Source organism: Saccopteryx bilineata, chromosome 8 (assembly GCF_036850765.1).
Source record: "Saccopteryx bilineata isolate mSacBil1 chromosome 8, mSacBil1_pri_phased_curated, whole genome shotgun sequence".
NCBI lineage: Eukaryota > Metazoa > Chordata > Mammalia > Chiroptera > Emballonuridae > Saccopteryx > Saccopteryx bilineata.
The window spans coordinates 41,075,450-41,204,758 of NC_089497.1; the positions used below are offsets into that span (position 1 = coordinate 41,075,450).

General features: G+C 37.0%; 1 protein-coding gene across 1 annotated transcript; it reads right to left on the reverse strand.

Annotated features, from left to right (window-relative positions):
- Positions 1–630: 630 nt before the first annotated feature.
- Positions 631–120,478, reverse strand: SLC9C1 (solute carrier family 9 member C1). The gene is made up of 26 exons (XM_066240806.1): positions 120,328–120,478; positions 119,079–119,179; positions 106,547–106,675; positions 103,598–103,763; positions 99,498–99,623; positions 91,287–91,448; positions 87,431–87,530; positions 83,301–83,444; positions 78,150–78,324; positions 67,486–67,567; positions 64,878–65,044; positions 63,603–63,728; positions 59,862–59,956; positions 56,106–56,225; positions 49,055–49,250; positions 44,190–44,369; positions 25,002–25,151; positions 23,453–23,504; positions 22,116–22,261; positions 20,390–20,515; positions 18,561–18,659; positions 17,777–17,950; positions 14,985–15,116; positions 14,662–14,847; positions 8,240–8,366; positions 631–731 (listed from the first exon to the last, which is right to left on the reverse strand). Exons 1-26 carry the CDS (start codon positions 120,476–120,478, stop codon positions 631–633), a joined length of 3,513 nt encoding a protein of 1,170 aa, XP_066096903.1.
- Between the last annotated feature and the right edge of the window lie 8,831 nt (positions 120,479–129,309).

Consider the following 129,309-nt stretch of genomic DNA (forward strand, 5'->3'; position numbering starts at 1 on the left):
ACTATTCATTCAACATACACTTGAGGACAGCTTAGGGGAGGAAAAACATGTGTTTTTGAAGTTTTAAGCTTAGTTAATAGCACTAATTTCAGTGCTATTAGAGCAAAAGGACATAATTGATGTAAAACATGTATTTCTTTTTAACAACCAAATATACAAAGTTCTGGCTTATATATTTGTACAGACCTTTCTCAGATTCTAGGTATTATAACCAGCATCTCCTGGGGTAACACAACCAGCTTGTCAAAGACTGGAATTAAAAATATATTTTCTATCCCATCGGGAACTCCCTAAGATCCAGTCTATTGGTAGGCTGGTGTACATAGTGTGAGGAAGTTTCACTCTATTTCTTTTTGCCCCAGTTTCATTTCCAGGGCCCTATGGTGCTTCAGAACTTGGGATCTTCTTGCAGAGTTGGTTCAGGTTTTTTAAAATCCCAAGGTCGCCAAAGACTTATTCAATTTCATAGTGGACCCTGAAATTAATATTTGTGAGACTTTCTGAATAACTTATGTAACCTGGGATAGATTTGATTACAGTATTTATTATTAAGCTCCTGCTTTGTGATAGGTGTTGTAAAAACAGGGGCAAAATGCCTTCAGATTGGAAGATCCCAAGTGAGTAGCTGAGTCACTGAGTAATCAAGTCTTTGGACACAGTTTCAGCCCAAGGTGGAGAAGTGGAAGGGTCATGTACACTACAACCGTAGCCACTTCGGTAATGCTTAGATGCTAATGTGATTCAAGAACATTCTGGCAGCTCTTGGAATTTGCTTTTCTTTGTCATGTCTTTCATATTTACTTTAAAATATAAATATAATTTCCATTTTACCTTGTGCTGAGAGAAAGCATTTATGTCAAAGTCTACAAAACAATTAGTAGATTAACTCATTTAGAATAAAAGAAACACATTGGTAGTTTCAACAAATTCTTTTTAAAAAGAATACTTTAAATTTACCTCAGTAAGTATTTGACATTGAAGGCCTTCTTCGTTTACTGTGTTAGTTAAAGCACTGAAACAAAGAACCATTTTAATTAGTACAACTATCAAATTAAACTAGGTTCAAATCTCTCATAGTCATGGGCTATGATCTGAAATTGGTGGTAATCTCACTTGGTGGGAAGAAGACTCACTTTAAAAAAAAGAATTAGAAGTTTTTTATTATAAATATTATGTAACAAGTGTGTAGAAAATAGAGAAACAAAATCATCTATTGTCTTACAATCCCCAAACCCTTTTATATTAATGTGTATCAAAAGCACCAGTCCCACTGGTAAACAATGGGAATATATTAGAAAGCAAAAGAGTTATAATCCATGCTTTTTGGTAGTTCATATCTTTTCTTCTTTTTTTAAGTGAGAAGAGGGGAGATAACGTGCCCTGAATGGGACCACCCAGCAATCCCCATCTACAGCTGATGCTCTGCCCATCTGGGGTCATGCTTGCAACCTAGCTATTTTTAGCACCTAAGGTGCAGGCTCCACAGAGTCATCCTCAGCAGTAGGGCCAACATTCTCTAATCAATGATGCCATGGCTGCTCGAGGGGAAGAGAGAGAGAGAGAGAAAAGGGGGAAGAGGAAGAGGGAAAGCAGATGGTTATTTTTTGTGTGTGTTCTGATGAGATTGAACCCTGGGACTTCCATACACCAAGTAGATGATGCTCTACTGCTGAGCCAACTGGACAGGGCTTGTAGTTTATATTCTAATGGAGCAGATGGGTCATCAAATATACAAACAAAAAAATAAAACATAAAAAAATAGGACTGAGGAGTGACATCAGAGAAATGGTGCCATGAGGAGCACGACCGACAAATCTCCCCAAAATTTCAACAAATTCATCAACCAGAGATAGAAAAATCTATCCTTGGAGCGTCTGGAGTCCCATATACTGAAAACAACAAGTTTTCAACAAGTGGTATCAACAAGACCATCCTCAGATGCCATTAAGAAAAAGGAAATCAAATATCATGGATACAAAAGATAGAGAAGTATCACAGATAGGTGTGGAAAAATCTATGGAGAAAAAATTTAATATGTTGGAAAATTTGGAGCTAAATGACAGAGAATTTAAAATAGAAATATTAAAAATACTCAGAGATATACAAGAAAACACAGAAAGGCAATTTAGGGAGCTCAGAAAACAACTCAACAAACACAAAGAATATATTACCAAGGAGACTGAAACTATAAAAACAAATCAAACAGAGATGAAAAACTCAATTCATGAACTGAAAAACGAGGTAACAAGCTTAGCTAATAGAACAGGCCAGACAGAAGGTAGGATTAGTGACATAGAAAATAAGCAACTTCAGGCACAATAGAGAGAAGAAGAGAGAGACTCAAAAATTAAAAAAAATGAGAAAGCCCTACAGGAATTGTCTGACTCCATCAAAAAGAATAACATAAGAATAATAAGTATATCAGAAGGAGAAGAGAGAGAAAATGGAATGGAGAATATATTCAAACAAATAATAGACAAGAACTTCCCAAGCCTGTGGAAAGAACTAAAGCCTCAAATTCAAGAAGCAAACAGAACACCGAGTTTTCTTAACCACAACAAACCTACTCCAAGTACCATCATAATGAAATTGGCACAAACCAACGAAAAAGAAAAAATTCTCAAGGCAGTCAGGGAAAAGAAGAATACAACAAACAAAGGAAGACCTATTAGATTATAGTCATATTTCTCAGCAGAAACTCTACAAGCTGGAAGAGAGTGGACCCCAATATTTAAAGTCCTGAAAGAGAGGAACTTTCAGCCACGAATACTATACCCATCAAAGCTATCCTTCAAATATGAAGGAGAAATAAAAACATTCACAGATACAGAAAAGATGAGGGAATTTATCATCAGAAAACCCCCACTCCAGGAAATACTAAGGGGGGTTTTCCAACCAGATACAAAGAACAAAACAAAACAAAACCACAAGTAAAAGCTCCACCAAGAACACAATAAAACCAAATTTAAACTGTGACAACAAAAAAAGGGGGGGGGAGAGGACGGAGATTAACAGTAGCAAAGGACAATGGAGTGCAGAAACACTCATAAGCTAGGGTACTACAATGAATATGGTAGGTACCCTTTTCATTACTTAATGGTAACCACCCTTGAAAAAACCACCACAGAAGAACATGACTTAAAAAAGGTAGCAACAGAGGAAAGAAGTATGGAATACAAACAAATAAAAACAAATGATAGAAAAACAAAAGAGAAAAATCAAACAAGATGCAAAACTAACGGAAAGCAATTTATAAAATGGCAATAGGGAACCCACAAAGTGTCAATAATTACACTAAATGTAAATGGATTAAACTCACCAATAAAAAGACAGAGAGTAGCAGAATGGATTAAAAAAGAAAATCCAACTGCATGCTGCCTACAAAAAACACATCTAAGCAACAAGAATAAAAACAAATTCAAAGTGAAAGGCTGGAAAACAATACTCCAAGCAAATAACATCCAAAAAAAAGCAGGTGTAGCAATACTCATATCTAATAATGCTGATTACAAGAGAGCAAAAGTACTTAGAGACAAAAATGGTCATTTCATAATGATTAAGAGGACACTGAATCAAGAAGACATAACAATCCTTAATATATATGCACCAAACCAAGGAGCACCAAAATATATAAGACAGCTACTTATTGACCTAAAAACAAAAACTGACAAAAATACAATCATACTTGGAGACCTCAATACACCGCTGATGGCTCTAGATTGTTCATCCAAACAGAAAATCAATAAAGATATATTGGCCTTAAACAAAACACTAGAGCACCTGGATATGATAGACATCTACAGGACACTTCATCCCAAAGTGACGGAGTATACATTTTTCTCTAGTGTACATGGAACATTCTCAAGAATTGACCATATGTTGGGCCACAAAAATAACATCAGCAAATTCAGAAAAATCAAAATTGTACCAAGCATATTTTCTGATCATAAAGCCTTGAAACTAGAATTCAAAACAAAATACTGGCAAATCGAATACAACAAATTAAAAAAAATAATACATCATGACCAAGTGGGATTCATCTCAGAATCTCAAGGATGTTTCAACATACATAAAACAGTTAACGTAATACACCATATCAACAAAACAAAGAATAAAAACCACATGATCTTATCAATAGATGCAGAAAAGGCATTCGATAAAATACAACACAACTTTATGTTTAAGACACTCAACAAAATGGGTATAGAAGGAAAATATCTCAACATGATAAAGGCCATTTATGATAAACCATCAGCTAACATCATATTAAATGGCATAAAACTGAGGACTTTCCCCCTTAAATCAGGAACAAGACAGGGTTGTCCACTCTCTCCACTCTTATTTAATGTGATGCTCGAAGTTCTGGCCAGAGCAATCAGACAAGAGAAAGAAATAAAAGGCATCCATATTGGGAAAGAAGTAAAGGTATCACTTTTTGCAGATGATATGATCCTATACATCGAAAATCCCAAAGAATCCACAAAAAGATTACTAGAAACAATAAACCAATACAGTAAGGTCGCAGGATATAAAATTAATATACAAAAGTCCATAGCCTTTCTATATGCCAACAATGAAATATTAGAAAATGAACTAAAAAAATAATCCCCTTCACGATTGCAACAACAACAACAAAAATACCTAGGAATAAACATAACAAAGAATGTAAAGGACCTATATAATGAAAACTACAAAGCATTGTTAAGGGAAATCGAAAAAGATATAAATACAATGAGATGGAAAAATATTCCTTGTTCTTGGATAGGAAGAAGAAATATAATCAAAATGGCCATATTACCCAAAGCAATTTATAAATTCCCATAAAAATTCCAATGACATTTTTTAAAGAAATGAAACAAAAAATCATCAGATTTTTATGGAACTATAAAAAACCTCGAATAGCCAAAGCAAACCTAAGGAAAAAAAATGAATCTGGGGGCATTACAATACCTGACTTCAAACTATATTATAGGGCCACGACAATCAAATCAGCATGGTATTGGCAGAAAAATAGACACTCCGACCAATGGAACAGAATAGAAAGTCCAGAAATAAAACCACATATATATGGTCAAATAATTTTTGATAAAGGGGCCAACAACACACAATGGAGAAAAGAAAGCTTCTTCAACAAATGGTTCTGGGAAAACTGGAAAGCCACATGCAAAAGAATGAAACTCGACTACAGCTTGTCCCCATGTACTAAAATTAATTCAAAATGGATCAAAGACCTAAATATAAGACCTGAAACAATAAAGTACATAGAAGAAGACATAGGTACTCAACTCATGGACCTGGGTTTTAAAGAGCATTTTATGAATTTGACTCCAAAGGCAAGAGAAGTGAAGGCAAAGATAAATGAATGGGACTACATCAGACTAAGAAGTTTTTGCTCAGCAAGAGAAACTGACAACAAAATAAACAGACATCCAACTAAATGGGAAATGTTATTTTCAAACAACAGCTCAGATAAGGGCCTAATATCCAAAATTTACAAAGAACTCATAAAACTCAACAACAAACAAACAAACAATCCAATAAAAAGATGGGAAGAGGACATGAACAGACACTTCTCCCAGGAAGAAATACAAATGGCCAACAGATACATGAAAAGATGCTCATCTTCATTAGTTATTAGAGAAATGCAAATCAAAACTACAATAAGATACCACCTCACACCTGTTAGATTAGCTATTATCAACAAGACAGGTAATAATAAGTTTTGGAGAGGCTGTGGAGAAAAAGGAACCCTCATTCACTGTTGGTGGGAATGTAAAGTAGTACAACCATTATGGAAGAAAGTATGGTGGTTCCTTAAAAATCTGAAAACAGAACTACCTTATGACCCAGCAATCCCTCTACTGGGTATATACCCCCAAAACTCAGAAACATTGATACGTAAAGACACATGTAGCCCCATGTTCATTGCAGTATTGTCCACAGTGGCCAAGACATGGAAACAACCAAAAAGCCCTTCAATAGAAGACTGGATAAAGAAGATGTGGCACATATACACTATGGAATACTACTCAGCCATAAGAAATGATGACATCAGATCATTTACAACAAAATGGTGGGATCTTGATAATATTATATGGAGTGAAATAAGTAAATCAGAAAAAAACCAAGAACTACATGATTCTATACATTGATGGGACATAAAAACGAGACTAAGAGACATGGACAAGAGTGTGGTGGTTACGGGGGGGTGGTGGTGGAAGGAGGCAGAGGGGAAGGGGAGGGGGAGGGACACAAAGAAAACTAGATAGAAGGTGACGGAGGACAATCTGACTTTGGGTGATGGGTATGCAACATATTCAATATTTGAATGACAAGATAACCTGGACATGTTTTCTTTGAATATATGTACCCTGATTTATTGATGTCACCCCATTAACATTAATAAAAACTTATTTATAAAAAAATAGGACTGTATGCATAACAGGATATTGGAGCACACAGGAAAATGCAGTTTTGTGAATTTGGGATGTACCAGTAAAAGCTCCTTGAAAAAGGTGAAATCTAAAGGATAAGAAGAAGCCCTGGCCAGATAGCTCAGTTGATGAGAGCATCGTCCTGAAGCACAGAGGTTGCTGGTTCAATCCCTGGTCCAGGCACATACAGGAACAGATTGATGCTCCTCTCTTTCTTTCTCTCTCTCTCTCTCTCTCTCTCTCTCTCTCTCTCTTCCTACCTCTCTTTCTAAAATCAATAAAATAAACATTAAAAATGAATAAATAAATAAATAAAGGATAAGAAGAAGTTAGCCCCAGAAAATGGGGAGATGTGAAAAGGGGGGTATTTAGGGACTTCCTGGCAGAAGGAACAGAAGGAATGTGCAAAGGTTCAGGTATGAGAGACCACCAGCTCTTTCTTATTAGGTGAACCGTTATCACTTTGGTGTGGCTCAGCTTTAGAGTGAGGAGGGGAGATGGCTGACAAATGAGCAGGTGGTAAAAGTTCCAACACCAGGTACTGTTTATGCTTAATCCAAAGGTCAACAGGGAACTCATCCCACATGGATTCAGTTATAAAATTGTAACATAATAAATATAAATTTATTTAAAAATAGCAACACAATATTACATATATCATTGCTTTTTTTTTTTTTTTTTGTATTTTTCCGAAGCTGGAAACGGGGAGAGACAGTCAGACAGACTCCCGCATGCGCCCGACCGGGATCCACCCTGCAAGCCCACCAGGGGGCGACGCTCTGCCCACCAGGGGGCGATGCTCTGCCCCTCCAGGGTGTTGCTCTGTTGCGACCAGAGCCACTCTAGCGCCTGGGGCAGAGGCCAAGGAGCCATCCCCAAGTGCCTGGGCCATCTTTGCTCCAATGGAGCCTCGGCTGTGGGAGGGGAAGAGAGAGACAGAGAGGAAGGAGAAGGGGAGGGGTGGAGAAGCAGATGGGCGCTTTCCCTGTGTGCCCTGGCCGGGAATCGAACCCAGGACTTCTGCACGCCAGGCCGATGCTCTACCACTGAGCAAACCGGCCAGGGTATCATTGCTATTTTTACTTGATATATGTCTTTGGTCTTTTCCAAGTTACTATGTAAAAAACTATTGTTGATTGATGTGCTAATTTACCATTAGATATTTTAGTTACTTCTAATTTTTGTTTTGTAAATAATGTTCAATTATCATTTTTACTTGTTTTGCTTCATTTCTTTCAAAATAAATGTATGTTCCCTGACCAGGGATCAAACCAGTAACCTTTGTGTATCAGGATGACACTCTAACAAACAGAACTATCTGGCCAAGGATTATTTTCTAAGTTTTAATCAATGACTTAATTTCATTATTAAATAATCATTTGTTATGATTTTATTTTTATCATGAAAAATTTATTTGATGGTCATACAAATTATTATATAATTACACAAATTATAAATAGGTATCTATTCAACTCTCATGACTTATATCCCTGTTGTTCAGACAACACGACACTATTTTCATAATTACTGCTATATAAAATATTTTGGGGGAAGAGCTACAAACACCCTCATTAATCATTTTTTCAAATTACTTTGATAATTATACATGTTTATTGTTATAGATTAAGTATAAAATCATTTCTAACTTTGATAGTCTCAGTCTGAATGCATACATTAAACATAAAATATAGCAGTTCAAAGGTTTCCTCAATACTCTAGGCAGGGTGCATACAATTTTAAAATGTATATATGGCTATTTTATAAATAGAAAGTAATTCTCAATTGTTCAAAGAAATCCAACTCACAGACGGATGCTTCTGAACCGGATGGTTTACGTGAAGGGTCATCCTTTCTAGTCTCCCATCTGAATTTTTCCTCATCAAGTGAAGTCTGAACAATCATTAATTTGGTAAAATCTTCTGTGCCTTGCATCTGAAAGGTGAGAAAATATGTTAAATTCTGAGTAAATATCATACAATTAAATGTTCTCTGCTAAGCTACTACCCCAGGCCCTCTCTAAATATCTGTACCTGAAAAAATAAAAACCTTCTTAGATATTAGAAAATATTTTAAAATATCTGGACATGTTGGTTTTATGAAAGTTGATATTCCATACATTTTCATTTATTTTTAAATATTTTACTCATGTCTTTTACAAGTGAGAAAAACAACCAACAGTTAATTATCAATGATCATTTAAATTATCATCGAGAGGGTTTTTTTTTTTGTGTGTGTGTGTGTGTGTGTGTGTGTGTGTGTGGCAGAAAGTTAATTTAAGAAACAATGGCATTTTGGGGATGTAAAGTTCAGCATAGAAAATATAGTCAACAATAATTGTAATAACTATGTATGGTACCAGGTGGGTACTTGAATTATTGAGGGAATCACTTTGTAAAGTATACAATTATTTAAATACCATGCTATACACCTGAAACGGACATAAAGGAATACTGAATGTCAATTGTAATTGAAAAATTATAGGAATTCAAGATAGTCTTTAACTTTGTGTTGTGGTTGTTTTCAATCAGTATCCTTTGAATCACTCTGGGCCCAAAATCCACATGTGAAGGGTTTTATGCCTAGGGGAATGGACAGAGTTGGGTGGGTTTTATACTGCCTTGAGATTCTCTTGGTAGGTCATCTAAATTCCCAGCGAGTACCCACACCAAAGTTCTGTTATTATATATTCCAAGAATAGAAGTTGGGCCTGACCAGTGATGGTGCCATGGACAGAACATAGACCTGGAACTCTGAAGTCACCTGTTCAAAACTTGAGGTTCCTGGCTTGAGTGTGGGGTTGCCAGCTTGAACATGGGATCATTGGCTTGAGTGCAGTATTATCAATACAATCCCAAGGTTATCAATTTGAGCCCAAGGTTGCCAATTTGAGACCAAGGTCACTGACTTGAGCAAGGAGTTGTCGGCTCAAATTGAGACTTAGGTCACTGACACCATCCCTGGTTAAGGTACATATGAGAAGCAATCAATGCTCAAGTAAGTGGAGAAACAAGTTGATGCTTCTCCCTCTCCCTTTGTCTCTCTCTCCCTTCCTGTCTCTCTTTCTCACTTCTCACTTTCTCTCTCTTAAAAACAAACACACAGAGGTCAAGGAGCACCATAATTTTTTTTTTTTTTTTACTATAGAGACAGAGTGAGAGTCAGAGAGAGGGATAGATAGGGACAGATAGACAGGAACGGAGAGAGGTGAGAAGCATCAATCATTAGTTTTTTTGTTGTGACACCTTGTTCATTGATTGCTTTCTCATATGTGCCTTGACCGTGGGGCTACAGCAGACCGAGTAACCCCTAGCTCAAGCCAGCGACCTTGGGTCCAAGCTGGTGAGCTTTGCTCAAACCAGATGAGCCTGCGCTCAAGCTGGCAACCTCGGGGTCTCGAACCTGGGTCCTCCGCATCCCAGCCCGACACTCTATCCACTGCGCCACAGGCAGGAGCACCGTAATTAAAAATAATGTTTGCTTCCTTTCACTGGGCATCACACTGTGATGTTACACTTAGAAAATTTTCTTGTGACCAATTTTCACTTCAAAATTTCTCTTATCCCCACTAATGTTTTTCTTGTGTCTCAAATAATGCCCTGTAAATATTTCTATTATAACTGTGTTTTATTTAATATATTTATATATGTTTCTTTCCACTTGGTTGAGAGCTCTTTTGAGGGCAAATTTCAAGTCTCATTTGTCTTGATTGCTTTAGCATCGGGCAGCATTGAGTATTAGTTGCTTTAGAAACATATGCCTGGGGGACTTCTAGCAGGATGGCCGTGTAAGTAAGTGCAGTACTTGTCTCCTCCCACAATCACATCAAATTTAGAGCTGAACAACTGTCATTCAGAACCGCATGAAATCTGGGTGAATAGAAGCTCTGCAACTAGGGAATGAAAGAAGTCACGCTGAGACTGGTAGGAGGGGCAGAGACACGGAACAGGTTGGTCTCACAACCATGTATGGTGGATAAAAATTGGAAAGGATATCACAGCTGCAGAGGTACTCCCCCACTGAGGATCGAGGGGTCCCAGTCCCACAGTAGGCCCTCTGTTCCAGGGTTCCAGTGCCAGGAAGAGAAGTTCCCACAGCATCTGGCAGTAAAAACCAGCAGAGATTGTTGCTGAGAGAGACAGAGGGCTTTTGGAGTCCCAGGCAGTTCTTCTTAAAGGGCCTGTGTATGGACTTACTTGGTTTCACTTCTTCTGAGTTCCAGCACTGGGGTAGCATCTCAGAAAGCACCAGAGAAATATGAGGAGGAACTGACTTGTCTGACTTCAGAGCAAGAACTGGGGCTATCGCTTTCTCCCAGACAGAAGTGTTGGCAGAGGTCATTGTTCCTTTGCTGAGTCTGCCACCCACAGAGCTGGCAGATGGGAGCCATATCTGAGACTCCATCAATTTAAATCCTACTGTATGCTCCCCCAACCCATGGTATTTCCCTGAGGCCTTGCCCCATCTAATTTTCTGGCCCACCCAAACTGTTTATAGTGGTTTTTCCATGTGAATGGCCTATCTTGACTTATGCCTCAGATTTTCCTAAAATCTTGCATACAAGCAGCATCTGGCCTCAGCATGCCTGTACCTCTTGCTAAGTGACCCCAACTCCAGCAGTAGTGGAAGTCTGCTTTAGTTCACAGCTTGGCCTCACCTGGGCACCTTTAAGCCCAGCACAAGTAGCAGCTATCTGCAAATTCCTTTCTATCTCATGTCAGGTAGCCCTGGGCAGAACACAGGCAGCAGCTGACCTTGGCCTGTACTTCCTGGGAGGCCCCAGTGCCAGTGCACCCAGTGTACAGCTCCTGCCATGTTGAAGCATCATCACCCAACCACTTCCAAAAGCAAAACACTCAAGGGGCCGACTGAGTGAGCACCAGAGCCCCCCTAAAGTAAGTCATGCTCTGTGGGATGAAGAATCACAGCTGATTCTTCACATAGTTGGATGTCAGTAGTCAGTAGCCATAGTCAGTCCTTGCTGCTGATCAACCTGGTAATATATCCATCCCATTGATATGTCAACAGTCATCAAGGCTCAGCTACAACAGGAGGGTGTATACAGCCCACACAGTAGGGCACATCTTTATTGCCCAGCTAGACCAATCAGGGTGGCTGTGTCACTGGATCTCACAGGACATCTAATATATTAGGCCACTCTACTGAGCCTGGGAGACATAGCAGCTCTACCTAATACATAGAAACAAGCACAAGAAGACTGCCAAAATGAGAAGACAAAGAACCATGTCCCAAATGAAAGAATAGAACAAAACTCCAGAAAAAGAACTAAACAAAATAAAGACAAGTAAACTACTAGATGCAGAGTTCAAAACACTATTTATAGGATGTTCAGTGAACTTACTGAGAACCTCTGCAACATAAAAAAGAACCAGTCAGAAATGAAGGCTACACTAACGAGAATAAAGAATAATTTATAGGGAATTAACAATAGAGGAGATGAAGCTGAGAATCAAATCAGCGATTTGGAACACAAGGATGCAAAAAGCACCCAATCAGAACAGCAAAAAGAAAAAAAAAATCTAAAGAAATGAGGATCGTGTAATTAGCCTCTGGGACAACTTCTAGTGTACCAACACTTGCATGATGAGGGTGCTAGAAGGAGAGAGAGAGCAAGAAATTGAAAAGCTACTTGAAAAAATGACAGACAATTTCCTTAACTTGGTGAAGGAGATAGACATACAAATTTAGGAAGCACAGAGTCCCAAACAAAATAATCCCAAAGAGGTCCACACCAAGACACAACATAATTAAAACATCCAAAGGTTAAAGACAAAAGAGAATCTTAAAAGCAGCAAAAGAAAAGCAGTTACTTATCTACAAGGGGGCTACCATAAGACCATCAGCTGTTTTCTCAACAGGAACTTTACAGGCCAGAAGGATTGACAAGAAATATTCAAAGGGATAAAAAGAAAGTAAGGATCGACAAACAAAATTACTCTACCTAGCAAAACTATCATTTAGAATCAAAGGATAGATAAAAGAACTTCACAGAAAAGTTAAAGTAGTTCATTACACCAAACTAGTATTACATGAAATGTTCAAGGGTCTTCTTTACGAAGAAGAAATATATGAACAATAAAATGGCAATAAATATATGTCTATCAACAATTGAATCTAAAAAACAGCCTGACTGGTAGTGGTGTAGTGGATAAAGCATTAATTAACCTGGGTCCCAGGTTTGCAGCCCTGAAGTCTCTGGCTTAAGTGTGGGCTCATCTGGCTTTAGCATGGGCTCACCAGCTTGAGTGCAGGGTTGCCAGCTTGAGTATGAGATCATTGACATGATCCCATGGTCGCTGGCTTTAGCCCAATGTCACTGGCTTGAGCAAAGGGTCACTGTCTCAGCTTAAGCCCTGGTCAAGGCACATATGAGAAGTAATCAATGAACTAAAGTGATGTAACTATAAGTTGATATTTCTCATCTCTCTCCTCTCTCCCTTCCTTTCTGTCTGTCTCTCACTAATATAAAACGAAACAAAACAAACAAACAAGTAGAACAGAAACAGAATCATAGATACAGAGAACATTTTGACAGTTGCCAGGTGGGAGGGGGCTTGAGGGGAAGAGTGAAAAAGGTGAAGGGCTTAAGAAGTACAAATTGGTTGTTACAAAACCATCATGGGGATGTCAAGTACAGCATAGGGAATATAGTCACTATTATTCTAATAACTATGTATGGTGTCAGGTTGGTGTGAGATTTATCAGGATGATCCCTTAGTAAATTATGTAATGTCTAATTACTAGGGTGTGCCCCTGAAACTAATATAATAATGTATGTCAACTGGAATTAAAAAGTAAAAATGATTTTAAAATAGGAAAAAACCATGACTAATTTAAATGGCTCTAGGTTGCTCTTCCCATTTACTTTCTGTAGCTGTATTTTTTTTTTTTTTTGTATTTTTCTGAAGCTGGAAACGGGGAGAGACAGTCAGACAGACTCCCGCATGCGCCCGACCGGGATCCACCTGGCACGCCCACCAGGGGCGACGCTCTGCCCCTCCAGGGGGTCGCTCTGCTGCGACCAGAGCCACTCTAACGCCTGGGGCAGAGGCCAAGGAGCCATCCCCAGCGCCCGGGCCATCTTTGCTCCAATGGAGCCTTGGCTACGGGAGGGGAAGAGAGAGACAGAGAGGAAGGAGGGGGGGTGGAGAAGCAAATGGGCGCCTCTCCCATGTGCCCTAGCCGGGAATCGAACCCGGGTCCCCCGCACGCCATGCCGACGCTCTACCACTGAGCCAACCGGCCAGGGCCTGTAGCTGTATTTTATATATCTACTGACTCCTCCTGACATATGCCTCTCTTACTCTACCTCAGTGTACACACACAGTCTTCTCTCTTTCCTATTCACATGGCATAGCTTCTCATTTTGATTAGAAGAAAAGCTGACAGCTTAAATATGAGACATTCTTAACTTTTACTTTCATTTTCAAAGTAGCTAGGGAAATACCACGGGTACTCAGTTTAACATGGGCCTGGCAGAAACTTTCTTGAGTACAGTTGACACAGGCTAGAGAGTGTAGCCTTTTGCAATGTGTAAGTGAACTTAATAGGTCCTCATCTGCTATTCACAATCGCAAAAAATTTAATTGTAGCCAAGATGTACAGCTAGGCTTGCCTTATTGGCATGGAACAGGAATAGCTTGGTGTTTAAGCTACCCAGTGCCAAAGCAATCGAAGAACTTGGGATGATGCATGCGTGTGTGCGCGTGTGCGTGTTCATGGAGTGGAGTGGGAAAAAGAGAGGACAGCAAGGTGGAAAGCCAACAAATTTTCTAACGTTCATATGCTGTTGGACATATGGCATACTGATATGAACACATCAATATTTCTTTACCTGATGGCATATTTTTGTTGTTTTTTTTTCCATTTTGTTTTGTTGGGTTTTTTTTGACGGAGACAGAGAGAGAGTCAGAGAGAGGGATAGATAGGGTCAGACAGACAGGAACGGAGAGAGATGAGAAGCATCAATTCTTCGTTGCAGCACCCTACTTGTTCATTGATTGCTTTCTCATATGTGCCTTGACCGTGGGGCTACAGCAGACTGACTGATCCCTTGCTCCAGCCAGCAACCTTGGGCTCAAGCTGGTGAGCTTTGCTCAAACCAGATGAAACCCGCGCTCAAGCTGGCAACCTCAGGGTTTCGGATCTGGGTCCTCCGCGTCCCAGTTCAACGCTTTATCCACTGCGCCGCTGCCTGGTGAGGCTTTACCTGATGGCATGTTAAAGGAATTACGAAAGGTGCCTGATAAGTTTTTCGTAACTGACAATCTTCTACAGCTCCATGTATGAGGACGATATAAATTACAGTTTCATCATAGATATCAGTTTTGATGTTCTTTGGTATATCTTTTACATAAACATTATAGAGGTTTATTTGCAACTTGTAGGTCCAATCCTGTAAGAAGAACAAAATTTTATATTTTACTGCTTGTTTATGAAGTTTAATATAAATTCCCATATAGTTAATTTCTAATAGTGCTTTAATGCAATTTTACTCAGAAAGAAGGACACATTTCCATAAACATCTCTTACCTCATAAGATAAATGTTCCTTGAGTTTTTGGGCCGTAATAGATAGTCCAAGTCTTAGCCACATTTTATATTCAATTTGAGGACAGCAGTTTTCAAAAGCATCATACAAGTGATTTTTGGGAATAAAACATGCCTGGAGAAAGTATGATATATTTAATATTTTATCTGTAGACATGTGGTTTAAGGAAATAAGCTTTACTCATCTATATATAACATCATTTATATATAACATATAAGCTAAGAATATAACTTATGTAAGCTTCATGTTATTGCCGGGATGCCTAATAAAATGGTTATGTTTAGTAAATATTTGTGTGTTCTTGTTATACACTAAATATGAAAAGACTACATGATTCAATGAGGGGGTCCCTATTAATCTTACAGATTCTGAAAAAATGAAAAACGAATCAAACATCGTTTAGCCTTTTCAACTAAAGATGTAAATATTTCTATAAATACATTATTTGACGCTAAAAACAAAAACAGACTATCGGTTATTTAGGAGTAAGATTCTATGAAGATTTTACTTCAAGATCTTTAGATGAGACATTGTGTATATTGTTTTTTATTTCTCTTGTGTAAATAACTATGAGTGGGAATGCTGGGTAATATAGTGAGTGTTTAACTTTATAAGAAACTGGCAAACTGTTTTTATAAGGGGTTGTAACATTTGACACTCTTACCAGTCATGCATGAGAATTTCAGTAGCTTCACATCCTCACCAATACTTGGTATTTAGTCTTATTTTTAGCCAGTGTAGTAGGCATGTAGTAAGAACCACATCATACTTTTAATTTCCATTTCTCTGAGGGTTAATGGTATTGAACATTTTCTTCATATGTTTATTGGCTATTTGTACACTCCTTTGTGAAGCATCTGTTTAAATCATTTGTCCAATTTTTAATTTGGTAACTTGTTTTATTTCTGAGTTGTAAGAATTCTTTAAAGGTCCACCCTTCCCCCCTTAGCCGAATCAATGGCTTGCTTTTTTCATATTCTTCATGCTGTCTTTTTAAAGAGCAGAAAAATTTAATTTTAGTGACATCTAGTTTATCAGTGTTTCCTTTTGTGGTTAATGCTTTTGTGTCCTGCTAAGAAAACTGCCTATTTCAAGAACTGCATGATTCCATACATAGGTGGGACATAAAAATGAGACTAAGAGACATGGACAAGAGTGTGGTGGTTGGGGAGGGAGAAAGAAAGGAGGAGGGGGAGGGGCACAAAGAAAACTAGATAGAAGGTGACAGAGGACAATCTGACTTTGGGTGATGGGTATGCAACATAATTGAATGACAAGATAACCTGGACATGTTTTCTTTGAATATATGTACCCTGATTTATTGATGTCACCCATTAAAATTAATAAAAAAATTTTTTAAAAAAAAGGAAAAAAAAAGATCTCCTGTTTTCTTATGGATTTTTAAAAAATAGTTCTAGTTTTTATATTTAGGTCCATGGCTATTCCCAATTAATTTCTGTGCATAGTATATCATGTTTCCACAGAGTTCTCAGAATCACTTTTTTAAAATGCTGTTATTGTAAAAAAAAAAATCAATTGAATATGTGTATGTGGACTTATTTCCAAATTCTCTCCTGTTTTATTGATCTATATTGTCTTCACCTTAAGCCAATACCAGAGTCTTGATTATTATAGACTTATAATAAGCCTTTGAATCAGGTAGTATAGGTTACCTATTCTTTATCAAATTAACAAATTTTATCTATTTTAGGTCCTTTGCATTTCCAAGTTTTATAAGTAGTTTGTACATTTCTATAAGATTTCATTGAGATTGTTTTAAATCTATAGATCAATTTGGGAAGAATGGATATGTTAATAAAATTATGGCTTCCAATCCATAAAGATGTTCTACTGCTCCATTTACTTAGAACTTCTGTAAGTTCTTTAGAAAATATTTTGTAGTTTTCATTGTAGAGGGTTTGCATATCTTTTACCTTGATTCCTATCACTTACCTAAGATATCAGGACTAGGAAAGAAACAAACTAACATAAAAGTTATAAAGAAAACACTAAAATTGTCTCTGTAGATGACATAATATCGACATTTCAACAATCTTAAAGAATCTACCAGAACTAACTAGAATTTATAGCAAAGTTAGCAACGTAGCAAGAAATAACTTCAAATTCCAAAAATTAATTACTAGCAACAATTGGAAACAAATTTCTTAAAATTTTTTACAAAAAGAAAAATGGAAAGAAATAAAATGGCTCAGCAAACATTTGTTTCCAAAACATTTGCTTTGTTATCTCCACTCAAATTACTTTCCTCCTCTTTGAAGGCTCAAATCATTATTCCACCTTCTCCTTAGATCAAGATGGCACATCAACCTCAACTGCCTGATTTGCCTTAGGGCCCCATATTCTTATGGAACCTTGTATGCACATATATAATTAAACCTGCTTATTTTCCCCTGTGAGTCTGTCTGAAGACATTTTAACTATTCAACCAACCAGAAGACCTTAGGGGACAATCTTTTCAATCTTGTCTGAGAAAACTTCCATCCACTTTCCCCATGAAAGACATTGTATGACCAGTTTTTCTGATTAAATCTTTCTTTTAACATATAGGTTAACCATTGCAAGGCATTTCGTCAGGACACTATACTGTGTAAATATACTTCTGTTAACCAGTTCTGTTTCTTCACCATTTCTATTTTTAAAAGGAAATTCCACTAGGTTGTAAACACGTACTAAGTACAAAAAAAACCCCTTAAATTTGAAACTAGATATTTAACAAGATACAACAGGAAGAGGTGAAGGTGATGTTTTCTGACCTCCACTACAGTTTTGCAGGTAGCGGAATATTTCATGGGTTCATTAATCAAACAGTTTAGCTCTCCTATTATTTCTCCACTGATCACATAGTCTGTGAAGGGCATCTGATGATCTTTTTCCTCTGATTTACAGAGCATTTGGTCAATTACCAAATCTGGTTTTGATTTTTGAAGCTGTTTAGGAACAAAAAAGAGAAAAATATGTATGTCAGTTATTTACCCAAACTTCCTAATTTACAACTTCCTTTTCTTTCTGTTTTAACAATTTTAATATGTATGTATTATTTTGAGAATACTTATTGCCTATTATCTTTTTAAGCATATTTATTAAATTAATAATGACTTCTGATTCCTCCTATTCCATCAACCTATATGTGCCTTAAATGACTAAATGTCCAACTCAGACAAACACAAGATGAATAACAATTTATATTATAACTTTCCATCTTAAAGATGATTCTTTTAACATTTTTTGTTATCTATGGGAAAGTATGGATTAAGAGGTGATGGATACGCCCCCTGGTGGGCGTGCCAGGTGGATCCCGGTCGGGTGCATGCGGGAGTCTGTCTGACTGTCTCTCCCCGTTTCCAGCTTTAGAAAAAAAAAAAGAGGTGATGGATAGTACTCTTTATTATGTTTGCACAGGAAAATTGCTGTTTGGATGGTAGCTGCTGACCTAAAAAAGGAACAATGCAGTTCTTAACATAGGAAACTATTAATTCTCAATTTCATAAAGTTTTTAATTAATGCTCACACGTGCATTTATAAATAACTCTGCCTTACCTTTATCATGCCTGAAATAATTACATAAATTCCTTGGGGCTCATCATCTTCTTTAAATATAATGTTTCCACAGTCAAATGTTACAAATTTGGTTCCTTCCTAAAAAAATAATAACCAAATACATGATATAAAAATATTTTAGCAGTGGTTGGGTATGTTGATGTTGACATTTTAATAAAAAGATTTTACATTTTTAATGTAAACAACACTCAATAAAACCTGAGGTATTGCACTAGTCAGACATTGTAGGAGAAAATAGAAATTCTATATAGCAAAGAGAGGAAAGTGAACATTCATAAACTTATGTGATTTCACAAGGTGTATTTATACATGGGTTAAGAAAGAAATAATCTAAACTAGGAATAAAAAGGTAATGGAAGGATGAAAATATTTTGTCTGAATTAAAAAAATAAGAACAGATGCAGGCTAATGGCATATATATGTCTCATCCATACTCATGCTCTTAAACATCTGATGAAAAAAATACAAATTTATTCATTCAAAATATTTAAATCAGGTATACAAATATAATTAGTCTTTTGGCACCAAAAAGAATGTTATTAGAACAAGATAGACCCATTTATTTGTTTATTGGCACAAATACTTATTGAGCACCCACTATTCAATATGCAAAGATCCAGGGGCTTAGTATCCAAAAGATGGATAAGCTAAAAAATATAGTTCAGGAAGGAGATGTAAAGATGATTATAATGTAATGTTATAATAAAGGTATATAATGGATACAATGATGACAACTTTGGTCCTCCAAACTCAGGATAAACCACAGGATTATTTACTGGTGGGCTGTTTGACCCCAAAACCTACTTTTTCTGAATACTTTCAATGGGGATGTTTCCAGAGAAGTAATAATCAGGGAATGTTTGGGGGAAAAAGTGAGAAAAACAGCATTTCAAGAATAGTAAATAACACAGAGAACTGGAAGTAGAAAACAGTGTAAAGTGCTTGCGGCACCAGGAGTGATTCAGTATAGAGTACAAGGTATATGATTAGTGGGCAACAGAAGATGAAGATGGAGAGGTAGGCAGGAGGTGGTCTGTAGAAGACTACATGTCATTCAAAGAGACTTTGATTTTTATCTAACAGGCAATAAAAGACATTTAAAGAACTTTAATTTGAAAAGTATCATGGTTAAATCATTATTTAAAAAAAACATTTGAAAACTACCATATAACTCAGCAATCCCTCTAATGACACACCCAAACTAAAAAACACTGATAAATAAAGAAACATGCACCCCCATGTTCATCGCAGCATTTTTCACAGTGGCCAAGACAAGGAAACAACCAAAGTGTCCTTCGATAGAGGATTGGATAAAGAAGATGTGGTAAATATATACAATAGATTATTACTCAGCCATAAGAAACAATGACATAGTATCATTCATGACAACATGACTGGACCTTGATAACATTATACTGAGTGAAATAAGTAAATCAGAAAAAACTAAAAACTGTATAATTCCACACATAAGTGGGATATAAAACTGGAACTCATGGACATAGATAAGAGTGCAGTAGTTACTAGGGAGAGGGATATGGAGGAGGGGATGGGAGAAGGGGAGGGGGAAGGGTAAGGGATTGGAGAAAATGTATAAAGAGGGACAAATATAAGGTGACAGAGAATGATTTTGACTTTGGGTGATGGATATACAATATAATTGAGTGTCCAAATGATGTGGAGATGTTTACCCAAAATCTATATACTCTTGTTGACCAATGTCACCTGTTAAATTTAATTTTCTAAATAAAAAAAATCATTAAAGATGATATTTCACTAAAGATAATATTTGTAGAAAATAAAAATTTTACCTGAATAAAGCTTATATGGTCTTTGTTTTTGTCTAGCCACGGAATATGGTATAGTGCTTCAGCAATAGTAAGTGGCTTAATAATTGGTTGAAAATCAAGTAAGTCTCTTTTTTTGGCCATTATTAACTAAAATCACAAAATTTAAGAAAGATGATGAACAAAACTAGTTTTCACAGAATATTTAAAATATTGATGGCTTTGTACTATTTCTTTTTCTTGCTTGTCTGGGGTTTGGTTTTTCCCTGGAAACTTATAACCTTTCTCCTCTTATAACATTTTTCTGCTATCACCAACTCATGGATTAAACTTTTAAATTTAAACCTTTTTACTAAAGTACAGCAGATAGGCAAAAAGTGCACAAATCGTGAAGGTTCACTCAAAGAACCTTTACAATATGAAAAAACATCTGTGTATTCACCCAGATTAAGAAATAAAACATTTACTGTAGCCTAGAATCCTTCCTTATGTTCTCTACCAGTCATTGCTCCGATCCAAAGCTTCCATCACTAGAGTCTAGCTTTGTCTGGGTTTGAGCTCTATCTGCTTAAAATCAAAGAATATGTACTTGTTTGTGTCAGGTTTCATTTGCTCAACATTATGATTCTGAGATTCACCTATAATGTTGCAGGGAACAAAAATTCATTCATGTCATTATTGTTGTATAAGATTATACTTTATCTACTGTTTGGGGCTTTATAATACTGTTATGAGTATTTGTTTGCTGTACACGTATATATATTTCTGTTGGATATACAGTTATATAATCTAATTGCTGTGTCATTAGATATATGGTCAAATTTAGTAGATTTCACTAAACAATTTTCTAAATTGATTGTGTTAGGTTATACTCCCATTCTAATGTTCCAGTTCTATCATCACTTGTTTACACTTGGCACGGTCAGTTTAAAAAAAAATTAAGAATTCTGAGTAATTATGTATTGGTATTTCATTTTAGTTTTAATTTGCATTAAGCTTATGAAATGATATTTGGTACCTTTTGTTATGTTTATCAGCTGTTTGAACATGCCTCTGTTGTGAAGTGCCTACTCAAATCTTTTGTCCATTAAAAAAAATGTTTTTTTATTCTTACTGATTTGTTAGAGATTTTTATTTAGGTAGTTAAGGAAGGATCCAAGCATAGAAAGAAGTGATCCCTCACTGTGGCAAGATGAAAAAGAGAAATTGACCAATGGAGGTGCAGGAAAAAAACTCTCTATGGTGTATGCTTTGCTGTAAACCAGTGGTAGTCAACCTGGTCCCTACTGCCCACTAGTGGGCGTTTCAACTTTCATGGTGGGCTGTAGCAGAGCAACCAAAGTATAAATAAAAAGATAGATTTCACTATAGTAAGTTGTTTTATAAAGATTTATTCTGCCAAACTTGGCAAAAATTCGACATAAAGGACTTGGTAAGTAATTAGTATCATATGCTTTAACTTGCTGTAACTCTGCTTTATAAATTTTATAAAGTAAAGTTACTTCCCTACTTTATACATCACCATTACTGTGGAACCGGTGGGCAGTTAGAAAATTTTACTACTAACAGAGATACAAAAGTGGGTGGTAGGTATAAAAAGGTTGACTAACCCTGTTCTAGCCAATCATTTTAAGTTAGATATTTATATTTTAGAGATGGGCTATATTGGAAAGAGAGCAAAAAGGAAGTTTGAAGATCAGAGTGAGAAATATCAAGTAAGTATAATTGCTTTGAAGATACTCTATCTCACCCTGTTAATTTCAGAAGCTTCAATTTCAAAAATTCCTGTTAGCTTGCAAACCTTAACAATTTCCTTTGCCAAAATGAGCATGACATTAATCTCCTCCTTTGTTTTCATCGTGACAGCAATTTCTGGGCGATCATACTCTAAGTAGCCTGAAAAATAACAACAACAAAATATTTTCAGATGACATAAAGACATTGCTCAAATATTTCATCCAGACAATAAGCTAATATTTCTGCTCTAAATCCATGGAATACAACCTTTAATATAGAAAGTCTCTCTCTCTCTAATGAGGTCACTGCTATCAACTACAATTCACCAGTAGTTGCAGAGTTTTGCCTGCACGTTCTTGTCTTCATTTCATACTGGTGCCGTGAAGAATGGCAGACACCCTCAGTCTTAGGAGTAACAATTACACTGATCCCACCTGCACTGGACCCTTGGGCAGCTCTGCTGGATTTCAGGTCTGAAATTCATGATATGCTTTTCTATTCTGTTTGAATCAGTATTTTTGACTACAGACTGTAGGTTTTAGATGTGGCTTTTGATTAAGTCTTTTCACTCAGCCTGGCTCATTTTCTACTCACCCTGTCTATGGATCTACATGCCTCATCCATCTATGCTCTCTGCCTGTCTGGTCTGGATTCTGAGATGCCCATGAGAATCTCACCCTCTTACATTGTACACTTGGGTTTTCCTTTGGTCATGACTTCTTGTCTGGCTTGACAGCTCTCTGCCATGCAAGCTCTCTCAAGCACGACCTCGTTCCTAGGCTTGCTATGTCCTTTTGTTGCCCACCCTTCTCCTCAGATTTGTCCTGCACTAGGAGAACAACCAGGCATGATTCAGAGAATCAGCGATTGCTCTGTTAGGGCATTGAGCCTACCAGAAGCAACAACAGAAGTCTGCCAGACTCTGCTCTAATTTCAAGTCTTTCTAAAACCTAAACTCTCAGATGGCAGCTCTGTGACAAGTGGGAGAAAAAAAAATAACTTTTTGCCTTTTGGTGCTCAGGAAGATATGCACACTTCTGGTTTGGAAGAAAACAGAGTTTATAAGGTGATAATAACATGTTTGATCATGCCAAGCAAATGTGGTTTCTTTAAACAGATATTGAAAGGCCTGCAATGTGGCATAAGGCAGAGAAAACAAGTTCCTAGAGGTAACGTTATATTATTTGGTCCAGCCAAAAATATGAATTATATTGATTGTTGAGGCTATCTATTTTATTATTAGTAGCAAGTAGGTTCCTTCAAAGATAAGTTTAGTTATCAAAACCATTGTCTCTCTGAAGTAGTGATGATAAGAGATGATCATGAACCTTTAGGATGAGAGGTACCTACCCAGCTCTTTCATAGCATTTACCATATTCCTTGTTATCCTCCTTAGTAACATCTATAAAACAAAAGAAACATTATCCCCATTGGAAAACAAACCGTTATAAAATGTCTTAACACTTTTAACTGATGGGTTTTTAAGTTAAACTAATAATTAAAGAAAAAAGATCTTTTCAGAGATTAGAACTGAGTTTTATGCAATGAATTTTATTTTGCTCCAGCAAGAGTGGCGGAGAGGACAAATGGCATCACCGTGGTTGATTTGGAAAGGCCTGAAGGTGAGTCATACATTGTCTTTTAAAGTAACTTGCTTTAGGATACTATTGATTCTGAAAAATATGGGCATAGTAGGTACCTTGCCATTCAACTTTATGACAACCTCCAAATTTGGGACATAGTGGTCTATTTCAACTTTAAGTGAGTTAGATTTGGCCAAGCTATGTGTGAGCAAAAATGAGGACAAAAAGCGGACAATGTCTTAGAGGTTCAAGTCCTTTTGTATTTTTATTGTGTATCCTCAAACTGCAGTGCTAAACATGAGTGGTTAGTAAAAGTAATAAAATTTAGGAAAGTGGTTCTAAAGTTACAGGTGGTGAAGGAAAAACAGATACTACTGCTTTTTGTGTTCCACTACACACAGGGTAAGGCATAGGTTTCCTGTTGTTCTGAAAACTAACACAGTATTTAATAAATAATAATAATACGAGAATAAATTTTGTTTCACATACCCAAAACTGTGAGCCTACGTTTGCCCCCCCCCCACACACACACACACCCTGTATTGAATCAATATTCTCAAATACAAAGCTTTGGGCATGTAACAAAGCATCCAAATGTTCTAAATTGCCCTGAATGGTAAATATTTCATTTCTGACATAGCTGACAAACTTGTGTGCCCACATCAGTGTAAATATGCCTCAACAGAGAAAAGGAAATATAAAAGCTAAAAGTTAGGTCCTAGAATTCTCTTTGTTGTTTACTAGTTATGTGTTTTGGGGGCATAATTATTTCAACTCTCTTGGCTTCATTGTTTCTCCTCTGAGTAAAGAGGAATTAGACAAAGTTTTCCCTCTGGATGAGTTATTGTTACTTCTTTCCATTTGCCAGATCCCCATCTTTTACTTCTTTTACAATTTACTGTGGGAAAATCAGGGATAGAGAGAAATAGAAGGAAACTGTGTGCATTATGAGGAAGCTGTATTTGCTCAATATGCCATTACTTCCCATCTCCAGTATTGCTGTATGCGAAGCCTGATGTGTCCTCGAACTTGCACAGAGAGGGAATAGACCACTGCACATGGGTTTCACTATTGCCTCTACAAAGACTGAAAGGTATGTCCCAAGAGCCCTGTGACTTGCCAATCTGGCACAGATATTTTAGTAAAGACACATTTCAGTAATCTAAATGTAGACTAGATTAAGTTTTTTACAAAAACTACCTCACAAACCAGGGATCAAAGAGCATATCTACATATGTAGATAGAGGATATGATGGGTGAGGGCAACTGAGGGATGGGAAAAATAAACCACTTTCTTAGTATTTACTTTTTCTTACCTGTTTAACCCGTTCAGAACTTGAAATCTGATCAATTATACTCAATATGTCTGTTTCACCTTGAATATATCCTTTTAGTATAGCATACCTAAAGGACAGCTGAAGACTCATCCTTTCATCTATAAATTGCAGCAACTTTGGTGCTACAAGCTGAAAAAAACAGGACTACTATTTAATATAAGTTGTACAAATTTTAGTTTATTATATGTTGATTAGGTTAACTAAAATAGATAATATTAAGAAATAACATGCTCTCAATAGTAACTATAGAAATCTGCCAAGGTTCTTCCTACTGTATTCATGGTATCTTTATAACTTCATGGATAGAGCTATTTCCTTATATCTAATATTGTTGGGCACCTATGTGAAGTTATTGCTTTATTCTTTACTTATTTTCCGTATAGAGAATTGGATGCTATTTTTAACTTGTTTGTATTCTTGGAAAACAATGAAATCAATCTTTTCTGAGCTTACATATAAAGTAACTGTCTAGAAAGTATTGCTACTTTTACCTGCTTAATCTACTAAACTTCTTACTAGATGGATCATTTGGGTTCAAGCCTACCACAATTATACTCCCTCTTTGACCCCACAATTAATTTCTTATTATTTCTTTGCTGAGAATTAAGTCTCAAGGTTATCTGTTACCATTATGTAGTCCTTTAACTTTGACAACATTGGCTGTTTCCTGTTTTCCTGTTTATGCTTTATAATCTTCATTTTCTACCTTCCAACTACCTGTCATTAATCCTGAAAAAGCTTATCTTTCAATCTTGAATCTTCAGTTCAAATATTAACGAGTAAGGGAAGTATTTTATATTTCACTAGCATTCTGTACATACTACAATTTTGTACTTACCCTACCATAATATTGAAATATCTAGATAGATTACTTGTCTCCTTCCTTCAGTAAGCTGGCTGGGGCAGAGACTATATCTAATTTGTCTTTGTATTTCAAGGGTTTACATTTGACATAAGATAAGGGTTGAGCCTGACCTGTGGTAGTACAGTGGATAAAGCATCGACCTGGAAATGCTGAGGTCACCGGTTCAAAACCCTGGGCTTGCCTGGTCAAGGCACATATGGGAGTTGGTTCTTCCAGCTCTTCCACCCTTCTCTCTCTCTGTCTCTCTGTCCTCTCTCTCTCTCTCCCTCTCTCTCTCCTCTCTAAAAATGAATAAATTAAAAAAAAGATAAGGGTTGAATTTCTTGAATAAATAAACAAACTTTTCTTAGGTGTCTTACTAATTCCTTTATTTAAAATATTTGGGGCCCTAGCTGGTTTGTTCAGTGGATAAAGTGTTGCTCTAGCATGTGAATGTTCTGGGTTTGATTCTGGGTCAGGGCACACAAGAGAAGTGACCATCTGTTTTTTCTCCCACCCTCCCCTCCTTCTCTCTCTCTCTTCCTCTCTCACAGCCAATGGCTCGATTAGTTTTAGTGTGAGCCCTGGGTGTTGAGAATAGCGTGGTTAATTTGAGTGTAAGTCCCAGATGGGGGTTTCTGGGTGGATCCCAATCAGGGCTCATAAAAGAGTCTGTTCCTCTATCTCCCCTCCTCTTACTTAAAAAAAAAAGAAGAAAATAATTAGCTGACTCTGTACATCTTTCAATCATAAAGAATTAACTAGTCACTGGAATACACTAGACTTGTCTTCCTCACTTCAAAATGCACACTAGCATTATTTAATCTCATATAATACTAAAGAGAGAAAGGCTACTAGTTGTACACTTTAAAATTTTTATTTATTTATTAATTTTAGAGAGAAGAAGGGAGAGAGAGAGAGAGAGCAACACTGATTCATTGTTCCACTTATTTATGCATTCGTTGGTTGATTCTTATGTGTGCCCTGACCAGGGATCAAAACCACAACCTTGGTGTATCAGGACAATGTTCAAACCAAGTGAGCTACTTGGCCAGGGTACCTAATTGCATACTTTTAGACCTGGCTGGTTTATGCCTCTCAGTAGTAAATTTGTTTTTAAATATCTGTAAGAAAGTTTTAAATCTCAAGATTCTATTAGCTTTATCTCTAGATGAACTATACTTTATTTAGTTTTGTATCACCCACAGTGCTTATATATGAACACATGTGTCTTGTTTGTGCATAAATAGAGAAAGGGGCAGAGAAAGAATATCTATATTCATATATACACAAATATATATATATATTTCATATCCTTTGTAATAGATGGAGTTTTATGTCATTGAAATAATTAGATAGAAAATAACTACCCATTATATTTGTTATAGAAAGATGTAATAATAGTCAAAGGTAATTTTTGATGCTGTGATTCTGTAATACTATACATTTATGTAACACAAATGTATATTTTGGTTTCTTGATTTTAATGAATGTGTATTATTTGTTTTGTCACCATGTGTGACATGCATGGTTATTTTTTGTTGTTATAAATTTCCATCTTTTATTCCAGGCATCTATAATAATAAATATTACTTTGGGGTTAATTTGTATTTATATTAATATGGAATTTTTCTTGTGCTTTCTGTTCTAAAAAACATTACGATGGGAGAGCAGCAAGATGGTGATGGAGTAGGTGGAGGTACCAACTTCCACTTCCCAGAACCAAAGTGGATTACAACTTAATTTTAAGAACCATCATCTGAAAAAACCAACTTTGGACTAAACTAAGAGGACTCTTCAACCAAGGAACACCAAAGAAGCCACACCGAGACTGGTGGAAAAGCAGAAATGCAGAGAGGGTTGCCCAGTTCCCCAGAGCAAACGGCAGCCCAGCGAGACTCGAATGGTGGGAAGTGAGTTTAGCAGAGAGGGGAGGGTCCTAAGCCCCAGGAACAAATCTCCAGCCTGCAGCCCCAGAGCCTAGAAGAGGCATATGGACAGTATTTAGCTGCGAAACAAGTCAGGATACTATTTGTGAGAAAGAGACAGATTTCTCAGATCCAGGATTCTTCTTAAAGGGACTGCACAGAAAAACCTCTTTCACAACCACTCACCTGGGGCTCCAGGGGATGGGGAGAGAGGAAAGGACTGGAGCAGGAGAAAGAGAGTGTAATCTAGGAAGCACAGGGAGAAACACTTTGAGGGACAACCACCATAACCCCTGGGCTGAGTCACTCCCCAAATCTGAAGTGAATATTACCTTGGAAACAGCAATACCAGCAAAGGGAAGCAGGACACCAGCCAAACAAGATCTCCCATGGCACTCAGAGTAGAGTCGCTTAGAAGGAGGGAGCTTTCAAGACTACAGTATGAAGTGTTGGGGTCTGAGTTGCAGCACCTCCACCCACAGGGCTGAGGGCTTGCCGGAGGGAAGGCAGAAACAGAATGCAGAAGCACAGTTCTGTTGGTAAGGGCAGAAGCTGACTGGCCATGACTGAGGCCCAGGCATGTGCTCAGTCTTGCCCAGTAGAGGAGGAGGGGATGCACAAAAGTAGTCAGGCCCAGCTGTGGGCCTGTCTGCAATCCTGCCTGTGGGGGAAGGGCGGGATCCCTGGAACAGATGGAGACCCACTGCTGGGCAAGGGTGCAGGCACGCAGCCTCACCCAATCCACGGAACTGAGGCTTGCAGCCCAATGAGCAAGCTGGCTCCTCCCACAGGGGTGGAGTGAAAGCCCAGAACAGGCAGAGTCCCATTACTGAGCAAAGGTACTCACCCCTGCATTTGGGGCTGAGGCTTGTGGCTCCAGCACGGGCATAACACCACCTGTGGGGGCAGGGCAAAGGCCGAGGCCTCTGAGGCTTGTAGACCCGGGCACGTGATCACAACCCCTCCCATGGAGGAGAGGTGGAAATTGCAGTGACAACTGCAGCAGGCCGGCATGGCAATGCCCATACCCAAATGCCCTAGGTAGCAGCAGCAGAGGGGGTGGCGGGCCTGCAGACAGACCATGCCTAGGTAACACAGAGGCCCCACTCATTGGACTCCAGTGGCCAAAACCTTCTTATACATAGACAAAATGGGAAGAAGAGAAATGCAACACAAATGAATCAAGAGAAATTTCCAGAAAAGGACCTGAATGATCAGATATAACCAAATTACCAGATGCAGAGTTTAAAATAATTATTGTTAGGGTGCTCAAAGATCTTAGAACAACAATAGATTGTCATTATAACACCTAAATAAAGAGATAGCAAATATTAAAAAGGACATTGAAATAATAAAAAAGAATCAGTCAGAAATGACAAATAGAATATCAGATATAAAGATTACAATGCAAAGAATTAAAAGCAAGAAGGATAAAGTTGAGGATCAAATCAGTGAGTTAGAGGACAAGATAAATGAAGGCACAGAAGCAAAGCAGAAAAAAAAAGACTCAAAAAGTATCATAGCTGAAAACTTCCTAAATTAATGCAGGAAAAAGTCATACAAGTTCAAGAAGCATAGAGAATTCCATTAAGGAGGAACCCAAAGAAATCTACACCAAGACACATCATAATTAAAATACCAAAGCTAAGTGATAAAGAGAAAATATCAAAAGCTGCTAGAGGAAAAAAGGTTATCAACTACAAAGGAGCCCCCATAAGAATGACATGAGACTTCTCAACAGAAACACTTGAAGCCAGAAGGGAATGGCAAGAAATATTCAAAGTAATGCAGAACAAGAGCCTACAACCAAGACTACTTTATCCAGCAAGGCTATTATTTAAAATTGAAGAAGAAATAAAAAGCTACCTAGACAAAAAACAAACAAACAAACAAACAAACAAAAAAACAACTCAAGGAATTCACTAAAACCAAACCAATGCTGCAAGAAATGTTAAGGGACCTGTTGTAAACAGAACAAAGGGGGGAAAGAATATAGCTAAAAAGGAATACAGCTTTAAAGAATAAAATGGCAAATAAACAACTACATATCAATAATAACTTAAATGTAAATGGATTAAATGATCCAATCAAAGATAGAGTAGCAGCCTGGATAAGAAAACAGGACACATACACATGTTGTTTACAAGAGACACACCTTCAAACAAAAGATGCAAATAGTCTGAAGGTAGAAGGATGGAAAAATATTTCAAGCAAATGGAAATGAAAAAAAACTGGGGTAGCAATACTTATATCAGACAAAATGGTCTTTAAAACAAAGGCTATAGTAAGAGACAAAGAAGATCACTACATAATGATAAAGGGAGCAACACAACAGGAAGATATAACCATTATAAATATCAATGCACCTAATATAAAAGCACCTAAATATATAAAGCAGACTTTGATAGATATAAAGGGCAAAATCAACAACAATACCATAATAGTAGGGGATTTCAATACCCCACTAACATCACAAGACAGATCCTCAAGGAAGAAAATTAATAAAGAAACAGCAGACTTAAAGGACACACTAGATCAACTCGATTTAATAGATGTCTTTAGAACCTTTCACCCTAAAACAGCAGAATATACATTCTTTTCAAGTGCTCATGGTACATTCTCTAGGATAGACCACATGTTAGAGCACAAAAACAGTCTCAAGAAATTTAAGAAGATTGAAAGCATATTAAGCATTTTCTCTGATCACAATGACATGAAACTAGAAATCCACTACAACAGAAAAACTGAAAAATACTCAAACACTTAGAAACTAAATAGCATGTTATTAAATAATGAATGGGTAAACAATGAGATCAAAGAAGAAATAAAAAAAATCCTAGAAATGAATTATAATAAGCATACAACAATGCAAAACTTATGGGAGACAGCAAAAGCAGTACTGAGAGAGAAGTTCATACCATTACAGGCATATCTTAAGAAGCCAGAAAAAGCTCAAAAAAACCACTTAACCCTGCATCTAAAAGAACTAGAAAAAGAACAGCAAGTAAAGCCCAGACCGAGTAGAAGGAAGGAAATAATAAAGATCAGAGCAGAAATAAATGACATAGAGGCTAAAGAAACAATACACAGGATCAATGAAACAAGAAGCTGGTTCCTTGAAAAGCTAAACAAGATCAATGAACCTTTAGCCAGACTCAATAAGAAGAAAAGAGAGAGGACTTAAATAAATAAAATTAGAAATGAGAGTGGAGAAATAACAACTTACACAACAGAAATACAAAGGATCGTAAGAAAATACTATGAAGAACTGTATGCCAAAAAATCAGACAACCTAGATGAAATGGACAAATTCCTTGAAACATATAATATGGTGTGTCCATAAAGTCATGGTGCACATTTGACTGGTCACAGGAAAGCAACAAAAGATGATAGAAATGTGAAATCTGCATCAAATATAAGGAAAACGCTCCCAGTTTCTGTAGGATGATGTGGCAGCATGTGAGCCTGTGCAGATGATGACGTAACACTGTGTATACACCGGAGCAGCCCACGGCCATGCCAGTTGAGATGTGGACAGTACAGAGGAAACTTCAGTGTGTTCTGTGGCTCGCTAAATTTGAATCCGTGACCAAAGAGCAACATGAATATCAGCACATTTATAACAAAGCACCAACACATAAGAATAACATTACTCAGTGGGATAAGCAGTTGAAGGAAACCGGCAGTTTGGTGGAGAAACCCCGTTCTGGTAGGCCATCAGTCAGTGACGAGTCTATAGAGGCTATACAGGATAATTACCTAAGGAGCCCTAAAAAATCTGTGCGTGAGCCCACATTGAACTGCACTGAATAGGTATGAAACTAAGAGAGTTTTCCTTTTATTTGGTGCAGATTTCACATTTCTATCATCTTTTGTTGCTTTCCTGTGACCAGTCAAAAGTGTACCATGACTTTACAGACACACTGTATTTTAAAAATCAATCTGGAAGAATCCGAAAACCTAAACAGACTGATTACAACAAATGAGATCGAAACAGTTATCAAAAAACTATGAACAAACAAAAGGGTGGGGCTGATGGCTTCACAAGTGAATTCTACCAAATATTCAAAGAAGAACTAACTCCTATTCTTCTCAAGCTATTTCAAAAAATTCCAAGGGAAGGAAGACTTCCAAGCTCCTTTTATGAGGTGAGAATAATTCTGATTCCAAAACCAGGCAAAGACAACACAAAAAAAGAAAATTATATGCCAATATCCCTGATGAATCTAGATTCTAAAATCCTCAACAAAATATTAGCCAACTGGATCTAACAATATATGGAAAAAAGTCATACACCATGATCAAATGAGATTTATTCTGGGAAGGCAAGGCTGGTACAATATTCACAAGTCAATCAATGTGATTTATCACATAAACAAAGGAAGGAGAAAAACCACATGATAATTTCAATAGATGCAGAAAAAGCATTTGATAAAATCTAGCACCCATTCATGATCACAACTCTCAGCAAAGTAGTAAAATACAAGGAACATATCTGAACACGATAAGGGCCATCTATGACAAACCCACAGCCAACATCATACTCAATGGGCAAAAGTTAAAAGCAATCCCTTTAAGATCAGAAAAAAGGCAGGGGTGCCCCCTTTCACCACTCTTATTCAACCTAGTTCTGGAAGTCCTAGCCACAGCAATCAGACAAGAAGAAGAAATAAAAGGCATTCAAATTGGAAAGGAAGAAGTAAAACGATCATTATTTGTAGGTGATATGATACAGTATATAGAAACCCTAAAGTCTCAGTCAAAAAACTACTGGAAGGCCCTGGCAGGTTGGTTCAGTGATAGAGCGTTGGCCTGGCATGCAGGAGTCCCAAGTTTGATTACCGGCCAGGGCACGCAGGAGAAGCAAAAAAAAATTAAAAACAAAAACAAAATCTACTGGACCTGATAAATGAATTCTCAAGGTGGCAGGATATAAAATTAATACACAGAAATCAGAGGCATTTTTATATACCAACAATGAACTGTCAGAAAGAGAAATGAAGGAAACAATTTCCTTCACTATTGCAACCAAAAAAATAAGGTACATAGGAGTAAATTTAACCAAGGAGATTAAAGACTTGTACTCAGAAAATTATAAAACACTGATAAAAAAAATTAAGGAAGATATAAACAAGTAGAAGCATATACTGTGGTCATGGTTAGGAAGAATAAAAATCATTAACATGTCTATATTACCCAAAGCAATTTATAAATTCAATGCAATACCAATTAAAATACCAGACATACTTCAAAGATATAGAACATATATTCCAAAAATTTATATGGAACCAAAAAAGAACAAGAATAGCCTCAGCAATCTTGAAAAGGAAGAATAAAGTGGGAGGTATCACACTTCCTGATATCAAGTTATACTACATGGCCATTGTACTCAAAACAGCTTGGTACTGGCATAAGAACAGGCATATAGATCAATGAACAGAACAGAGAACCCAGAAATAAACCCACAGTTCTATGGACAACTGATATTTGACAAAGGAGGTAAGAGCATACAATGGAGTAAAGACAGCCTCTTCAACAAATGGTGTTGGGAAACTTGGACAGCTACCTGCAAAAAAATGAAACTAGATCACCAACTTACACTATTCACAAAAATAAACTAAAAATGGATAGAAGACTTAAATGTAAGCCGTGAAACCATAAACATCTTAGAAGAAAACATAGGCAGTAAGCTCTACGACAGTGGTTCTCAACCTGTGGGTCGTGACCCCAGTGGGGGTCGAACGACCAAAACACAGGGGTTGCCTAAAGCCACAGGATGAGAACCGCTGCTCTATGACATCTCTCACAGCAATAGATAATATTTGCTGATTTATCTCCATGGGCAAGTGAAATAAAAGACAGGATAAACAAATGGGACTATAGCAAACTAAAAAGCTTTTGCACAGCTAAAGACAAGAACAGAATAAAAAGACAAACTACACAATGGGAGAACATATTCGACAATACATCTGATAAGGGGTTAATAACCAAAATTTATAAAGAACTTGTAAAACTCAACACAAGGATGATAAATAATCCAATCAAAAATGGGCAAAACAAGGGAATAGACACTTCTCCAAAGAGGACATACAGATGGCCAATAGGCATATGAAAAAATGCTCAACATCACTAATCATTAGAGAAATGCAAATTAAAACCACAATGAGATATTACCTCACATCATTTAGAATGGCACTCATCAACAAAATAACATAGAATAAGTATTGGCAAGGATGTGGAGAAAAGGGAACCCTCCTGCACTGCTGGTGGAAATGCAGACTGGTGCAGCCACTGTGGAAAACAGTATGGAGATTCCTCAAAAAATTAAAAATTGATCTGCCTTTTGACCCAGCTATACCACTTTTAGGAATATACCTCAAGAATACCATAGCACTGTTTGAAAAGGAGAAATGCACCCCCATGTTTATGGCAGCATTGTTCACAATAGCAAAGATCTGGAAACAGCCCAAGTGTCCCTCAGTGGAAGAGTGGATTAAAAAACAGTGGTACATATATATTTATACAATGGAATACTATGGGGTCCTGAAAATAAAGGAAATCTTACGTTTTGCAAGAACATGGATGGACCTGCAAACTATTATGTTAAGTGAAATAAGCCAGGCAGAAAAAGAAAAATATCATATGACCTCACTTATTTGAGGAATAGAATGAACAATGTGAACTGAGAAATGAAATTGCGACAGTGGAGAGATCAAAGGGACCAGAGGAAAAGAGAACAGAGGGAAAGGGGATGATAGGATGGGATAAAATTGAAGGGAAGAGGGGAGGGTGCTAGGGGGGAGAAGGACAAAGGAGATATTGAAGGGAATATGGAGGAGTGGGGATTCATTTGGGGCAACATTAGAATCTATGTAAACATAATAAATTAAAATAAATTTTAAAAAACCAACTATGATGAGCTTTTCTACATCATGTTTTAATGAATTTCTAATATAACTGGGGAACAAAATTTTTGTTACAGCCACAAAAACACGTTCTTACCTAATTCGAGTGTGCTGATCTCAAATCTGACATTAGTTTTTCTCTGTAAGCTAAAGTTTGTTTTGAAATTCAAGATATTAGGTTTTCATCTTATTGTAAAATTTTAAACATTTAGTTTAACATAATGAAGTAGAATGTCTTCTTGAGCATCATCTTTGTGAAAATATAATAATTTATAAATGCAGTAAATACACTAAAATATATGATTGTATCAGAAATGGTCCACAATTTTGAAATAGCACATATTAAAACACTTATTGTAATCATAAAATTTGCACAAAGCTTATTTAAATTCTATTCAGGCAAAATTTTCTGTTTGTAGCTCTTGTGTTTGTATAGTTGTTGAGAACAATCGCGTTTGATGCTGCATCAGTAGTCTGCTCATCACTAACAGCTTCAAGATTTTTGGGGAAACTTATCAAGGTGACTGTTCAGGAAGTGAATCTTAAGGCTCATGTTACATCCAATGTCGTGGAAAGCCAACAGCAATCTTTGAACTAGAAGTTTATAGTTTTCTGCTTTTTTGTTGCCAAAGAAATTCTTTGTAACTGCCACAAAAGACTGCCATGCTGCTAGAATTCTCCTTCTTATTCATTTTCCTGGAAAATTCTTCATCACATATGAGGGTTTGAATTTGAGGTCCATCGAACACACCTGCTTTTTTCTTCTTGAAAGACAAGGCAGGAAAAGCAGAAATAATACGCTGAAAGCATTCACTTTCTCTATTCAAAGCCTGAACAAACTGCTTCATTAAGCCAAGTTTGATGTGAAGTGGGGGGGAAAATGATCCTGTCTTGTTTAACTACAGGTTCATTCACAATATTTTGCATCCCTACTGCCAGGGCTTCACATTTCGGCCACTACTTCTGTGTCCACTGTTTCTCCTGAGCTCGGCTGTCACAGAAACACAGAAAGCAAGGATACTTCGTGAAACCTCTGTGTTGTCCTAGCAGGAAATTTACCATTTTAAGATCCATACAAATGATCCAGTTATGCTCCTCATACTTCAGAAAGTTGAGGACAATTTTTATGTCATTATAATCTTCTCGCAGATGAGTTGAATAACCAATTGGAAGCCTGCCTAAACATTACCATTGTGTAGGAGAACACATTTCAGACTCCATTTAGAGCTGTCAAGAAATAGCCACCATTCTGTTGGACTGTAAGTGGTAATACCTAGCTGGCTTAGAAGACTACTAATATCATGACAGTAAACAAACTGTTTGTCTTCGGAAAAAAAGTTCACACAAATTTGTTTATGCTTCTTGAAATGTGATACTTTAGCTGACCAGTGAAATACATTCTTTTCTTGAAGCCTGGAGGCTAATAACTCAGCTGCTTTGATAGGCCCAAATCTCTTACTAAGTCATTCAATTCAGGTTGGCTAAACTACTGAGGGGTTAATGACTGCTTGGCATTAGAAGAAGACCCTTCAGATTCTACAACCATTTTCTCATGCATCTTATCAAAGTGCACTTGATCATCATGTTCACTTTCTTCATCCTTAGAATAAATAAAACCATTGAAAACTGGAACTGGAAGTGTCTCAGAGTGTGGGATAGGTTGTATTGCTGAAGGAATATTAGGGTATGAAATCATATGCCGTTTTTTCCTTGCCAATGCCCTTTGTATGGATCAGACAAAAATAACAGTCACTGGTGTGGTCCTTAGGTTCACGCCAAACCATGGAAATACCAAAAAGGCATTGCTTTGCGTTTTCCTTTTGTCCAGTCATGAAGCATTTCCTCAGAATTATGACAAACAATACAAGGAGCCAAATTCTTGTCTTGATCGCCAAGGGGAACTTGAAAATAGTCAATATATGCACTGTCACAAATGATGAAATATTGTGCCTTTGATGGTGAAGTGTGTAACAGCCATATATATAACAACAGAATGTGTCAGGACTATTCTTATATTTACGCTTACTCAAAGAAGCCATGACTCAATCTTAAACCAAAATAAGAGGGTGTTTTTATCAGATAATAATTTTTTAAATTTAAAAACAACTACAATTATGTAAAAGTGATGTTTGTAAAATATTAATCGCCTTGTGGTTATGTTCAGTGCAAGAGTCATTGCCCTTTAAAGCCAATTTAAAAACCAATGTATGCCATTAAGTGTAACAAAAAGAAATTAAGGGAAGACAAGATGGTGCTGGAGTAGGTGGACATACCAACATGTACCTCCCAGATCCAAAGTGGATTACAAACTAATTTTAAGAACTATCAACTGGAAAAACCAACTTTGGACTAAACTAAGAGGACTCTTCAACCAAGGAACACCAAAGAAGCCACACCGAGACTGGTAGGAAAAGCAGAAATGCAGAGAGGGCTGCCTAGCTCCCTGGAGCAAATGGCAGCCAGAAGAGACTCACATGGCAGGAAGTGAGTTTAGCAGAGAGGGGAGGGTCCTGAGCCCCAGGAACAAAGCTCCAACCTGCAGCCCCAGAGCCCAGAAAGGGTGTAAGGATAGTATTTAGCTGGAAATAAGTCAGGATACTGTTTGTGAGAAAGAGTCTGATTTCTCAGACCCAGGATTCTTCTTAAAGGGACCGCACAGAAAAATCTCTCTCACAACCACCCACACAGGGCTCCAGGGGATGGGGAGAGAGGAGAATACCAGAGTAGCAGGAAGAGAATGTAATCTAGGAGGCACAAGGAGAAACATTTTGGGAGACAGCCACTCTAATCTGAAGTGAATATTTCCCCTAGAAACAGCAATACCAGCAAAGGGAAGCAAAGCGAAGCAGGACAGCAGCCAAACAAGCTCCCTCGTGGCAGTGACAGCAGAGTTGCTTAGAAGGAGGGAGCTTTCAGGGCTACAGTAGTGAGCCTTAGGGTCTGAGCTGCAGTGCCCGCACCACACATGCTGAGGGCTTGCTGGAGGGTGGGCAGCAGCGGGACGCAGAGGCAAAGTTCTGTTGGCAGGGGTGGAAGCCTGCTGGCTGCCACTGGGCTCACATGTGAACTCAGTCTTGCCCGGCTGGGAGGAGGGGGTGTGCAAAAGTGGTCAAGCCCAGCTGCCGGCAGTCTGTAATCCAGCCTGCGGAAGAAGGGCGGGAACCCAAGAAGTAGTGGAGACCAGCCCTTGAGCAAGGGTGCAGGAGCACAGCCTTGCCCCACCCGTGGAACCGAGGCTTGTGGCCTGACTTGGGAGCTGGCTCCTCCCACAGGGGTGGAGCCAAAAGCCCAGAACAGGTGGAGTTCTGCTACTGATCTGAGCATGGGCACACAGTCCTGCCCAGCCAGTAGAGCCAAGGTTAGCAGTTGTTCCACGAGCAGACTCCTCCTACAAGGGCAAGGCAAAAGCCTGGAAACAGGCAGAGACCCGCAGCTGAGCAAAGGTGCTTGCCACTGCCCTCGGGACTGAGCATAACACCACCCACAGCAGCGGGGCAAATGCCATTGCCACCAAGGCTTGTGCACCCGAGCATGTGAGCACAGCCACTCCTGTGAAGGAGAGGTGGAACCACAGCAACAGCCCCAGTGGGCAGGCACAGGCAATGCCCAAACCCCAAAGCCCTAGGCAGCAACAGAAGAGGGGGTGGCGGGCCTGAAGGCAGACCATACCTAGGGAACAGAGGCCACAACCAGTGTACTCCAGGGGCCAAAACCTTCCTTTACACAGAGAAAATGCGGAGGCAGAGAAATGCAACACAAATAAACCAAGAGAAATCCCCAGAAAAGGACCTAAATGAATCAGATATAACCAAATTACCAGATGCAGAGTTTAAAATAACGATTGTTAGGATGCTCAAAGATATTAGAACAACAATAGATGGTCATTACAAAAACCTAAATAAAGAGATAGCAAATATAAAAAAGGACATTGAAATAATAAAAAAGAATCAGTCAGAAATAACAAATACAATATCTGAAATAAAGAACAAAATGGAAGGAATTAAGCAGAATGGATGAAGCGAAGAATCGAATCAGTGAGTTAGAGGACACAATAAATATAGGCATGGAAGCAGAGCAGAAAAAAGAATAGCGACTCAAAAAGTCTGAGGAAACTCTTAGAGAGCTCTGTGACAACATGAAGAGAAATAATATCCGCATCATAGGGGTTCCTGAAGAAGAAGAAAAAGATCAAGGGATAGAAACTTTGTTCAAGCATATCATAGCTGAAAACTTCCCTCAATTAAGGCAGGAAAACATCTCACATGTTCAGGAAGCACAGAGAACTCCATTAAGGAGAAACCCAAAGAAATCAACACCAAGACACATCATAATTAGAATACCAAAGCTAAGTGATAAAGAGAAAATATTAAAAGCTGCTAGAGAAAAAAAGAATATCACCTACAAAGGAGTCCCCATAAGGATGACTTCTTTTTTTTTTTTTTTCTGAAGCTGGAAACGGGGAGAGACAGTTAGACAGACTCCCGCATGCACCCGACCGGGATCCACCCGGCACGCCCACCAGGGGCAACGCTCTGCCCACCAGGGGGCGATGCTCTGCCCCTCCGGGGTGTCGCTCTGTTGTGACCAGAGCCACTCTTGCGCCTGGGGCAGAAGCCAAGGAGCCATCCCCAGCGCCTGGGCCATCTTTGCTCCAATGGAGCCTCGCTGCAGGAGGGGAAGAGAGAGACAGTGAGGAAGGAGAGGGGGAGGGGTGGAGAAGCAGATGGGCACTTCTCCTGTGTGCCCTGGCCGGGAATCGAACCTGGGACTTCTGCACGCCAGGCTGACGCTCTACCACTGAGCCAACCGGCCAGGGCAAGGATGAAATCTGACTTCTCAACAGAAACACTTGAGGCCAGAAGGGAATGGCAAGAAATATTCAAAGTAATGCAGAACAAGAGCCTAAAACCAAGACTACTTTATCCAGCAAGGCTATCATTTAAAATTGAAGGAGAAATAAAAAGCTTTACAGACAAAAAAAAACAAAACTCAAGGAATTCACTACAACCAAACCAAGGCTGCAAGAAATGCTAAGGGACCTGTTGTGAACACATCAAAGGAGAAAAAGAATATAGCAAAAGAGGAATATAGTTTTAAAGAATAAAATGGCAATAAACAATTACATATCAATAATAACCTTAAATGTAAATGGATTAAATGATCTGATCAAAAGACATAGGGTAGCTGTGTGGATAAGAAAACAGGACACATACATATGCTGTCTACAAGAGACACACCTTAAATCAAAAGATGCACATAGACTGAAGATAAAAGGATGGAAAAAAAAAATATTTCATGCAAAAGAAATGAAAAAAAAGTTGGGGTAGCAATACTTATATCAGAGAAAATGGACTTTAAAACAAAAACTATAGTTAGAGATAAAGAAGGTCACTACATAATGATAAAAGGAGCAATCCAAAAGGAAGATATAACTGTTATAAATATCTACGCACCTAATATAGGAGCACCTACATATATAAAGCAGATGTTGATAGATTTAAAGGGTGAGATCAACAGCAATACTATAATAGTAGGGAATTTCAATATCCCATTAACATCAATAGATAGATCCTCAAGAAAGAAAATTAACAAAGAAACAGCAGACTTAAAGGACATATTAGATCAACTCAATTTAATAGATATCTTCAGAACCTTTCACCCTAAAACAGCAGAATATACATTCTTTTCAAGCACTCATGGTACATTCTCTAGAATAGACAACATGCTAGGGCACAAAAGCGGTCTCAACAAATTTAAGAAGATTGAAATCATATCGAGCACTTTCTCTGATCACAATGGCATTAAACTAGAAATCAACCACAACAGAAAAACTGAAAAATGCTCAAACACTTGGAAACTAAATAGCATGTTATTAAATAACAAATGGGTAAACAATGAGATCAAAGAAGAAATTAAAAAATCCCTAGAAACAAACGATAATGAGCATACATCAACTCAAAATTTATGGGACAAAGCAAAAGCAGTCCTGAGAGGGAAGTTATAGCATTACAGGCATACCTCAAGAAGCCAGAAAAAGCTCAAATAAAGAACTTGACCCTACATCTAAAAGAACTAGAAAAAGAACAGCAAGTGAAGCCCAGACCTAGTAGAAGAAAGGAAATAATAAAGATCAGAGTAGAAATAAATGACATAGAGGCTAAAGAAACAATACAGAGGATCAATGAAACCAGGAGCTGGTTCTTTGAAAAGGTAAACAAGATCAATGATCCTTGAACTAGACTCACCAAGAAAAAAAAAGAGGACTCAAATAAATAAAATAAGAAACAAGAGTGGAGAAATAACAACTGACACAACAGATATACAAAATATTGTAAGAAAATACTATGAAGAACTGTATGCCAAAAAACTAGACAACCTAGATAAAATGGACAAATTCCTTGAAACATATAATCTTCCAAAAATTAATCTGGAAGAATCAGAAAACCTAAACAGACCAATTACAACAAATGAGATTGAAACAGTTATCAAAAAACTGCCAAAAAAGAAAAGTCCTGGGCCTAATGGCTTCACAAGTGAATTCTACCAAACATTCAAAGAAGAACTAACTCCTATCCTTCTCAAGCTATTTCAAAAAATTCAAGAGGAAGGAAGACTTCCAAGCTCCTTTTATGAGGCGGGCATAATTCTGATTCCAAAACCAGGCAAAGACAACACATAAAAAGAAAATTATAGGCCAATATCCCTGATGAATTTAGATGCAAAAATCCTCAACAAAATATTAGCCAACTGGATCCAGCAATATATGAAAAAAATCATACACCATGAACAAGTGGGATTTATTCTTGGGAGGCAAGGCTGATACAATATTCACAAATCAATCAATGTGATTCATCACATAAACAAAAGGAAGGAGAAAAACCACATGATAATTTCAATAGTTACAGAAAAAGCATTTGATAAAATCCAGCACCCATTCATGATCAAAACTCTCAGCAAAGTGGGAATATAGGGAACATACCTCAACATGATAAAGGCCATCTATGACAAACCCATAGCCAATATTATACTCAATGGGCAAAAATTAAAAGCAATCCCCTTAAGATCAGGAACAAGGCAGGGGTGCTCCCTTTCACCACTCTTATTCAACATAGTTCTGGAAGTCCGAGCCACAGCAATCAAACAAGAAAAAGAAATAAAAGGCATCCAAATTGGAAAAGAAGAAGTAAAACTATCATTATTTGCAGATGATATGATATTGTATATAGAAAACCCTAAAGTCACAGTAAAAAAACTAGTAGACCTGATAAATGAATTCAGCAAGGTGACAGGATATAAAATCAATACTCAGAAATCAGAGGCATTTTTATACATTAACAATGAACTGTCAAAAAGAGAAATTAAGGAATCAATCCCCTTTACCATTGCAACCAAAAAAATAAAGTACTTAGGAATAAATTTAACCAGGGAGATTAAAGACTTGTACTCAGAAAATTATAAAACATTGATAAAAGAAATCTGGGAAGATACAAACAAGTGGAGGCATATTCCATGCTCATGGTTAGGAAGAATAAACATCATTAAAATGTCTATTTTACCCAAAGCAATTTATAAATTCAACACAATACCGATTAAAATACCAATGACTTACTTCAAAGATATAGAACACATATTCCAAAAATTTATATGGAACCAAAAGAGAACACGAATAGCCTCAGCAATTTTGAAAAGAAAGAATAAAGTGGGAGGTATCACACTTCCGGTTATCAAGTTATATTATAAGGCCATTGTACTCAAAACAGCCTGGTACTGGCATAAGAACAGGCATATAGATTAATGGAACAGAACTGAGAACCCAGAAATAAAACCAAACTTTTATGGACAACTGATATTTGACAAAGGAGGTAAGAGTATACATTGGAGTAAAGACAGCCTCTTAAACAAATGGTGTTGGGAAACTTGGACAGCTACCTGCAAAAAAATGAAACTAGACCACCAACTTACACCATTCACAAAAATAAACTCAAAATGGATAAAAGACTTAAATGTAAGCCGTAAAACCATAAGCATCTTAGAAGAAAACATAGGCAGTAAGCTCTCTGACATCTCTCACAGCAATATATTTGCTGATTAGTCTCCACAGGCAAGTGAAATAAAAGACAGGATAAACAAATGGGACTTTATTAAAATAAAAAGCTTCTGCACAGCTAAAGACAATAAGAACAGAATAAAAAGACAAACTACACAATGGGAGAATATATTTGACAATGCATCTAATAAGGGGTTAATAACCAAAATTTATAAAGAACTTGTAAAACTTAATACCAGGAAGACAAAAAATCCAATCCAAAAATGGGCAAAAGAAATGAATAGACACTTCTTCAAAGAGGACACACAGATGGCCAATAGGCATATGAAAAAATGCTCAACATCACTAATTATTAGAGAAATGCAAATTAAAACCACAATGAGATATCACCTCACACCAGTCAGAATGGCGCTCATCAATAAAACAACACAGAATAAATGCTGGCGAGGAGGTGGAGAAAAGGGAACCCTCCTGCACTGTTGGTGGGAATGCAGACTGGTGCAGCCACTGTGGAAAACGGTATGGAGATTCCTCAAGAAATTAAAAATTGAACTGCCTTTGGACCCAGCCATACCACTGTTAGGAATATACCCCAAGAACACCATAGCACTGTTTGAAAAGCAGAAATGCACCCCCATGTTTATGGCAGCATTGTTCACAATAGCAAAGATCTGGAAACAGCCCAGTGTCCATTAGAGGACGAGTGGATGAAAAAGCTTTGGTATATATATACTATGGAATACTACTCAGCCATAAGAAATGATGACATCGGATCTTTTACAACAACATGGATGGACCTTGATAACATTATACTGAGCGAAATAAGTAAATCACAAAAAAACTAAAAACTATATGACTCCATACATAGGTGGGACATAAAAATGAGACTAAGAGACATGGACAAGAGTGTGGTGGTTACGAGGGGCGGGGAGAGGAAAGGAGGGAGAGGGGGAGGGGTTGGGGGAGGGGCACAAAGAAAATTAGATAGAAGGTGATGGAGGAAAATCTGACTTTGGGTGATGGGTATGCAACAGAATTGAATGACAAGATAACCTGGACATGTTTTCTTTGAATACATGTACCTTGATTTATTGATGTCACCCCATTAAAATGAAAAATTATTTATAAAAAAGAAATTAAAATTGCATCAAAACTAGAGCATGCACCAAAAAACGGATTTCAGATTTGGAGTCAGTGATGCAGAAACATATAGAAACAGTTCTAAAATCTCATACAGCAGAAAATAAAAAAAAATTGTTCCCCAGTGTATAATTTAAATATTTATAATATAATGCTATAAAACTTAATTTGTCATTAGAATCTAAAATTTCAGATATAAACATCAGCCCAACAGAAGTGGAAGCCATAAAACTAGTTAACTTATTTCAGTTTACATTTCATGAAACAGTCAAATTTGAAATTGCATGATTTAAAATTCTTTACCTTTATTAAGCGTAGTATGCGAAGAAGTCCAATAATTTTAAAAAAGATTTCAATCAAGTCTAAAGTAGAATAAGTGAAAATTCCCTCAGGAACTATTATGTCTATGATGCCAACTAGTGTAATTACTAATTCAAATGTGTTCCATGTCTGCAAAAAATATTCCTTCCTCATTACTGTTATCTGTTGATTTAAAAAGAAATTATATTATTTGTGCTTTTTCTGTACCATTTTCCTACAATAACTGAAAACATCACTCGTTTGGTGTTTCTCTGATCTACCTCAACAATCTATTTCTCTAAATTACTAGTGAGAGCCCTGGTCGGTCTGCTCAGCGATAGATTGTTGGCCTGGTGTTTAGAAGACTCAGGTTAGATTCCTGGTCAAGGCACACAGGAGAAGTGACCATCTGCTTCTCCAACCCTTCCTTCCCCTCTCTCTTTATCTCTCCTCTCTTCTCCCGCAGCCATCACTGAAATGATTCAAGCAAGGTTAGCCCTGGGTGCTGAGGATGGCTCTATGGCTTCACCTCAGGTGTTAAATTAGCTCAGTTGCTGAACAATGAAGCAGCAACCCAGACCCACAAAGCATCGCCTGATAAGGGGCTTGCCAGGTATTGCCATGTCTGGGCACATGTGGGAGTCTGTCTGTGCCTCTTTGACACTTACTTAATAAATAAACAAACAAACAAACAAATAAATAAATAAAATACTAGTAAATATCTTAAATTGAAATACTAGTATTTTATTGACATATCTATCCCAAAGGAGAAAATATTCAAAATACCTACTATTTTATGATAATTTATTAATTCATTCTTTCTTTATTTCAAAAAAACTTTTATTGTAAACCTATTATATCTAACAAAGTGGGAAGTGTAAAAAAATATTGTGGATTTCAGCCTGGGAGATTGGGTTTCCTGTGGAATTTTAAATAAAAAGTTGGTTTGGAGAAAATATATTTGCTTTAAATATGTTGTTTGAGACATCTGCACAGTAATTTGATGGAAAAATCCAGTCAGCTATTGTCTTTATCACCTGAGGCTCTAGATAAAATCTGACTGGAGATGTGAATATAGGCATCATTAGACTATCAATGGTAATTGATGCCAAGGAAGAGAAGAGATAGCATGGTCTCTGAAGCCTTTACCATATAATTCAGGGCTATGTCTCCTGTCTCGTTTTCTATCTTCCGCACACAAATTTTTTTTTTCTGCACACAAATTTAACATTTTATGTGTGCAGAATCCATTTTGACCAACTCTCCAATATCCATTTTGACCAACTCATCCCTAAGCATCAGTCATCAGGAATTATGTTCCTTGTGTGTGCCACAATGTTGCCTTTAAGTTTTCCCTTGCTCTTGTTTTTTATTATGCTATGTACTCATGGTACTCATTCCTTACTTTTGCTCCTATTCATTATTCAAAATTCAGCTCAAGCATCTACTACCCTTGAAAGCCTTTCTTCTCTGACCCTACTATTCTGTGTAAGGATCTTTTTTTTCCCCCTTTATAGCAACTGTGTAGTCTTTTATTATAATACCGAAGATAATTGATTTGTAATGTTGATTAATTTGTCTTCATTTAGTAGCCTGATACCCCTACTCACCATGATCCAAAGAAAATATAGGAGGCAGACACATTCATGTCCCAAGGAGAATATAAAAGCTATTATAAATTAAGAAATTCTATGCTTATTTATAAACAGACTCCTGTGTGTTTAATGGTAGAATTATTTCCCTTGATTCTGCTCACATTTGGCCAGGATGAGAAAATTCAATGTATGAATCCAGAAAAAAGACCAGATTCTGGCCTTGTGAGGTCCGGCCCACATCACCACTTAGCCTCTGTAGATGCCTCATTTCCTTCTTATTGAAACAGGCATGGGTTGGATCATTCTCTTAGAAACTTGAGATGATTGGCATAAAGAATAAGTCTTTACTCAAATACCAAGTATTCAGAAATATGAAGGAGTTATCTTGAAATCAGTAGAACACAGCTATAGGAGAGGTAGAACCTGGTATGAAAGGATAATGTGGGCTTCAAAGAGACAGAGGTTTGTTGAATGTAAGTTTGTCAAAAAATGTTTGTAAATTCAGGTCATCCAACCCTCTGGCTCTTGGATGAAGAATAGTGATTACCCTTTCTCTGAGAAGGTTTCAAAAGACCCATTCCTCTAATAGGTTGAAGAGCATTTGGGAAAATGTTGAAAATATAGGGAGGAAATTTTAAGGCAGGTTTATTTGTTAGAAAGAACAATAACTTTAAGGGACTAGTTCCGATTCTATTATTTGTTGGCTATGTGGCTGTAGACAAGTTGTACAACTTATCAGAGACTCGGGTCCCTCATCTGTAAAATGCAAAGCATGGTATATATCTACCTTAAAAGGTTAATTTAAGGATTTAAAATGTTATCAAAACTGGTGCTTTATGGCTGATTCTTTATTAACACAATGGATATTTTAAAAGGCATAGTACAAAGGAGCAGAACTGAACTAAATAGAAAACAGGGTAAAGGAAATGGTAAGTAAAGGCAAGCTTGGGCAGTGATAGCTCTGGCTGGTTGGCTCAGTGGTAGAGTGTTGGCCTAGAGTGCAAATGTCCCTGGTCTGAATCCCAATCTAGGCACACAAAAGTGCTGATCTGCTTCTGCACCCCTCCCTCCCTCTCTTTCTTCTTTCTCTCTCCCCTCCTTTAGCCATGGCTCGATTAGAGCAAGTTAGCCCCAGACACTGAGGATGGCTTCAAGGCCTTAGACCTTAGGTACTAAGAAGAGCTTGATTGCTGAGCAACGAAGCAACAGCCCAGTGGGCAGAGCATTGCCCCCTAGTAGGTTTGTGGGATGGATTCCTGTCGGGGCACATGTGGGAGTCTATCTCTCTGCCCACCTCCTCTCACTGAATAAAAAGAAAAGAAAAGGAAAATTGGACAGTGAGGATGAATCCTGAGTTAAGTAGAAGGGAGACAAGGCCAGGGTTGCAGAGTTGGGAGTATCCTCTCAGCTATAAAGTATAACCATGTCTCTACAGTCCAGTGCTGCTGTCATAAGTGGGCCTATCAGGCGTCCCCAAACTACAGCCTGCAGACCACATGCGGCCCCCTGAGGCCATTTATCCGGCCCCCACCGCACTTCTGGAAGGGGTACCTCTTTCATTGGTGGTCAGTGAGAGGAGCACTGTATGTGGTGGCGCTCCAACGGTCTGAGGGACAGTGAAATGGCCCCCTGTGTAAAAAGTTTGGGGACCCCTGGAAATGAATGAAGCTGCACCTATGCATGGCTATGATGGCAGCTTAAATGTACAGACTGCAAATAATCATAAAGCTAGAGATATCTGCAATAATTATTTAGGCCAACCCTGACTCTTTTATAGAAGAAAAAAAAATTGAAGAGGGAAGAAGTTCAAGGACCTCGTGAACAGTTTGTCAGAGAACACCCAATCCAGAGTCAAATTTACTGACTCTTAGCTCTGTGCTCTTTCCACTATAGTACATTATAGTACATAATATTACGTAATATTATAGGGAACTCCTCACTCTCACCCTAACCCTAGAAGCAATCCTAACATTGTTTTATTTTCTCTTAAATATATAAAATATCTTATGGTCATTCCAAATAACTTGGAATTTATGTGACTGGGTGTGAATCCATCCCCTCTCCAACATTATGGCTATGCAGTAGTATTTTAGTTTTCTACTAAATATCTAAATATCAAGTATAGTTTGTCCAAATATCAAGTTTAATTTTTTAAAGATTTACTTTATTAATATTTAGAGAGTGAAGAGAGGGAGAGAAATGGGGGTGGAGGGAGGAGCAAGAAGCATCAACTCATAGTTGCTTTCCATATGTACCTTGACCAGGCAAACCTGGGGTTTCAAACCGGTGACTTCAGCATTCCAGGTCAACACTTTATCCACTGTGCCATCACAAGTCAAGCGTAATTCTTTTATTTAAATCCTCTGGCTAAAATTCTTTATATTACAACTAATTGATCCATATGACACAATACTGTTATCATTTTGTGGGTGTTCATTTTCATTATTTCACAACTACCTTTATATTGGATTTAAAAATCAAATCATGATAATGATCATCAGTCTATTTGTCCATTTATTTACTATGTAGTATAAAAATAGTAAAACCAACATCTCTGAGCTCACTACCCTGCTACGATTAGGAACATTGCCAATAGCTGTGAAACTCACTCTGGGACCCTTTGACACACACTACTTAAAAGTTATTTTTGCAAACACAAAATCAATCCTTAAAGTACGGCTATGTTCTATTGAGTCACTCTAAAAATCACCTTTAAAAACTAAAGCTGGCCCTGGCCAGTTGGCTCAGTGGTAGAGCGTCGGCCTGGCGTGCAGGAGTCCCTGGTTCGATTCCCAGCCAGGGCACACAGGAGAAGCGCCCATCTGCTTCTCCACCCCTCCCCCTCTCCTTCCTCTCTGTCTCTCTCTTCCCCTCCCGCAGCGAGGCTCCATTGGAGCAAAGATGGTCCGGGCGCTGAGGATGGCTCTGTGGCCTCTGCCTCAGGCGCTAGAATGGCTCTGGACGCAACAGAGCGATGCCCCAGAGGGGCAAAGCATCGCCCCCTGGTGGGCATGCCGGGTGGATCCCGTTCGGGCGCATGCAGGAGTCTGTCTGACTGCCTCCCTGTTTCCATTTTTCAGAAAAATGAAAAAAAAATAATAATAAATAAATAAAAAACTAAAGTTTATTTGTTTAAGAAGTGGAAGAGAATTTCATATACTCTTTTAAAAAACTGCAGCTGGTATTGAAAATGAAGTTAAGAAATCTCCCTCTCGAATATAACACACACACACACACACACACACACACACACACACACACACTTTGAATTACCTTAAATAGGGCCTCCAGGATGTAAAATGCAATAAAAAAATAGTAAGAATATTTCAATTCATTTTCATAGATTTGACCTAAATTAGGCATCCAAGAAATTATAATAAAGAACATATTCATTAGTACCACAAGGTATCCGACATACTCAAATTCTTCAGTAAATACTATTTTATGAGCTATATGAAGTAAGAGAGATCTGTAAAAAAAAAAAAAAAAAGAGTTTTATTTGATAAAAGAATTACATTGATAACTTTCCTGACATGTCAGGTTCTCTTTTAATCATCACTAGCTACAGAGCCCAGCTGAGTTCTAGGAGGTAGCCTCCTTAGCTAGCACTTTCTGGCATCCTGCTTCAGGTATTGTCCTTTTAATCCCCACTTCTGTTAAATGACTCCGTACTGGTTTTTCCTCTTTCTTTCTCACCTTCCTCACCTCTCACTCATTTTTACTGTCTTTTTAATAGAAATACTCCTGTTCATAAAATAAGGCAATTTAAACTGGAAATATTTTAAAGAAAAGAAAAGAAATACTTTCCACCTTCCAAAACTTCTATTTCTCAGAGATAAGTACTATTAACAGTCTGAATAGTGTTCCAATCCTTTTGTTTATGTAATCAATGTCTATAAACACAAAAGGAATTAATCATATGTATTGTCCTGTAATCTGATTCTTTTTTTCTCCTAACAATATATTATGAGCCTCTTTTCTTGTTAAGGCATAAAGTAAAAAACAAACCCTAGGATGTATGTGTGGAACAGTATGGGCCTACATTTTATCAAAAAATGTAAAGTAATATACTATATATGCTGTGGAAAATTATTTTCATGCCAAGTATGCTAGAGAATGGAATTATAAAGATTTACTTCACTTATTTTTTACATTATTTTTAAATATTCAAACAATAGAATATGCTATTGTTAAAACTCAAATGAAATAATTAATTATTACTGATTGAAGATTGGTTAAAATATCATATTTCCCCATGTATAAGATGCACCTTAATTTTTGGACCTGAAATATGAAAAAAAATGTATTATGCAACGTTACTGAACTCAAGTTTTATTCATCATAAAATTCATACAACTCCTCATCGCTGTCAAAACTCCCATCCATTAGCTTGTCCTCATCTGTGTCTGATGATGAATCACTGTCTTCATCTATTGCCTCATCCTCAGTTGCATTTATGGCATTTGAAATGCCACACTTCTTAAATGACTTGACAAGGATCTCAATCTTGATATTATTCCAGGACCTTTTTACCCAGGTACAAACTTCTCCTATAGTTGGTTTCTTCACTCTTCCTTCTGGTGTTAACTTGTCCCCAGAAGACTTTATCCACTGGTTCCATTCATCTCTCATGGCAGCTTTGAAGAGTTTGTTAATGCTGACATCAAGTGGTTGAGGCTGGGATGTCAAGCCTCCAGGAATAACGACAGGTTTTGTTTTTTGCTCTGCAGCAATCTTTGTGTTTTTTTGTTATGTGTGCCTTGAACTGATCAAGCACCAATAGGGCAATTTTGCATAAGAGCCCACCTGGTCTCCTTTTCCAAACTTTCTCAAATCAAATCTTCATCCCATTATGGTCTATCCAACCCTTATCATGAATGTGAACAATCACTCCTAGAGGAATGTCTTCTTTTGCCATTGTTATGCATTTGAAAATCAGCATAAGAGGCAGCTTGGTTCTGTCAGCACAATAAGCTAGAACAACTGTATAATGGCTCTTGTCATGTCCACTTGTCTTCATAGTTACAGTTTTCACCCCTTCTTATCAATAGTTCTGTTACTTGGGACATCAAATTGAAGGGGGACTACATCCATATGTGCAATCTGTCCCAACTCAAGCTAATACATCTTCCGACATTGAATGACAAAATGATGAAATTCAAGGACCTTCGGCTCATAGCTTCCAGGCATCTTTTGGGCAAGTTTAGTGCTTGTACACATGCTTAGTCCATTCCATTTCATGAACCTGAAGCACAATTGTGTCCTTTGAAATCAGTAACTTCTTTTTCATCAGCAATTCTTCTTGCCTTGTGCTGAACCATCTTTGTGGATACAGGGATTCTAATTGCCCTTTGCTGTTAAATCCATATCTTCAATTCTCTCTTGAAATACTGCCATGAGACAGACTGAGTTAGAAACTTTGTATATCATCTAGCCTAAAAATATGATCCCAATTTAACTTGAGGACCATGATAGCATTTCAAGCTTTCGGTGTCACTATCGGTAAAAGCCATATCCCAAAAGTACTAAAATGTGGGTATTCTCTTTTTCCTAATGCACAATTACTCTGGTAAAGTGACTAAAGGTCCATTTGAAAAAATATTTAGAGACTATTTATCCTGTATACATGTGGTATTGTTGTCATCTTTTCTGAAGGGCTATGGGCCTGAGAACTGATGTAGATCTAGAGAAAAGGTGAGGAATCATGATATATTTTTTTTTTTTGCAGTAGGTGATCTCATCCCTTTGCCCACCAGCTCATTGTCTTTTTTTTTTTTAAAGAGAGAGAGACAGGGACAAATGAGAAGAAAGAGAGATGAGAAGCATCAACTCATAGTTGTGACACCTTAGTTGCTCATTGCTTGCTTTCTCATATGTGACCCCTTGCTCAAGCCAGCGATCTTTGGGGTCAAGCAAATGACCCTGTGCTCAAGCTAAGGAGCCTGCACTGAAGCCGGCAACCTCAAGGTTTCAAACCTGGGTCCTCAGTGTTCTAGGCCAATGCTTTATCTACTGCACCACCACCTAGTCAGGACCAGCCCTCTGTCTTTAGAAAAGTCAAGTAACACTGAGTTAACTGTATATTGCCCTTTGACATACATAATTTGTTAGTCATTCCCAGGTTCACGACATTTAAGTGTTGCTGTTTGTCTTCTGCCAGTCCCAAATTCTTTTAATACAAAAGAGACTAGTTCTCTTGCAGCTTCAGCTATTGCCAACCATGTCCTGCAGAAGACATCTATCATTGAGTTTATTACTGTTGCCTTGGTGAAGGGAAATGTCCTTCAGGTGAATAAAGACAGAGAATAAGGTCTTGAGGTTAGTTCTTCATTCTCATATAATTAATCTAGTTATATATCCCAATTTTTATTATCTGCACCTCATTTATTATAGGTTTTTGACCCAGTCAAGCTTCAAAAACCCATTTGAGGAATGTAACTGTACCAACTCCAAGTGTCCCTGACAGAATGTTGAAACTTGAATTATCATGGATAACGCCATCAGGCTAATAAATTCTTCACAGTTTGGCTTTATCTTGTAATCTTTTCAAGAATTATTCCCTTATACATTCTCTAGTATAGTGTTCTCTAGTATTAGTCAGGTGTTGTAATTCCTTCAGTTGATAAGTTTTAGTATCATGAAATAGGGACTATTTTTCACTCTCTAGCTATGCTGAGATCTAACCTGGGCAATTACCTTGGAAACAGTGAAAGGTGGTAGAGATTAACCTGAAACAAAGACAAGCTCCATCTTGTGATGTCTTGGCAGCATCTGAAGGTGCTAGGGGGATTTTATCCTCTAGCAGGGTAAAGGTGGCTGCTTCTATCAGAACAGAGTGTTCATGAGACTGTGGGGGTTCAAGATCCTCAGGTTGGTCCACCAAAATGTTACACCTTGGAGCTCAGGGTCCTGATATTTTTCTATCAGAGCCCTGCCAATGCTATGCATTTATTCTTATTTGCTCAGTTCTAGCTTCATCTCTCCAAATTAGATACACCGTATTGGTTTTATATTCAATTCTGAATAAGTTTAATTTTTAATTTTAAGAATTATAAGTATTTTTCCATTTTTCTGTTCAGTTTCTTTTGGTGATTGACTTGTCCATGTTCATGAGTCCATCACCTATTTAAGTGCAACATTTTAGTAATACTTATGGTCCATATTAAATGATTCTATTAACTGAAGTTTTAAGGATGTCAATCTGCTGTTATTTCTGCTCATTTCCTTTCATGGTTATTTGTTTCTTTTTGTGTTTGTTGAATTTTGATGGTGATGATTTCATCCATTGATTAGAGAACTTAATTTTGAATAGAACACTATTCAGTGTTAACATTTGTTAAGTGCTTACCCAGTGCTAGTCCCTAGACTAAGGACTTTTTACACATACTATGTAATATTTACAACAATTCCATAAAGAAGCAGAGGAGAACCCAACTAGCATATTTTCACTATATGTTTAAACTACATATTTACTATATGTCAGTTGCTTTGCCAGCTGTTTTATGTAAATCAGTTAGCCTCTAGAATATGACAGATATTAGTATACCCATTTTTCAAATGAGAAAACTGAGACCTAAAAAATTCATTCAGCTAATAAATGATGGAGATGGGAATTCAAAAACATGTAACTTTGGAATATGTATTGCATATTGAGATGAATGGCATTTTGGAAATTGTTTAAACCAGTGGTAGTCAACCTGGCCCCTCTCACCCACTAGTGGGTGTTCACAGCTTTCACTGTGGGCGGTAGCAGAGCAACCAAAGTATAAATAAAAGATAGATTTAACTATAGTAAGTTGATTTATAAAGATTTATTCTGCCAAACTTAGCGAAAATCCAACATAAAATACTTGGTAAGTAATTAGTATTATATGCTTTAACTTGCTGTAACTCTGTTTTATAAATTTTATAAAGTAAAGTTACTTCCCTACTTTATATATCACCATTACTGTGGAACCAGTGGGTGGTTAGAAAATTTTACTACTAACAGAGATACAAAAGTGGGCGGTAGGTATAAAAAGGTTGACTACCCCTGGTCTAAAGGATGCATTGACTATAAATTCTAGTTTTCCAAATTTCCCTTTATTAAAGTTATATCAACAGATATAATTACTCAGAAACTTGTCACTCAATTTAGTACTAAAGGCTTTAAAATAACTATATTACAAAAATATTCTTTGGTGTTTATTAAGTATGATGGATTAAAGATAGACACAGTCTTTGATACTCTTACTGAGAAGAAGGGTCTATACTTCTTTCTCTTGAAATGAAGAAATAAAAGACATACAAATTGGAAAGGAAGAAGTAAAATTATCTCTGTTCATAGATGACATGATCTTATATACAGAAAATTCTAGAAAATTCCTAAAAACTGAGAATGAATTTCGCAAAGTTTTAGGATACAGGGTCAATGTATAAAAATACACTAGGAAGAAACTATCAAAAGTAAAATTAAGAAAAAAAATAGACCCTGGCTGGTTGGCTCAGTAGTAGAGCATCAGCCAGGTGTGTGGAAGCCCAGGATTTGATTCCTGGTCAGGGAACATAGGAGAAATGACCATCTGCTTCTTCACCCTTCCCCATTCTCTCTTTCTCTCCCTCTCACTTTCCCCTGTCTCTCTCTTCTCTTCCCACAGCCATGGCTCAAACGGGCACTGAGGATGGCTCCATGGCCTCGCCTCTGGCACTAAAATGGCTCAGTTGCCAAGCAACAGAGCAGCAGCCCCAGATGTGTAGAGCATCGCTCCATAGCGGGCTTGCCAGGTGGATCCTGGTAAGACTCATGTGAGAGTCTATCTCTGCCTCCCCACCTTTCACTTAATAATAAAAAAGTAAGAAAAAAATTGATTTCAATAGCATCAAAAAGAAAAAAAAATGCTTAGGATTAAATTTAACTGAAAACTTGTACGCTGAAAACAGTAAGACACTTCTGAAACAAATTGAAGCAGAACTCAGTAAGTGAAAAGACGTCCCATGTTCACAAATTGAAAAGTTTAATGTTAAGATGACAGCATTCCCCAAAGCTACCTACAGGTTCCACGCAAGCCCTGTGAAAATCTCAATGGCATTTTCCCAAAAATAGGCAAGCTAATTCAAAAATTGTTATACAATTGCCACTGACTCTAAATAACTGCAGCAATCTTGAATAAGAAACGTTGATGAACTCATACTTTCTGATTTACAAATGGCCTAGAAGTTATGTAAAACAATTTGGAATCTTCTCTAAAAACTAACAATATTATCACATGATCTAGCAATTTTACTCCTAGCTGTATACCCAAAAGATGGTAAACAGGTATTCAAATACTTATACACAAATGTTCATAGCAGCACTATTAGCAATAGCCAAGGGGTGAAAAATAACCCAAATGTTTATCAATTGATGAATGGGTAAACAAAATGGGTATATGCATACAATGGACCATTATTCAGGGTAAGAAGAAATAAAAGTATTGGTGCATGCCATGATGTGGATAAAAACATTATGCTGAGTGACAGACACCATAAACAAAAGGCTACATACTGTATGATTTTATTTCTATAAAACATTCAGAATAGATAAATTCACAGAGACAGGAAGAAGACTATTGCTATCTAGGTGTTCAGGCAAAGGGGCAATGGAAGTGAGTGATAAATAAGTACAGTACTGGGGTGATGAAAATGTGAGATTTGTTAAGAGGTAACGATTGCCCATCATTGTGTATTTACTAAATAACACCGAATGGCACACTTGAAAATTGTTAATAGTTAACCTTGTTATGTGAAATCTATTAAAAAAAAGTTATACTATCTATTTTTAAGTAACATTGTATGTATGTAAGTAATATTTTGGAAAGTATTCAAAATATAAATTTTTTAAAATAAAAAGGGAGGCCCTGGCCGGTTTGCTCAGTGGTAGAGCGTCAGCCTAGCGTGCAGGAGTCCCGGGTTCAATTCCCGGCCAGGGCACACAGGAGAAGCACCCATCTGCTTCTCCACCCCTCCCCCTCTCCTTCCTCTCTGTTTCTCTCTTCCCTTCCCGCAGCCAAGGCTCCATTGGAGCAATGTTGGCCCAGGCACTGAGGATGGCTCCATGGCCTCTGCCTCAGGTGCTAGAATGGCTCTGGTTGCAACAGAGCAATGCCCCAGATGGGCAGAGCATCACCCCCTGGTGGGCATGCCGGGTGGATCCCAGTTGGGCGCATGTGGGAGTCTGTCTGACTGCCTCCCCATTTCCAACTTCAGAAAATACAAAAACATAAAATAAATTAAAAAATAAAATAAAATAAAAAGGGAAATTCAAATGACTATAATAGCATTTCTAATAAGATTCAAAGGCACTTACCCTGATGAGACCTCTTCTTCCCTTTTAGTATTATACATCAAATTGAGCAATACTTTTCTAATAAAGCGAATAATTTTTTTGCTTTCAGAATAATTTTTTAATGTCTCTGGATCCATATAGCTAAAAAAGAAAGAGAAACAAACAAACAAATAAATAAATTTTTGAACATGCTTTCAAAATTTTGGGTTAAGTGTAATACAGTAGTGTCAGAAAGCAAAAAGACTATTTTGCCCAGTGATGATTGGAAATGAGACATTTTTATGGGAATAGTTCCACAAAGTTGTTGCTACAGTAGACACAAAATTATGAAGTTCTATTGTGTAGCTCACTCATTAAACAGAGAGTATAAAATACGGGAGTGACATGGTTTAAAATAGTAGAGAAATGAGGTTCAGGGATAGAAAGCATACCATGTTTCAAATATCTGGGACCCCCATTATCCAGTGTAGCAATCTACAAATTGCCTTAGTACCATGTTTGCTTTGTAAAATGGAGGTAAAAATACCTGTGCCAGCTTGAGATAATTAAATGAGAAAGTAGGTATGGAACATCCTGGCCCTCTCACATACCCTCTCATCTCTTCTCCTTTATGTTCTGGACAAGTAGTCAGGGAATTTATGAGGGAAATACAAGTGGTATATTGAGAATTAAAATGGTTTCTTGGAGAAGTCAGTGGTAATAAAATCTAAAAAGATATTTGTCCCAAGTTGTCAGTAGATTTCTGCTGACTTTTCCATTGAGACAGCTTAGATCTGTGTGCTGTGATTTAGTCATGCTTAGGCAATTTCCTTGGTTTTATGAGGAAGTCGCCTGCTGCTGACGAAAGAATTCATTGTCTTTATCACAAGGAGGATAGCATTTGTCTTTGGGTCAGAGGTCCTAACTTAAAAAGTGGCTTAATGAAAGGTCATTGGCAACTTAAGTTCAAAGGTGGACTTTGTCTTTCCTACTGATTATAACGTCCTCACTCTGAAATTTGTGCAATTTCTCTGCTACAGGAAAACTGATGTAATTGGGGAAAAAATTTCTTCAGTTCTCTGTGATTCAATGTAATCATGTGGCAATTACACAGAACATCACTAATATGTATATGACTTGAATCAATCTTAATTTTTGAAATATTTATTAGACAGCTATTATGCTTGTTAAATGCTGGGAGTAAGCCATAAACAAATACTAGTTTCTCTTCTCAAGAATTTAGCAGACTGGTGGAATAAAACATGTAAATAAAAGTTGCATTATATATAATAAATATTTCTGTGGAGATAATAAGTAAGAGGACACACTGGACCCACAAAAGGAGGGGCACAATTAGTATAGTTTTGGAAAATCAGGAAGCCTTCTTGAAGGAATTAACATCTAAGATATGATCATTTTACAAGTTCCTATGAATCCTAAAATTCTGCAATATCAATAAGTGTGTGATATTTGACAACCCAAATTATTAAGTAATTCAAGCTAATAAATTCCTATTTTATACCAATGTGTTTGCTGTTTAGATCTGCATTAGGAAAGGAGTATGATCTTTTCAACTGGATGGTAAGACAGCTTAGCTTCCAATCCAAGCTCTGTAATCTACTGAACAAATGACCTTGGGTAAATTATTTAGTCTCTCTGTGTCTCACTTTTCCCATCTGCAAAATGAAGATAATAATAGCACTTATCTAATAGGACTTTAATACTTAAACTGTTAATATATTATATATGTAAAATGTTTAAGACTGTATCTGACACAGGACTAAATAAATGAAAGCTCTCTATTCAAAGTATTATTTCTTCGGTCATGACACAGGCATTTAGCACAGGTCCCGGTATGCCTTTATAAGCCTGACACTTTCTCTCCTTAGTTTTTTTTTTCTTGCCACAGGACACCCCCCCCCAAAAAAAAACAAAAAAACATGAGGCTACTGATAGTAATCATCAGCAAATGGAAAAAATCAGCTCCAAGGCAGCTCGAGAAAGAAGCAAGTACTCAGCACAAGTGTAATGAATAGAAAGGTTTTGAGATTGGAACCCCATTTCACTAATCTTGATATTCCCCACAGTGCTTGGCGTATAGACTTGTGCATATTAGTATTCAACATTTATCTCTATATTCCAAAATTTGCCCTCATTGTCCACTACAGGGCCTTCCAACCCTTTAACCCAGGGGTCCCCAAACTTTTTACACAGGGGGCCAGTTCACTGTCCCTCAGACCGTTGGAGGCCTGGACTATAAAAAAAAACTATGAACAAATAAATCCCTATGCACACTACACATATCTTATTTTAAAGTAAAAAACCAAAACGAGAACAAATACAATATTTAAAATAAAGAACAAGTAAATTTAAATCAACAAACTGACCAGTATTTCAATGGGAACTATGCTCCTCTCATTGACCACCAATAAAAGAGGTGCCCCTTCCGGAAGCGCGGCGGGGGCCAGATAAATGGCCTCAGGGGGCTGCATGCAGCCCGTGGGCCGTAGTTTGGGGACCCCTGCTTTAACCTCTTTCTTCCGCTGTTGACCTCCTCTTTGTGTCCATTTATTCATAGACATCTGCTGCTTCTGCTTTATTGGAGGATTTAAAGAGGAAAAACTAAGGCACTGGGTTGAACTGCCCTGTACTGCTTTTGTTGTTGTTGTATATATTTTTGCATTAACATCTCCTGGACAATGCAGTGATAATGCTTTTCAGCATGTCATTTATTCATTCTTTGAAAAGTACACATCATATTGCTGCTTTAGGTTAATAAAGTTTGCCATACCCTCTCCCCAAACTACCCGGACACCACTCAGGGCCCCCAAGCATTTGAAGAGCTTGGAGCAACAGGGTAAATGAAGGCCTTTGTACTGTATATAAAATATTTAAACATTATTAATCAAGAAACTAAACATTTAAGTAAGATATTCTATTTTCCTCTCTTGACAGATAGTGTCATAATGATTTGTATATCTAGGCTTCAATTAAAATGCATAGACTCTTTGAAAATCTGTACTTGAGCTCCAATGAGAACGTGCTGCAGGGTGTGCTGGTTCTCACACATTCTTTACCTCTCCTGGACCACAAGCCGGTGTATGGGGTGGACATCAGGCTGACACATCTTTTAAGTTTGGGGCCTTTTTCCACAAAGACTCAGTTTGCTTATGAGATCATTAACAGCCCATGGGAAAAGGTCCAAGAAGACTCCATAAATGAATTTAGGATCATTTGAGCAGGGGATTTGGGCATCCTTAGCACCCAGAGTGTGGACCACAACAAAAAGTTATGTCCGGGCTTTGTAGCTTTCTTCCTTGCACAGGGGATCAGCTAAAGGTAATGCCTAAAACGCTGAGTTTGAGGAACTCATTGCTCATTGTGGAGACTTTCAGAGAAATCATTACAAGTGTTCAGAGAGGATGTATTGTGGGAAGAGGTGTCTGGGTGGGGGAACAAAGGAAGTCTTTGACTTAGTGAGGCATTTGAGTAGTCTTAAGGGAAAAAAAGAGCAGTTTACCACAGCTTAGCTTTGGGGACAAAAGTAGAAAGGGTCAAGCATCTCAGTCAGAAGGAGCAGCTTCTTTATGTACACAGAAGGCTGAACGAGTAGTGCAAGTTGGGAAAGCTGAGTGTACGTGGTTTGGCCTGATTGTAGGGTGTAGAGCAGACAGTGGCTTGCACACATAATATTGCATGATCCCCAATTACAAGACAAAAGCAAGAAGGTGAACTTGCATGAATTCCTAAATGCAGTGGCTTAGGAGAATGGAAATTTTCTCCTTTCAATGTACTTACTCGCCCTTCTCACCAAGGCTTCCTGCTGCACCTATCAGCATCTGGACTGCACTTTGAGACAGAATCTCATTCCTGTATTGTCTCTGGTAGCTTGCCTAGAAGAAACGTCAAGTCAAATCATTAAACAGCATGAATAACAGTGGCAACTTATTCCCTTTAATGAAAAAAAAATCTGTGATTAAGAAGTCAAAATCCCCAAATAATCTATTAGTATTTTTATAAAAAGAATCTCTCATGCAGTCCAGACCACGAGCCCAGTGTCGAAGATGGGACTGAGCTGTGGGTGGAACCCAACTCTTTCTGTAGGAAACTAGGATTCTGCCAGATATTAATTACATTTTCCAAAATAGGGGGTGTTCTATGGTCAAATAAGTTTGGTAACCACTTCAAGCTGTATTTCCACTTCAAAAGTTCATAATGGATATTAGAATATTGAAGGCTTTGAGTCTACAGCGAGGGATCCTGATTTACATTTCTATTTAATTCTATTTCCCCAAATATTTTGACTACAGAACTGTCTTCAGTGTATTATTGGCTTTAAATAAACTGCTACTGCAATGGAGAACACAGTCACTCACTCATTCAGTCCATATATTTAGAGCTCACTCCATTTTAGGTTCATGCTGGAAAACCACTGTCCACACTGCCTCTGGCCTCCATGTGCTGAATGCTGCTGAAAATCATTGCATAGACCACCTTCCCAAATTAGAATTTGTGCTATAACTAGGGATGCCTGGGTTCCTTAGAACCCAGGGGCACTATCTTCTCTACCATCTGCACAATCATTTATAAATATTAAAATATGGTTTTGATCCTGGTGGATACTAGAAAGAGATAGAACTGAATTAGAAGATGAGGAAATTCAACAGCATAGTATTTTTTTCTCCTCAATTAAAATACTTATAAAATAATGTAAGATTTAAATATGTTCTGTATTCTCAAAGATAAGCACTGTAACTTATGAGAAAATAAGAAAGCTGAAAACCATATATGGAATTCATGAAAGCAACACAAATGATAAAGCAGTTACATTGCTAGAAATCTATTAATTCTTAAATCACCATTCACACCCAAATGTAAGAAAAAGTTAAGAGAATGCTTTATTCCCCAAAATAACTGTCATTTATTGAACTCTCTATTATTGAATTAACTGATATACATGTTTTATTTATTTATCTATTTAAGTGAGAGTTGGGGAGCTAGAGAGACAAAGTCTCACATGTGCCCAAACGGGACCCACCCACCTCCATCCCTCTAGGGCTGATGCTTGAATCAGCTGAGCTGTCCTCAGTGCTTGAAGCCGACACTGGAACCAACTAAGCCAGTGGTCCCCAACCTTTTTTGGGCCATGGACTGGTTTAATGTCAGAAAATATTTTTACAGACCGGCCTTTAGGGTGGGAGAGATAAATGTATCACGTGATCGAGACAAGCGTCAAGAGTGAGTCTTAGACGGATGTAACAGAGGGAATCTGGTCATTTTTTAAAAATAAAACATTGCTCAGACTTAAATATAAATAAAACAGAAATAATGTAAATTATTTATTCTTTCTCTGCGGACTGGTACCAATGGCCCACGGACCAGTACCGGTCTGCAGCCCGGGGGTTGGGGACCACTGAACTAAGCCACTGGCTGCGAGTGGGGAAGGGGAAAAGAAAGAGAAGGAGAGGGAGGAGAAGAAAAGCCAATGGTTGCTTTTCCTGTGTGCCCTGACCAGAATTGAACCCAATATGTCCACATGGTGAGCTGCCACTCTATCCATTGAGTTAACCAGCCATATATATGTTTTATGTAAAAATATTTAATTCTTGTAATAAGTTTGTGAAGAAGGTATTCTGATTTGTATTTTCTTGATGAAAAAACTGAGGCTTAAGGAGTTAAGTAGTTTTCCCAAGATCACATTAGCAGCTCAGTTCTCTCTGAATGTAAACCTGCCTCCCATTTCCCTATATAGTGTACTGCTTCTCCTGTACCATGCCTTGCCATGCTCTGCTTCTTCTTCTAACCAACACCGTAGAGAGGATATTGCCCCAGTTAACAAGGGCTGGATGAGATTTAAATAGACATTCCCAAAGCTTTGAATACTGTAATAGACTAATAAATATTATGGTTAAGAGCAGGGACCATTAGAATTAAGACTGAAGGAATCAAATGAACAAACTGAGATAAATATGAAAATATGTCTAGAAGGAAGAAGGACTAAAAAGATATGAGGTGAAATGAAAATCTAGTTCAGAGAGATTCAACCTACTTTAGAAAAATAGGATTTTCTCATTAAGAATCACACATAGCACAAAAGCAGCGAAGATTAATGATAGAAAACAAATATTTAAGACAAGAAATCAAAAAGGTACATGGAGTGTATACTGTAAAAACACAGTATATCACAAGTGAAAAAAATTTAAGCGGTTAGTCATTTAGCATAAGTTTGCTCTTTTACAGACAGGGAGAATAAAGACTAAAAAGATAAGTCGTGAGTCACATGTCTTTTTAACAGTAAAAGTAAGACTCAAATGGAGTTCCCTGCATTGTTTTAAGAGTTCTTGAATATTTTATTTTCCTGGAAAATCCAGAAACTGACTGGAAAATTAAAAATCTGAAAGTGAGTCAAAGACACGATCTTATAAAATCCTCTGGTGAAACAAAGCACCATACGGGCATGAGTTCATCCTTCGTGGCGGTACCTCAATTGCTTAAAGAAATTATTTAGGTTCTTGGGAAAGCTGCCTTTGAGACTCAACCTGTCTGCCAGGATTACTGCTGAAGAGAGAACAATTATACCGATACGCCTTTTATTTTCCCAGTTAGATTGAGCAAGTAGAATGCTTGGAGTCCTGTACAGCTGGGATCGCTGAGAGGAGCATGACTGTTGCATATGCAAGGAGGCAGGGCTGACTTGAACTTTTCAAGAGGATGAGTCATGGCAACTATGTAGACAATATTCAGTTCTAGAGAGAAAATGCTAACTAGCAGTTTCCCATAGAGTCCTATATGCTACTGTTTTACACATAATTTGTCTAGTTTTTTTTTACCTGAGATTTTATATAAAAATATACTTCCTTATACTAGCAATTATTAATGAACTTGGTGGTATCCTTTCATAAAAACTGGCTTGGACCCAGAGAGCGGCAGTGTCATTGAGCTGACTTCACGCCGCACCTGAAGGTGGAGCTGAGCTGTATTTCCTGCTGTTGGAACCTGTGACATTCCCAATTCCTCATAATAGAGCATCTTTTACTTAAACACAATTAAGTAGATTTCTTTTCTTTCTCTCTCTTTTCAGTCAAGATGTCAAACTTCCTTTTGTCTTTGTAAACCATCTATTAAGCAATGCAGTGAGCATAATAAAGATGGCTTCATCAAGGAAAAACGTCTTTAGTATAATTTTAGGTCAAAGATAATTTCTTTTTTTAAGTGAGAGGAAGGGAAATAGAGAGACAGACTCCCACATGTGCCCTGACTGGGATCCACCAAGCAACTCCTGTCTGGGGCTAATACCCAAAGCAACTGAGCTATCCTCAGTACCTGAGGCCAATGCTTGAATCAACCAAGCCACTGGTGCGAGAAGTGAAGGAGTGTAGGGGGAGAGGGAGGGAAAAAGAAGCAGATGGCCATTTCTCATGTGTGCCCTGACTGGGATGGAACCTGGGGTGTCCCTATGCCAGGCCGAAGCACTATCCATTGAGCATACAAACCAGGGCCACGAAAAATAATTTTAAAAGTGTATAATAAAATACTAACTATTTGTGCTGACGAGAGATGCCTATTGGCCAGCTGCACTGCTTCAATGTTAAGGGTTTCGTCTATTTCTTCATTACACTTTGGACAGTTCACCTTTTGATGTTCTGTTGTTTCTCTTTGTCTCAGCTAAGTAAAACACACATCAAAACCAAAATATAATATATGAGTATTAACATATGTTTAGCATAAACTTCAAGCAATTCATGTACTAGTTTAGTATGAAAAATTATAGAAAATTTTCTAGATACAAAAAAATATATTCAGATGAGTTTCCTCATTACTCACACAGTTACCTACAATGTAAATGACTGCCAGTTTGGGGGGGGTCAGAATTATAGCATACTTTTATCTTTACTTGGCATTATTAACAGTTCCTAAAGTATAACCACACATATAATCACACTTTAAACCAGTAGTTCTGAAAGTACGTTCCCCAATAGCATCAGCATTACCTGGGAACTGTTAGAAACACACATTCTCAGATCCCTTCATAGACCTACCAAATCAGAAATTCTGGGGAACAGGGCAACACTGCTCCTGTTTTTAAACATACATGTTGTAATATATATATATATATATATATATATATATATATATATATATATACACACACACACACACACACACACACACAAAATTATATATATATATACACACACACATACATACAATGATAATATATCAATATATTATATAATTTCTCTTCTTCTTTTCCAAGTGAAAGGATGGGTGATAGAGAGACAGACTCCTGCATGAGACCCAACTGGGACTCAACCAGCAGTCCCTGTTTGGGGTTGATGCTTTGCCCATCTGGGGCCGTGCTCACAACCCAGCTATTTTTAGCACCTGAGGCAGAAGCTCCATGGAGTGCTTGGGGTGAATATGCTCAAATCAATCAAGCCATTGCTGCAGAAGGAGCAGAGAGAGAGAGAGAGAAGGGGAAAGGGTAGGGGTGGAGAAGCAGTTGGTCACTTTTACTGTGTGCCTTGATTGGGAATTGCACCTGGGACATCCACACTCCAGGCCAGAGCTCTACCACTGAGCTAACTGGCCAGGGCCGCATATATTTTTTATATACTCAAAGAGATGGTCACTTCTCCTTTGTCCCATAGTAATCACAAAATTTCCTATTGTGTTAAGTAAGGACATACCAATACAACGTGTCTGTCAATTATAAGCATTAAAAATTGTGAGTTAATATTTACAACATTTATACTTATTTATGGGCAATCATACTAATTTTGAAGGTATAAATTAAAAATACTACTTGCTTACTACATATGGATTTTGAAATAAAATTGCTTTCTCCACCATGCTCCAATCTGCGTTAGCAAGATCTTTGTCTAATTTGAGTGAGGAGGCAGCAGATTTGATGATCTCTTGAAAGTGTTGAAATGTATAATAAAGTGATTTATATTTTGTTGATGTGGTATCACCAAGACCTTTGATACAAAGAACACATCTTATAAATAATAGGAACATCACCATTTTGTTCTGAATTATAAAGTTTCCTTTTGTTCGTATTATATCTCTTAAGTAGTTATTTTTTAAAGTTAAAGACAACATAAATTGTTTAATAATTGAAACACTAACAACTTCAAATTTCTCTTCTTTCATACTTCTCACAAAAGTTGAGGTGCACAATAATAATAATAGCTACTATTTATTGAGTGTTCACCATATGCTGAAAAGTACATCTCAGCACTTTGCATGTATTAAGTTTTTTGATAATCTTGACCATTTGTTTTATTTTTATTTATTGACATGTGAGAGAGGGAGAAAAACATGGCTTTGTTATTACACTTATTTATGAATTATTGGTTGGTTCTTTTTCTTTTCTTTCTTTCTTATTTATTTATTTATTTAGAGACAGAGAGGCAGGGAGAGAGAGAAACAGGAACATTGAGCTGCTTCTGTATGTGCCCTAACTGAGGAATCAGACAGGCAACTTCTGTACTCTAGGACAGTGTTCCAACCAACCAAGCTATCTAGCCAGGGCTTAATTTTCTATGAATTTTAGAGGAAGAGAGAGAGAGGGGAGGGGGAAGGGAAGCATCTGTTGTTCCACTCAGTTGTGCATTTTTTGGTTGTTTTCCATATGTGCCCTGACTGGGGATCGAACCCACAACCTTGTTGTTTTGGGCCAAAGCTCTTAACTGACTGAGCTAACTGGCCAGGGCCTATTGGTTGGTTCTTGTGTGTGCCCAGACTGGGGATCAAATCCACAACCTTGGCATATTAGAATGAACCTCTAACCAATTGAGCTTCCAGGTCAGGGCATGCTGACCATCTTTTGAGGTGAGTTTCTTTTCCCAGTTCCATAGACAAAGAGACAGAGGATTAAATTAAATTGGTAGACTGAGTAAAGCAGAATGGATTTTTCAATGTGGGCAGACCTCATCTAATTTCTTAAAGACCTGGATAGAACAACAAGCTGAGCAAAATAAAATTCACTCTGACTAATGGAATTTAAGGTGTGGAATGGTCTCACTTCTGCTTTCAGAGTTGGACAGGAAGTAACACCATTGTCTTTCCTGGTTCTCAGGCCTTTGGACTGCATGTGCATCTTCTATATTTATACATGCCATATAATTATAGATAGGTATAGATACATACATACATATATATATAATATACACACATACAGAGTATATGTATATATATATCACACCTACATGTAAGATCATATATGTAAGTATATATGCTATATATATTTATCCATATATATATATACACACACACATATGCACACATACATTTATATATATATCCAGACCTCATTAAGGTTTGAAGTACTCTTACTATCAGACACAAATTTTTTTTTTTGAGCCATAGAAGCTTATTTGGAAAGTGATGATGTTTCATGAACAAATGTTTCCTGGTCTCCGTGCAATAAACAGATGCTCCACAATAAGAATTTTAGATTTATTTAGCTACAAAGTAGAACATCTAATACTCTTTGCAAAACTTTTCTTCTTTAATACATTCTTATTTTACTATGCTAAGGCTCACAGAATTAAAAAAAAAAGAATAAAGAAAAGGAAAGAAAAAAGATTTTGTTGCATATATGTGAAAGGAAGGGAGATTGGGTAGTATAATGTTATCCATAAAGATGAAATTTCAGATTGATAAAAATATACTATGAGAGTGAAAACTGTGTAATAAAAAGAATAACAGAGCAGCTAAAAATATAATGGATTAAAAGAATCAAAGCAGTGTGTTTCTAGTTCTTAACTACCATTACCTAGTTGTGTGATTTTAGGTAAAGACGTTTAACTCACTAAATCTCAATTTCTCAATTGTTAAAAATGGGGAATTAAAACAGACATATTGCCTGACCTGTGGTGGCGCAGTGGATAAAGCGTCGACCTAGAAATGCTGAGGTTGCCGGTTCGAAACCCTGGGCTTGCCTGGTCAAGGCACATATGGGAGTCGATGCTTCTAACTCCTCCCCCCTTCTCTCTGTCTCTCCTCTCTCTCTCTGTCTCTCCCTCTCATCTCTAAAATGAATAAATAAATAAAGCTTTAAAAAAAAATTAAAAAAAAAACAAAACAAAAAAACAACAGACATATTGCTTTATGCAAACAACCTCGTAAAACTACTATTTCTGCTTCCCCTCTCCTTATTCTCTTATCCCCAATCAGTTATCCACAAAACTAGAGTGGTCTTTTATAGACTTTAATCATATATTATTACAAATATAATTTCCTCAGTAATTTACTCTCTGCTATGTTTTCTAATTTATTTATATGAGGTTTGTTAACTTTGATGAACACATGACTCTATGATATTATTTTTCTAAATTAATATTAAATAATACATATTATTTAGAGTTAATTAGAATATGTCTCTTTCACTCAGAACAATAACTAGTAGGCTTACCTAGTTTACTAACTGCCATTGGTAAAATTATTCTATTGGCAATTAGAGTCAATAAGAATACTGACATTCCATGAAATAATATCTAGAATTAAAAAAAAAAACAAAATATTCATTATAATTGCACATCTTTTATATTTACCAATGTAAATTAAGCTAGGCTGTCAGTAGATATACATGGGGGGGCAGAATTTGAATGTCAGACATGATGAAAATTCTCAGAGATTCTTTATCTTCCTGTATATATTTCATCCATGCTTTTGGAACCAAACCAAAAATCAGATGGTTTGACAAGTAAACATATACTTATACAGACTTGGGAAAAAAATACTTGTCTTTAAATCTCACTACTGAATTTCTTGGGCCTTGAGAATTGGCTGTACTTTATCAATTCTTACCTACTATACATGCCTCCATGTACATAGCCACGCAGTTCTTTGCTCAATATTACCAGTTCATGGATATTGAACAATTCTCCTCACCCATGAAGAGAATAACACGGAGGCTTTGATATGTTTGCTCCACCTCATACTTTGTGTTCTGGCATCCCTTCATTGTAATCAAGGAGGAGCAATTCTTGTTTCTGGTGACACTTGTTTTCTGTCTCTTATATCCCAAGTTGATCTCCATAGACAAGTGGAGCAATATTTTTCAATCTGAGACTGCATACCTGGTGATTTATGGAATTCTGACTTCCAGAACTTGGTAAAACCTTATTCAGTTCCCTATTGTTTGGCCTCAGGTGGAGTTTAGGGACAGAGCATTAAATCATATCAGGAGCTCTCGAGATTGCATATTACAATCACTTGGAAAACTTTCAAATACTGGTGACCAGAGTACACTCAATAAATATACTGAATTAATTCTTAACAGGTGCATCCCAAGCATTGCTAATTAGAAAAACTAAGGTACAATCTACCTACACTGAAATATACTTGTGCACCATTGATAAATTTGAATAGTGTATATATATATATATCCTATCATGATATGGACTGTTGTCATATACCCTCAAATTTCAATCTCCACCCCATGCGAGGCAACTACTGTTCTAATTTCTATTTCTATAGATAAGAACTGCCAATTAAACCTTCATATAAATCAAATATTAAGTTTCTCATTGTAGTTTTAATTTGTATTTCCCTAGAATAGTGTTGTTGAGTATTATTATTGTGCATAGTGATACAAATATTTCTTTTTGAATTGTCTATTCAACTCTTTTTCCTAATTCAAAAATTTGGTTGTTTTTCTTTTATTACAAAATTGTAGCAATTTTGAAATATATATTCTAGATAGACATACATGCATTGTCAGATATACATAGTGGATATTTTCTCCTAGTGTGACTTACCTGTTCATTTCAGTAAAACTGTCTTTTGATGACCACTGTTTTTAATGTTGATGAAGGTCAATTATTACACTGGGAAACAATTTTTTTTTCATTTTCTGTTGCATGAGGTTTTACAACTTTTTCTATATATTTCTGCATCACTGATTCCAAATTTGAATTCTGTTTTTGAGTGCATGTTCTAGTTTTTATGCATTTTTAATTTCTTTTTGTTACAGTTAATGACATGCATTGGTTTTTAAATTGGAGTTAAAGGGCAACGACTCTTGCATTGAACATAACCACAAAGTAATTAATGTTTTACAAACATTACTTTTACATAATTGTAATTGTTTTTAAATGTAAAATATTATTATCTGATAAAAAAAACCCTCTTATTTTGTTTTAAGATTGAATCATGGCTTCTTCAAGTAGGTGTAAATGTAAGAATAGTCCTGACACCTTCTGTTGTTATATATGTGGCTGTTACACACTTCACCAACAAAGGCGCAATATTTCATCATTTGTGACACGTGCATATATTGCCTATTTTCAAATTCCCCTTGGCGATCAAGACAAGAATTGAGCTCCTCATATTGTGTGTCATAATTGTGAGGAAATGCTTCGTGACTGGACAAAAGGAAAACGCAAAGGAATGCCTTTTGGTATTCCCATGGTTTGGCGTGAACCTAAGGACCACAGCAGTGACTGTTATTTCTGTCTGATCCATAAGAGGGCATCGACAAGAAAAAAGGGCATATGATCACATATCCTAATATTCCTTCAGCAATATGACCTATCCCACACTCTGAGACACACCTGGTTCCAATTTTCAATGGTTTTATTTATTCTAAGGATGAAGAAAGTGAACATGGTGATCAAGTGTATTTTGATAAGATGCATGAGGAAATGGTTGTAGAATCTGAAGGGTCTTCTTCTGATGCCAAGCAGTCATTAACCCCTCAGCAGTTTAGACAACCCGAATTGAATGACTTAGTAAGAGATTTGGGCCTATCAAAGAAAGCAGCTGAGTTATTAGCCTCCAGGCTTCAAGAAAAGAATGTATTTCACTGGTCAGCTAAAGTGTCCCATTTCAAGAAGTGTGAACAAATCTTTGTGGATTTTTTTTCCGAAGACAAATACTTTGTTTACTGTCATGATATCAGTAGTCTTCTAAGCCAGCTAGGTGTTATCACTTACAGTCCAACAGAATGGTGGCTATTTCTTGACAGCTCTAAATGGAGTCTGAAATATGTTCTCTTACACAATGGTAATGTTTATGCAGGGTTCCAATTGGTTATTCAACTCATCTGTGAGAAGATTATAATGACATAAAAATTGTCCTCGACTTTCTGAAGTATGAGGAGCATAACTGGATCATTTGTGTGGATCTTAAAATAGTAAATTTCCTGCTAGGACAACCGAGAGATTTCAAGAAGTATCCTTGCTTTCTGTGTTTGTGGGACAGCCAAGCTTGGGAGAAACACTGGACACAGAGGGAGTGGCCGAAACGTGATGCTCTGGAAGTAGGGATGCAAAATATTGTAAATGAACCTGTAGTTAATTGAGACAGAATTATTTTTCCCCACTTCACATCAAACTTGGTTTAATGAAGCAGTTTGTTCAGGCTTTGAATAGAGAAAGTGAATGCTTTCAGCATATTATTTCTGCTTTTCCTGCCTTGTCTTTCAAGAAGATAAAAGCAGGTGTATTCGATGGACCTCAAATTCAAACCCTCATGGCCCTGGCCGGTTGGCTCAGTGGTAGAGTGTCGGACTGGCGTGCAGAAGTCCTGGGTTCGATTCCCAGCCAGGGCACACAGGAGAAGCGCCCATTTGCTTCTCCACCCCTTCCCCTCTCCTTCCTTTCTTTCTCTCTCTTCCCCTCCCGCAGCTGAGGCTCCATTGGAGCAAAGATGGCCCGGGCGCTGGAGATGGCTCCTTGGCCTCTGCCCCAGGTGCTAGAGTGGCTCTGGTCGCAACAGAGCGACGCACCGGAGGGGCAGAGCATCGCCCCCTGGTGGGCAGAGCATCACCCCTGGTGGGCATGCCGGGTGGATCCCGGTTGGGCGCATGCGGGAGTCTGTCTGACTGTCTCTTCCTGTTTCCAGCTTCAGAAAAATACAAAAAATAATAATAATAATAATTCAAACCCTCATACATGACAAAAAATTTGCCAGGAAGATGAATAAGGAGGAGAATTCTAGCAGCATGGCAGTCTTTTGCGGCAGTTACAAAGAACTTCTTTGGCAACAAAAAAGCAGAAAACTATGAACTTCTGGTTCAAAGGGTGCTGTTGGCTTTCCACGACATAGGATATAACATGAGCGTTAAGATTCACTTCCTGAACAGTCACCTTGATAAGTTTCCTGAAAATCTTGGAGCTGTTAGTGGTGAGCAGACTACTGCTGGAGCATCAAACAAGATTGTCCTCCACAAGTACATAAACGCAAGAGCTATAAACACAAATTTTTGCCTGAATAGAATTTAAATAAGCTTTGTGCAAATTTTTTTGATTAAAATAAGTGTTTTAATATGTTCTATTTTGAAATAGTAGACAAATTCTGATGCAATCATATCTTTTAGTCTATTATACTTATTGCATTATATAAATTATTATATATTTTTACAAAGATGATGCCCAAGAACACATTCTACTTCATTATGTTAAACTAAATGTTGAAAATTTTACAATAAAATGAAAACCTAAAATCTTGAATTTCAAAAAACTGTAGCTTACAGAGAAAAATGAATGTCCGGTTTGAGACCAGCACACTCAAATTAGGTAAGAACAGGTGTTTTTGTGGATGCAACAAAAATTTTGTTCCCCGGTGTTATTTATTATGTTCTCAGAACCTCTTGTTTGTTTCACAATCACAAAGGTATTTTCTTGTTATCTTCCAGTACTTCTTGAGTTTTTTATTTTATATTCAAGTCCATAATCCATCTCAATTTAGATTTATATATGGTGTGAAGTAAAAGTAGATATTTTTATTTATTTTTTCTAAATGCATGTACAGTTGTTCAGCATTATTGACAAAAAAACTATCTTTTCCCCCGTTGAATTGCTTTGGCACCTTTGGCAAAAATCAATTGACTGTACTAATATGAGTTTATTTTGGATTCTTCTTTATATTCCATTTACTTATTTTTATCCCAATATCCTATTCAACTTCTTTATTGTATCCTTATAGTAAGTCTTTATATCAGATAACATAGATCCTTCAACTTAGTTCTTTTTCAAAATTGTTATGCCTGTTCTATGTTTTTGTATTTCTATATATTTAGAGCTTATTTGTTTCTGAAACAAAGCTGCTGGGATTGTTTTGAATATAGTGATATCTTAATGATTTTGTCTTCTTACCCATGATTATAGTGTGTCTCTTCATTTATTTTGGTTTTCAAATTTCCCTCAACAATGTCTTGTAGTATTAAGTGCACAAATTTGACAAATTATGGAAAGGAGCCTTAAAGATAGCTTCCAGTGATATCTACCTTCTGATATTTAGGTCTACTGAATCACCTCTTCTTGAGTGTGGACTGAACTTATTGACTCACTTCTGAATATTGGATATATCAGAACTAATGAGAAATTACTTCCAAACTAGCTTTTAAAATATGATTATCACAACAGATTTAGTTAACATCCATTATTTTACATAGTGCCACACTTTTTTTTCTAATAATGAAAACTTTTAAAATGTAATTTCCCCTACCTCAGTAACCACTGATATGTTCTCTGTTTCTATGAATTCAGTTTTTAAAGATTCTGCATATTCTTTAAAAAATATTAAACTAACAGTTTTGGATAAAACCTAATTGATCATAATGAATTATTCTTTTATATATTTAATTTATTGGCTATATATAAATATTTAAACAAATTTTTGCATCCTGTATAATCAGTATATTTTTTGGTAATATCTTTGTTAGTATTTGGTATAAGAATGGGTTAGCCACATAAAATAAGGAAGCGTTCCACTCTTTTCTAATCTTGGGAAGAGTTTGTGTAGAATTGGTATTATTTATTCCTTAAATGTTTAGTAGAACTTGCCAGTGCAGCCTTAGTTTTCTCTGTGGGAAAATTTTAATTTATATATCCAATTTCTTTAACAGATAGAGCGCTATTCAGATTTTGAATTTTCTCTTATGTCAGTTTGGGTAAGTAGTATTTTTTTTTGAGGAATTTAATCATTTAACATAAGCAGTTAATTTTTTTGACCAAGTAACACATAGTTTATAGTTACTCTTCCATTAATAACTATATAATTTGCAGTCATATTCTGTTTTTTATTACTGATACTGTTCATTTGTTTCTTATCTCTGTTTCTTGTTCTCTGTCTTCCTTCTCTCATCTTTTTTTAATTTAACATTTTCAGTTAATTGTAGATTTACATACAGTTTTAAGAAAACACGGAGAAATCCTCTGTAATATTTACCTAGTTGTCCCTAAGTAACATTTTCCAAAGCTATAGTAAAATGTGACAACCAGGATATTGATATTGATACAGTCAAGACATGGAACAGTTTCATACCATAAGAATTACTCATGTTGCCTTTTATAGCTGCATCCACATCCTTCCTGTCCCCACTCCTCTTTACTACTGATAACCACTAACTTGTTCACCAGTTATAATTTTGTCACTTAAAAATATTATATAAATGGAATCATATAGTACATACTATTTGTGTGTGTATGTGTGTATAAGAGAGAGAGAGACAGAGACAGAGAGAGTCAGAGAGACAGAGACAGATAGGGACAGACAGATAGGAAGGGAGATAGATGAGAAACATCAATTCTTTATTGTGGCTCCTTAGTTGTTCATTGATCGCTGTCTCATATGTGCCTTGTCCTGGGGCTACAGCAGACTGAGTGACCCCTTGCTCTAGCCAGTGACCTTGGGTTCAAGCTGGTGAGCCTTGCTCAAAGCAGATGAGCCTGCGCTCAAGCTGGCGACCTCGGGGTCTTGAACCTGGGTCCTCCACATCCCAGTTCAATGCTCTATCTACTGTGCCAAAGCCTGGTCAGGCTAGTACATACTATTTTTTGAGAGTGGCTTTTTTACTCAATATAGTTCTCTGGAGATTTATCAAGGTTGTTGCTTTTATCTATAGTTTGTTCCTTTTTATTGTTGAGTACTATTCCATTGTGCGGTTGCATAACAGTATATTTAAATATTTGCCTGTTAAAGGACATCTGAGTTATTTTCAGTTTTTGGTTATTATAAATAAAGCTACTACAGAAATTCATATGCAGGTTTGTATAGACATGAGTTCTTATTTTTCTAAGATAAATTACCAGGAATGCAATCGTCAGACTGCATGTTTGTTGTATGTGTAATTTTTTTAAGTGACTGACAAATTCTGTCCCAGAGTGACTGATTATTTCTAATAGCTATAAATAAGTGGCCCAGGTTCTCTGCACTCTCACAATAATTGATGTTTCACTATATTTTATTTTCTCCCTTCTTATAAATAGATGATATCTCTTTGTGATGTTAATTTGCATGTCCCTAATGGCTAATGATGCTGACCATCTTTCCATGCTAACTTATTATCTGTGCATCATTTTTTAGTAAGGTGTCTCTTCATTTATTTGGTTCATTTATTTGGTGCAATGGACCATGTTGTTTCCTTTTACTGTATAGTTTTGAGGGTATATATGCATTCTAAGAATGAAACTTTGTTAGATATGTGGTTTGCAAATATTATCTCTCATTCTGGAATTTGTCTTTAATGTTCTTAACAAAATCTTCTCTAGAGTAAAAAATTTTATTTTTATAAATAATTACTATTTTTTATGGATTGAACTCTTGGTGTCAAACTTAAAAATTCTGTCCAATACTGCATTGACAGTTTTTAAAAATTATTTTATTTTACTCCAAGTTTTTTAAAATCTTTTTAGTTTTATATTTTATATTTAGTTCTGTAATCAATTTGAATTAATTTTTGTGAACAATGTGAAACTTAGGGTAAGGTTAATTTCTTTTTCTTTTCCTTTTTCTTTTTGCCTATTAATGTCCAATTTTTCAGCACCATTTGTTAATAGAGCTGTTCATCTTCTACTGAATTGCTTTGTACCTTTATCAAATATCAACTGGGAACTTTTGTGTGGATGTATTCCTTTATTCTGTTACATGTGTCTTTCTCCTTGCCATTAATGCAGTCTCCATTACTATAAATGTTATAATGCTTTAAAATTAGGTATACTGACTCCTCCTATTTTAGTCTTCTTTTCCAAAATTGTTTTTATTTTCATTCTCTTGGGGTTTTTTTCTTTCTTGAATAATTGCACATGACATTATATCATTAATTTTGTTTTTCTGCATTAACTGTTAGTATATAAAATTACCTTTTTTAATATTCATATCCTGAGACCTCAATGAGCTCAGTTAGTCCTAAAAGGTTTTTATTTTTCTTCTGTTGTTTTTAATTTTTGAAATTTTTCTGTATAGATAATAATACGCTCTGCAAATAGAGATAGTTTGATTTCTTTTCAATATTCATGCATCTTCTTTCTTTGCTTATATTATGATGCAAGCTAGAACTTTCCATTATGATATTCAATAAGAGAGTGAGAGTAGACATTCTTACATTATTCCGAATCTTAAAGAGAAAGCAGTCTTTTATGATTACTTATAATATTACCTATAGACTTTATGTAGATGTTCTTTATCAACATTAGAAATTCCCTTTTATTTGTATATCTTGAGAGATTTCTTCATGAATAGTTACTGAATTTTGTTAAGTGCTTTTACTACATCAATAATATGATTCTATAAATGTCAATTACATCCTATTGGTTGATGTTATTTTTTATTTCTTGCATATCCTTGCTGATTGTTGCTTTATAATTTGTTGAACAAATTACAGGGAGTAATGTTAAAGTCTCCAAATAAAACTTGCCTATTTCTCCATTTAGTTATTAGTTTTTGCTTCATATAATTTCCCACTCTAGTTTGAAACGTATTAATTTAAGATTGCTTATTTTTACCCTTTTTCAGTTTAATCTACTATTAAGCACTTAAATGAAATTCTTCATTTCAAATATTATATTTTCAATTCTAAAACTTCCTTTTTTTCTCAGAGAAATATCCCATGTCTTCATTTTATATGTGTATTTTTATTTTTTTCCTTGAGTTCTTGAATGTATGTTTAATAGTGCTGCTAGTTTCAACATCTGTGTCAATTGAATAATTTTCTCTTTTAATTATAAGTCACATTTTTCTGCTTCTTCATATATATAGCAATATTTTATTTTAGGTTGGACATTATGGATTTTACCTTCTTGAGAGTCTCGATTGTTATCTCCCCTTAAAGTGTTTTGAGTTTTATGTGTCAGTCAGTTAACGTAATGGAAAATCACATTATCCTGCCAGAGCATGGCTTTAGTCTTTCTTAGACTGGATCTAGACTAAACCTTATTGTAGGGCTTAACTGTCATTTCTGAGGCATAGTCTTTCTGGGGTCAGGACTTAAGACATGTGGTGCTCATGAGGTTTACACTACATGTAGTCAGAACTCTAGTATCTGTTGGTTCTGTTTGGCCTTCAGAATGTCTAAAGCGCAAGAGCTTTTTTCTGATAATCTTTTTCTAATTCTCTGCTTGCACAGATTAGTATTGGACTAATGACTAGAAGGAACCCCTTTGCCGATTTCTGGTACTCTATCTCTTTACACTTCTTCCCTCGCGGCACTCTGCCCCCAAACTCATGCTGCTTCAGTCACCCTAATGCTATTTTTTACACTCAGTGAGACTACTGTTCTCTGTTTGACCTCCACTTCTTTGTGCTACAATTTGGAAGAAAGCCAGAGTGAATGTGAACTCACCTAATGTGTTTATCCTTCTCTCAAGGATCTAACTATGCAATGCTCTTGTCCTACTTAAAGTCAGTTGCTTCATATATATGTAACCAATTTTATAGTTATTTGCTATTGGAAGTAAGTCTGATATTTATTATTCATCATGGCCAGGGTCAGAATTTCTTAAGCATTGGTATTTTTCTAAAAGTTCCTGAAGCTTTCTAAAGTACATTCAAAATTGAAGACCATTGAGTTAGCTAAAGACAGTTTAATAGTAATAAGAGCCAACATTTATATAGTAAGCATATTATACAATATATCAGGCTTACCTAATTCTCACTACAATTCTATGATGTAAATGTAAATATGGTCCATTTATACAGATGGGAAGCTGAGGCACTATAACTTACCTCAGGTCATTTAACTTGTGAATAGCAGAGATAAGATTGAGTTAATATTTTTAACCCTTCACTGTAGTACCTCTTTATGAGTGATTAATAGTTAGCTGTAGGAGTTAGACAACTTAAAGGAAAGGAAGAATGTTACTTTCTTCATAATTAGTTACTATTAGTGAGGATATTTCATTAAATGGTTTTATTTACTCAGGTTTTATTTCAAAGAAGGTCTGCATGGCATCACTATCATTATCATCATCGTCATCATCATCATCATCATCATCATCTTGGCTCATGCTATGTGCACTTACTATATGTTAAACATATTATACATTTTATGTATATTTTCAACATTTCACAATAACCCTTTGAGATAGTGAAGTACTAGAGATGACTCTTACCATTTTATTATTGATTAGGCAGGTTGAGATAGGTTAAAAACAAGGGGGAGGCCATGTAATATTAGATATTTTTTTAAAGCAGTGTTTAAATACTTAGTTTTTTTAATGTTTGGACTATTATTGAAATAATGATCTTGCTGTTGTTCTCTTTACACTTGGAACTTATATAGAAAACTTCAGTGCAAATATTAGATGCATTATGATATCTGCATAAAAAATTTCTTACAGAGATCTTACCTTGAGATAAGATAGAGGGAGAGTAATGCCCATTATGTTAGGGAGAGTTTGGGAGTACTATTTTGAACATAACTTCACTTAACAATTAAAATGTTTTGGTTCCTGGAATTACTAACTATAGACTCATAAAGTTACAGAAGGCAATAGAGCAAATCACAAGTAGGTTTCTGTTTTTCTTGAGTGGATATTTGATGGAAATAAAAGTAAAAACATTTATTAAGTGCATACTCTATACCAGATACTATTTGAAATGATTTATAAGTTTTGATTCCTTCAACTTTTATAATAAACTATATTTAGGAGTATGAGAAAAGAATTTAGGGATGCCTAAGCTAGAATGAGGAAGAAGAAAGTTGCCAGTTGTTCCTCCTTTGCCCAATCTTGCCATCATAGCTAAATCACCCCCACAATCCAAGTGGTGTTGAGCTATCTCACTACAAATGCATATTTTAGGACAAAGCAACAGTTTCAATTAAATAGTCAAAAAAAATACATGTTTCTTTACCTGAGATTTTTCCCTCTCTGTTCCAAGAGGAAGGTCAGAGTAGGCAAGCAGAACGGCCATGTTTATATTAGGCACCCCTCTCATTTCACTACAGACTATTATGAATGCCGAGCGCCAGCTGAGCTCATCACCAAGTCGAGACAAAAGAGAGCTTATTAATAGAAAGACCAGAAGTCTAAAAAACAAAACAAATTTTAAGAAATTATTCTTGTCATAGAAACTTTTATCCTACTCTATTCATTTCAATCTATTCCCCGTAGAATTACCAACTCTCAGACAAATGAGGCATCTTTCACACACTGTTGCTATAGCATCAAAGGAAGGCAGAGGGGCCTTCCATAGAAAGACATGTCAAGAGAATGATATTAATTTTTTCCATTTCTTCCTGTTGGGTGAGTAGTAGAGAAATTCCACATTAGCATGAGTGTGCTTTTTTTTAGCTGGAAAAGAAAAAGTTAAAGGTGTTTTGTAGACATGCATTTCACTCTGGGATCCCCCTAAAAATAAAAACAAATGTAATGAATAAGAAAGAAAAAAGTTCTCCTTTTCTTTTTCTTCATAAACTTAAATCTTGCTGAATCTGTACAATACTGGTCAACTCATTTCTATTTCTTCTTTCAGTTACATATAATTCCTATATTTTATACTAAATGTATCTGATAATTTGGCACTAATTTTTATTTCCTTGGCACTAGCTGATTTGATGTCGACTCCCAACTAATATTACTAAATAGAAATAAGATGCTAATTGTTAATTGTTTTAGTGATGTAGATTAAGGAGTTGTGAGACTCAAATTATGGTGGGTTTTCCTCTCTATGTCATCTTCTCACTTCTATGAGCAGACCCTCTTCTGCCTCTCCATATTGGAAAAGAGACTGAAGAAAGCATTTGAGAAAAAAAAAAGACATTTACAAAGAGGACTTCCTTATGATTCTAAAAAAGCTATCTTGATCTATGACTAGTAGGAAATTGTTTCACAATATTATGTAAACAAAGCAAGAAAATGAAAAAACCACTGGACAAAATGTACCAAATGTCAATAGTGATCGCCTCTAGATAGTAAAGTTATACAAATTATTCTCTTTTCTCCAATTTTCAAAAATTGACATGAAAAATATACAAATAAGTGGAACCATATACCATGTTAATGTATAGGAAGAATTAACATTATTAAAAATGTCCATACTACCCAAAGCAATCTCAACATATTTTTTTATCACGATACCAATATATTTCACAGCACTAGAACAAATATTCCAAAAATTAATAAAGAAACACAAAATAGTCTGAATAGCAATAATGATCTTGAGAAAGAAGAACAAAGTTGGAGGCATCATACTACCTAATATAAAAATATACTACAAAGCCATAGTAATCAAAACAGCATGGTACTGGCATAAAAACAGACATATAGATCAATAGAACAAAATAGAGAGCCCAAAAATAAACCCATGCCTTTATAGTCTATTAATATTTGACAAATGAAGCAAAAACATACAATTGGGTAGGGATAGTCTATTTAAGAAATGATGCTGGGAAAATTGGACAGATATGTGCAAAAGAATAAAAATAAACCATATTCTCACACCATATATAAGAATAATTTAAAATAGATTAAAGACTTAACTGTTAGACCTAAACCATAAAAATCCTAGAAGAAAACATAAGCAGCAGAATCTTAAACATTTCTTGTAACAATGTTTTTCTGATATATCACCTCAGGCAAGTGAAACAAAAGAAAATTGAACTGTATCAAACTAAAACTTTTATGCACAGCAAAAGATACCATCAACAAAATGAAAAGACAACTCACTGAATAGTAGAACATATTTGTTAACTCATCTGATAAGGGCTTAATAATTAACCCAAAATTTATAAGGAACTTATGAAACAACACTAAAACAAACAAACAAACAAGCAATAAAAAACAACAATCCAGTTAAGAAATGGGCAAATGACTTGAATAGACACTTCTCCAAAGAAGACATAGAGATGGCGGATAGTCATAAAAAGATGCTCAATGTCACTAATCATCAGAGAAATGTAAATTAAAACCACAATGAGATATCGCCTCACATATGTCAGAATGATTATCATCAATAATCAACCAAAAAAAAAAAAAAAACATTGGCAAGGAGAAAACAGAACGCTTGTGCCCTGGTGGTGGGAATGCAGACTGGTATAGTCACAGTTGAGAGCAACATGGAGTTACCTCAAAAAATTAAAAATGGAACTAGTTTATGACTCAGCAGTTCTACTTCTGGGAGTATAAAAAAAATAAAGGATTCATTTTGAAGATGATATCATCTTATATATAGAAAACCCCAAAGACTCCACAGAAAGGCTATTAGAAACAATAAACCAATAGAGTAAGGCCACAGGATACAAAATTAATGTACAGAAGTCTATTGCTTTCTTATATGCCAACAATAAAACCTTGGGGAAAAAAAACTAAAAAAATAATCACTTTTACTGTGACAACAACAACAAAAAGAATACCTAGGAATAAACGTAACAAAGATTATTAAGAACCTATATACTGAACACTACAAAGCATTATTAAAGGAAATTGAAAAAGACAATGAAATGAAAAAAATATTCCTTGTTCATGGATAGGAAGAATAAATATAATTAAAATGGCCATATTACCCAAAGCAACATACAAATTTAATGCAATTCCCAATAAAATTCCAATGTCATTTTTTAAAGAAATAGAACAAAAAATCATCAGGTTTATATGGAACCATAAAGAACCTCAAATAACCAAAGTAATCCTAAGGGGGGAAAAAATGAAGCTTGAGGCATTACAATACCTGACTTCAAACTATACTACAGAGCCACAATAATCAAAACAGCATGGTACTGGCAGAAAAATAGACACACAGACAAATGGAACAGAATAGAGAGCCTAGAAATTAAACCACGTATATATGGTCAAATCATCTTTGGTAAAGGAGCCAAAAACACACAATGGAGAAAAGAAAGCCTCTTCAATAAATGGTGCTGGGAAAGTTGGAAAGCCAAATGCAAAAGAATGAAACTTGACTATAGTTTGTCTCCTTGCACAAGTATTAATTCAAATAGATCAAAGACCTAAATATAAGATCTGAAACAATAAATTACATAGAAGAAAACATAGGAACTAAACTCATGGACCTTGGTAGTAGAGAATATTTTATGAATTTGACCCCAAAGGCAAGGGAAGTAAAGGGAAAGATAAATTAATGAGATTATACCAAACTAAGAAGCTTCTGCACAGCAAATAAAACTGTCAATAAAAAAAATAGTCAACTAAACGGAAGATGATATTTGCAAACAACAGCTCAGATAAGGGGCTAATATCGAAAATACATAAAGAACTCACAAAACTCAGCGACAAACAAGCAAACAATCCAATAAAAAAAAATGGAAAGAGGACATGAACAGACACTTCTCCCAAGAATAAATACAAATGGCCAACAGATATATGAAAAAATGCTCATCTTCACTAGCTATTAGAGAAATGCAAATCAAAACTGCAATGAGATACCACCTCATATCTGTTAGATTAGCTATTATCAATAAAACAGATAACAACAAGTGCTGAAGAGGCTGTGGAGAAAAAGGAACCCTCATTCACTGTTGGTGGGAATGTAAATTAGTACAACCATTATGGAAGAAAGTATGGTGGTTCCTCAAAAAAAATTAAGAATAGAACTACCATATGATCCAGCAATCCCTCTACTGGGTATAGAACCCCAAAACTTGAAAACATGGGTACATAAAGACACATGCACCCCCATGTTTATTGCAGCATTGTTCACATGGCCAAGACATGAAAACAGCCAAAATGCCCTTCAGTAGAGAATTGGATAAAGAAGAAGTGGTACATATATACAATGGAATACTACTCAGCCATAAGAAATGATGACATAATATCATTTACGACAAAATGGATAGTCCTTGACAACATTATACTGAGTGAAATAAATAAATCAAAAAAAGCTAAGAACTGTATGATTTTATACATAGGTGGGACACAAAACTGAAACTCAGGGACATAGATAAGAGTGCAGTGATTACCAGGAGGAGGGGAAGGGAGGAGGGAAAGGGGGTGGTGGGAAGGGAGGGACATAAAGAGAAACAAAATATAGGGTGACAGAAGATGATTTGACTTTGGGTGATGGGTATACAGCATAATCGACTGTCCAAATGATGTGGAGATGTTTTCTGTAAATCTATGTACTCTGGTTGACTAATGTTACCCTGTTAAATTTAATTGTCTAAATAATAATAATTAAAAAAAAACCCCAAAAGTCAAAACACTAATTTAAAAGAATTTATGCAATATTATGTTCACTGCAGTGTTATTTACAATAGTCAAGATTTGGAAGCAGCCCAAATGTCCATCAGCAGAGGAGTGGATAAAAAAGTTGTGGTACATTTACACAATGGAATAATACTCAGCCATAAAACAAAACAAAGACAATCTTACCTTTTGCAACAGCATGAATGGACCTGGAGAGTATTGTACTAAGTGAAATAAGCCAGCCAGAGAAAGAAAAGTACCATATGATTTTAGTCACATGTGGAATCTAATTACCAAAGTAAACTGACAAATAAGATAGAAACGGACTCATAGGTAGGGAAAGTAGACTGGCAGCTCCAGAGGGGATGCGAGTTTGGGGGCTGGGTGAAAAAAGTAAAGAGATTAGGCAAAAAAAAAATGTCATAGATGCAGATCACAGTATGAAGATTGCAAGAGGGAGAGAGGGGTGGGGGTAGATAAAAAAAAAGTAAAGGATGGGTAAATGGTGAAGGAAGGAGACTTGGCAGGGTGGTGAACACACAGTGCAATGTACAGATGATGTATTATAGAACTGTACACTTGTAACCTGTAAAATTTTATTAACCAGTGTCATCCAAATAAATTCAATAAAAGTTAAAAAATATATATATTTTACAGAGGTCTTGCATTGCTATGAAATGCAGTTGAAAACTAAAAAAAAAAAAATACTAAGCACTAATTTGCTGACAATTTCTTGGAAAGTTTAAGAAACAAATTTTTCTTCTAATGAATTTTCTTGAATGAAATATTTTTATTATTTAAAAGAATATCTTCAGGCTTATTCAGTGTCTTATAAATAGAAAACTTTAAATGATGTTCTTACCTTAAAACAATAAGTGTGAAGAAGATATTTAATGAATAATATATATCAGAAAATGATGTATATAAATACGTATGTGCAGGAATCAGAAGTCCAGTGAATGTAAATACTATAATTAAAGCAACAAATGATAGAGAATTCCAGAATCTGCATTTTCAGAAAAAAAAATAATATAGTTAATTATGGTTAATTAACATATTTATTGCAAGGCTCATCTATGAGTGAAGCATTGTGTTAGGCATTAGCAATGCTCAGGGGGCTTATAATTTAACTGAGGGGAAAAGAGCACTGAGGCAAGTTAACAATCCCAAAGCAATTTTAACCATCTTACATTGAATGTACGTTAGCGTTTTTCTTTTTTGGGTTGATTTTGAAAGACATGTTTAGGTTGTAGAAATGCTATTTTGACAGAACTCCTTCAGGCATCACAATTTACACAGCTCAAAAGTACTGACTGTGAGATCCTTGTATCAATAAGAAGAACAAAAATCATTGATCTTGAAAGGAAGTGCTAAACTGCTAGTCTGATTTACAGAGTAAGAGAATTAAGCCTTTGCCTAGAATTGAGAAAACACTTGGAAGACGTGAACGAATCTTTTATTGACGTGACTGTCTTTGGTAGGTTCCCGGTTTGGGATTTGTGAGCCATGTGCTTTTATTCAAGTGCTTCGGAGCCCAGAAAACCCTGTTCTTCCCAAAGTTCATCTTCTCACCAGCTGCATGTAAGGCAGTTTGAAAAGCACAACTTCTGTTAATATGGATCATGTTTGCTTGTTTGTGTGTTGGGTGAGGCTATTTAAAACTGGTTTCTTCTTGTCTTTTTATATATTTCATGTCTTTAATGTCAACTGTTATAACAAAATTAATTGAAGAAATTACAAAGACACATAAATACAATTTTGTGAGAAGAAAGTAGCTTTGTTTTACCCATGTGCTGTCTGATTCTGTCCCTAAAACCCTTTAAAAGTTTCACTTGGAGTATCAAGGCTCAGGCCTCTGACTGATTGAATATTAAAATAATGCTGCTCAAAAAATAATTTTCATTTTTCCCCCAGAAATACTGCTTTTGCTTAAAAGTAAATTCAATACTAAAAGCAACATTTTCTGTTACACTAATAAGAATCTCTGTTTCTGAATTATATCTAAGAGGTATAATTACCTATCTATTTTCAGAGAAAAATTTAATATAAAACATTCTAGCCTGAAAAATACTTAGGTAAATCATTCAAAAAATTTTTTATGACTTTAGGTTTATTATGAAGTTAGGTTTATTACTGTATCCTGAGAGTTATCATCTCTTTCTTACATATGTGTGGCCATACTTTAAATTCTGTAATCTTCTGGGTTAAATATTGCATCCAACAATACTTGAGGAGAAACATAATAAAACATATGTTATGACAATTGTATAATTTTTTTATTTTTTATTCTTCTCTTGACTTCTCTATCAAAAGCATATTTAATTTTGCACCATAAACATAGGCAATCTCCCAAAAATTTTTCTTAAAGCATTATATTCATTCATCCATACAATTAAGAAAATTGCTTGTAAACATTGAGTAGGATAAGTTAGTCATGGGACTGGTAAATAAGAATATCATACTTCACTACTCACCTAACAATTATGTAATTTTTAAAATTAACCTTAAAATTGTGAGAAAATACCACCAAATATCTAAATGAGTTTTGTTAAGTAGCATAAAATATAATTAAACCAATTAAGCTATAAATATTAAGAAGCTGTCATTACCTTTCCTATGTGGTACAAATGAATGAGAAAACCTGATAATGACAAAACTAGATTTTCTAAGCAATCAGTCTCCATCAAATTCTTAGTGGTTTGAGCCAAACAATCACAGTCAAAACCTATCTAATAGACGTGTGCGTGTATGTTTGTGTGTATGCACGCAATAAGTCTGGCACACCCACACAAAGAGCTTCTAAGTATTTTTTAAGTCCCTTTCATTTAGTGATCATGACTTATGCTAATAAATCCAGATCTTTTATGGTAGCAAAGGGTTACAACTTTGTATGCAAATGTCATCTAGGGAGCATTTTGTTTGTTTGTTTATATTTTTGTTTTATTTTTTATTTTGTTTTCTTAAGTGAGAGGAAGAGAGATAGAGAAAAAGACTCCTGCATGTGCCTGGACCAGGATCCACCCAGCAACCCCTGTCTGGTGTTGATGCTCAAATCAACTGAGCTACCCACAGCATCTGACTGAGGCCAATGCTCCAACCAACTGAGTTATCCTCAGCACCTGGGGCTGATGCTCCAACCAATCAAGCCACTGGCTGCGAGTGGGGAAGAAAGAGTAAAGGGTGAGAGGATGGGGAAGAGAAGCAGATGGTTTCTTCTCCTGTGTGCCCTGACTGCAATCAAACCCAGGATGTCCACATGCCAGGCCAATGCTCTATCCACTGAGCCAACTGCCCAAGTCCAGGGGCATTTTTAAAAATCAAAAGTCCTATGCTCTCATCCTCATAGATTTTGACTTTATAGATCTAGGCATCTATATTGTTTTTATTGCCCAATGTTGCACAGTCACTAGCCTAGAATGATAAGAACTTATGAACTGGACATTTTAGGGATGTCAATTTGCTTGGAATAAAAGATTATACAGAATGGCAAGAAAGTAATTGCTACTTGGAGAATTTTTTTCTAACAAGGTAATGTATAAATAGAATCATGAAATAAGAGAGGCAGTTACTTCTGCCCATAAGTAGGGGAAGTATGCTGATATGTAGAGGAAGCACATTTCAAAAGCAGACACACAAGGACATAAGCCCAAACAAGAGCATGTTTGGCATGTTTGAGAAACAGCAAAGTGATCAGTGTGGCTAAAACAGGGTGGGTGAGGATGAGAGTGGTGGAAATGAATCATGAAGATAATTAAGGGACATTTCATAGGACTTCGTTTGCCATTAAAACAACTTTAACTTGTAGCCAAATAAGATGAGGACTTAGATGATTTTAAACAAAAGAAATTATCTGGGAGAGGAGAAAGTGAGGTAGATAAGGTTCAGTAAAAGATCATAGAACCAATGCATTATCACAGTGTGTTTGCAGAATTGTTAGAATTGGGGTCTTGGAGGGTGAAAGGTGAGAAGATGGGAGATGGTGCACCTCTGCTCTTAAAGAGTAAATGAGCCTGTTGTAGATTATTGTAAGATGTAGCAAGATTTATCATTATCATCTTAGGCTTCAACTATCTTGGAGAATACAAGCTGGTACATACCATATTTTAGATACTAAGATTCTTGAAATTGAGAGTGTGAAGTGGTAATTTGTATACTGTATAAGTGAGTCATTGAAGCAGAATGGTGGACATGCTCACAAGAGGAGAGGAAGTCCAGAACTGAAAGGTGAGGGAGTAGAGGGATCAACTGTTTGGATATTGATTGACATCACTAAGAATGATGATAGAATGATGTTGAAGAGAAGTCATGGTGGAGGGATGAGAATCTCCTCAGGGCTCTAGGGATAACTACAAGAAAGAAGGTGGCAGGTATAATCTGATCAAGAGCTTTGAAATTTAGTTTGGCCATACTTTCTGCTATAACACTGCTAATCCTCTTCAAATGCCTCAGCTTGACCTTTCAATTTGCATTGCATGGCATCTCTTCACGTCTTGAAAGTATTAGTCTTCTACTCTAGTATCAGTGCCATGCTGTGCTCTCTTGGAGCCCGAGGCAAAAGAAAATATCAATAATATTGATCTTATCTTTATTTAAATTTTTTTGTATTTTTATAATGGATTTTTTGCATTAGTTTACCCAAAAAGATTTCATTAAAATATTACTTATCTTGATTATTGAGTTTTTGGCACCTTCTAAAATTGTGTGCCTAAAAGACTGCCTCATTTGCCTTCCCTTAATCCTGGCCTTGTCTAGACGGAAAGTTACTGAGTGTTTGGTGAAGGAATTCGTGGGGGAATAGAGCCAACCTGAACTCAAGGTGAACTTACAAATTTTTGCTTAAAGCTAAAGGACTAGACAACACAGCCAACAGAGTTTTTAGGAAGTATTTTTAGTTGGTTACTTCCAAGCCGTATCTTACTTTGACCATGTAGATGTAGATGGAGTTATGACTCATAATGTATAAAACAAAGTATAGATATGTTAGCCACTCACTGAAGAAGCAGTTTTTCAGTTTCTGGTTTAAAACTTTTAGAATTTAAAAAAAGTCCCATAATGGCCAGCGTGAAGATTCCAGACATTCCACTGAACTTACCTATTTTCAAAAAGAAATAAAGTATTAGTATTACCAGGGTGACCATATCTTGATAATACAGTGACTTTACAGACAGGCTACCCAACTTGGTTTCAACTGGATAATATTGCAGATTACTACCAGCACCCTTCATTCTTCTTCCTCCTCAGATTCACACCCAATTGTGTAGTAAAGTCTACACTGGACATCTTTACACTGTTTTAGCTTCAGATCATTGGCAACAATATGGAGCTCACAAACTTTTCATGGGCCCCAGTGAGGCTAGAGCATCCTCGACAGGTCTCATTTTTTCAGAGAGGCTCTGGTTGAATGAAAGTGAAGTGAGCTGGTAAGTTCTTTATGGACTAGCCTACTTCATATGCTTTCCTTTTGGGGAGGCAGTAGGATATGAAAATGGTTTGGTTCTGTGACAGGTCTAAGGGAGTTAAGTCAGTTAAAACCCAGTATGAATCTACTTCCCCACTTAAATTTTGTTTTTGTGCATTTACTATGGAGGAATGAATAGCCCAAAGTATTATGGCATATTCTTAAAAGTAGCTCTAGTAGAGTTATTTTCCTGCCCCAACTAATGAAAATAGTATACTATCACTGAGAAAAAAATCAAATCATACGGTATAGTATAGATAATGTATTTTTTTTGAAAAAATAGAACACCTGTAATTCCACTGCCACAATCTCAGGTATAATTTTAAAATAATTTTCAATGGTAATTTCTTTTAAGAAAAGAGCAATATTTGCCTAGAAGAAATAATTTGATAAACTGATTGAGAATAGAGAATGAAATCCAAAGAGTGGCTTCAAGAATTAAAGAATGCTTAATGAATTTCTATCTTGGAGGCAAGTGATGAAAATTAAGCAGGCAACATGGAAAAGCCAGAAAATAGAGGTAGCCATCAGATCTCATGGCCCTGTGAACTATGTAATATAATTTACACTGTGAGCTATCCTTATCCCCATCCTCAGTAAAATTTGCTAAGAATCAGGAACTATGGTACATATAAAAAGATCATATGGAAGGGAACTCCAGAAATTTAGAAATCAAAGGAAATCTTTGGCTTTTTTAGGTTATAGAATTGGGAATTTAATGTAATTGGCTGGATCAAGGTCTTTGAGAGGAATAGAGTACCCAATGAACACTTACGTTGGCATACATTCAACATACATATACACAAATAAAGTAACATATAAAAACCTCCAATGAGATTATACAGTAATACAGTTCTGTAATGGTTTTTTTTAACTTAATGTTAAGCAGACATTGTTTTAGTTAATAAAAATAAAAAAAAAATTTAATACTGAAGAACATTGATTATAGATATGCCACTTTATCATAGTGCCACATTTATCAAATTACCATATGTGTGCCTTTTGTTTCTTTAGTTTCCTTTGTATTTCTTTATTACAACAGCTGTATTTTAATTATTGGAGGCCTATTAACTATTTAATTCCTACCTACTAGGGAGAGTTCTCCACTGGAACACTGTCCTGCTTATTTTCTCAATTAATATTTCCAAATAAACTTTGAAAATTGTTTTGTAAGATTTCCAAATCCAAACTATTTTTGTCATTGTTTGATTTGAACTCTGATACATTTTATTTTTATTAAATCAGCATTATTATACTTTTAGAAATGGAAAATTACAAGTTTTATATTCTTTATTTTATTTCTGGCTAGAAATGGTAACTTAGCCAGAAACTAACACATTAGTCATTTTTGAATCATGAAAGAAGAGGGGACTGTGGACATAGAAGCTTTAAGGCGATTCAAGTCTTAGACCCTTCATTGTAAGTTCCTAGGCAATGGTAAAATGTGGGAAATATATATTTATGATGGCTATCTCAAAGATGCAAAAGTATAAAAAGAAAGCCAGGACAGAGTCAAAGTCCTTTTATATTAGATTTATATTCACTCTGTATTTAGTTTTCATAAATTTTGGTCCTAGAAGTTTTCTTTCTAAAATATTTATTGAGATGTTTTTACTCAATGTTTATCATTTCCTTGTGTATAACCCTTAATATTGAGTTATGTTTGCTTACTAAATGATGTTAGAGGAAATTATATTTCTTGGAATATATTTTTGTAGGAATTTAGGCATACACAATTAAAGTAATACATGATGAAGCACTTGTACTCACCATTTGCTTATTGTCTATTAATTCATTTCTTGATCCTGTAGCCTCAGTAGAGTACAATTGACTTTTAATTCACTGATTAATTAGGAAATATCAAGATCCTATGTTCTGCCCTTTTTTTCCTCAGACATAAAAATGAATCCTGTTACATTAGCACTTCTAAAGAGAAGCTTTTTTGTGTTGCAATTTATTCAAATTTTATACTTTTCAGTAAACTTTGGTAGTTTTCTATTCAGGTCCAAACTTTCTAACAAGTTTATTCTTTGATATTTTATAAATTTTTGCCAATGTAAAGAGAATCAGATTTTTATTATATTTTCCAAATAGTTACTGCTGACTTATAAGGACACTACTGATTTTTTTTTTTTGGTACACTAACTTTATATCAAACTATTAAAAAGCATTGCTGGCTTAGTTTATTGGTTCTTTTGAGATTTCTATGTAATCTAAAATGTTGTAACCATTTCTTTTAAAATGTGTATAATTTTTGTTCTTGTTTTATTATTATTATTTTCCAAATAGTTATTAGCTAGAGCTTCTAGAATTACTTTAAATCTTGGATATGAAAATAGGTAACATTATCTTATTCTTTACTAGTTATTTTTTCATATGACTTCAAATCATATGTAGATCTCTCTGAAGAGATGGGATTAACATGATTCTGCCTGACCTGTGGTGGCGCAGTGGATAAAGCGTCGACCTGGAAATGCTGAGGTTGCCTGTTCGAAACCCTGGGCTTGCCTGGTCAAGGCACATATGGGAGTTGATGCTTCCTGCTCCTCCCCCCATCTCTCTCTCTCTCTCTCTCTTTCTCTCTCTCTCTCTCCTTTCTAAAATGAATAAATAAAATAAAAATAAATTAAAAAAACAAAAAAACAAAAAAAAACACATGATTCTGGGTCGGTATCAGGAAATAGTAACAAATCTAACTATCAGTACCTGCCATATCTCCATGAAAGAAAGTAGTGGTAAATGGATTAATAATAGATTTTTCTAATATGTAACCTTAATTGATCTGTAACTTCTATTTTTGTTTTCTTTTTGATCTCAGAGTTACCAAAGAAAATATGTTTAATTTCAGGCAGTTGGAATGATTATTTCTTAAGATCCTCCTTTTGTAGTTAGTATTTAATTGCATTGTATACTAGAGCAATGTTTAGAATTTTATTGAAGTGTTCTTGTAGGATAATTTATTCTTGTAAATGGTCTGCAGGTATAAGTAAGGAATATGTATTATATTTTGAAGAGAAAAATTCTTTACATAGCTTATAAACCACACATTTAAGTTTTTACTTAACTTTGTATAGCATAATAGCTTTTTCCAATTGGTTATGAAATTATCTGAGAATGTCATGCTAAAATATCTCATTGCAATTATGATTTTTTCAAATCCTTGTCTTTAATAATTATATTTTTGTATATTTTGGCATATTGTTTTATGTTGTATAGACACTAATATTTTAAACTTTTTTGATAGATTATTTTAACAAAATATTCCATCTACATCAGTTAAGTTTTTTTAAACCAACTTTTGCCTGGTATATTTATTTTGAATTTTTATCTTTGATATCTTTATTTTGAATTTTTTTGTTATTTAATTTTAAGGATAGGCCCTTTACTTACAAATAAAAAAGATGAGGTACAGCATTGAGAAGCTAAGACTTATATGATTGCCATCATCATCAAAAACAGTAGACGCCCACAACTGATACAGTTTTGAATTTATAATTCCAGATGAGAAACTTGCTATATAATAGAACAATGTTTGCTTCATTATGGACCTTGCTGCCAGAAAGGAGAGAGAATAAAAAATAGTTAATAGAACTTAATTTTCAATGATGTTCTGAGTTAACTTTTCTTTTTCTCATGATCTTTAAAAATGGCTCATTCATATCTGTTAGGGTAGATGTAGGGCATTTTCCTATTCTTAAGTTGAAATTCTCTTTTCAAATTCTGAAAGCCATCCTTAAGTTTATAAAATTCAGTCAGGTTAGCATAAAGTTTTCTTTCAGTCCTCAATAAAAAGTATGCATTTATTTAGTGCTAGACAGTATAACAAATTTTGAAGATGCAGTAATGAACAAAAAGTAGAAAGTCTCTAAATTCATATCATTTATATTTGTGTGTGTGTGTGTGTGACAGAGACAGAGAGAGACAGAGAGAGGGACAGATAGGGACAGACAGACAGGAAGGGAGAGAGATGAGAAGCATTAATTCTTTATTGTGGCACCTTAGTTGTTCATGTTTGCTTTCTCAATATGTGCCTTGACCTGGGGGCTACAGCAGAGTGGGTGAGCCCTTGCTCAAGCCAGTGACCTTGGGCTTCAAGCTAGCAAGCTTTGGGCTCAAGCCAGTGACCATGTGGTCATGTCTATGACCCCATGCTCAAGCCAGTGACCCCAAGCTCAAGCTGGTGAGCCCACACTCAAGCTGTATGAACCCACACTTAAGCTGACAAACTCAAGGTTTTGAACCTGGGTCCTCCACGTCCTAATCCAATGCTCTATCCACTGTACCACCATCTGGCTAGGCCATATCTCTTATATTCTTGATCTAACTAACATAAAACACTGGGGAAATACAGGAAAAGGGAGGCCTGTGGGCCCCAGCTAAGTGAATCTCTCATATTGTCCTGGACTGCCAACCCATTGGTTCCCTATTGTTGGGCATTGTATATTTTTTAGTTTGTCTCTTGATAAAGAATGTTGCAGTGTATATTTCCTTACATAGTTTTTTTTACTTCTCTGATTACTTCCTTAGGAACCAGAAGTGGAGTTATGCACTAAAGCAGGGGTCCCCAAACTACAGTCCGCGGGCCACATGCAGCCCCCTGAGGCCATTTATCTGGCCCCTGCCGTACTTCCGGAAGGGACATTTCTTTCTTTGGTTGTCAGTGAGAAGAGCATAGTTCCCATTGAAATACTGGTCAGTTTGATTTAAATTTACTTGTTCTTTATTTTAAATATTGTATTTGTTCCCGTTTTGGTTTTTTACTTTAAGATATGTGCAGTGTGCACAGGGATTTGTTCATAGTTTTTTTTATAGTCGGCCCTCCAACGGCCTGAGGGACAGTGAACGGGCCCCCTGTGTAAAAAGTTTGGGGAACCCTGCACTAAAGGATAAAAAAGTTTGGGGACCCCTGCACTAAAGGATATTTGCTTCTTTGTTATTGTTCTATTTTGCCAAATTGCTTCTTACTGTCATTTTGAAACCTTTCCCTGGAAAACAGGAAGCCTAAATTTTTGATAGACTCCTTGCTGGAATAGGGTATGCCAGCGGGTGAGAAAGTTCTCCTCACCTTTATTGCATAAGGAGCAGAGGAGCAGAGTTTGAATCACAGATGAAAGTGTGCCCTGGGGAAAAGAAAGCCTGAAGGGTCAACTCCAACAGAATAGGAGGAGAGCAAGAACTAAACCATAACAAAGAATGGTCAGCAGAAAAAGCCACAGCAACCACAACAAAAAAACAAGGCTATCTTTGTAAGCAAATCATAGAACTGTGCTCAGAGGTACCAAAATGAAGGAGGAAGAACCCTTTTATGAATCCCTGTCTATAAATGTCCACTGGTAGGGAGGGCACTATTAAGAGTACTGAGGCAGTTTAGATTTCTTTTTACCTAATATCATTCTCATGGTTGAAAAGGAGCCCTAGTTTCTACATTTGCCACATAGAAAGATTTAACATCTGTGGGGATAGTGTGAACATGGGAATGCAGTTTCATGAATGGCCCTGTAGTTCACATCTGTTCTATGTATAGATTTAGCCATGTTGATAATTTTAGGAATCCAGCACATTCAAACAGAAGAGGTCAACGCTGGTGTCAGAAAGATGCAGGGAACTGGAATTAGATCATTCAGTGTGAAAACTGCTTTCTCTTTGAAAGGAAAATAGCTTTTAATTAGTAAAATGTTTGCTGAATAGATTTATTAGACCAAGAAAAGTCTTAAAGTAAATTTGTTGTTTCTTACAATGTTCTTGAACTGTTAACATTCAAGTTGGAATAAGTAAGAATTTTTAGTGCAATAACTTCTTAATTATTTCCCTCTTATAAAACATGTGTTAACTTCAAAGATAAAGCAACTTTACAAATAAGTTATAAAAATGATTTTTTTTCAAGGCAAGGTCTTCCAGGATAATTTTTTATTATTAATTTATTGTGTTTACATAGATTCTACTGTCCCTCGAATACTTCCTCTCCAACCCCGTGTTCCCCGGTACATCCTCCTTGTCCCCTTCCCCGTAACACCCTCCCTCTTTCCCTCCAAGATTTGTTTTTCTACTCTCATCCCATCCTATCACCCTATCATCCCCTTTTCCTATGTCCGCTTTTTTTCTGGACCCTTTGATCTCCCCTCTGTCTCTATTCCACTCCTCAGTTCATATTGTTCGTCGGATTCCTCAAATGAGTGAGGTCATATGATATTTTTCTTTCTCTGCCTGGTTTATTTCATTTAACATAATAGTTTCCAGGTCCATCCATGTTGTCACAAAAAGTAATATTTCCTTTTTTTTCATGGCTCCATAGTATTCCATTGTGTATATGTACCACTGCTTTTGAATCCATTTGTCCACTGTCGGACACTTGGGCTGTTTCCAGATCTTGGCTATTGTAAACAATGCTGCCATAAACATGGGGGTGCATTTCTCTTTTTGAATGGTTAATATGGTGTTCTTGAGATATATTCTAAAAGTGGCGATGGCTGGGTCAAAAGGCAGTTCCATTTTTAATTTTTTGAGGAATCTCCATACTGTTTTCCACAGTGGCTGCACCAGTTTGTATTCCCACCAGCAGTGCAGGAGGGTTTCCTTTTCTCCACATCCTCGCCAGCACTTATTTTGTGTTGTTTTGTTGATAAGCACCATTCTGACTGGTGTGAGGTGGTATCTCATTGTGGTTTTAATTTGTGTTTCGTTAATGATTAGTGATGTTGAACATTGTTTCATATGCCTATTGGCCGTCTGTAGGTCCTCTTTGGAGAAGTGTCTATTCATTTCTTTTGCCCATTTTTTTATTGGATTGTTTATCTTCCTGGTATTGAGTTTTACAAGTTCTTTGTAAATTTTGGTTACTAACACCTTATCAGACGTATTGTCAAATATGTTCTCCCATTGTGTGGTTTGCCTTTTTATTTTGTTCATATTGTCTTTAGCTGTGCAAAAGCTTTTTAGTTTGATATAGTCCCATTTGTTTATCCTGTCCTTTATTTCCCTTGTGTGTGGAGATAAATCAGCAAATATATTTCAAGAGATGTTGGAGAGTTTACTGCCTATGTTTTCCTCTAGGATGCTTATGGTTTCATGACTTACATTTAAGTCTTTTATACATTTTGAGTTTATAAAAATGATTATTATAACAATGATCATTTCACAGTTGTGTCAATAGATGACCATAAAATGTCAGTAAACTTTATTTATTTACTGATATTTCTTTCTTAAGGGAGTTTTTTTTTCAAAACTATTAAAAATTCAGAGAAAGTCTTAAATGCTATGAAAGTAAGTTCACTATTCAGTATAGCCGAACTTTTATTATTGTAGTTGCTACTATTATATTTTAATAGGGTGATTGCTTACAATTTTTACTTCTCTGAAACCTAAACAAATACAAAATTGTGTTCCATTGATTGTTATCAAAATTATGAGGCATGTTCCATGAAAACAAAGACTATTATGACTCACCAAGGTCTATAATAGGAACTATAACATAGTATATATCAATAAATAATTGTTGAACTAATGAACGAATGAACTTCCACATCAGTACCATTTTTTTAATTTCTACTTTTCTTTTTTCTTTTCTTTTTTTTCCAGTAAATATAATATTAAGAAAGTTCTCTTGATTAGACTGTGGATGTCATCTCTAATATGGATCCCTGAATTTCTGTGGTCAATATTTACTATCTTAAATGAGGTGCAGTAGAATACCGGCCCAGTTTTAAGGCTAGGCATCGATCTTTCTGATTTTTTTTTTTTTCTTTACAGGGACAGAGAGAGAGAGAGAGACAGACAGACAGACAGACAGGAACGGAGAGAGATGAGAAGCATCAATCATCAGTTTTTCCTTTGCAACACCTTAGTTGTTCATTGATTGCCCTCTCATATGTGCCTTGATCACGGGCCTTCAGCAGACCGAGTAACCCCTTGCTTGAGTCAGTGACCTTGGGTCTAAGCTGGTGAGCATTTTTTATTTTGCTCAAGCCAGATGAGCCCGCGCTCAAGCTGGCGACCTCAGGGTCTCGAACCTGGGTCCTCGGCATCCCAGTCCAATGCTTTATCATACTGCACCACCTCCTGGTCAGGCGATCTTTCTGATTATTATACAAGACTGTACTTCTTGCATTTTTCCTCCAAGGCTGGTCCTTGAGTTTTTAAGGTGCTTCGGAATAGAGATATCTCTTTCTTGATTACTTTAGTCATCTTCAGGAAGACCTTATCTGTGGAAAGTTTTATGATAAAAGGCCTGATTACCATATTGTGTCAACTTCTTTTTTTAATTGAATTTTAGAAGATGTGTGTGTTTGGTGGTTTAGCTTTCTAATACGCCACAGAGAACAGATATAAAGTATTTTAAACATTGTACCTTCCTGTGCTAAATTGGGGTTCTAGATTCACTACAGATGTTCCAAGCTGCAATGGCCTGGGTAAACTGATTGGATACAGAGCAAATTTAGAGGCAAGTATTATTTTTTAATTTATTTTTTAAATGTATTGAGCTGACATGGTTCAACAAACTATACATTTTTTCAAGTGTACAACTCAATATAGCACTATCTGCATCTCACATTATGCCCCCTACCCACCTAAAGCAAAGTCTCTTTCCATTCCTATTTCCCCTACTTTGGAATCCTCCCTTGACCTCTACCCCTTTCCCTCTATCTATTATATATATATGATTTTAGCTAATCTCTTTTCCTTCTTTGATCTCATCTCCTCATCCCTCTTCCCTCTGACAGCTGTCCGTCTGTTCCCTGTGTCCATGCCTCTGTTTCTGTTTTGTTCCTCAGCTTATTGTATTCATTAGATTCCACATATAAGTGAGATCATATGGTATTTGTCTTTCTCTGACTGGCTTATTTCGTTTGGCATAACAATCTCTAGGTCCATCCAGTGCTGTCATAAAAAGCTAAGATTTCCTTCTTTTTGTGGCTGTATAGTATTTCACTGTGTAAATGTACCACCACTCTTTTTTTATCCACTCATCCACTGATGAACATCTGGGCAGTTTCCAGATCTTGGCTATTGTAAATAATGCTGCAATAAACATGGGGGTACATATCTTCTTCTGAATTATTGTTTCGGGATTCTTAGCATATATTCCTAGAAGTGGAATAGCTGGGTCAAAAGGCTCCATTTTAATTTTTTTTTAGGAAACTACATACTATTTTCCCTAGTGGCTGCACAAGTCTTCATTCCCACCAGCAGTGCACGAGAGTTCCTTTTTCTCCACATCCTCACAGCACTTGTTGTTTACTGATTTGTTGGTGGTAGCCATTCTGGCAGGTATGAGGTGATATTTCATTGTGGTTTTAATTTGCATCCCTCTGATTATTAGTGAAATTGAGCATTTTTTCATTTGCCTATTGGCCATCTGTATGTCCTTTTTGGTGAAGTGTCCATTCAGGTACTTTGCTCATTTTTAACTTCCTAGTGTTGAGTTTTTAAGTTCTTTATAGATTTTGCTTATTAAAACCTTACCAGGTGGTGTATTGGTGACTATGTTCTACCACAGAGTGGGCTGTCTTTTCACTTTGTTGCTGGTTTCTTTTGCTGTGCAAAAGTGTTTTAGTTTAGTGTCGTCCCATTTGTTTATTTTTTTCCTTTACTTCGCCTGCCCAAAGAGATATATTGGTAAAAATATTGTGATGAGAGATATTTGAGATTCTACTGCCCATGTTTTCTTCTAAAATTTTTATGGATTTACTTTCTATACCCAAGTAATATAATTGTCCACCATCTGGACCAGCTTCCTTGAGGAAGACATAAGAGATTGATGGTCCCTTGAATAGGCCTACTTAGAAAAGAATAGTCTTATTTTTATTCTTTTTTTTTTAATGAGAGGAGGAGAGATAGTGAGACAAACTCTTGCATGTGACCTAACTGGGATCCACCCAGCAACCCCATCTGGGACTGATGCTCAAATCAGCCTAGCTATTTTTAGTACCTGAGGCTTACATGCTTGGACCAATCAGCTATCTTTAGTGCCTGGGCCAATGCTGGAACCAACTGAGCCCTGGCTGTGGGAGAAGAAAAAGAAATGGGGGAGAGGGAGAGGGAAAGAAGTAATGGTTGCTTCTCTTGTGTGCTCTGACTAGGAATTGAATCTGAACACCCACACGCCAAGCTGATACTATATCCACTGAGCCAACAGGCCAGGGCCGAAAAGGGATAGCTTTTAATTTTGAGTTTTAGACATTGATTATGAATGCGTAAGGCATAATGAGTTAGAGCAGAAGTAAACAGGATCCCTCTCTGTCCAACAATGAAGCATTCTCCAGAGGCAGAGAAAATAGAGATGGCTTAAACTTGAGTGACTGAAAAGGTATTTTGGTTTATGCTTTATTGTGAGTGGTGGAGGTAATAGAAGGATGTCACTTCAACATAATAGATTATTTGGCATCATATAGAATGTGGTCTGAAAGCACCTCCTAAATGCTTTTTTCCCCAGGGAATAAGGAAGTAGAATGAAATAATGCTGCAGAAGCCCTGAGTACACAAAGGACATCAGTGAGTGGAACAGCTATACATCAGCCATTTTCTTCAGAAGACTAATCATTGCTATTTCAAAATCAGTGCAAATGGCAACATAGTAAAAAAAAAAGTAAATAACTTCTTAGTAGTATTATGAAAATATTTGACTTTATGGACACTCTTGATGGGTCTTATGGACCCTTTCCCCTAACCCAGACACTATGCTCTAAAAACCACTATTTTAGGAGAAATGTATAGGGTTTTTGATAAAACAGAGGCACATAAGATAATTCTGAAGATGCTGGTAACAGTATATTTCTTTTCCTGAGTGATAATTACATATACATCATTTATTATATACATACATATGATAAAAGGGAAAGAACATATATGGTCAGGGCTATCTGAATGTGATAAAAGAGCTCATGGGAACCTTGCAATTTTCCTGCTTACAAGGCCCTGTAGATGGCCACATAATCCACATTTTCTTCCTGAACTGACAGCTTCTTATGTTGCCTACAGGGAGACAGTCTCAGGGGAAAGGGAAGGGAAGCTGTCTCCTCTCATCAGTAGTGAATGCACTCACTACCTGGCTTATTTTCTGAGTTCATCTTCAACACATCAACAACGTCTCCCATTCTTGTTGTCAAGTATAATGGTTCAGCTTAAGCCAGTGGAGGAATGCTGCTTTTATAAGCAATTTTGTGAAAGTCTCAACTCAGCCTCATAATAAAATAATAACTAATATTAAGTGATGAGTTCTGTAAACATATGTAGTGCTTTTTATTTTTTTAAGACTTTATTTATTCAATTTTTTCAGAGGAGAGAGAGAGAGAGAGAGAGAGAGAGAGAGAGAGAGAGAGAGAGAAGGGGAAGGAAAGGAGCAGGAAGCATCAACTCCCATATGTGGTAAGCCCAGGTAAGCCCAGGGTTTCAAACCAGCGACCTCAGTGTTCCAGGTCGACGCTTTATCCACTGTGCCACCACAGGTCAGGCACATATGTAGTGCTTTGAAAAAAGTAAATCACTATACCAATACTCATGATTATGCCTGTTAAAACAACTTGTGGTAAGATATTACAAATCAATGTTAATTTTCAGAAAATACAAAATTCTTTTAAGAAATTAGAAAAAAAAATAGGTCTTTACCGAAGGAATAGCCTATCTTTTTCAGGTCAGAGTTAGTATCCAAAATACTAGTAAACACAATAAAAGACATTACAGAGGTGATCAGACTTTCTCCAATAATTAAATTGGTGAGGCCTCTAGGAAGACCTATGGGAGAAGAAGAGAAAATATTTCAGGTGAAATAATCCTCAATAATATTAAAGAATAAAATTTTATTAGTAAGTAGAAGAATATTCTTAACTATAAATATGCATCACATGATTTTCCTACATACTTAAATAAACTTTAGTTGTGTTTGAAAACTCTTCAAAAAATTTTAATTATATATTAATTTTAAGTTAAGCCTAGACCATCATAATTAGTTACCTAATTAACTGTGCTTGATTATGGTTTATGTAATTGCAATAATAAACTAGAGCTCTCATTTTTGTTTCAAAGCAGATGAAAATATAAAATTCTTTTTTTTTAATGCAGTAATTTGTTAGCCCGACCTGTGGTGGTGCAGTGGATAAAGCATCGACCTGGAACGCTGAGGTCATCACTTCAAAAAGCCCTGGGATTGCCTTGTCAAGGCACATATGGGAGTTGATACTTCCTGCTCCTCCCTCTTTTCTCTCTCTGTCTCCCTCTCCCTTCTCTAAAATAAATAAATGAAATATTTTTTTAAAAACTCAGTGATTTGGCCTGACCAGGTGGTGGTGCAGTGGATAGAGCATCAGACTGGGATGCAGAGGACCTAGGTTCAAAACCCCAAAGTCACCAGCTTGAGTGTGGGTTCATCTGGCTTGAGTGCAGGGTCACTGGCTTGAGTGTGGGATCATAGACATGACCCCATATTTGCTGGCTTGAGCCCAAGGGTCGCTAGCTTGAATCCCAAAGTTGCTGGCTTGAGCAAGGGTTCACATGCTTTGCTGTAGCCTCCTGGTCAAGGCACATATGAGAAAGCAATCAATGAACAACTAAGGAGACTAAGGAGCCGCAACGAAGAATTGATGCTTCTCATCTCTCTCCCTTCCTGTCTGTCTGTCCCTGTCTCTGTCTCTGTCATACACAAAAAAATTTTTGAAAAAATAAAAAACAACTCAGTGATTTGGCCTATATAAATATTTACATCATGTATTTATGTCGAGATAAAAAAAAAAAGACAGGATAAAGTAAATTCATAAACCAAGGCTTTATAAAACTACCTAAGGCAATAATCCAGATACTGTCACTATAATAGATACTGTCTTAATGGTTTTAGAAATCAAGCTCCATGAATGGAGAGTACTCTGATATTACCTACTTTGATCCTAATTTTCCTTCATTTATGATAATATCCTAAGTTTAGATAACCATCGATTATAATTTTTCTCTGTTATTAAGTGTGCCTACCATGGCAAAACTATAACTTTGAGCATCTTTGAGATTTTTCCAAATTTCCATAGGGAGGAAATGTGATTGCATGGTAAAAGCGCTTCTTGTGAACCAACTACTCCATAGTTTTGATTACAACCTAACATAGTAAGTATACTGTTGGAAGGGAATAAAAGCAAGACAATATTTTCTCATGAAAGGTCAACTGATTTGATGGTTCCCTTCTTCAGCTACCCTTGCAACTATGCCCTCTGCTGCAAGACTTCACAGTTTCTCTCAGTGGAGAGATCCAGTCTGTTTCGTTAGGAAACTTGATGCAAGCAGAGGCTTGAAAAAGAATTCTGTTTCCTACCTTGGACTCCTGCCACCACCATGGCAGCATTTCTTGGTGACCATACTGGAGGAATGTAAGAAATACTTAGAAGAACATGGATACTCCTATTTTAGGACATGCTGAATCATTTAGTGTCAAGACAGCCCTTCAGTCAACTACAGATTTATTATTGAGCATAGCCAACAGCACAGCCCAGCCCATGTCATCAGAACTGCCTGACTAAAGAGAAATAATACTATACATACTTGTTATTTTAAGCCACTATGTTTTAGAGATGTTCCTTACTCAGAAAAAAAAAACAAACCCTCTTGTATAACTATTTCATTTTGTAAATGAGAACTATAACAAAATGTGAATATTTGGAGATAAATAATATACTTGGGGGCATAAGAGGAGTCAGACTATAAAATGCTTAAAACAATGTGATTGTACTCATGTACTCTATTCATAAGCCTGGGCAGATTTTCTTTACTTTTTGAGAATAATATATTTTTCTTTTTTTTTTTAAGTGAGAGGTGGGGATCTAGTGAGACAGACTCCTCCACATGCCCCAACCAGGAGCCACCTGGCAACCTCCATATGGGGCTGATGCTCAATCAAATGAGCTATTTTTAGCACCTGAGGCTGACATGCTGGGACCAACCAACCAAGCTATCCTCAGCACCTGGGCTGATGCTTGAACCAATTGAGCCACTGGCTGCAGGAGGAGGACAAGGAAAAAAGGGAGAGGGGGGTAAGAGAAGCAGATGGTCACTTCTCCTGTGTGCCCTGACTGGGAATTGAACCTGAAATGTCCATACGCCAGGCTGACTGACACTCTAGTCACTGAGCCACCAGTCAGGTGGCTCAAGAATAAAATTTAAAAGTGTAAAAATCTTGCTTTGAAAACTCAGGCAAAAATACTTAATTTTTTAAAAGCTACAAAGTGAGAAGAAATACAAAGTTCTAAAAGTAATGGCAAGAGGACAAAATTTACAAGAAAAACCTTGAAATTAACCCAAAGAAATTATTTAAATTCAACAATAACAGGCCAGGAAACCAATGGAATACTAACTAGATTACCAGATTGTAAAGTTAAGGGAGGTATGGAATGCTTTTAGGTAGCACAGAACTCCCCCAAATCTTTTGGCTAGAAAAGAGGCTGGCACAGATAGAATCCCACAGAGGTAAAGTTAGGGGATAGATGCTGGCACTTCTTTCTAAAGTTTACCTCACAATCTTAATCTCCTTCTTTTGAAGACATTGCCTTCCTTTATTCATATTATAAATACACTGATATGCCTCCCCTACTTTATTTCTACCTGCCTCAGACAGCTCTGTGTTATTTAATTGGCCATAAAATAAAAACTATGTGTGTGTGTGTGTGTGTGTGTGTGTGTGTGTGTGTGTGTGTGTCTGGATGCACACATGCATGTGTGTGCTAATAGAAAAATTCTATTTTTAAACAAATGTTCTGGTTCTCATTATTAAAAAGTGACTGGGGAAAACAAATTAGGTTATTGTTTGTCTTGAATGAGGCTCTCAGATTTTCAATGAGGTACATTGAACAGCACATTTTGAAATACTGTATAGTTAGTGAATTTATTGCTTTGTACTTTCCAGGCTTTTGGTTCAAATGGTGACATTGAACTTCAAAAGCAATTTACTTATTTATTTTTTGCAAATGGCATTATCACTTATTTATTTATTATTTTTAATTTCTGTAGTACTCCCGCATGTACCTCAACCAGTATTCACCTGGTGAGCCCAGTAGGGGGCGATGCTTTGCCCATTTGGGGCATTGCTTCATTCAGAACTCTTCTTAGTGCCTGCAATGCCCAGGGCCAACTTTGCCAATCAAGCCATAGCTGCAGGAGGAAGGGAGGAAGGGAGGGGGAGAGAGAGAGAGAGAGAGAGAGAGAGAGAGAGAGAAAGAAAGAGAGAGAAAAGCAAGAGTGGGACAGGTGGAGAAATAGATGGGTGCTTCTCCTGTGTACCCTGACTGGGAATTGAACCCAGGACATCCACATGCCAGGCTGATGCTCTACCGCCAAGCCAACTGGCCAGGGCCCAGATGGCATTATCTTAATGACAGAGTTTTCAAAGGAAAATGGTGTTGGGCAATAGAAATTTCCCCACAGTGTGTGTGCAATAGTGTAAAGCTCCCAGAATTGTTCTGTTAGTTGAAGGTAGAAACGTGTAAAGTCAAGGATTCTAAATAATTCCCTGTTCTATTCCATAATTGAATGTAAGACTTTAAGATATATAATATAAGCCCATCACTGGCATTTCATTCTGTTCTAAGCATCACCACCCAAATCTCTATGCCTAATCCCAATACGCTAGTACCTCATTCACATTATGAAAGATTACAATAAACAAAATATCTTAAAATAGATAAGTTAAATATAGAATAATATTTTAAATACAGGAAAGGAGAAAAAATATCTACCAAGGTTTCTTAAAGCAGCTGCAGTTAGCATGGGATCTGAACTCACAAGGATGGCAGAAAATAATAACCATGAGGTGATTTTCAAATTTACTATATTTACAGATGCCAGATGCCATAAGATTAAAGTGTAATTGATAAAAAATCCAGGACCTGTAATCAAAAGTATCTGCAAAGAAATGTTACAGACAGAAAAGTGAGATTCACATGGTATTTCATTTTAAAAAGCAGATAATCAGCTCCCAGAATTAAAATAGTTTCCTTGGGAATGCTCCTCTCTTCCACATAATAATCTCATTTTCATTACCGAAGTCGCATTAGGGGCATAGGTACAGTTTGGAAGAAGTATTAATTTGTAACAGCCAATAAGCTGTCAAGTCTCTTTAAAATGATTCCCACTTTCATTTTGGTCTGAGCCTCTACTGTTCTTCTATTGATATCTCCCTGTGCCCTCTGAACCAAAATGTAATTCCATGGGAGAAGTGGCTTGTGGGATGAAAAGAGAACGGGCTTTTGGGTCTGACAGGAATGGTTCTGAATCCCACCTCCGTGTTTTAAGAGCTGTGGCTTTTGTTACAGGGTGTCTGCTGTGATTAAAAGAGATAATATGAGTACAGTACATATGTAGAGTATACAATCAGTGCTCAATGCACAGGAATAGTTTGTTTTGGCTCATATCATTGTGAACCGTAAACATACCTTGCTGTCACAGCTGTCTCAGCTGCTTCTGCCCTGGGTGAACAGCCATCTCACCTGGTTGATACCCTAGCCATCTTTTCAGTCCTATATTAACTGATACCTCTTCTGGGAAGAAGTGCCTGATTTCCAAGTCAAATAAATTATCACACATGGAAATATAACCATGTTCTTCCTCTACTCAGTGCCACTGGGCAATTGTCTGTTGCCTAGGGAACAAAACTTAATCTCTTTAGGGAGAACAACAAGGCCCTTCATGATTTAACCTTTGTCCCCAGTCCTTCTACAAACTTCACCTTCATTTTACATTCCAACCATATGCATCTACTGTGGTTTCCTGAATATAGCAAGCTCCCATCAAAATCGGGTAGTTAAATCAACTTGCATATGGGTTTCTGGGATATGGGGCATGGAAAACCTGGGGCCCAGTTGCAAGAGTCCTTTTAAAGGTTCTTTCTTTAAAGCACGTTGAGAATCATGCCCAAGGTAGGTCCTTAAAGGTTTTTCCACCAGCATTTTGAAAACGGAGCACTCTCTGAGTTTGTATGAAGCCACCTTCAGAGTGAGCATGGGAGATATGTTTGTGTCCTCCCTCCCCAAACCAACCTGTCTTGCCTGGCTACCTCTCAGCAGCTTGGGGTCCAGGGAGAAGGCATCCCTCCCATGGGTGGACTGAGGATCCAGGGCTCTGTCCAGGTTACCAGGTAAGAGTGTGTCCCCCACGCAGAAACATACCTGTCTCAACTCTGACTTATCACTTACCAGTTATGGGACTTTAGACATGTCTCTGAACCCCCATCTTTATCTGGAGGAGGTAAGTGTTAACCACACCCCAAAATGTTATGGGGATGAGTGCCTGGCATATAGCAGGTATTATTAGAATTCCTGGAAGCAACAGGCAAAGGCTTCTCTGAAATACCACTGGACCACAACAAGCATTTGGGTTGGGTTCTACGCACTGACTGAAGGAAGAGATTGATCTAACCTCCTTGGATATATCTATAATTCAAGATTAAAAGGTCATGGTCATGTCCTCCATTCTCAACCTTCCTTTCGAGAGGCCTCTCTGTAGAAATTAGTTAACAGAATCTCTTAAGTCACTTCTCAGGAGGGAAACATATCTGTGCTTCAGGGAACATGTTCAAGAATTTGACCTCTGCTACTTGGACCTTTCAGGACTTATTGTATGATGTGTGGGTTATGGTGTGGAAAGATCCAAGAAGTTGGAGACAGAGGATCTGGGTTCTAGCCCTGGTCCAACTGGTTACCAACTGAACTATGTGGTCTTGGCTAAGTCACTTAATCTCTCTGAACCTCAGATTGCTCCTCTGGAATACATGGGTGTCTACTTCACAGATAGGACAATGAGAGGGAGAGTACTCTGTAAACTACAAAGTATGGCTCATGTCTAAACTTCTTGGGTTTGCTTCTTTTTCTCTAGGCCTATTACTCTAGGTTAAAAATCTCTTACCCAAAATTTCCAAATGCAAAATTCTATGAAAAACAATATTTTTTTGTAACTCATTTGGCTGCAATACTTGACCTGAATTGATATGAGTCTATTTAAAAACTTATTCATTCCACTTATGAAACTACTTTGATATCTCTTTTCTTTTCAATTTTATTTCTGGGTCATTTGCCTGACCTCCCTTTTTCTAAACTCTTTATTGTTATGTTGTTTAAATAGTTTTGATTCTAATGTAGGTTAGATAATGGCCTTATACTTACAAAACTGTATAGATTACTTTCAAAGAACTACATTCCTACTTAACATCTGAAGTATTTTTTCCTCAAGGCCTTTCCTCACATGATTAGAAAAAATAATCATAATAGTTTGTAAATTAAAGTTGTAGTTCTTTTTGTAAATATTCTTCTCTGTCTTTTTCTTCTATTGTACATGCTGGTATGGGAAATTTTAGAGGGTGAATATTTAAAATATGACTTTTATTAATATTTTTGTTTTACTGGACCTAATGTGTTTCATAATAGTTATCTTTCACATGTCAGAGTTAAAATTATAACTGGCATTAAGTTCTACCACTTAGATTTTCACAATTACTTTTTCCTCCATAATTGTTTTCCTGAGTCTTCACTATGTTAGACATGTGGTTTATTCACTAAAATATAAAGTTGAATTAACTTCTCTCACACCTTGTACTTTTTCTGTATCTTCTTTGTTCTTCTTTGTTTGTATCTGAATATAGATAGAATATAGTGGCTCATGGGTGAATGATATTGAAAAAGAATACTTTTTACCTGCCAAAATAACTTCTGGAGCATGTAAATGTCCATACCAAATGCAGTAGTAAAGATAATTATTGGTGTAAATAAATCAAAAAAAAGGTTTGGATCCATCCATTGTATAGCATCTGCATATCTTTGGACCTAATAATATTAAAAATATGTCATTTTCTTATTTATCCATCCTTCTAGTAGCATTGTATATATGCCAGACACTCTTATCTCTTGCAAAAGAGGAAAATATATATGATAATGTAATAAGTACTAAAGTCATAATTGTTGAATTTTTATAATTTCACATCAGATTATTACCACTTACAGTGGAAAGTTAATGCACGTATCTATGTACATTTTTTTAAAGAAAGTACATGATAAATAGGAAATATATTTACATGGTCACTAGAGAATATCTAGACTTTTTTAGACATAGAAAAAGAAGAAAGATATTTCAAATAGATGGATTATCATACACAGGAGTAAACAGTCATATCAAATTATAGACAAATAATTAGCCATGGCTTAAATGAAAGTTGTGTGTCAAGAATAGCAGTGTGTGGGAAGTTCATGAAATTCATGAAAAAGCTAATTAATAGTGTTTACCATAAACCATTTAATTGATGTTTATACATCTTATTATGGGCATCTATTAAGTAAAGAAATACTGAACACTTACTAAGTTAGGTGATAACTACACATTTGGGAACTAATTCTCCATGTTCTCTCATGTTTCTTCGAGGCCTATGAGTTAGGCACTGTCTTTTCTTCTAGACTATCTTTTCAAGGATACTTGAATGACTAACAACTTTGGAAGATAGAGCAAGTATTTATTTCTAGAGCAAGGGACTGATTTACTATATTGTCCAGTATCATATAAATATTATCTCCCTCTGGACAAGAGAGCAGTTGAGTTAACTGTGCATTAAAAAATACTCAAGTTTTCTAAGCTTGGGTTTCTTCTGTAATACAACACATTGCATATGCAGGTTTCATCTGGCCCTCTTAGCTTCCCTCTGTGGGAACTAGGACTCATAGAACCAACACAAGAAAATGATACTTTGACTTCTACTACTGCGAGGAGTAATCAACTACCTTTTAGCTGGCCCAGGTGTCCCCATGGCTTTTGCCAGGACCATGAAATTGTGGCAGGCTGACTTATTAGCTTGTAAATAGAGTAAAATCATAGACCCTTACAGTTTTTGACATATGGTCTCTTCGTTTAAAGAATTGACAAATAATGAGGTTTAGAGAAGTACTTAAAATTGAGTTCTATCAGTAGCAGGAGCAGAAAGTAGACCCCAGAGGGCCCTAAGCAGCCCCACCACTGCTGCTGGTCTAGTTGACATCACAGCCCAGGAGGAGCCGCAGCTGCCACAGCCCACCCAAGTCACCCTCATCAACAATCATGAGCAAGACCAAGATCCAGCAGCTACCCACTGCTCACCCTTCTGGCACCACGAGCAGTGGGTCAAAGAGTATTGGCCCAGGGAAGTCTCACATCAGTGGTGCCTATTGGCAGGAACAAAAAAGTCAAGCTGGGAAGGTTTTGGGAAAAGGAAAATGGCTCAATGTAAAAAACGGATATGGTTTCATCAACAGGAATGATACCAGAGAAGGTGTATTTGTACACCAGACAGCCATGAAGAATAATAACCCCAGGAAGTCCCTTTGCAGTGTAGGAGATGGAGAGACTGTGGAGTTTGATGCTGTTGAAGGAGAAAAGGGTGCAGAGATAGCAAATGCTATAGGCCCTGATGGAGTCCTTGTGCAAGGCAGAAAACATGCAGCAGACTCTAATCATTATGGATGCTAGCCACCTCACAGGGGCCCTCTGCAATTACCAGCAGAATTACCAGAATAGTGAGAATAGGGAAAAGAATGAGGAATCAGAAAGTGCTCCTAAAAGCCAGGCCCAACAACGTTGGCCCTATCACAGGTGACAGTTTCTACCTTATTACATTGCAGACAGCCTATGGCCACGGCCACAGTATTCCATCACTATGCAGACAGAAGTGATGGAGGGTGCTGACAACCAGGGTGCAAAAGAAAAGGTAGACCAGTGAGACACACAATGTATCATGGCTATAGACCACGATTCTTCAAGGGTCCTCCTCACCAAAGATAGCCTAGAGAAGATGGCAATGAAGAAGATAAGGAAAATCAAGGAGATGAGACTCAAGGTCAACAGACATCTTATCTACCATCACAGCTTCAACTACTAAATGCCGGTGCCCAGAAAACTGTAACCACAAGATGGCAAAGAGACAAAAGGAACTGATTCGCCAGTGGAGAATTTATTCTCCCCTGATGCAGAGCAGAGCAGGGCTGAGTAAAAATGCCCACTGACCATCTCTACTATCATCCAGTTTAGTCATCCAAAAAGAAGAAATGAATATGAAATTCTAGCAATAAGAAAGGAATTAAAGATTGGAGCTGAAGGTCTTAAATGCTTGCTCTTTGCCCATTTACCAGCTTATTAGATCTGCATTATCTATGCAGCATGAGGTTTAGATATCTCTCTTTGGTAATGACATATTTTTTAAAGCCTGTTTTCTCTCATTACAGTTTTAAAGGTCTTTAAATTGTTTAAACCTGGTAAAGTTGAGATTTTTTAAAACCTAATTTTTAATTTGTAATATGTTTATAACTTAATATTTTCAAAAAAAGTCAACCAACTGCAAGCACCTGTTAAATTTCTTAAATTATTGTCAAAAAAGCACTTCAAACGTTTTTTTTATCAAAATTATATGGTTATAAAACCTATTCATGACAAATAAAAATGTAAACTGCTTTTATTCTTTCTTTAATATGTTTTCCCTAATGTGTGTGTGTGTGCGCTTTACATCATTGGTTAAGTTTGTTTGAGAAGGTCAATCACTTTCAGATACATTATCCTCATATTCTGACTGATTAGAGTAGGTGTTGGCAAACTATGACCCCTTAGCCAAACCTGAATCGATGCCTGTTTTTGAAAATAAATTCTTATTGGAACACAGTCATGACAATTCACTTATATATTGTCTATGACTGTTTTTTAACAACAATAACAGAGTTGAGGAGTTGTGACAGAGATAATATGACCTACATAATCTAAAATATTTACATTATTTACTTTTATAGAAAAAGTTTGCCACCTTGGGTTAGAGGTCAATTGTGTCAATAATCATTCTACAGGGGATTCCAAGATGGCAACAGAGTAGGCAAACGTTCCAACTGCTACCTCCCAGGACCAAATTAGATTACAACTTAATTTAAGAATAATCATCTTGAAAAACCAACTTTGGACTAAATGAAGAGGAATCTATAACCAAGGATCACAGAAGAAGCCACAATGAGAATGGTAGAAAGGGTGGAGATGTGGAAAGGGCTGCCCCACTCCCAGGAGAGAGCAGCGGCTAAGGGTCCGCAGGTTTTCTCACTGTGGGGAGGTTCACCCTGCGAGGGGAGGATCCTCAGACTCAGGCTGGGTGCCCCAGCCTAGAGCCTCAGAGCCTAGAAGAGGTGCCCACACAGCATGTGGCAGTGAAAAGAGCCAAGGTTTCTGTCTGCGAGAATAAGACGGGAGCTCACAGAGATGCGGGCTCCATCTTAAAGGGCCGGTGCAGAAAGTCTCATTCACAGCCACTTACCTGCCCTCCCCCCCGTGGGGGAGAGAGGGAAGGACTGAGAGGATAAGAGTTGTGTAAGGAGAGCGTGAAGTTGGAGGCACATGGAGGAACACTGCAGAACAGCCACCAAAACCCCTGTGCTGAGTCATTCTCCAATGCCTCAGTCACCATCTTTCTTGGATGGAGCAGTCCTCTTGTGCAGCATCAGCCTGGGGGAAAGCAACTGCCCCACCCTTGGGAGTCTCTCCTATACCACCCCATGGAGACTGGGCTATTCTGAGAAGTAAGCCAGGAAGTAGGGGGGCATGTCGGTGACTCAGTTTTTTGTCATTGAGGCCAGAACTTTCTCAAGAATCTATGACTGGTGCTTCTGCCTCATGGTAGGCTCAGTAGAAACTGTCCAGACTGTGGGTAGACCACATCTCTGGGTCTCAGAGGCCACACCCACTAGACTTCTGGGGCTACACCCTAATGAGGTCTATGAAAAAAGTTTGGACAGACTGACACCTGGGGCTGAGCTACACTCACCACCTTTCTTAATACCTGAATTGCTCCAGGCTCTAGCCCAGGGGTCCCCAAACTACGGCCCGTGGGCCACATGCGGCCCCCTGAGGCCATTTATCTGGCCCCCGCCGCACTTCTGGAAGGGGCACTTCTTTCATTGGTGGTCAGTGAGAGGAGCCTAGTTCCCATGGAAATACTGGTCAGTTTGTTGATTTAAATTTACTTGTTCTTTATTTTAAATATTGTATTTGTTCCCATTTTGGTTTTTTACTTTAAAATAAGATATGTGCAGTATGCATAGAGATTTGTTCATAGTTGTTGTTGTTTTTTATAGTCCGGCCCTCCAACGGTCTGAGGGACAGTGAACTGGCCCCCTGTGTAATACGTTTGGGGACCCCTGCTCTAGCCTCTACCAGAGGTTTTCTTAGTGGATGAGTCCAACAAGCAGCTAGCAGACATAGACTGTAGGAGATGGGGCTCAGGGAACTTTGGCCTTTTGTGGACTTTCCCTCAGGTCCAGTGTGGGTAAAAGTCAGCCTAGGTGTGCAGCTTGGTATTTCCATGTGTACTCCTGCTCAGCAGAGGCAGCCACAAGCTTGTAGCTTGTGGCTTGAAGCTTGGAGCTACAAGCTTCTTGCTTGTAGCTCCAAGAAAGTTGCTGAGAGCCAGTCACAGGCATGTCCCCCACTGGTCTGCACCAGATACCCTTCAGGAAGGCCCAGGGCCACCACATCTACAGGCCAGCCACAGAGAACATCAGTTCAGGACCTAACAGCTCTTGCTGGTGATGTGTCCTAAGGAAGGGCTCCTCATACCTGGCCCACCTGAGGCAAGTTCCACTCTCTGTGATCAGCACCGGCACAGCAGCTTGTGTGCATTGGACAGAGTGGAACTTCACAGTCAGCCAGCCCAAGTGCTGGATATCCTGTCCTGCTGGGCTAGGTTTCACAGGGAGAAGAGAGAGAGGCTTGGAGCATGTGCATTTAAAGTATGGGTTCCCGTGAGCCTATTATTGGGTCTGGTCGAGGGTCTTAGCCACTTTCTGATCAGGCACAGTCAGTCCCAGTGAAGAACTCTCTGTCTTCCTCCCTGAGACCAGAGTATCACCAGCAATAAGAACTTCTGCAGAGGGGACTGTCAGCTCCACTTAGTCTGAACCTGCTGCTCATCTTGTTGGGGAGAAATAAAATTTGAGTCTCAAGCAGTGGCTAAGAGATTAGGCTCTGGAGTAGGAGCTACTTTCTCTGAATTGAGCTTCTGACCAAGAGACCTCTGAAGTAGGGGGTCCCACAAACATTGTATTCACAACCTTAGCTGCCCTAACCCACCAAACTTGCAATCTGCAGAGGAGTTGGTTGGGTGAGGCTAGTCTAAGCTCACACTATATTTTTTCTACAGAATACTCTGTGGGAAGACCAGGAAGCTGCAAAAGGAGGTGGAGCAGCAGTAAAGTGGAGGCAAATCTTATGGAGCTTGGGGCTTTTACAGAGGTGCTATCATCGCTAAGCAGAAGAAAGCTGATCCTTATACACAGTTTAGCTCTTCCCACACTACCCAGGCACAGAAAATGCAGACACAAACAGTGAACAGAGCAGTATCTCCAGACATGGAAGCCCATGGCAGGTGACAAACAACAGCTGATGCCAATCTAAGAAGACCTAGAACCAATACAACCAGTACTGGGTGGCAGTACAGCACTGACACTAGACTCAGCTACTTACACAAACAGCACACTCAAAGGAAAAGTCCAGAAGGCACCAGACACTGTGGATAATAAATATGCCCAACAGGACAGACATTGCACAGTGTATAATACACATGATCAAGGTTGACCCTTAGAGCTAGCCAGCCTGAAGAGGTAACTGCACCCATGAAAGAACAAACTGCATTTCATACTCACATACAAGAGGAGGATAAATAAAATACCCTCAGGAAGCATATCTAGAGTGAGGAAATCGAGTGGTCTGGAGGTCAGAACCACTGAGCTCATCTTCCTCATAAAGACACAACAACAAATTTCAGAGTCAGGTAGTGTTACCTAATACACATACAATATGGGAAGACAAAAAAATACAACCTAAATTAATCAATAAGAGAAATGCCCAGAAAAAGAACTAAATGAAATGGAAGTAACCAAACTACCAGATGCAGAGTTTAAAATAATGATTTTTAGGATGCTTAAGGATCTTATGGCAACAATGGATGGTCACAATGAGAGCTTTAAAAAAGAGATAGTAAGCATCAAAAAGGAAATTAAAATCATAAAAAAGAACCAGTCATAAATGACAAATACAATATCAGAAATGAAGACTGCACTAGAAGGAATCAACAGCAGGCTGGATAAAGTAGAAGATTGAATCAGTGATTTGAAAGACAAGATAACTGAAGAAAGCACAGAAGCAGATCAGCAAAAAGAAAAGAGGCTCAAAATGACCAAGGTAACTCTAAGAGACTTTTGTGACAAAATGAAGAGAAACAACATCCTCATCATAGGGGTTCCAGAGGAGAAGAGAATAAACAAGGGATAGAGAACCCAATGTTTGAAGAAATCATAGCTAAACATTTCCCTGAATTGATGAAGAAAATAGTCACACAAGCTCAAGAACCACAGAGAGTCCCAGTGAAGAGGAAACCAAGGAGGCCTACACTAAGACACATTATAATTAAAATGCCAAATTTAAGAGACAAAGAAAGAATACGAAAAGCTGCCAGAAAAAAGCAGTTCATTACCTACAGAGGATACCCCATAAGAATGACATCGGACTTCTAAACAGAAACATTTCAGACCAGAAAGAATTGGTAAGAAATATTCAAAGTGATGCAAAACAAGTACCTACAACCAAGATCACTATTTTCAGTAAGGCTATCATTTAAAATTGAAGGAGAAATAAAAAGCTTCCCAAATTAAAAAAAAAAAAAAGACTCAAGGAATTTATTACAACCAAACCAGTACTGCTAGAAATGTCAAGGGGCCTACTATTAAAAGAGCAACACAAAAAAGAAATGGAGAGAAAGAAGATTGTAGGTTTAAAGAATAAAATGGCAATAAATAAGTACATATCAATAATAACCTTAAATGTAAATGGATTAAATGCTCTAATAAAAAAACATAGGGTAGTTGCATGGATAAGAAAACAGGACCTGTACATATGCTATCTACAAGAGACCCACCTCACAACAAAAGATACATATAAACTGAAAGTGAAGGGATAGAAAAAAGTATCTCATGCAAATAGGAATAATAAAAAAAAAGCTGGGGTAGCAATACTTATATCAGACAAAATAGACTTTAAAACAAAGACTATATAGTAAGAGATAAAGAAGGTCAGTACATAATGATAAGGTGAGCAATCCAACAGCAGGATATAACCATTATATATATTTATGTGCCTAATATAAGAGCATTTAAATATGTAAAGCAGATTTTGATGGACATAAAGGGCAAGATAGACAGCAATACTATAATAGCAAGGAAATTTAATACCCCATTAACATCAATGGGTAGATCCTCTGGATAGAAAATTAATAAAGAAACAGTGGCCTCAAATGACACACTAGATCAACTGGATTTAATTGATATCTTCAGAATCTTTCACCCCAAAGCAGAAGAATATACATTGTTTTTGAGTACACAAGGTATATTTTCTAGGATAGACCAGTGAGGAGACAAAACAAGTCTCAATAAATTTAAGAAGACTGAAATCATATCAAGCATCTCTGATCACAGTGGCATGAAACTAAAAATCAACAGTAGAGAAATTGAAAAACATTCAAACACTTGGAAGCTAAATAGCATGTTATTAAATAACGAATGGGATAATAATGAGATCAAAGAAGAAATAAAACATTTCCTTGAAACAAATGAAAATGAACAAACAACAACCCCAAATCTACGGGACACAGCAAAAGCAGTCCAGAGGGGGAAGTTCATAACATTTATAGGCTTACCTTAGTATGCAAGAAAAAGCTCAAATAAGTAACCTAACCCTGCACCTAAAAGAATTAGAACAACAAATAAAGCCCAAAGGAAGTAGATGGAAAAAAATTATAAAAATCAGAATGGAAAAAATGACATAGAGGCTAAAAGAACAATACAAAAGATTAATGAAACCAAGAGCTGGCTGGCTCTTTGAAAAGGTAAACAATATTGAAGAACCTTTAACCAGATTCATCAAGAAAAAAAGAGAGAGGATCCAAATAAGTAAAATTAGAAGTGAAAGTGGAGAAGTAACAATTGACTCTACAGAAATTCAAAGGAATATAAGAAAATACTATGAATATGCCAAAAAATTGGACAACCTAGGTGAAATGGATAAATTGTTATAAACAGAATCTTCCAGAACTCAATCTGGAAAAATCAGAAAATTTAAACAGACTGATTACAACAAATAAAATTAAAACAGTTATCAAAAAAAAAAAAAAAAACACCCAGCAAACAAAAGTCCTGGACCGGATGGCTTCACAACCAAATTTTACTAAACATTCAAAGAATAAACACCTACTCTTCTCAAGCTATTCCAAAATATTTAAGAGAAGGAAAGACTTCCAAGCTCATTTTATGAGGCAAGCATTATCCTCGTTCCAAAACCAGGTAAAGAAATTACAAAGAAAGCTATAGGCCAATATCCCTGATAAACATAGATGTTAAAATTCTCAATGAAATATTAGCAAACTGGATCCAGCAATACATTAAAAAGGTCATATATCATGATCAAGTGGGATTTATTCCAGGGAGGCAAGGCTGGTACAATATTCACAGTCAACAAATGTGATTCATCACATAAACAAAATGAAAGATAAAAATCACATGATTATATCAAAAGATGCAGAAAAAAGCATTTGATAAAATCCAGCACCCATTTATGATCAAAACCCTGAGCAAAGTGTGAATATAGGGAATATACCACAACATAATAAAGGCTATATTTGACAAACCAACAGCCAACATCATACTTGATGGGGGAAAATTAAAATCAATCCCCTAAGATCAGGAACAAGACAGGGGTGCCCTCTTTCACCACTCTTATTCAACATAATTCTGGAAGGCCTAGCCACAGCAATCAGACAAGAAGAAGAAATAAAAGTCATTTAAATTGGAATAGAAGAAGTAAAACTGTCATTATTTGCTGATGACATGAAACTGTGCATAGAAAACCCTAAAGTTTCAGTAGAAAATTTACTAGAACTGATAAATGAGTTCAGCAAGGTGGCAAGTTATAAAATTAATATTCAGAAATCAGTGGCATTTTTATACGCCAACAATAAACTGTCTGAGAGAGAAATTAAGGAAACAATCCCCTTCACTATTGCAACAACAACAAAAAATAAAGTACCTAGGAATAAATTTAACCAAGGAAGTAAAAAACTTGTACTTGGAGAGTTACAAGACATTGAAAAAAATCAAGGAAGATACAAATAAGTGGAAGTATATACTGTGTTTATGGATAGGAAGAATAAACATCATTAAGATGTCTATAGTGCCCAAAGCAATCTATAGATTCAATGCAATTACTATTAAAATAGCAATGGCATGCTTCAAAGATATAGAACAAATATTCCAAAAATTTATATAGAACCAAAAAAGAACCCAAATAGCCTTGACAATCTTGAAAATGAAGAATAAAGTGGGAGGTATGACACTTCCTGATATCAAGTTAGACTACAAGGACATTGTAATCAAAACAGCTTGATACTGGCATGGGAACAGGCTTACAGATCAGTGGAACAGAACAGAGAACACTGAAATAAACCCACACTTTATGGTAAATTGATATTTGACAAAGAAGGTAAGAGTATACAATGGTAAAGACAGTCTCTTTAATAAATGGTGGGAAAATTGGACAGGTACTTGCAAAAAAATGAAACTACACCACCAACTTATGCCATTCACAAAAATAAACTCAAAATGGATAAAAGACCTAAATGTAAGTCACAAAACCATAAATATCTTGGAAGAAAATATAGCAATTTTCTTTCAATATCTCTTATAGCAATATTTTTGCTGATTTATCTCCACAGGCAAGTGAAATAAAGGACAGGATGAACAAATGGGACTATAACTAAAAAGCTTTTGCACAGCTAAAGACACCATTAACAAACTAAAAAGACAACCCACACAATGGGAGAGCATATTGCCAATATGTCTGATACGAGGCTAGAAAACAAATTTTATAAAGAACATCTACAACTCAACACCAGGAAGGTAACCAATCCAATTAAAAAATGGGCAAAGGAACTGAATAGACACTTCTCCAAAGAGAACATACAGATGGCCAATAGTCATATGAAAAAATGTTCAACGTTACTAATCACCAGAGAAATGCAAATTAAAACCAAAATGAGATACCTCTTTATACCTGTCTGAATGGTGCTCATTAATTAACAAATCAACACTCAATAAGTGCTGGCGAGGATGTGGAGAAAAGGGAACCCTCCTGCACTGCTGATGGGAATGCAGACAGGTACAGCCACTGTGGAAAACAGTATGGTGTTTCCTCAAAAAATTAAAAATGGGATTGCCTTTTGACCCAGCTACCCTACTTTTAGGAATATATCCTAAGAATCCTAAAACATTGATTCAGAAGAAGATATACATATATACCCCCATGTTTACTGCAGCACTGTCTATGATAGCCAAGATCTGGAAACAGCCCAAGTGTCCGTCAGTGGACGAGTGGATAAAAAAGCTGTGGCACATATACACAATGGAATACTACACAGACATGAAAGAGAAGGAAATCTTACCTTTTGCAATGGCATGGATGAACCTGAAGATCATATGCCAAGTAAAATAAGTCAGTTAGAGAAAGAAAAATATCATATGATCTCACTTATATATGGAACTTAATGAACAAGGTAAACTGAGGAACAGAATAGAGGCAGCAGCGGGGTCACGGGGAACAGAGGGACAGCTGTCAGAGGAAAGGACAAAGAGGGGATGGGATTAGAGAATGTGATGGGATTATATATACATAACACATAGATACAGATAACAGGACACCAAATCCCATAGGGAAGAAGGGGAGGGAGTAGAGGGGAGGAAGACAAAGGGGGTGTAATGGAGGCACGTTGTTGGGGAGTGAGGGTGTTATATTGAGTGGGACACTTGAATCCATGTTAACACAGTAAATTTAAAATTTTAATTTAAAAAATCCTTAAAGAAAAGAAAAGAATGCATGTGCAGTATCCCAAGGTATATAAAGTGGGAAGTATCCATTAGAAGAAATAAGTGTGTATATTTGTTTTAAGAGATTCTTTTAAACAATCTTGCTTCTCTAAGGAGGACACAAACACACATATACACAAAGGATATTAAAAACTCCTCTTGAATATATTCTAAAATTAAATAGTAGTGATGGTTGCATAACTCTAAATATACTAAAAACCATTGGCTTGTATGATACATTGTAAACAGTGAATTTTCCAGTATGTAAATCATTGTTCAATAAAACTGTTACTTTAAGAAACATTTTTTACCTAATAATGCATTCTGTATCCCTTATAGTTAAGTATATTCCCTCTCCTTTACCTGACTCCAGCTGTTCCTAAGTATTGAATAATACTGGAGCTTCCTTGACTATGTCTGTAATTTACCTTGCTTTTCACTTCCAGTGCCAGATACAAGGTTCAACTTACATTTCTCGATATATCTTATGCAGACACACTTAGAGACTAGCCTCTATTTTAATGGCAACCCTCTGAAATATTCCTAAATCAGGCAATAGATTGGTTTAATGTCAAAATTCTCCTGCTACTAGAGTGCTGTACCAGCAGCTCTAAGTATTTCAGGGCTTCTATCTTGTTAACCAATTCTTTTTTTAAATTAATTTATTTATTTTGTGACAGAGACAGAGAGAGGGACAGATGAGGATAGACAGGATAGAAGCATCAACTCTTTGTTGCAGCACCTTGGTTGTTCATTGATTGCTTTCTCATATGTGCCTTGACTGGGGGGGCTACAGCAGAGCGAGTAACCCCTTGCTCAGGCCAGATACCTTGGGCTCAAGCTGGCGAGCCTTTCTCAAACCAGATGAGCCTGTGCTCAAGCTGGCGACCTCAGGGTTTCGAATCTCGGTCTTCTGCATCCCAGTCCGATGGTCTGTCCACTGTGCCACTGCCTGGTCAGGCTTGTTAACCAATTCTTGTCTAAGCTTTTGAATTCTGCTTAAACACTCATTAGGCACTCACACTCTCAGTTGCTGTATGTACACTTATTCTGAATTACCTACCAAGATTCAGAACTAGACTCTATTTTGACAATTGTGAGCTGGATGTCAGCTCTTTCACACCTGGTTCCTTTTCTACACATCTGGTGTTATCCACATCATAAGCATCTATCAGAACGGTGAAGAGTTAAGTTTTACACATTTTCTTAAGCCATCTTTTTGTTTATAAGAATCTTAGCTATTGTACAAAATACTCATATTTACTATACATACCTTGTAAGATGTAAAACTTAGTATTTCAAAACTGCATCCAATTAAAAATAATATTACAGGGGGAGAAATTGGAAAGTCTTTCCAGTATCGGTTCAAAAATGCTGCAAAATAATGTCTTTATTGAAAAGCAGTAAAGTTGTACATTTTCAGAACTTTAATTTTACATGATTTCTTAATACCGAGGACAATGAAATACTGTTCCACTACTCACTTCCTATAGTCCTGTATTTGAAACCCTCCTTTACACTTAAGCACACAGAATCAGTGTAATTGTTAATTCACTAGATTTCTGCTTGGCCATTTCTATGAAGTATCTCATTTCTTTAGAATTATTAGTAAATACTGCCAGTAATCATTGGTTCTTGGACCACTACTAAAATATCTATAGCAGTGTTTGCACACACTGTAAGTCACTTTAGCAGTCCTGCAATGAGAGGTTCATAAATAACTAAACTTTAATGAAATCTCCTGGTTGATTCGCAAGATAACAGTGAGGAACTAGCTATAATATGATAATTTGCCCAGTGAGAAAAACTAGCTGCCTATTACTAGTCAGCTACCACACATTAGAAAACCTGAATATTTAACTCTATTCATCATTGTTATCAAAGTGCAATAAGCAATATCATAGCATTTCTTCAGTTTAATGTTTTCTGCTTTTTAATTCAATTCCTAGTCAGGTAAAAAAAATGAGGAAAAAAAAAGTGCCTTCTTTTGGTTTCTACATTGTTCTTTTCTGCTCATAAGAGCTAAGAATAATTTATCATTTGGATAGAACCAATGGGACACCCTACCAAGTGGTTAAGAAGTAACTGAACCATTCAGAAGAACTACCAGTTGGAAAATTCTTTGTCCAAATGAAGAAAGTGGTGAAACAGCTAATTTTAAAATACAAATGGAACTATATGATTATACAGATAACTACAACAACAACAAAAATTTACCAACCCTTGACTTTCTGTTTAGTTGTTTCAATTCACTTCATCACATAAATCTATCCAGACCCTATCAGGTAAGAAGGTGTGAACATTTTGAACACAATTGAGGTGAAGAATATGGATTAGATTTCATGTTTCTTCCCAGGGGCAGATTATTGTTGGATTCATTTAACTGAAAATCTTGGAATAAAGATATGAATTTAGGAACAAAATTCTAACTTTCTACTACTGCTACTTTTTAAAAATTCTATATGGTGGCATTTATAAGATATATCCATAGAATAAGTTAAAATAAAGATGGTTACACCTACCTCCAACTATGCAGACCAAAGACAATATTAGAATGATTTCAGGGAGGTCCTGAGGAGAACTAATTAACGCATGCCTGAAAACATCCACCCAATGTTTAGTAAATTTGTTGTTAAGAAAAGTGGAATTATAAACACTGGAATTCAAATCCATCCTCTTGTTTCTCATGGGCCATCTGAATCCAACTCTTATGACGCTCTGCAAAACTCATATAGGATCAAAGGAAAGTAAGATTTGCCTTTTTGGTGGCCTTCTAATGCTTTTCTTTAAAAAAAAATTATTTCTCCTTAATTATTTTTAGTGATATCTTAGGGTCTTCCAAAATTAAGGATGGCACCCCCTTCTATGATGCTTTCAATTTAAATGCGATAGAATAGGTACAACCCCGTGTGATAGAGACTAGCCAAGGTCACCCCATGTTTAGTCAGCATTATTCACCCAGTGTCTATCCTACTGTCTGAGAAGATTTTTCATATAACCTGCAGCCAGGACCACAGGTGGTACAGGTCACTTAGCTCTAGGGATGCCCAACTGAGGGGTTTGCCCTCAGCTTCTCTAAGCCTTTGGAAGTATGTTCATGTCAGCTATTCCAAAGTGGGTAGTGGGATGAGGGAAGAATATTCTGATCTATTTTGTTGTTCTATCGAGACAAAAATGAATAGATCATGATGATATTCAATTCTAATCTTCTTTTCTCATTTGGAACACTGATGGGCCTATTTTCCCCCCTAACTTTTATATATTCATATAGCAACCAAGAACATAAAAAAAATATTGAAACCAAAAGAATTTAAATCAAGGGAGTTGTTACATGTTCTATCTATCTCATTGCTATTTCTTGGAAGAGGAACAAGGGCCATGATGTGTCATGGTGGAAAGGAATAGATAACAGCCACAGTCTGCCAATCCCACCTGCTTCCATAGTAAGAAAAGTTTTACATTGAGGGTCTCAAACTTCCTGTAGGAAAGTCTTTCAATTCTCTCTCTTATAACAATGGCTTAACATTTTCTCGTGTCCACTATTATAATGACTCTCATCTGGCTACCTTGCTAAGTAATCAATTAGTTTTACTAAACTTCTTGTAACCCATCAATGTTTTTTTTCAGTTTCAAATATATATATACAAATACATATGTTTCATTATATCAAATATATATATATGTTTTATTACATGCTCTTTTCTGATTACAAAAACAATATTTTGAAAGGGAAAATTAAGTAAATGAATACATGCTTATTGTGGACACTTTTGACATAAATATGTAAACAAACATTTCAAAAAAACAGAAAGTCATCCACAGCTATGTCATCTAGAGCCCTTATATATATTTTATTTACATAGTTCGGTTCATCCATTTATAACTATAGTTTATGCTCTTTTCCACTTGGTACTGTATCAGCTGCATCATAGAGCCTTATAAACACCATTAACAAAGGGTGTAGCATATTTCCACAATATAAGTGCTGACTTTGGTCAGACTGCCTGCACGCAAAGGCCTGGTGAGCTGCTGCTTGCAGGGCAAAAGACTGAGCGACCTACTTCAACACTGCTAGACTCAGTTTCCCAACATGCATAGTTTCTACAGTGTAATCACTCTTCCTGTATTTATGATTTTTTTTTTATTCGGAATCACCAGGGGAGCTATAATAATAGTGGTGCCTGGGTCTTATCTGCAGGAATTCCAATTGAAATAAGTCTGTATTGCCACCTGAGCTCCACAGGTGATTTTAATGTCTAGCCAAGGTTAGGAATCACATGATTCACCTAATTTAAAGGCAACACTGCTCAATTTTAGTCTCAATTCCAACATCTTTTCAATATTCCTGAGTCAGTTTTTGTAAGAAAGGGTGTTAATGTCTTTTGGTCTAAGACAACTGGAAATATCTGTACCTGACAAGTTTGATTTATTTCTTGTCTCAATGAGGGAGAACATTCAGCCTGGGCAACTGTGGGGTGTTTCTGTAAAAGGATGTTGGAAAGAACTTATTGCGGATATGGGCTGTGGCTGAGTTACTTTGGAGAGGATCTAAGGAAGTGAGGGGTTACTGTAGACTGGGTTCTGTCAGAAAGTAAGGACAATTCTGTGATTGGGCATCTCAATAAATCTTATCTATGGGGAAACTAGAACAAGCTGTAATGGGCACAGATGCAGCAGTTACTCATTATAGCAGAGAGGATTTATGATAGTGCATGGGGTTGCACAGCAACTTTGTTTGGTCTCACTTTATTATGGTCTCAGAATGACCTCATGGATGTGTATATTCTGTAAGATTGTTTATGTCCAACAGGAGACCAACATCGATCGACTAACTGTAAGCATCAGACTGACTTGTGGTAACTGAGTGTGACCTAGCTCGGAGTGTCACACTGGTTCCCTGACATCATGAAGTGCTTTGCCGTTTGTTTGATTTTTTGTTTTACCTACAATAAATTCTAAGTTTCTATACCTCACTGTAACATGTCAAGAACTGGAGGTAGACCAGAGGATCTTTTTTTTTTTTTTTTTTTTTTTTTTCTTTCATTTTTCTGAAGCTGGAAACAGGGAGAGACAGTCAGACAGACTCCCGCATGCGCCCGACCGGGATCCACCCGGCACGCCCACCAGGGGCGGTGCTCTGCCCCCCAGGGGGCGATGCTGTGCCCATCCTGGGCGTCGCCATATTGCGACCAGAGCCACTCTAGCGCCTGAGGCAGAGGCCACAGAGCCATGCCCAGCGCCCAGGCCATCTCTGCTCCAATGGAGCCTTGGCTGCGGGAGGGGAAGAGAGAGACAGAGAGGAAAGCGCGGCGGAGGGGTGGAGAAGCAAATGGGCGCTTCTCCTGTGTGCCCTGGCCGGGAATCGAACCCGGGTCCTCCGCACGCTAGGCCGACGCTCTACCGCTGAGCCAACCGGCCAGGGCTCAGAGGATCTTGATAATAACATAAGTGAGAGAGCAGAACAAGGTCCAGCTATCCTTCTAAGAGAGAGATTATGAATCTTGGCTACACATTAGGAGTCAAGATGCAGGCGCCTGATGACACTTCTAGCGGTCAATTTAATTGGTCTGAGGCTGGGTATTGGGAATTTTGAAAGCTTCCCAGAGATTCAAAGTAACAGTCACTATTTAGAAGTTCTGCTCTAGGAGAAGTACATACCATTATGATAGACTGGTGTTATTTGCTCTTAGCTCGCAATAAACTATTTAGGGCACTTATTAACTTGTCCACTGTTACTCCAGTACTAAATATCCGGATTGAGCAAAAAATCTTTTTTCTACATCACAGCTATACATTCCTACATGCTTTCAAATTTAATACAGGTAATCCTGACTGGGCGGTGGCGCAGTGGATAGAGCATCGGACTGGGATGCGGAAGACCCAGGTTCGAGACCCTGAGGTCGCCAGCTTGAGCGAGGGCTCATCTGGTTTGAGCAAAAGCTCACCAGCTTGAGCCCAAGGTCTCTGGCTCGAGCAAGGGGTTACTCGGTCTGCTGAAGGCCCACAGTCAAGGCATGTATGAGAAGGCAATCAATGAACAATTAAGGTGTTGCAATGCGCAACGAAAAACTAATGATTGATGCTTCTCATCTCTCCATTCCTGTCTGCCTGTCCCTGTCTATCCCTCTCTCTCTCTCTCTCTCTCTCTCTGTCTCTGTAAAAAAAAAAAATTAATAAAGGTAAGTAGTCTACTGTTTTCCAAATTAAAAGTGGGGACCCATATTTCCATAAGCACCTTTCTCATTTCTAAAATTGTCTATTTGGAAACTTTAATAAGAGTTTACACATTTGATTCTAATAAATTCTCTTCGGGAAAAAATAAAATTACTCCAAGTCTTTTTCTTGATATTTAAGGATATCTATAAGCACTATTTGGCCATGAATATGTGGCAAATACTCAGTTTGGCTTCTTCAACCTCTACATCAAATTCCCCTAACAATCCTTTCCCCTAAGAAATAATCTCATCTTAATTAGCCTGTAAATGGTAATATTACTCCAGTTGAATAATTTAAGAGATATGAGTAAAAAACTAGCAGTGAGAATAAACAGATGTTCAATGTAATTAAAACTCTTCTTCAGATTAGATTGATTTACAACTTCAGATAAATCTGAGTCTATGTCTCATTAAGGAAAACATACTGATTTGTTTTGAAATTACCACTAGGTTGCCTACATTAATTTATCTATAAATTAGATAGTGGCTGAATTCTCTGTGTGTGTGGAGTTAATGACCTCCCTTTCAAACATGGCATGTGGATTTCTCCTCAACCTTGGCTAGCCTTTCAACAAAGTCTATTTCTGATGGAGTGAAAGTCATACTAATTCTCCCTGTTCCTGACAATGGGAAGTCTTTCTGCCTCTTAATCAGTACAGTTTGCAGGATTCAGGTGACAAAAGTATCCTGAAGAGGGCACTGTGGGATCCTAGTACTGTAATCTTCACAAGTTGCTTAATGGTTTATGACAGACAACTGGGATTGGCTGATCTGAGCACACTCCTAGACCACACAACCCAGGCACCTCTTACTCACGACTCTCAAGGTGGGTGGTCTGTTGCCCTCCTACTGCGTCTTCACTCAGACTCTGTGAAGTGTCTACCTTTCTTCCAGCTATGGCTCAGCTCCAGGAACCTGAGGAGTTTCACCACAGCATCAGTGCACTTTCCTCATTAAGGCAAAGGGAACAAACGCAAGCCAGGTGACTAGTTAAGAAAGTTACAAAATTAATGGAGAAGGGGTAGAGGGTAAAGGACAGACATTCCAACTGAGAGGCTGGTTGGCCATTGGGGAATTTCTTGATTAGCTGCCATTAGGAATGTTTAAACTCCAAGAGGCACTGGCTGGCTGATTCTCTAGCTAGAATACATAGGTTCTTCTTGGAGTAGAGGCTGAAGGAGCAAGTACCAGAGTGGAAGGAACTTCCAGAAGGAAAAACTAGGGAGGGCTCACCATCCAAAGCCTGAGACGGAATATCTTGTGGTATGTAAGTGAGAAGTGGAGGCTAGCTATTCCTTTCACCTCAGAACAGTCACAACAAACTGCCAACGCACTGACTGTTACTTGCTCCAAGCCCCGCCCCAAACCACACTCATTGGCATTGAATTTATAGCCCCTGATTTGATTGGCTGTTGAAGTACAGTCCTCAAAGATGCTACAAGGCATCATTCCCTTGCACATCTTGAGCAACCACTGAAGCCTTAGCATGTTTATATTTTTTTTATAAAAAATAATAGTGAAAAGGAACCTCCAGAAATTGTATTGTTATGTTAATTTAAATCTTTGGTACAGTGAATTTCTGACAAAGGGCCCATGAAAACTATTTCTCCCAAATACTGGTAGCAGGAAGTTTCCTCAATAAGAAGAAAGGATAGTAGACATTTTAAAATGTGAGGACACAGGTTTCTGAGTTAGGAGGAAGAAAAAAAGAACAGCTATTTTGGGTATGTAAGAGAATGGAAATCTAGAAAGCCAGGCAAGGAGAACTTTCACTTCTGCTTCACTTACTGGGGAAATTTTTAGTAATAATGATATACTAATTTTTTTCTTTTTTGTGTGTGTGTGACTGAGACAGAGAGAAAGAGAAAGAGAGAGAGAGACACACACAGAGAGGGACAGATAAAAACAGACAGACAGGAAGGGAGAGAGATGAGAAGCATCAATTCTTCATTGTGGCACCTTAGTTGTTCATTGATTGCTTTCTCATATGTGCCATGACCAGGGGGCTACAGCAAGGGTTTGAGTGACCCGACCCCTTGCTCGAGCCAGCGACCTTGAGTTCAAGCTGGTGAGCTGTGCTCAAACCAGATGAGCCCATGCTCAAGCTGGCGACCTTAGAGTTTTGAACCTGGATCTTCTGCATCCCAGTACTATGCTGTATCCACTGCACCACTGCCTGGTCAGGCACTAATTTTTTTCTAAGCATAATATGTAAAGGATATTTTAATTGAAATTGCTTAGTAATATTATCATAAAGGCTATTTTCATAGTCCCATGCTTACCATAAAATATTTTAGGATACATATAGCAATGAATTTGAAGTCTAGATACTTCTTTGGCTCGTGTGAAACCTTTTAAAATTTTACTCACACAAAGCCATTGTGAAGCTATTTCAATCCCTATGAAAAGGAATGTGCATTAAAAAGAGGTCAAGGAATGGGAAAGTGAAAAGCAAACCTACTAAGACAGAAGTAAAGTATAGGCTAAAGAATCTGATTAAATTCTCCTCCTAGCTCACAAAGAAGCATTCACAGCTTCATATATGGTCTTGTGGCCACAAAGCAGTAGACTTTGCTGAAAGAAATTCTCTTCACAAAGTTGACAATGGAAATCCATTTTGGGCATTGTCAGTCAAGAAAACTAGGAAAGACTTTTAAAACTGATTGTGTACACTTAATATTTTAATGAAATAAAAGTTGAGATTGTTTATGTGTAACTCATTTAGATGAAAATATAAAGATCATATTCAAGGTATCTTCTATTAGATTTCAAATTAGACTGGCAAGGAAACAATCACTGTATACACTGTAAAAAAGATATTGACATTTATTTTGGAGTTATTTTATTTTCTGTTCTCTGTGTTTAATTTTTTTCCTCAGTATCACTTAATTCTACCCCAATTAATACAAGGAACAGGTCGCTATGCTTTTCTGTTATTTATTATTTGGGTGCATTTCAGTGAAAAATAGTCATGGTTATTTTTATAATATCTATTGTGATTAATCTTCTCTCATCCGTATTCACCTTTGAAAATTTTGATTATGTCCTTAAAAAATTTCACCATTGTTGGGCAAATGAGTTTGTAAAATTTGTATTTTTTGAGTTTGCTCACTTTTACCGTTAAAAAAATGGCGCTGGGCAGTGCCAGGTATGTGATCTGTGAAACCGCAAATTACCTTCCTGCTTGGGAAGGGCCATTGTCTTGCTAATGTTTGCTGTTGAGAGATTTTCACACCAGAAAGTTAAGAGAAAGAGCAGAAGGGGAGGAGAGATTCTGCTCCCACCACTGAGAGGTGCAGTAGGATTTCTTTTTCCTCCCTGACCCCTTGCCCTCCAGGGGAAAAGCAGGTTTCTGGCTTTTCCCTTGACTTTCTTCTGCCTTGCCTGTCTTGGTGCGACACCAATAAACAGAATGGCCCACCATTCTCCAGCTCCACTGTTTCTTTACCGTCTGCCCAAATTCAATAAGAACCTGCATGCGAATGGCCACGATGGTGGCAGCCCTTGACCTTACAACCATTATTACATTTAAGTGTTTTATGATAATATACGAAGACCTATTGATGCTGTCTGTGATTTTTTATTTCATTTTAAAGTGAAATCTACCCTTTATGATTAAGAAGTTTAATGTATGTTAAAATCTATTTATTTCTAATTTTAATAAACTGATTTCTTAAGAAAAACTGTTTAACTCATATCCCTTCAGAACTGTTTTGGTGCATAGTAAATGCCACAAGAGTGACATAGTTCGTGTACTGTAATCATTCAGAAGAGACAAGGTCATGGTCACTTTTCACTGAGATGATTGATGAAATGTTCTCCAAAGGAATCAGGATTTGATCCTTTTTAAGATCAGCAGGAACTGGTGGAACAGATAAGTGTAGTGAAGAAATGGAGGTATTGCCCTGGCCGATTGGCTCAGTGGTAGAGCATCGGCTTGGCGTGCAGAAGTCCCGGGTTCGATTTCCGGCCAGGGCACACAGGAGAAGCGCCCATCTGCTTCTCCACCCCTCCCCCTCTCCTTCATCTCTGTCTCTCTCTTCCCCTCCCGCAGCCAAGGCTCCATTGGAGCAAAGATGGCCCGGGCACTGGGGATGGCTCCTGGGCCTCTGCCCCAGGCGCTAAAGTGGCTCTGGTCTCAACAGAGTGACGCCCCAGAGGGGCAGAGCACCGCCCCCTGGTGGGCAGAGCGTTGCCCCTGGTGGGCGTGCCGGGTGGATCCCGGTCAGGCGCATGTGGGAGTCTGTCTGTCTCTCCCCGTTTCCGGCTTCAGAAAAATACAGAAAAAAAGAAAGAAAGAAAGAAGGAAATGGAGGTATTTGGCAAAATAGAAATCATCTTACCTGCATTATTTCTATATATTTCAAGGGAATGCAGAGATAAATGATAAATGACTTGTTTTAAAGCAGCTTACTTGTACGTAAACACTTATCAATAATGTGGTATGTATAATAATAAAAGCAGTTCTGTTCAGTATTGTTGGAGAAGGTCATGGAGTTATAAATGTTGGTTGTCTTAGAGTTAGACCCAGGCAGTTGGAAGTCGCTTACCCCTCCCCTGTCCTTGGAATATATATATGTTCAGCCCACTGTTCCCAAATTGAGAGTCATTTTCGAGGACACAGCCTTGAGAGAGCAATGTTTTGTTGAGACCATCTGAATGATATATTCATGAGACTGAACAGAGGTAAGCCCTCTATGTGGACTTTTAAAATTTTGACAGGTGAATGGGAATCTACTAATCTTGCAATCACCTAAAACAAGCTTTGTTAAGTAGGTTCCTTGTTTATTAAATCTGCTACCTGCCAGTCTGGGGTGGTCTGCCTCTTTCTTCAGTCTCTCCATGTCCTCCGTGTATGGGGGCCAGTTTTAGGGTTCACCCAGAGCCCCCATGTTTTCGAACCAACGGTTATTTATACAAAAACATAATGAACTTTCTCTGAGAATGAATAAGAGATTGGCATCAATCAGGTAATGTCTTAGCAGATTTTGAGAGATAAACTAAGGTTACACAGGGTTTTGTGAAATACTATAACGTATTTGGGATATTATCAATAGTTCACTGTAGTGGAACATTGGAGCAATATTATGTCTTGTTAGGTAAAAGACTAAGGAAGCTGAGGAGTAAATATGTATGATGGGAATTAAGATAGAGTCAGTAGTTGAGTACAGCATGATTGGAAAATGGTCTCAAAAGTTGAAAAGTTGAGTAGACAGAAATCTTGATTTCCTACATGCTGCTCAACACTGCAGACTGCCATTTCTCCAAATGGCACAGAATTCACGTTTC

Bases quoted from the DNA above. Each gene is read 5' to 3' on its own strand.
- SLC9C1 (XM_066240806.1), bottom strand. From the start codon at position 120,478: ATGGATTTGAATTCCAGTGTTTATAATTCCACTTTTCTTAACAACAAA. The intron at 83,445-87,430 runs GTGAGTGGCTAA...CTGAAAATGCAG, and splicing joins ACTGAAAAACTGCTTCTTCA to ATTCTGGAATTCTCTATCAT. The intron at 63,729-64,877 runs GTAAGCAAGTAG...TGTTTTACTTAG, and splicing joins TATTTCAAAATCCATATGTA to CTGAGACAAAGAGAAACAAC.